At 39.0% G+C, this 144,179-nt stretch overlaps 7 protein-coding genes and 1 pseudogene across 11 annotated transcripts; 2 read left to right on the forward strand and 6 right to left on the reverse strand.

Annotated features, from left to right (window-relative positions):
* Positions 1-27,299: 27,299 nt before the first annotated feature.
* Positions 27,300-27,695, reverse strand: LOC114885785 (histone H4). The gene has a single exon (XM_029206071.1). The coding sequence runs from the start codon at positions 27,658-27,660 to the stop codon at positions 27,349-27,351; it is 312 nt and encodes a 103-aa protein (XP_029061904.1). The 5' UTR covers positions 27,661-27,695; the 3' UTR covers positions 27,300-27,348.
* A 2,295-nt stretch (positions 27,696-29,990) lies between these two features.
* Positions 29,991-30,678, forward strand: LOC114886122 (histone H2A.J). The gene has a single exon (XM_029206683.1). The coding sequence runs from the start codon at positions 30,110-30,112 to the stop codon at positions 30,497-30,499; it is 390 nt and encodes a 129-aa protein (XP_029062516.1). The 5' UTR covers positions 29,991-30,109; the 3' UTR covers positions 30,500-30,678.
* A 19,177-nt stretch (positions 30,679-49,855) lies between these two features.
* Positions 49,856-64,958, reverse strand: WBP11 (WW domain binding protein 11). The gene is made up of 12 exons (XM_029206559.1): positions 64,815-64,958; positions 62,948-63,074; positions 62,397-62,428; positions 61,433-61,526; positions 58,402-58,598; positions 57,357-57,490; positions 56,948-57,147; positions 56,160-56,351; positions 54,069-54,173; positions 53,357-53,647; positions 52,038-52,220; positions 49,856-50,869 (listed from the first exon to the last, which is right to left on the reverse strand). The coding sequence occupies exons 2-12, from the start codon at positions 63,009-63,011 to the stop codon at positions 50,436-50,438; spliced, it is 1,926 nt and encodes a 641-aa protein (XP_029062392.1). The 5' UTR covers positions 63,012-63,074; positions 64,815-64,958; the 3' UTR covers positions 49,856-50,435.
* Positions 64,959-66,432: 1,474 nt separating this feature from the next.
* Positions 66,433-75,306, reverse strand: SMCO3 (single-pass membrane protein with coiled-coil domains 3). Its single transcript, XM_029206346.1, has 2 exons — positions 75,144-75,306; positions 66,433-68,308 (listed from the first exon to the last, which is right to left on the reverse strand). Exon 2 carries the CDS (start codon positions 68,290-68,292, stop codon positions 67,615-67,617), a length of 678 nt encoding a protein of 225 aa, XP_029062179.1. The 5' UTR covers positions 68,293-68,308; positions 75,144-75,306; the 3' UTR covers positions 66,433-67,614.
* Positions 75,183-94,829, reverse strand: ART4 (ADP-ribosyltransferase 4 (Dombrock blood group)). 5 transcript variants are annotated; one of them, XM_029206340.1, is made up of 4 exons: positions 93,917-94,829; positions 90,811-91,519; positions 83,298-83,395; positions 75,281-75,340 (listed from the first exon to the last, which is right to left on the reverse strand). In XM_029206340.1, exons 1-3 carry the CDS (start codon positions 94,085-94,087, stop codon positions 83,304-83,306), a joined length of 972 nt encoding a protein of 323 aa, XP_029062173.1. In that variant the 5' UTR covers positions 94,088-94,829; the 3' UTR covers positions 75,281-75,340; positions 83,298-83,303. The 5 variants fall into 5 exon arrangements, with proteins under 5 accessions (XP_029062176.1, XP_029062173.1, XP_029062174.1 ...); XM_029206341.1 differs by lacking the exon at positions 75,281-75,340 and adding an exon at positions 79,105-79,174; XM_029206343.1 differs by lacking the exon at positions 83,298-83,395 and having other exon boundaries at positions 75,183-75,340.
* Positions 77,687-80,016, forward strand: CUNH12orf60 (chromosome unknown C12orf60 homolog). Its single transcript, XM_029206345.1, has one exon. It carries the CDS (start codon positions 79,030-79,032, stop codon positions 79,759-79,761), a length of 732 nt encoding a protein of 243 aa, XP_029062178.1. The 5' UTR covers positions 77,687-79,029; the 3' UTR covers positions 79,762-80,016.
* A 29,263-nt stretch (positions 94,830-124,092) lies between the features above and the next one.
* On the reverse strand, positions 124,093-127,299 carry MGP (matrix Gla protein). Its single transcript, XM_029204146.1, has 4 exons — positions 127,169-127,299; positions 125,685-125,717; positions 124,879-124,954; positions 124,093-124,469 (listed from the first exon to the last, which is right to left on the reverse strand). Exons 1-4 carry the CDS (start codon positions 127,227-127,229, stop codon positions 124,328-124,330), a joined length of 312 nt encoding a protein of 103 aa, XP_029059979.1. The 5' UTR covers positions 127,230-127,299; the 3' UTR covers positions 124,093-124,327.
* A 9,337-nt stretch (positions 127,300-136,636) lies between these two features.
* Positions 136,637-144,179, reverse strand: part of LOC114885440 — a 21,018-nt pseudogene continuing 13,475 nt past the window's right edge.

Raw genomic sequence — 144,179 nt, forward strand, 5'->3', positions numbered from 1 at the left:
AACTTGTCTCCCTACTTTGGCTTCTGTCCTCTTAAAATCCATTTCCTACACAACAGCCAACAGATTTTTTTAAAAAACTACTAAATCAGATTATGTATTACTGCTTCCTAAAACTCTCAGTGGCTTGCTGTTATATTTATTATAATAATAATGACCACGTATACTATTTACCAAGAGCCAAACATAATCTAAGTGATTTATATAAATTAACTTAATCATCATAAAAATCTATGATATCAGTTTCTGGGGAAACTTAGGCAAGACTGACTAAGTAACTTGTCTGAGGTCATACACATGCTGAGTGTTGGTTCCGGGATTCAAACCTAAGCAATCTAGCTCTAGAGTCTGTGTTCTTAAGCAGTATATTGTACTGTCTCTCAACAGAACCTGAATTCATAAATTTACATCTCCAGTTCTTAAACTTTTGGATCTCAGGACCCCTTCTTAAAAATTACTGAGGACCCTAAGAGCTTTTGTTTATGGGGTTTTAACTACTGATACTTATTATACTGAAAATAAAAGAGGGCTTCCCTGGTGGCACAAGAATCCACCTGCCAATGCAGGGGACGCGGGTTCGAGCCCTGGTCTGGGAAGATCCCACATGCCGCGGAGCAACTAAGCCTGTGCACCACAACTACTGAGCCTGTGCTCTAGAGCCGCGAGCCACAACAGCTGAGCCTGCACACCACAACTACTGAAGCCCATGTGCCTAGAGCCCGTGCTGTGCAACAAGAGAAGCCACCACGATGAGAAGCCCGTGCACTGCAACGAAGAGTAGCCCCCGCCCGCTGCAACTAGAGAAAGCCTGTGCACAGCGACGAAGACCTAACCCAGCCAAAAATAAATAAATTTATTTAAAAAATTATTTATTTTAAATAATAATGTTAAACCCATGACATGTTAACATAAATGCATTTTTTTGTTGGTGTAGCCACTAGGGAAAACGGTATGGGAGTTCCTTAAAAAAACTAAAACTAGAGCTACCATATGATCCAGCAATCCCACTCCTGGGCACATGTCCGGAAAAGATGAAAACTCTAAGTCAGAAACATACATGCACTCCAATGTTCATAGCAGCACTGTCTGCAATATCCAAGACACGGAAACAACTCAAGTGTCCATCAACAGATGATTGGTTTAAGAAGATGGAATATTACTCAGCCATAAAAAAGAATGAAATATTGCCATTTGCAGCAACACGGATGGACCTAGAGAATATCATACTAAGTGAAGTTAGAGAAAAACAAATATTATATGATATAACTTGTATGTGGAATCTTAAAAATAACACAAATGAACTGATATACAAAACAGAAACAGACACACAGACAGAGAAAACAAACTTACAGTTACCAAAGGGGAAAGGGGAAGGGATAAATTAGGAATATGGGATTACAAACTACTACACATGCAATAGATAAGCAAGAATTTACTGTACAGCACAGGGAACTATATTCAATATCTTGTAATAACCTATAATGAAAAGAATTTGAAAAACGATATATATAATTGAATTACTTTGCTGTACACCTGAAATAACACAAGATTGTAAATCAATTATACTTCAATAAAAATATATTTTCATGAAAAAAATCTGTATTTTCTTAAAATAAAAGCTGAGGTACAGAGTGATTTTGTGTTGCATTTTTGCAGATCTCCTTGATGTCTCTTTAATAAAAGACAGCTGGATTCTTATATTTACTTCTGCATTCAGTCTGTTTTAATTTGTTGTTTTGGTTGAAGTATATGAAGAAAATCTGGCCTCACATAGATATGCAGCTGAAAAAGGGGGGGGGCGGAGGTATTTTCATAACCTTTTCAGATATCCTTTGATTTTATACCCAAACTGGACAAGTGATAGTTTCTCAAAGGTTAGTTGAAATTTGAGATCTGGAACCATATCAAGGAAATTTCATACCCTGATATATTAAAATCTATTGAGCTATCATGCACTTTGATTGAATCTTTCACACATGCATGATTTTTAACATCATGAATCAGTTAATTTGGAAAATACTGTTTCACTGAGTTCTGCAGAGTTTTCAAATTTTAACACATCGCATGATACAGCATCAAAATATCGCATTTGTCGTATCACTGTTGGTCTCATTAGAAAAGTCAAGTATCAAGAAGATGCCAAGCTCATGGTAGCAGATACAAGTTTTCCAAAATTTTAATTTTTACTTGTATGCATGACTTTTTATCATTGGTAACAAATACTGTCAGTTGTGTTCCTTGAAGTGACAGTCTCACTTGGCTTACTTTTTGAGAAAATGTCTGCAAACATTCAAATCTGAATAACCATCATTTGTCTTTCAAGTAAAAATGGTTTCCATAAAGAGGTGACTAGTTCAGCTTGCAACTCAGTCATGCAAATGATATGTGATGGATGAAGAATATAATGAATACTAGTATAGTCTGGGTATCACCACCTTGATGTGCTGAGGTTATAGTAGTTTTACCCACCATTGCTTCTGAACTATTAACACTAATGTCAACAAAGAGAAAAAGGCAAATAAAATGTTAGTATTCTTTTGAAAATAGTTTAACTCTGTGACCCTTTAAAGTGCCTTTACCCAAGGAGACTACGGACCATACTTTGAGAACCACTGTTTTACATGGTAATTGTCTTGCCAAGTTGCATGTCTCCTCACCTATCCCGCTCTGCCTTGCTAAGTTCCACTCACTTAAGGACATCTGCATCAACTGTTCCCTCTGCTAGGAACTCTCTGACACTGCTATCTTTATTGGTATCAGATTTCAGCTCAAATGGCACCTCCTTAAGACACTTCTTGTGATTAACCAGTTTAAAAGACACCTCACTCCCCTAGTCATTCTCTATTAGGTTACTCTGCTTTACTTTCTTTATAAAAGTTATCATCATTTGATATTATCTTGTTTATTAATTAATTTGCCTCCCCATTAGAACTTAAGGTGTAGGAATTCAAGGAATTGAGCTGTCTTATTCATTTCTGTATCTCCATCTCCTAGAATTGTACAGTCAAAGTTTAATAAATATTTTAAAAGACCTTGAGGAATTAAAAGAAAAAGTAGATATTGCAGTAATTTGAAAAGCACAAAGCATTATAAGGTGGTTTATAAGTTTTCAATATTAATCTCCCAATGACTATTAACTCCTGACACTTTTCGTAGTTTATAATCAACTTTAATGTTCTCTCCACACCAATATAGAACTTGTGTTCTTTTATTTTCCCCTTCCCATTATTACACTTGGATGGAATGCAAAATATTTTAGGATATAGATGAAATTAGAAAGGCACTTGAAATATTCTTTTAAAAAAAGAAATTTCTTCCACAGTACTTTTAGAGCATAGTGTGTGTAAAGGTTAATATCTATGAACATGGTCAATTTGGGGTATTAGACATCTTTAGTATACTGAGTCTTTTTATTCAGGAACATGCTCGGTCCCTTTACTTACATCTTTATTGATGCATCTAAATGAAGTTTTACTATTTTCAACATAAGTTTACTGTACACTATTAGAATTATTCATAACTACTACATATTTATATATGTTTGTTGTTATTGCAAGTAAATTGTAAGTTGTGTTTTTAAAATCTCATTGTTTATAGATAGAAATTTAAATTTTTTTGTATTGATCTCATATTGGCAACCTTGCTAAGTTCTTTTATTACATACTAAGTCTGTAGATTAAAGTTTTTTATATACGAAAGCACATCATTTACTAAATGATTTTTTTCTCTTTTTACTATATTGTTCCTAATAGATCTCGGAAGACTGTGCACATTAGTTTGCCTAGGTGGGCTGGTAAGATAGTTTTTATACACTTATTTTCTCTCTTTTCTTACCTACTGTTTTCACCTAGCAGTACATATCTTGTTATATTTCCTATTTTAAAGATAATGATTTTTAACATTTCGCCATTAAGTATGAAATTCACTGTAGGAATTTAGTTTTTATTTTTTAGACTCTTTTATCATGTTAATGACATTTCCTTCTATTTCTAGGTTCCCAAGTTTCTAATCATAAACGATGTTTTAGTTGTATTGTCTTTATCTATTGAGATGATCAAATGTTTTTTTTCTACTTTTATTTTTTCATGAGGAAATTATATCATTAATTTCTTCATGAAAAATATTTATCATATTGAACTATTCCTGGAATAGTTGAATCCTGAAATAAACCCAATTTGGTCATGATATATATTTATTTCTTATTTATACATTGCTAGATTTGGTTTGCTATTATTTCATTTGGATTTTTGCATCTATGTTTTGAGTGATATTGGTCTGTAATTTATCTTTATAATATGAGAAAGTACTGCCTTTGCCAGGTTTTGGTGTCAATCTCGTAACATGAGTTGAGGAGTACTGTTTCTTTTTTTTATTCTTTGGAAGAGTTTGTATTGAATATAAGGTTGAAATAATCTGTTCTTGAATATTTAGGAGGGTGAGATTTTTAAAAACAACACAAAAAAGTGCAAATCACAATGGGAAAGCTAGTTTTTTTCTCCGACACTAGAATTAAGAACTTCTATTCATCAAGTGCACTATAAAAAAGAGTAAAAATAATTGTAGCATGAATAATTGCCAAAGGGTTAACATGTGCAGATTACCTTAAGACACCTACAAATCAGTAAGAAACAATCAAATATAAAAATGATCTACACAATTTAATTCTAATCGTTGTCCCCTCTATTCTGTTCTACCAACCTTATGCAGGTAACAATTTTTAATTTTGCTTTAATCATTCCAGCTTTTTAAAAGCATAGATGAATATATATTATTTTTTAACCTTTTTTCTTGTCTACTGACATCATTTAATGACAAAACTCTTAGAACTATGCTCATACCTGTACATAGAGATCTTCATTCTTATTTTTTAAATAACTGCATAATATTTCATCATGTAGATTTTTTATTGTTTATTTAGGCAGTCTCATTTTATTGAACATGATTTTTTCCCAATCCTTGGCTACAAATATTGCTCAAATGGGTAATCTGTATACATTATTTTATAGCTGTATAATTGTATCTGAGAAATAGATTCCCAGAAGGGAGATATTTGGGTCAAAGAGTAAATGCAAGCTATAGTTTCTGTGTATATTGCTAGATTTACCCACTTTGGCCTTTCATGTGAGGCACTCCCACCTGTAATATGTGAGGCTACCTGGTTCTTCACAGCCCCTCATACAGAATGTGTTGTTAAACTTTTAGACTTTGGGTTACTTAATAGGTGAGAAATGATATTTCAGATTTCTAATTACACTGCTCTTATTAGGAGTTAAATTAAGAATTGTTTTATAAGTTTAAAGACATTTTTCAAGAGCTATACAATTTTAGGGTGACAGTACTTTGAAGATACATTCTGCCATCTTCTGGCTTCCACTGTTCCTATTAAGAAGTCATCCGTCTAATCATGAATCCTTTGTCTCTTCTTTCTAGAGGTTTTTAAAGTCTTCTTGTCTTCTGGCTTCTACAGTTCTACCAAAAAGTTTCTAGGTTGATATTTATTTTTATTTTTCTATTTGGGATTTATTGATATTCCTGATTATGAGGATTGGTTTCTTTGATCACTTCTGGATAGTGCCAACTACTAGCTCTTCAAATACTGCCTCATTCTCATTCTTTCTCTTCTTGCCTTTTGAAAGTTCTATTAGACAGAGATGGACCTTCTCACTTCACCTTCTATGTTTCTTTATACCTCTCTCATAGTGTTTTATTTTTCCCTATCTGTTCTGCATTCTGGATCATTTCTTCAGATTTATCTCCCAGCTCTCCAACTTTTTTTTCAGCTATGCCAAAGAAGATGCTTAACCTTCCCATTAAGAGTTTAAATTTAGGAGCTGTATCTTTCATTTCTAAATAAGTTTTACCTGTTTTCTAATCTACTATGTACGTTTTAGAAGTTTATCTCTTTAATAATGGTTTCTTTTGTAACATAATAAATTCACTTATTGCGTGCTCTGTAACTGCTAAATCCAATATCTGCGTTCTCTGTGGCCTGATCCTGCCATTGTTTCTTCTGACACTTGTTTATGTAGCTGTTTGTGTGTGGTAGTGTTTTCTACTGGTATCTCATTTTGGGGGGAAATTTATCTCTGTAACATTTTCGGGGCTTATGTGTTAAACGTGTTAACCCAGGGATTATTTTGCTCTTGCTTTCATCAGTTGTCTTAGGGGTATTCCTAATCAGAAACATTTTTAAAATGTTCTTACTTTACTTTATTTTTTAAAATTAGACCTTTTATTTTGAGGTAATTGAAGACTTACATGCAATTCTAAGAAATAACAGAGATCCCATGGATCCTTTACCCAGTTTATCTAATGGTAACATCTTGCAAAACTATGATACAATATCACACCCAGGATACTGACACTGATAGAGTGAAGAATCTCTCAAGTTATTCTTTCATAGCCATACCCATTTCCCTCCTACCATCCCCATGAGGACCTCTAGCAACCACTGACTGATATGTTCTCAATTTCTATATACTTCTTTCAAAAATGTTATATAAATGGAAATACACAGTATATAACCTTTGGGGACTGGCTTTTTTTCACTCAGTATAATATGGAAATTCCTCAGGTTGTTGTGTACTTTAGTAGTTTATTCTTTTTTATTGCTGAATAGTATTCCGTGGTATAGATGTACTGTAGTTTGTTTAGCTGTTCATTCATTTAAAGACATCTGGGTTGTTCCAGTTTTGGACTGTTACAAATAAAGCTTCTGTGAACAATCATGTACAGGTTTTTCCGTGGATATAAATGCTCATTTCTCTGGGATAAATGCCAGTGAGTACAATTTCTGGGCAGCATGGTAGCTGCATATTTAGTTTTGTAAGAAACTGCTCAGCTGTTTTCTAGAGTACTGTACCATTAAATTCCCACCAGCAATCTATTAGTGATCCAGTTTCTCTGTATTCTCATGAGCAGAGAATGTTAGTGTTGTCACTATTTTTTTTTTTTTTTTTTTGCAGTACGCGGGCCTCTCACTGTTGTGGCCTCCCCGTTGCGGAGCACAGGCTCCGGACGCACAGGCTCAGCGGCCATGGCTCATGGGCCCAGCCGCTGCACGGCATGTGGGATCTTCCCGGACCGGGGCACGAACCCATGTCCCCTGTATCGGCAGGCGGACTCTCAACCACTGAGCCACCAGGGAAGCCCACTGTGGTCACTATTTTTAATTTTAGCCATTCTAACTGGTGTATAGTGATAGTTCATTGTGGTTTTAATTTTCATCTCCCTAATAGGTATTGATGTTGAACATCTTTTCATGTGCATATTTGTTATTTGCATATCTCCTTTGGTGATATGTTTATGTCTTTTGCCCATGACTGTCTATTCTTTTACAGTTGAATTTTGCGAGTTCTTTATATATTTTTACATACGACTCTTCTGTCCAATAGGTGGTTTGCAAACATTTTCCCCAGTCTGTAGTTTATTTTTTCATCCTCTTTTCAAAGGGTCTTTCACAGAAAAAGTTTTTAGTTTTAAGTCCAGTTTATGGAACTCTTTTATGGATAATGCTTTTGTGCCAAGTCTAAGATTTCTTTGCTTAGCCTTAGATCCCAAAGATCTTCCCCTAGTTTAAAAAAGTTTTATAGGGGCTTCCCTGGCGGCGCAGTGGTTGAGAGTCCGCCTGCCGATGCAGGGGACACGGGTTCCTGCCCTGGTCCGGGAGGATCCCACATACCGCGGAGCGGCTGGGCCCGTGAGCCATGGCTGCTGAGCCTGCGCGTCCGGAGCCTGTGCTCCGCAACAGGAGAGGCCACAGCGGTGAGAGGCCTGCATACCGCAAAAAAAAAAAAAAAGTTTTATAGTTTTAAATTTACATTTAAGTCTATAATCCATTTTGAGTTAATTATTTTAAGTGAGACTGAGATGGAGGGTCGTTATTCATTCATTCGCTCATTCATTCATTCCTTTATTTGCCTATGGATGTCCAATTGCTTCAGTATCATTTGTTGGAAAGGCTATCTTTCCTCCGTTGCATTGCTTTTGCAGAAAAACAAATACTCTATGCTAACAAATATATATGGAATCTAAAAAAAAAAAGGGTTCTGAAGAACCTAGGGGCAGGACAGGAATAAAGATGTAGTCGTAGAGAATGGACTTGAGGACACGGGGAGGGGTAAGGGTAAGCTGTGCTCACGAAGTGAGAGAGTGGCACTGACATATATACACTACCAAATGTAAAATAGATAGCTAGTGGGAAGCAGCTGCATAGCACAGGGAGATCAGCTCGGTGCTTTGTGACCACCTAGAGAGGTGGGATAGAGACGCAAGAGGGAGGGGATATGGAGATATATGTGTACATATAGCTGATTCCCTTTGTTATACAGCAGCAACTAACACAACCATGTAAAGCAATTATACCTCAATAAAGCTGTTAAAAAAATTATACTTGTGCAGACTTAGTTTTGGATTCTCTGTTCAGTTGTAGTGATGTATAGATTTATCTTTCTGCCTTTAACAAAGTCTTTATGACTGTACCTATATAATAAGTCTTGAAATCAGGTAGACTGATTCTTCCTACTTTTCTTCTTTTTCAAAATTGTTTTAACTGTTCAAGTTTCCTGTGCCTTTCCACATAAATTTTAAGATAATATTGTTTATGCCTTCAAAAAATCTTGCCACTATTTTGATACAAATTGCACTAATCCTGTATATCAACTTTGGAAGAATTGACATTTTTACTATGTTGCATATTCCAGTCCATGAACGTGTATCTCAATTTATTTCGATTGTATTTGATTTCTTTCCCCAGAGTTTTCTAGTTTTCAGCATACAAGTAATATATGTGCTTTGTTAGATTTCAAAGCATTTCATTTTCTGAGTGATTAGAAATGGTGTTATATTCAAAATTTTGGTGTCCATGTATTCATTACTTGTACATAGAAATACAAGTAATATTGATTTTGAATAGTGTAACTTTGACCTTGCTTTGTTTTCAGTCTTGGGGAAGAGAAGGGGAGAATTCAGTATTTCATCATCAAGTGTAATGTTAACTATAGTTTTGTTGTAGATGATTTTTGTCAAATTGAGGCAGTTTCCTTTTATTCCTTATTTTCTGAGAATTTTTATCATAATGGATCTTGAATATTGTCAAATGATTTTTCTGCATCTATTAATAATATTATGCAATTTTCTGTTGATATGATAGATTACATTAATGTTCAAATATTGAACCATCATTTTTTCCTTAGAATATACCTAATTAATTATGTAGAATTCTTCTTCTATATTGTTGAATTATATTTGCTAATATTTTAATAAGGAATTTTGCCTCTATATTCATGAGGGATATTGGTCTGCAATTTTCTTCCTTCCTTTTCTTCCTTCCTTTCTTTCTTCCCTCCTTTCCCTCCTTCTCTCCCTCCCTCCTTTCTCCATTTCTTTCTTTCTTTCTCAGGATAATATTAGGCTTATAAAATAAGTCAAAAAGTATTTCCTTCTCTATTATCTAGAAGAGATTGTTTAGAATTGGCATTAATTCTTTTAATGTTTTGTATAATTCTTGAGTGAAACCATCTGGGCCTGGAGATACTTCTTTTGGGGGACTTTTTTAAAGTGTAAATTCAAGTTCCTTAATAGTTATAGGTCCGGGCTTCCCTGATGGCGCAGCGGTTAAGAATCTGCCTGCCAATGCAGGGGACATGGGTTTCAGCCCTGGTCTGGGAAGATCCCACATGCCACAGAGCAACTAAGCCCATGCACCACACGTACTGAGCCTGCACTCTAGAGCCCATGAGCCACAACTACTGAGCCCACACACCACAACTACTGAAGCCTGCGCACCTAGAGCCCATGTTCTGCAATGAGAGAAGCCACCGCAATGAGAAGCCCATGCACCACAACGAAGAGTAGCCCCTGCTCGCCGCCGCAGCTAGAGAAAGCCTGCATGCAGCAACAAAGACCCAATGCAGTCAAAAATAAATAAATAAAATAAATAAATTTATAAAAATAGTTATAGGTCTATTAGCATTATCTATTTCATTTTGGATAATTTGTGATAGTTTGTACTTTTTGAGGAATTGACCCATTTCATTTGTCAAGTTCATGTGTATACAGTTTGTTCCCTTACCATGATTCTAGTGTGTGCAGTCTGTAGTGCTAACCCTATTTTATTCTTGATATTGGTAATTTGTGTCTTTTCTCTTTTTTTTTTATCAGTCTTGCTAGAAGTTTATCAATTTTATTGATCTTTAAAAATATCCATGGGGAATTCCCTGGCGCTCCAGTGGTTAAGACTCAGGCCTTCAGTGTGTGGACCCAGGTTCGATCCCTGGTTGGGGAACTAAGATCCCACAAGCCACGTGGTGTGGCCAAAGTTAAAAAATTAAAAATTAAAAAAATAAAAATTTTTAAAAAACTCATGGTTACATTGACTTTCTGTACTGTCTTTCTGTTTCCAATTTCATTGATTTCTGCTCTTATCCTTAATATTTTCTTATATTTGTCTCCTTCGGATTTTCTTCACCCTTTTTCTAGGTGAGAGCTTAGATTATTGATTTGAGGTTCTTCCCCTTTTCTAATAGTTTATTTAATTTTATAAATTTCCCTTTTAGCAATGCTTTAGCTAAATCCAATAAACTTTGATATATTTTCGTTTTCTTTCAATTCAATGCCCTTTTTATTTCCTTTCAGGTTTCCTTTTTGAAGAGAACCATGAAGTATGTTGTTTAATTTTCAAACATTTGTAGAGTTTCCTGTTTTCCTTCTGCTGTTGATTTTTAGTTTGATTCCATGATGGCAAGAGAACATGCTCTGTATGATTTAAATTTTAAAAAATGTTTGTTTTATGGCCCAAGATATGGTCTATCTTAGTACATGTTCCTTGGGCACTTGAAAAGAATGTGTATTTTGCTATTTTGGGGAGGACTGTTTTATAAATGTTGATAAGATTCTGTTGCTTGATGGTGTTGTTGACTTCTATATCCTTGCTGGTCTTCTGTCTAGTTGTTCTATCAATTATTGAAAAAGGGGTGCTGAAATTTCCAGGTATAATTGTAGATTTGTCTATTTTTCCTTTCCCTTCTATTTGTTTTTGCTACACATATTTTGCAGTTCTGCTATTAGATACATACACATTTAGGATTGATATGTCTTCTTGGTGGATTGACCCTTTTATTATTACATTATATCCCTCTGGTTCTGGTGGGTTTTGTTTTGTTTCTCTGAATTCCGCTTTATCTGATTTTAATATAGACACATATGCTTTCTTTATTTTTATTTATTTTTATTATTTTTTTTTTTGCGGTACGTGGGCCTCTCACTGTTGTGGCCTCTCCCGTTGCGGAGCACAGGCTCTGGACGCACAGGCTCAGCAGCCATGGCTCACGGGCCCAGCCACTCCATGGCATGTGGGATCTTCCTGGACCAGGGCACGAACCCGCGTCTCCTGCATCGGCAGGCGGACTCTCAACCACTGCACCACCAGGGAAGCCCATATATGCTTTCTTTAAAGTTTGTGTGATATAAATTTTTACATCCTTTTACTTTAAACTTGCCTATATCTTTATATTTGAAATGAGTTTCTTACAGACATCATATAGCTGGGTCATGTTTTCAAGTCCACTCTGCCAAGATTACTTTTAATTTGTTTACTTGGACCATTTACATTTAATGTAATTATTGATATGTTAGGGAATAAGTCCACCATTTTTTATGTTTGTTTTCTACTTGTTCTCTGTTTTTGTTGTTTCATTTTTATTGTCTTCCTGTGGGTTATCTGAACATTTTGTAGAATTCTATTTTGGTTTATTTGTAATGTTTTTGAGTGTATCTCTCTATATAATTTTTTAAATGGGTGCTCTAGGTGTTATAGACACACATAACTTATCACAGTCTACTGGTGCCATCATTTGACCAGTTCAAATAAAGTACAGAATCCTGACCCTCCTTTATATCTCTTTACCCTCCCCATTCATAATATAATCTTATTAAATATTTACTCTACATATATTTAGAATCACACCAGATACATGTTAAATTTTTGTCTCAATCATCAAACATAATTTAAGAAGCCCAAAGAAGGGAGTCTATTGTTAATTATTCATATTTTTGCTTATCACATTCTTTCTTCCTTTGTGATGTTCTGTGATTCCTTCTTTCATTGTTTCCTTTAAGTTTAGAGAAGTTCTTTGAGCCATTATTTTAGAGTGGGTCTGCTGGTGACAAATTCTGTTAGTTTTCCTTAATGAGAATGTCTTGATTTACCCTTCATTCCTAAAGTGCATTTTTGCTATATACAGAATTCTGGGTTGTCAGTTCTTTTCTTTCAGCATGTTAAAATTGTTGTGGCACTTCCTTCTGGCTTTCACAATTTCTGATGAGAAATGTGCTATCATTGGAATAGTTTTCCTCTTATATATAAGCTGTCACTTCTCTCTCACTGCCTTCAAGAATTTTTGTCCTTAGTGTTTGGAAGTTTGACTTTAATGGGCCTTGGTAGGATTTGGGGGGTTTTATAGTCCTTGGAGTTTACTCATGTTGTTGAATCTAAGTTTATGTCTTTTGCCACACTTGGGACATTTCAGACATTATTTCTTGGAATACTTTTGCAGCCCTCCTTTCTCTTCTCCTTTGACATTCTAATGACAAAAATGTTGGATCTTTTGTTATATTCCCACAAGTTTGTTTCTTGTTCTGTTTTCTTCCTATTATTCAGATTGGGTAATTTCTATTGTTCCATCTTCAAGTTCACTAATTCTTTCCTCTTTGCTCTACATTTTGATTTTGTGCCTATCCACTGAGTTTTTATTTCAATTAATTTATTTTATAGTTCTAAATTTTACATTGGATTCTTTTAACAGACTTTATTTTTTTACAGCAATTTTAGATTCACAGCAAAATTGAGCAGAAAATACAGAGTTCCCATATATTCATGGCCACCACACAGCATGCAGAGTCTTGTCCACTATTGACCTCACAGCATCATCACCACAGAGTGGTACATTTGTTACAATTGGTGAGCCTAATTTACATTGTTATTACCCAAAGTCTACAGGTTACAGTTCACTCTTGATGCTGTACATTCTATGGGTTTAGATATTGACAAGTATCCACCAACATAGTGTCATACAGAATAGTTTCACGGCTCCAACAAATCATCTGTATAATTCTTTTTCCTATCTTCTATTTCTTTGAAGAAATTTTATTTTTTCATTTGTTTCGAGTGTGTTCGTAACCTCTCATTAAAGCATTTTTATGATGGCTGCTTTAAAATATTTGACAGATGATTCTAACATCTCTATCATTTCGATGTTGGCATCTATTGATTATCTTTTCATTCAGTTTGAGGCCTTTCTGGTTCTTGGTATAACGTGATTTTCTATTGAAATTTGGACATTTGGATATTATAGTATGAGACTCTGAATTTTATTTTAACCTTCCGTTTTATCTGGCTTCTTTGGACATCACTCTGGCAGGGAAAGGGAGAGACATAGCCTCATTACTGCTAGGTAGAGATAGGAGTCTAGGTTATTCACTCATGCCTTCTTACAGCCCAGCAAGGGTGGAAATCTGAGCTCCTTTTCTGGTAGAGGTGGGGTGAGACTACAGTTTTTCTTTGGTATTTGGCTGGAGAGAGTTGTAATTGTCTAAAAGTTTTCTGTCTTGTTAAGCTTCCCTTTCCTCCAGCTAGAGAGAGCAGGCTTTTGTTGGGCTTGTTTTGTCTGCATTTGTTAGTGTTTCCAGTTTTCTAACTTCTGCAGTTCCAAGACTGGGATCTACAGGCCAAGAAGAAAACCCAGAAAACTCACCACTTTGTTGTTCATTGGATTCTGAGTTCCCTTGTCAATCTGTCTTTTTCTCTCCACCTTTTAGAGTCTTCTTTTATTTGCTTTATATATAGTGTCCAGGGTTTTGGTGTACTTAGCAGGAGGAACATGGCAAACTACATTTACCCTACTATTTTGGAAGTGGAAATCTACTATTGAATGTTGTCTTTAATTTTCTTCCTTTACACCATGACTAGATTGGCTCCCAGATCCTTTAACTGAGCAATAAACAGTTAAAGACCAGAGATGGCAGGAGTTGCCCAAGTTTGTGAGGGAAAGAGAAAGGTGGTTAGCCTTAAATGGCATTATTGGCCCAGTGCAAAGCTGTTCTGTGAGTATGAGGGTCACAGAAAAGAAAGAGGATAATAAGGAAAGTGTACAATGAATATTTATCTGTATATCTTCTTTACAATGTGGGAGGAGTGCTTGAACTGTGAGTAATGCAATTAAGTCTCTTCTTTTGTCAAGAAACTGTATTAGTCTAATTTATATATGAAACAGAAAACTATTTTGCACACAAAATGAATTTTGTATTACTAGTGCAACAATATTGCAAAAATTAGAAGATAAAAGTAAAGAGAAGACAATTTCATACTTAGGTATCTAAGATTCTGTAAGCTTTTCCAGAATCAAATTAAGGTAAGTAATTAAAGCTTTGATTTCATAGCAAAGTATTTTGCGGAAAGTTATTTAAATAATTTACATCCATTATTTTTTAACTATCAAAACAATTCAGTCAGCTTAGTTTATGTCAAAATTGATGGATTAATAATTAATAAAATTTACTAAAGTGAGATATCCATTAGAGATTAGCTCATGAAAATATTTAATACAGAATAAACTGCCACACGGGTAAAAAAAAGTATCTTATTTTTCACTGTAACATGTCACACTTCCTTTCACTTTCCTTTGGCAGCAGAATAAAGCTGAAGAGGGGGTGGTATCGGTAAGTAATATAGAAGATATGACAAAGACTGCTGGAAATACTCCCACCTGCTGGAAGAAGGAGGAAAATGCCAGACCTTTAAAAGCTGCCACTGAAATTTGATCTCTGCTGCTAAAGACATCTATAATGATTATAAGGCCCATCCCTCCTTTTTCCTGGCAGAACCACAATTTGTACAACTATCTGCTAATCCTCATGCTAACATGAGCTTCTGGGAGGCTTGGCTCCTCCCCTGCTCCAGGAGGTGACTCCTAATTAACTGATTCAGTTGCAATGGTCCCATTGCCTTTGTAATGAGCTTAGGCATGGCCATGTGACTTTATTCTGGCAAGTGAGACATGTGGGAAGGTTTTTTAGGGATCTCTGAAAAGGTTTCTTTGCTCTTAAAATGGAGTTATGAGTTAAGAGATGGTCTTCATCTAACTCAAGACTCCAAATGCTGTCTATATGCTGATAACACCTAAATACATATATTTCTAACCTTGACTTCTCCCCTAACCTCAAGAATTTTATATATAACTGCTGACTTGACATTTCCACCTGGATGTCTAATACATATTTTAAATTTCTCATGTCCAAAACTGCACTACCGTTTTCCTCAGCTCCTCTCTCCAGTCTTGCTCCTCCCCAAGTCGTTCTCATCTCAGTAATTATAACTCTACTCCTCTACCACTCTACTTTCTCAGGCCCTCCTTTTTTTTGTTGTTAATAATAATACCACTTTAAAAAAATTTATTAGTTAATTAATTAACTTTTGGCTGCATTGGGTCTTCATTGCTGCACGTGGCTTTCTCTAGTTGCGGTGAGCAGGGACTACTCTTTTGTTGTGGTGCGTGGGCTTCTCATTGCGGTGGCTTCTCTGGTTGCGGAGCATGGGCTCTAGGTGCGTGGGCTTCGGCAGTGTGGCATGCGGGCTCAGCAGTTGTGGCAGGCTCTAGAGCACAGGCTAAGTAGTTGCGGCACACAGGCTTAGTTGCTCCGTGGCATGTGGGATCTTCCCAGACCAGGGCTCGAACCCATGTCCCCTGCATTGGCGGGTGGATTCTTAACAACTGTGCCACCAGGGAAGTTCTCTCAGGCCCTCCTTGATTCTTCTTTTTCTTTTATATCCTACATCCAATTCCTCTCTAATTTCCAATATGTTGGCTCTACCTTCAAAATACATTTAGAATCAAATTACTGCCATTGGTCCAAACTATCATCATCTCTTGTATTCTTGCCTCCTACAGTTTATATTCCTCACCACCAACAAACTAGCTCTTTTAAATTATAAGTCAGATCATATTACTTCTCAGCTTAAGATCCTCCAGTGGATCCCCATCTCATTCAGAATAAAGGGCAATGCCCTTCCAGTATCTTAAGGCAACAGATCCTCTGACCGCATCTCCTCCCAGTCTTTCTTTAGTCAACTCTGCTTGACCTTCACTGGCCATCTGGGTATTCCTTGAACATACAAGGCATGTATTATGGTCTGAATATTTGTGACCTCCAAAATTCATATGTTGGTGCTCTACCTCTCAATATCATGATTTTTGAAGATGAGGCCTATGGGAGGAAAGTGAGGTTAGATGAGGTCATGAGGATGGGGCACTCATGATGGGATTAGTGCCCTTATAAGAAGAGACACCAGAGAATTTGCTCTCTGTCTTTCCCCATGCATGCACAATGTCCTTCTAGAATTCAAAACTTGGATATATACTTGGCATTTAATGTGCATTACTTTCAAATTAATCTCCAACTAAAACCATGGCTTCATTTGTTTCTTCCTGGCAACAGTCTCTTTGGTTGGTGACTGAAGCAAATTTCACTGAAAAACCCCAATTCACCACACACCAGGAATTAGTCTTGCAGTGGGTCTGAATATATGTAACTTTATCAAAGACAATGGCTTTCTGAAAAGATCTAGACAGATTGAAGCTGCTGTACTGGGTTGTATCTTTCCTATGAGATAGTATTGGAGATAATATTGAAATATTAATATGCACTGGTAGAGGTAATTAATGACCAAGCAGAAATTAAAATTCCTTATAAACAGTTCACAGATAACAATAAAAGGGAAATTTTATATGCTTCTGGGTAATTACTACATTACTCTCACTAAAATTATAAATTGCTGTTTCTCAAAATGGATCTTAAAAAAAAGTTAACAAAGTACTATGAGTATATGGTATCAAATCAAATAGAAAAAAAATGTTACGATGTCCTTACAGATATCTCAGGCCCACTTCACATAGGAATTTTAAGTTCGATCTCCTTTTTTGTAAGCTGAGAATATTATTGCTTCTATCATTTCCTCTATGGTTCCTTCATATCTTTCACTCCAACAGTGTAAAAGTTATATTGTCCAGATTGCTAACAGTTACATTCTACTCTGCAAAGACCAAGGGAAAAAAAGCCTGCCATGTGACTAGCATAAGAAACTAGGTTCTGCTATCCATTTTGCATGAAGCCAAATAAAAATTCTAACTCTATGCCTCTGGAACTAGAAAAAGAAGAGCAAACTGAGCCCAAAATTAGCAGGAGGAAGGAAATAATAAAGATTAGGGCAAAAATAAATGTAACTGAGAACAGAAAAACAACAGAAAAGATGAACCAAACTGAGAGCTGGTTCTTTGAAAAGATAAAGAAAATTGACACACCCTTAGCTAGACTAACCAAGGAATAAAGAGAGAGAACCCAAATCAACAGAATTATAAATGAAAAAGGAGACATTACAAATGATACCACAGAAATGCAAAGGATCATAAGAGACTACTGTGAATAACTATATGCCAACAAAATGGACAACATAGAAGAAGTGAAAAAATTCTTAGAAACATACAACCTACCAAGACAGAATCAGGAAGAAACAGAAAATCTGAATAAACCAATTACTAGTAAGGATATTGACTGCGTAATCAAAAATCCCCCAATGAGAATGAAAGAAAAGAACTATACGATTATCTCAATTGAGGCAGAAAAAGCATTTGACAAAATACAGCAACTGTTTATGATAAAAACAATCAACAAATTAGGTGCAGAAGGAACATATCTCAACAAAGTAAAGGCCATACATGAGAAGCCTAGAGCAAACATCATACTCAGTGGTGAAAGGTTAAAGTCCTAGCTAGAGCAATCAGGCAAGAAAATAAAATTAAAGTTATCAGAATTGGGAAAGAAGAAATAAAATTTTTTCTACTTGCAGATGAAGACGCAACCAAAAAACTGTTAGAATTAATAAATGAATTCAGTAAAGCTGCAGAATATAAAATGAACATAGAAAAATCAGTAGCGTTTCTATACACAAACAACAAATTTTCTGAAAAAGAAATAAAGAAGTTAATCCTATTTACAATAGAATCAGAAACAATACTTAGGAATAAATTTAACCAAGGAGGTGAAAGAATTCTATTTTGAAAACTGTAAGACACTGATGAAAGACATCAAAGAGGACACAAATAAATAGAAAGGTATCCCACATTCATGGACTGGAAGAATTAATATTGTTAAAATGTCAATACTACCAAAAGCCATCTATAGATTTGGTGCGATCTCTATCAAAATTCCAATGCCATTTTTTACAGAAATAGAAAAAAAACCTCCTAAAATTTATATGGAACCACAAAAGATCACAAATAGCCAAAGGAATCCTGAGAAAGAAGAACAAAGCAGGAGGCTTTTCCTGATTTCAAGCTATCCTATAATACTATAGTAATTAAAACAGTATGGTACTGGCATAAAAACAGACAAACAGACCAATGGAAAAGAACTGAGAGCCAGATATAAACCCAAGCATAAATGGTTAACTAATATTTAACTAGGGATTCAAGAATACTCAGTGGAGAAATGATAATCTCTTTAATAAATGTTGCTGGGAAAATTGGGTATTCATGTAAAAAAATGAAAATTGATCCCTATCTTATACCACTCCCCCAAATTAACATGAAATGGATTAAAGACTTAAATGTAAGATCTGAATCCATGAAACTCCTAGAAGGAAATGTAGGAAAAAAGCTCCTTAACATGGGTGTTGGTCATGAGTTTTTTTGTAAATCACACCTAATGGGCAAAAAATAAACAAGTGGAACTGCATCAAACTAAAAAGCTGCACAGCAAAAGTAACTCTCAACAAAGTGAAGAAAACCTACAGAATGGGAAAAATATTTGTAAACCGTATATCTCAGAAAGGGTTAAAATCCAAAATACATAAAGAGCTCATAAAGCTGAAAAGCAAAAAAGCAACTAATTCAAATAAAAAATGTCAAAAACCTGAATAGACATTTTTCCAAAGATACACAAATGGCCAACTGGTACATGAAAAGATGTTCAACATCACTAGTCACTAAGAAAATGCAAATTAAAACCACAATGAGATATCACCTCACGCCTGTTAGAATGGCTGTCATAAAAAAGACAAGAGATAACAAATGTTGGTGTGGACGTGAAGAAAAGGGTACCCTAGTGCATTGTTGGTGTGATTGGAGCAGCCACTATAAAAAACCACTATAAAAAGCCACTATAAAAAACAATATGGAGTATCCTCAAAAAATTAAAAATAGAACTACCATACAATTCAGCAATTCCACTTCTTGGAATATATCCAAAGGAAATGAAAACACTAACTTGAAAAGATATCTGCACCAATGTTCATAGTAGCATTACTGAAATAGCCAATATACGGAAATAACCTAAGTGTCCATTGATGGATGAATGGATAAAGAATGGAATATTATTCAGCCATAAAGAACAGTGAAATCCTACCACATGTGACAACATGGATGAACCTTGAAGGCATTATGCTAAGTGAAATAAGTCAGACAGGAAAAACAAATACTGAATGGTCTCACTTATATGTGGAATTTAAAAAACAAGAAAAACCAAACATACCAAACTTATAGAAAACAGAAAAAGAGATCAGGGCTCAGATCTGTGGCTATAGAAGAGGGGTGGTGGGAGGCAGAATTAGAGGAAGGTGGTCAAAAGGTACAAACTTCTAGTTATAAGATAAATAAGTACTAGGAATATCATGTACAACATGATGACTATAGTTAACGCTGCCGGATGATATACAGTTATTCCTTGAATAACATGGGTTTAAAATGCACAGGTCCACTTACACATGAATGTTTTTCAATAAATACATATTACAGTACTATGATCTGTGGATGGTTAAATCCACAAATTTGGAACCGAATGAGGAGGCCGACTGTAAAGTTATAGGAGGATTTTCAACTGCACGGGGGTTGGTGCTTCCAACCTCTGAGTTGTTCAAAGTCAACTGCAAAGGAAAGTTGTTAGCAGACTAAATCCTAAGAGCTCTCATCGTGAGGAGGATTTCTTTTCTTTTTATTGTATCTATATGAGATGATGGTTCTTAACTAAACTTGTGGTGATCATTTCACAATATAGGCAAATCAAACCATTGGTGATGTATGTCAATTATTTCTCAATAAAACTGAGAAAAAGAAATAAATCGACACAATCCAGAACAACATCAAAAAAGCTCAGGAAGGATATGGATAAAACCATGTTTGATCACACCACGATAAAATATTTAATCATCATTTTTTCTTATTTTAAAAATAATATGTTCACCTCAGAAAAATTTTAAATATGTTTATATTATACATGTTTGGTGGCCTCTGCTTTAAGATGGGACAATTCAGAGTTATAATTCCCTCTCCAGAAACTCTTGTGGATCAGACCAAGGCTAGACTTTACCTGCCCTTGGAAACAACTTCCTTTCCTACCTGGCTTCCACTGTGCCCTCACGTTTTCTTGAAAAGCACTCCCTCAGTAAATCATCTGTACCCAAGCCCTGTCTTAGGCTCTGCTTCAGGGAAAGCAGTTCCCTAATGTGAAGAATAAGTTGAGTCAGTAGATTGAAAAGGAGTTACCACAGTAATGGAACACGAGAACAAAATAGCTTCAAACATACCCTGGTAAAATGACTGAACTCCAAGGATAAAAATAAAATGTCACAAATAATAAATGAATAAAGGCCAGTGAACGAGCATGGGACTTCTTAGCTGCACATTGGAAGCTGATGGACCATGGAACATTATCCAGACTTCTGAGAAAAAAAAAAGAGCTACAACTTAAGGGTCTATATATCATTTAGATAACATTTACCAGTCAGGGTGAAGGAAAGATATTCCTAGAGCTGCAAAATTTCATAGACTCAATTACCCACATACCTCACCTAAGGAAAATTCTTCAAAAAGGACTACTCAATTGAAAAATAAATCAGGGGACTTCCCTGGCGGTCCAGTGGTTAGGACTCCATGCTTCCACTGCAGGAGGCATGGGTTCAATCCCTGATTGGGGAAGATCCTGCATGCTGCATGGCGCAGCCAAAAGTAAAAGAAAAAAAAAAAAAAGAAAAAGAAAAAGAAATCAGAATAGAGACTTCAAAATCAGGGAAGATGAAGAAGAGAACAAATAGTAGTGAACTATGATTCCTGCAATGTACATATAATTAAGTCTGAGTAGATAATGATACAGTGATTGGGAATTTGTAATATAAATGCTAAATAACGATTCTTGAAAAAAAAAAAGGCACTCTGCAAGAGAAATCAAAATAGTCTAGAATTAAAGTGCTAAATCATCTCAACAAATCTTTGGAGTTGACAGGGGATATAAAGAAGAGAATAGGGCTTCCCTGGTGGCTCAGTGGTTGAGAGTCTGCCTGCTGATGCAGGGGGCACGGGTTCGTGCCCCGGCCTGGGAAGTGCCATGATTACTCCCACACTCCAAGTAGAAAAAGAGGAGGAAAAGGGAACTACAAAAGATCTCTCATCTGAGTTACCCTCCTTTTTAGTCAGGTTTCCCAGAAGCTCCACCCACAGCTTCCACCAGCCATACGGCCCTCCTCTCACCACAGGGGCCTTGGAAATACAGTTTTTCTCCTGAGTGCATTATCACTCCCCCCAAAATTTAGGTTCTGGTATTAAGAACAAACGGGAGAATGGATAATGGATGTCTGCCAGTGATGTCTGCCACAGTGTTGTGATAAAACCAGTAGAAATAGCAAAAAGGAACAGCAATAGAAAAACAAAAAGATGGAAAGAAAGAATCATGTTTATAGTTGTTTAAATGTGACAATGGACTGAATTCTATTAAAAGCTAACTGTCAGATTAAGTTAAAAATATAAAACCACTATAAGTTGCAGAGAAACAAAACTATAAGAAAATTATTTCCTAAAAAGGCTGAACTCAGGCAGCACCTTCCTCCAGTTTCTTTATCTTATTCTTCAGTGAATAAACAAGAGTTTAGGGCTTCCCTGGTGGTGCAGTGGTTAAGAATCCGCCTGCCAATGCAGGGGACACGGGTTCGAGCCCTGGTCTGGGAAGATCCCACATGCCGCAGAGCAACTAAGTCCGCGAGCCACAACTACTGAGCCCATGTGCCACAACTACTGACCCTGTGCTCTAGAGCCTGCGAATCACAACTACTGAGCCCACGTGCCACAACTACTGAAGCCTGGGAGCCTAGAGCCCGTGCTCCACAAGAGAAACCACCGCAATGAGAAGCCCATGCACTGCAACAAAAGGGTAGCCCCTGCTCGCTGCAACTAGAGAAAGCCCGCACACAGCAATGAAAATCCAATGCAGCCAAAAATAAATAAATAAAATAAATAACAAAACAAAACAAAACAAAAACCGAAGAGTTTAGCAGCAATGACTATGACAATGAAGATGAGTAAAGATGATGCAGAATTGCAGGTATTTATTTGAAAATATAAAAGTATCTTTTTTTTTTTTTTTTTTGCGGTACGCGGGCCTCTCACTGCCGTGGCGTCTCCCGTTGCAGAGCACAGGCTCCGGACGCGCAGGCCCAGCGGCCATGGCCCACGGGCCCAGCCGTTCCGCGGCACGCGGGATCCTCCCGGACCGGGGCACGAACCTGCGTCCCCTGCATCGGCAGGCGGACTCTCAACCACTGCACCACCAGGGAAGCCCAAAAGTATCTCTTTTTTATATATCTATAATGCCTAATTCAAAGGTTTAGCAAATTGTAAGATTAATATAAAATTTATCTCTAAGATAGCTTGCTTTTAATCAAGCTTCATATATCCCATAAGAAAGTATTAGAAACCAAGTACTTATTGTTATGCACGATTATAATCTTCAAGATAGTAAAGCAGTTGTTCGGATTTTGGGACATTATTATTTGAGTGAGCTCAAGGAAAAGAGTTTTGTGAAAGATAACCTTAGAATACAAAATATGTAGGTATCTATGTATGTAAGTACAAAAATATTTAGGTAGAATTCTGGATTTGATAATAAGCAAACTTATTTCTTATTATCAGAATATAATCATTATCATAATGTTTAATGCCAGTTATTAAAGAATTTCTTAAGGGTAAACATCAACTACAATTTTTGTTTATTAGTTTTTAATATTCCACATATGATATTTAAGGTAGCCCTTCTCTCCACCTGTCAGGTCACTTTGCTGACCAATAAAAATGGTTAAAGAATCTGAAAAGATAACCAAAACATAACCCCCAGGGCAGGTCAAGGCAAATGGTTTACTAATAAATTTAAGGGACAGATAATTGTCATGGTATAAAATCTTTTCAGAAAATGAAAATATATGGAAAACAACTCATTTTAGGAAGATATGTTAACATATTATCAAATAGATAATTTTCCCAAAACATTAATAAGTGCCTATGAGTATTCCAAATTCTAGGTCCGAGGTTCTAGGGGTACACAGATGAATCAGATTCTTGCTTTCAAGGAGTTCACAGACTAGTCAGGCAAAACACATAAATTCAAGTGCTGTAGTTAATGAAATCCACTTACAGCAGTTTGGCAATCTACACAATCTGAATGAACCTTCTAGCACAAACGCTGCATTATTATGGCCAGAAGAAAATAAGGAAAATCAAAGAACAAAAAATAAAAAATAAAAGGACAGTGAAATAACAACTGAAGGTGAGAGGTAAGCAAGCATCCACTCTAGGGTTGCAATGGAGAATAAATCTGTAAGGAGGCGAAGTAGAATATGAGCCTCTTCAACAAGCTGGGACACCCACAGGGCGCTAAAATGGTCACAGGTTGATAGCAGCATCCAGCCCAAAGGAGAAGAAAATGTTAATTTTCTGTGGAAGGCAGTAATGCTCAGTTAGTTCCTCAGGACTCCCACAGGTGATCTTCAACCATATATTAGTTTAGAATATATATTTGCCAAATAAATAAAGTCACAAGTCTTCATGTATTGTAGACCACCATGAATTGACTGTGTTTATCAGTTCACTCTGACTGCCAAATTATATCACACCGTAATTTATTCATCCAGTCTCCTGTCCATGTGCAGCTGGTTTGTTTTTGCTACTGTGAAGAGCTCTACCAAGAACTTTAGTGAACATGCACCATGTACATAAGTGCTATCATTTCCCTCGGGTAAATATCCAGGAGTGGAATTGCTGGTTCAGCATAAATGTGAATCTATTTTCAAGTTCACAAGACAATGACAAAGTTTTGTTTCAAAAATAGTTGCATCACTTTATACTCCTACTAGTGTTATAAGAAATTCTGTGCAACACTATTGTCATTTTAAAATTTTTTACCCATCTAGTGAATGAAAAATTGCATTTCACTGTGGTCTTGATTTGCAATTCCCTGATGACTCATCAAACTGAACATCTCTTTCTATGCTTATTGGCCATGTTTTTCCACTGTCTTTTGCTCATTTTTCTATTGGCTTGTTTGGACTTGGTTTCAATTTATATACAACTGTTTACCTGGTCCATCACATTATTCTCAGGCAACAGGACAAATTAAATATCCAACATTAGAAGGTTTCCCAAATACATCATGCCTAGAATTACTCTGGCAGTTGTTCACGCTGTTTGCTCCCCAAGCTTGCTGTGCTCTTCTCCTTCCCCAAAGGGCCTTCAGCTCAGCACAAATGTTACCTGATCTTTGAAGACACCCCTAGTCCTGATAAAATTTGTTCTGTACACCAAGAGCATTTCATTCATGCCACTCCATTATAGCAAACCACATGTGTACCACATAGATGTCTTCCCCTTCCCTCGCTCTTTACTTGGAAAATAGAAGCTTCTTGATGGCTTATTTATCTCTGAATCTTCAAAAGTTAACAGTTCTTGGGACAAAAGAGGCATTAAATGTTCCAATTCAGAAGAGATGACTTTGCTACAGGCTCTAATTTCAACAGCATTTCATTCACATTGTAAGAAAAGCCTTATAGAACAGCTTTAAATTAAGTTCTTCAACAAACGTGTAGGAAGGCATTTTATTAGTCAACTTCAGAAAATCTCAGTCAGTTCTAATTTCAGATATCTTGCATTCTCAAATCATGTGACCCAGTTTTGGTTTGGAAAATGATTACTTCAGGACTGGACACTACCATAGGACTCATACTCACAGACAGAAACAAAAGATTTCTCATGTTCAAATAATTTGGTTATATTTTATAAAGTACATAAAACAAAAACAAAAAAGCTGTGCTACAAGGGAAAATAAAGTTCTACTAGACAGGTTCAAAAAAATTGAGGCCACCATCAAAAATATAAACAAAAAATTAATTCCAAATAACTTAAATACTTAAAGAATAAATATTTTAAATTATCCTATGAATACCTATTTTCATGCTCCACTGCAGTCCCACCTTCATCCTCAATAATCTGATTCACACTAAATTGGGGATTTAATAGGTGCATTACCTGTCTACTCAAATGCACTCATTCGCTCACTCAACAAATACAACGGCACAGAAGTGTGCCAGACCCTGCTGCTTCTTTTTAAGTAACTCAGGGGTTTTTTCACTTGAATTAAAGAAAGTTGAACTTATGGGACTGTCTCACTGCCCCAGAAATTTAATTAATACCAGCACCATGGATACACTTGAGTATGGAGTAGAAGAAACCACTTAGAAGTGAAATGTCAGCAAATAGGGACGGGAGCCTCCCTGGCAGAGTCAGTAGCACGTAAAGGTTAACGTCAAAGGGTGCAGCATCCAACAGGGCTGGGTTCAAATCCTGGCTCAGTTCTGCCCCCAACCCCGTATCAGTTTCCTCATCTGTAAAATGGTAATTAATAATTAATAATTCGTAAAGTTGCTGGGGAATCAAATGCAATCATGGAATACAATTTGTCCCAAAGTGTCTGATATTCAATAAATGATATGATGCCAGCCTCTGCTGAGGGAATACAAGAAATGTTTCCCTGGCTAGAGTACATATGAGATATATTGATATATCGCTTAAAATGAGATACACATACATCGCTGTCAAGGCTGGGAAATTACCCCAAAGCCAATCCAGGCAACCACCTCTAGGAAGCTAAGTGATTTCACGATGTCTAGACAAGTCGGAGCTGGGGGAGATCAGTTAAGGTGCATGGGATCACACCGCATTTGGGGGTCTTAAGCCCCTTCTCCATTTCCCTCATATAAACAGGTTAGGAGTGACAGAGTCAGGAGTCGAGCGAGGCCCTTTAATGACTTCGGTTCCCGCCTCTCCCCGCTGGCGGCCCCTGCCTGCTGCACGCAGGTGGGGCCCCGTCTCCAGCTCCGCCGGCGACCCAGAAAAGCGCCCGCAAACGGACCGCTCCTTGCTCTCCCGGGAGGGATTACTGCGTAGGACTCCACGACTAAACAGCTCTCTCGCCACACCCTTTTCACTGAACCCCTTAGAACCCAACTCGCCTCCTCTCTCCTCTCCTCAGCCCCGCCCGCGATTCGGAAAACGACTTTTACTAGGAAGTGAGGGTTTATCTCCCGGCTGCTACCGGGCCACACGACCCTCTCTCCCGAGCAACAGCAGCGCATGGATGCTGGGCAGGACGCTGCCCTGCGCCCCGGCCACGCTGCCGGCTAACTCCTGGATTCCCACCGCTAGGAGTTCAGGCACCGCCGCCGGGTACTCCGGAGTCGGGACGCTCACCTGCTCGGCGCGTCTATCTTTGTGCAGCTGACCCACGGCTAGCGCAGGGGCCGAGGGCTCAGGCCCAGGCTTGGACTTCGCCCACACGCAGCCACCCTGCATTCAGCGCCTGAGCTGGGTTACCCCTTACTCACAAAGTCAGTGAAAAAATAAAATATTCACACCCGGCAGACTCCGGCGCGCCACACTACGCCTGAACCTCGAGCTTTCCTATTGGACGCCGCGACATCCGCGGTCTCAGAGACGGGGCGGGTCGACCAGCGAGAACCCGGGTAGCACCAGCGAGAACCGCCCCCTCTGACGCCTCCTATCCAATCGGAGGAGGATAGCCGCCTCACCCTATTTGCATACAAGCCATTCTATATACGCTCAGGGCCCGAAGCCTCCCGCGCTAAGAAGCGTGTATCACTTCCAAGACGTGGGTTTGGAGAGCTAGCTATGCCTACTTTTCCCAAAAGGAATCCAAAGTCGGCAGTCCAGCTCTGAAACAGAGAGCAAAATCACTACTGCCCTGCGCCGCATTTCCCAGGCTACGTTCTAAGCGCGGACGCTAGGTTCCCGGCTCTAGCTCTGCTGCTCACACCTCCCCAAGCCTCAAGCCTAACCCCAATTAACGCTTCATTTGAAGCACCTATCTGCACATTCACACGGCAGTTTAAGCACTACCAACTCTTTTCTTGACGTTTTGAGGGCCCTAAAAAGGGCCTTTTGGGATCTGGAGATAAGCCGCAGGCACACCTCAGCCGCCGAAGCCGTAAAGGGTGCGGCCCTGGCGTTTCAGCGCATACACCACATCCATGGCGGTGACCGTCTTGCGCTTGGCGTGCTCCGTGTAAGTCACCGCATCACGGATCACGTTCTCCAGGAACACTTTGAGCACTCCCCGGGTCTCCTCATAGATGAGGCCAGAAATGCGCTTCACACCACCACGGCGAGCCAGACGGCGAATGGCGGGCTTCGTAATTCCCTGGATGTTGTCCCGTAAGACCTTCCGGTGGCGCTTAGCGCCTCCCTTACCCAGCCCTTTGCCACCTTTACCTCGGCCGGACATCTTTCACAACAAAACGGCTAAAACCAAACAGCAAGCTGCTAGTAGTTCTGCGAGCTGTGAACCTGGGCTTATAGTTCCTTCTAGCGGACCTGTTTGAAAACCTCAAGAAAGTGGGCGGAGCTATAGACTCCAGGAGATTTCTTTCTTTTTTTTTTTTTTTTAAATTCCCTCCCTATAGAGCTTCCCTGGTGGCGCAGTCGTTCAGAGTCCGCCTGCCGATTCAGGGAACACCGGTTCGTGCCCCGGTCCGGGAAGATCCCACACGCCGCGGAGCGGCTGGGCCCGTGAGTCATAGGCCGCTGAGCCTGCGCGTCCGGAGCCTGTGCTACGCAACGGGAGAGGCCACAACAGTGAGAGGCCCGCGTACCGAAAAAAAAAAAAAAAAATTTCCCTCCCTATAAAATTTCTTGTTTGCTTATTTTGCCATGAAATTGAGGAAAGACTCGATAAAATTTATTTTGCCTTTTCTCTCTCTCTCTCTGTAGGGCGCGGGAATTCTAATTTTATAGTTTTCAAACGGAATGCTTACTCTTATAATACCATTCCCAGACTAACGTGAAAATCAATAGGAACCAGGAATGCTTTACTACATGTTAAATTTAAAAGCAGTTGCTTTACACCTGTGGATCTTTTTAAGTCACTAGTTGGGGTAGAGAAAATCTTTTAAAGGTTCTTTTTTCTCTTTTGGGGGCCCCGTGGAGAAAGAACTAAAATCCTTTCAAAAAGTCTAACCTTACCCATTCCCCCCAATCCCCCCAGACTTTTCCCTTGAAGATTCTTCTGCACAGTTGGCAGACTTTACTGCCTCTGCCGCCTCCAGCCGAAGCGCGTTTTTTGCTTTTCAATCAAATAACTATTTCTGTGATTATTTAGTTAAAATACTGTAATCTTATTTCATTAAAACCCGAGGTTCTCACTTAAAAATTCAAAGTTCCTGTAAAATAATGTATGCCATGATCGTGGCTTTAAATAGTGATTTATACTGCAGATCCCCAATTAGGAGGCTCTCCATTCTTTTCTTAAGAGAATCCCTGAGCAAAAACGAAACTTTTGAGTAGTGTCGCCCCTCTAGGAGATAGGACTGTCTGTCTTCCCAAAAGGGTTTACTGCGATAAAAGGCAGCAGTATTTAGAGGATGATTCATAACTCTTTCCCAGGTACTTAACACCTTGAGGAACAAATATTTTAGTAAACTGTGCTCCCTGTCCCTAGTCCTGAATAATAAGCTTTTCCAGCAGGAAAGCTTTATGGTAAATATTTATATATACCTAAATGCTTATTATTTACCTATCCTTACCCATCTCCATAGCACAAAAAAGTTACTGTTATTGTTGTTAAAGAAGAATTAAAAGAGCTCTCAGAACACTCTCTGGATGGCTGAAAAAAAAAATCCTAAATAGTCAAATTGTACCACATGATTTTAATCCTTGACTCAAAGAAGAAAAGTCTTGAAGAATCAGGATTCTTGTAATGGTAAAATAGGTTGGCTTTTAAATATTTACTAAGAAATCAAGGTTAGAACATTTTCAATTTAGAGATCTCTCTTGTTTACAAGAATAAAAAGTGTCCATAATAATAATAATAATAAGTTAAAAATTGGGGGCATACCCTGCGACCTCAAGTGCTAGAGGCATTTCTTGCTTCAGGCCTTGTACTTTAGAGTAGCTCTCCTTCCGGATTTTTCTTTTCCTTACCATGGTTTCTTAATTTTTTAAAACTTTTTTTAAAATTAATTAATTTATTTTTGGCTGCATTGGGTCTTTGTTGCTGCGTGCAGGCTTTTTTATCTAGTTGCGGTGAGCAGGGGCCACTCTTTGTTGCCGTGAGCGAGCTTCTCATTGCAGTGGCTTCTTTTATTGTGGAGCATGGACTCTAAGAGCATGGGCTTCAGTAGTTGTGGCATGCGGGCTCCGTAGTTATGGCTTGCAGGTTCCGTAGTTGTGGCACACGGCCTTAGTTGCTTTGTGGCATGTGGGATCTTCCCCGACCAGAGCTAGAACCTGCGTCTCTTGCACTAGCAGGCGGATTCTCAACCACTACACCACTAGCGAAACCCGGTTACTTAATTCTTAGGACGTTATTTTCCTGGGAGTGAGCGAGGACGTTGAAACCTCAGGATCCTGTAAGTTCAACTGAACCCCTAAAGGCGGAGCAGTCGGGCCCAGGGTATTCATATGGAAGGTTATGTAAATGAGGGTTAGCAGTTTTTCTTTTGATTGGAGCAAGCTGGAGAAGGCGGTCCTTCTGCCAGCGCTCTAATTGGGAGAAGAGCCTGCCTGTCATTGGTCACCGGAGCCGAGGTTGTTGCCGCGCCCAATGGGAAGGCTCTGCCTAGTGTCAGCAAAGTGTTGGTGGAGGCAGTTCAGATGTGGTACGTTGCCCTCCCATTCTAGGAACTGGACCGCTGGGTTTTATTTCCCCTAGCTGGAGTTTTAGGCGAGAGACAAACATGTCTGGTCGCGGAAAGCAGGGCGGCAAAGTGCGGGCAAAGGCCAAGTCCCGGTCCTCTCGCGCGGGCCTGCAGTTCCCGGTGGGCCGAGTGCACCGACTGCTGCGCAAAGGTAACTACGCAGAGCGAGTGGGAGCCGGGGCGCCGGTGTACCTGGCAGCGGTGTTGGAGTACCTGACGGCGGAGATCCTGGAGTTGGCTGGCAACGCCGCGCGGGACAACAAGAAGACCAGGATAATCCCTCGCCACCTGCAACTCGCCATCCGCAATGACGAGGAGCTAAACAAGCTGCTGGGGAAAGTGACCATCGCCCAGGGCGGCGTCCTACCCAACATCCAGGCCGTGCTGCTGCCCAAGAAGACGGAGAGTCAGAAGGCGAAGAGCAAGTGACCCTGACGCCGCCACAGGAGAGCTGGCTTCCTCAGCAAAGGCTCTTTCCGTAGCCACCCCGCAGTGTTTTTGAATACGGTTGATGTTATGGAGGGCCGGCGCGATGTAGTGGGGAGGTGGGCGGCGAGGGGCCCATTAGGGTCGGGGGCCAATAAAGTCGGTGAAAGTTGTCTGGTCGAGAGAACTGTGTAATCGCGGGGGCCTGCCGGGTGACCCAGGGGGCAACCGGGAGGCCTTTGGAGGAGGTACTGGTGGGTCGGCCTGAGCCACTTTCTGGGCTGCTTTGGTCCGCAGGTCACCCTCAAGGCGGGCAAGGGAGACCAGAAGGGACCCACTGGCCTGGAGGTGGGCAGAGTTGGGAACTCTCCCTCCTCGCCTGAAGGCGGAGGAGAGACAGAGTAGGTGCGAATGCGGCTGGGGGAATTATTTTTACTTTCCCTTCCCAGGGCCTTTGCTCCCCTGCCCTGTTTGGGCAGTTCAGGAACCTGTTCTAGGAGGGAGACGGTGGCTTCGAGCTGGTCTTGGGCAGGAAGTTGTCTCTCCGCCCATACTTTTCAAAAGGTAAAATAACTTGCTGTCTTGGAAGTGTGGCTCTGATGACACGGTGTCAACAGATTTTTCTTGGCCTGACAGCTGTTGTGTTTTCGGTATCAGATATTTTTATGAACACGCTTATGTTCACATTTCTTTAAAATGAAGAATACGGAAGCATGAGTGTGTAATGTGTAATACGGAAGCATGAGTCACGAGGTTGGAAGTTTGTTCCCCTGACACTCATGTTGCAGAACAGTGCAGCACCTTTAGTCATGAGTTACATATGCTTATGAGCTTTAAAAATGATTTTCTCAAGTTTCTAGCTTCATAATGGTCTTATCTCCACCACATTAGATTCCTGTGGAAATGTAATTGTTTTGATTTTGCTTTATAACAACAAATCACCCTCTTGATGTCCCTTATGTTCTACCACTGGCCTGAAGTAATGACCTCATTCCAACAATGCCTGTTGGGGTTGTGTTGCTTAATGGCCCAGTAATGCTTTAATAAATATGTGAGATGTGAGAAAAGGCAAGGACAAATGATTTCAGACCAGGAATTTGAAAGTTACACACTAGCAATCCAATCTGTCCTTAACTGACCCTTCCATTTCACCCTTTTCTACAAGCTTTGTCCTGGCCCTCATGCTCCACAAAATAAGATCCCCGTTTAGATTTCACGTCTTTGGATTCATCTTTCCTGTGAGTCAGAGTTGAAGTCTTCTTGAAAAGAAAAAATAAGATGAGGATGTCTTCATCCTTGGTAGTATTGTAGTTGGCCCGTTTTCTCACATGGACTGTCTTTATTTCTTCCCCAGTATTTATTGAGCATGTCTATATGCCATGCACAGTACTAGGTGATGCGTGATGGGGGTATAGCTGTAGATGACACCAACTGGATTTTGACTCTTAAAGCTCACTTATTTGTTCAGTGTCCTGAAGATAGGACACTGAACAAATAAGTTACTATCAGAGAAAGAATTCCCCATCAGCTTCCACTAGTACTTGTGTCTCTCTGTTGCTTGTGGAATGAATGTCGGGATTACTTCTCCCATGTGATCAAGATTGAAGTATACCAAGGTCAGGCCACACATACCCCTGTTCGGAGACCTAAAGTAATGACCTCATTCCAGCAATGCCTATTGGGGTTGTGTTGATTAATGGCACAGTAATGCTTTAATAAATATGTGAAATGTGAGAAAATACCAAGGGTATGTACCCAGGGCAGTTTCCAAGGTGTCCAGCTGTTTACTCCATTACCACCTTCTATTCAGAAGGCTTCCTCATATGTAAAATAATAGTCATAATACCTATTTTGATGACTGAGATTGTTCCATTATTGCATGCCAGATATTAGATGCTCAGTAAATTGAAAGAAGTACCATTTTCTACAGGGATATAGGCTTACCTTTATAGGTTAGGGAATAGGTAACTGTAGTTAATATGATTTTGTTGTTTTTAATGCCCAATTATTAGGAATAGTTCTCATTGTTACCACTTTGTGGAGTGATGGGCAGTGGAGGGAAAAAAAGTGTATATCAGGTGCTGGTTTTGACACTTATGTCTTAATTTCCTAAAAAATTTGAGGCACGTGAAAGATTATTACCAAATGGTAAAGAAATTAGGATAGGACATGTATAAGATAAACTTTTCTTTTCCCTCTAAAGATTCACAGGAGTCTAATCCTGTTACCTGAAGATAAAAACAGGCCAGATACAAGGTACAGTGATGACCCCCATCCTCATTCTACCTCGACCACCACTGTCCCAGAGATTCTTAGGCTCCCCTTAAATGCTTCCCCTGCTGCAAGCTTCAATCAGTCCCTCACCATTTCTGTTTTTGAGGGGTTTTTAAACCTGAATAGTTTATTGGCAGTTAAAAATGCATATCCCTAAAAAAAAAAAAAATGCATACCCCTTGCCAAATCAGTTCAGCCTGTGGATCTTTGATGCACAAACAGTTCTTGCCAATATATGATTGTTAACTTAAAAGGCCAATATTTTTTCAAGCACGAGACCTGACGAAAGAAGATTTAGGACAAAAACTGGTGGGACCTGAATTCTTGTCCTTAGTAGATTTCTGATCCATAGTTGTGTGTGTATACACACATGCGCTTTCTTGTGGAGATAAGCCATTCAGCGTGGCAGGCTGTGACTTGGCCAGGATTTGTTCATTCTTTGTTTTTTCCTGCAGGGCCAGTCTTGCCTTTGTGTCCCTGAGAACAGGTCTGTTTAGTTTTGTCTGCCTGGAATCAAAAGGTTTAGTCTGGCCCCATAATTGGTGATAACTATATGCAAACTCTTCACAAATCTCCTTCCAATGGTTGAAAGGTCATATACTATGGTGTTTAAGAACTTTTACTCTCTGGAATGAGACCTGGGCTCAAATCCACTCACCTCCTTAGTAGGTGGGTGATTTTGGAAATGTTACTCAATCTCTTTAAATCTCAGTTTCATCTATTAATTGGGCATGATAATAGAGTTACATCAGTGGATCTGGGGGAAGAGTTAATGAGATAATGTAAATTAAGGCACTGAGCTTCCCATATAGAAATGTGCTCAATGAATAGTAACCGTTAGTATGTGAAACTGGATTTAGAGCAAGTAGCAGTAGTCACGGGACCTATTGAAGTTAACATCTGGCATTCTAGCAATTCTGTGACTTCTCGTCTAGCTCACTATAAAAACAAGCTTAATGGCTGTTTTACTAGCTATAAGACATCTACAATCCAGTCTATAACAGAAAAGAGAGTCGTAAATAGTGAAATGAACCTTGTGAACCTGAATTTGTATTTTTCCCCCCTTGAAGGACAACCTAGTTTGGAATTAGTAGCTTGTTAAATGCACCCACTCAGATTAAAAATGGAACCTGTTCGTTCAACAATTTATTGAGCATATGTTACATGTTACATCTATGATTGATAACTGGCTGTCAAGAAAAATGATTATCATATAATTAGAAAGATGATTATAATCTAGCATGCTACACGTTAAGAAAGGGAGATGCTCAGGGTATTATAGTAACAGAGAAGAGGCACCTGTGTTTCTCGGCCTGGTGGGGAGAGTGGCACCTGAGATGGGTCTAGTGCAAAAGTGAGCCTGACACGACAGAGTGTTCTAGGCAGAGGGACAGCACGCGCAAAAGCATGGGGGTCAAAAGGCAATATACCTGCGGCTGGGGAATCCAGGGGAGAAGGTCTGGCCTGGAGATAAGAATCTGGGAGTCATGATTAACAATGGTCTTCTTGGGTAAAATAATCCAGAGGGAATATAAGTCTAGAGAATGTAGGGAAAGGTGTATAAGTGAATCTCTGACAGGGCGTGTGGGATCTGTGAGGTCTAATCTGTCGAGGAAGAGCAGCCTTTCAGAAGATGATAGGACACAGACTGAAGGAGAGAGCGTAAAGGGATGGAGATTTTTCACAATTTGGATCGCTGTGCTCCCAGACACTTCCTAATTTGTCTTTATTTTGACATGTAAGTAGAATATGTTCTTTAAAAGTTATTACGTTGTCCTACCCAGGGAACGCTGGCAAGCTGGCTTACTTTACCAGTGGCACTGGAATGGAGATGCATTTTCCCCTTTGCATTTTCACATTGCATATACAGAAATTAGAGGGATATATATATATATCGTGACAGCAAAAACATTTTATTTTATTTTATTTTTTATTTTTTAAAGTTTTGGCTGCGCCGAGCGGCATGTGGGATCTTAGTTCTCTGACAAGGGATTGAACCTGTGGCCCCTGCCTTGGAAGTGTGGAGTCCTAACTCCTGGACTGCCAGGGAAGTCCAAAAACATTTTTTTACAAAAGCCGAGAAGAATATTGGCAAAGAACCATTTCAGAATACATCTTTTGTTATCATCCCATATATTTGAATACAGGTTTTTACATATTTTAATTTTAATCAATGTTTTAAGTTTCAGTTTTAAAGAAGTTATAGAAATGGTGGCAACTTTTTTTTCTTTTTGACTTACAGTTGATTTACAATGTTGTGTTAGAGCAACTTATTAATTCATAAAGCCAATGTAGGTATTTTAGAATGACTAAAGCAGGAGAAATTTGACCCTGACAAACTTAGTTAATGTTTAAGTGTTTAGTTTCCCAAGAGAGGGAAATGGAGAGTAAGAGGAACAAAACAAAACAAAATGAAAAAAGAAAGGAAGCTGGCTGGCTTCAGGCAGATATGAAATTATCACTGTAAAGCTTTATTTTGTTTTCTCTACAGGGAGAGGAAAGGAAGTTTAGGTGTTGAAAAACACATTTTAACATACATATATATATATATACACACAAAAAAGGTTAACAGTGGGTTTGGATAGTAACTGGGGTCTTTGATAATTTTATCAAGCCATGCAATTAAAAAGCAAGCACTGCCTAACTCCAAATGATGGAAACAAAGGAGGGATAAGCCCTACGCTAAACAAAATTATCTTTCTTTTAGGCAAACCAGACAAGCAAAGTGCTCGTAAGGGTTTACTTGCTTTCTGTTTTAAAGTACTTGTCAAATGAACTCTCTTGTTCATGTCAAAAGCCCAGGGGTCCCAGATGTTCACACTATTACTGAGTTGAGAGTCCTGGTCCAAGTAATGAGCACTTTAGTTGAATCCATAGTTTTGTCTTTGCCCTTCAGCCAAAGACCACCAGGAACATACCTGTAGTTTAACAAGTTGGGTTTATTGTTCTTTGTAGCAGGGAGCACACATACTGGGGAGATGTGAGGTGTCTAATATATTAGAAAGGATTTGTTATAGGGCTCGGGTTTGTGTATAGGATGTAGGTCTGGGGCTTTGCCCAGGATTCCATACTGTGTAGGGAACAGAGGTAAGTCTTTGATTTGGTAGCTTAATACAGCTAATCAGGTACAAGGAAGGAAGTGAGGCTAAAGCTGTAATAGGTGAAGATGCTAATGCATATGGACCAACACAGGGGGCTGTTTGGTCATTTTTGTGGTTTGGACAATGCTTATGTTTTTGTGTTCATATATGGTACAGAGATCTCTTGGTTTTGTTTTGATTTTTCACAGTAGAATGGCCTTGTGTGTTGTTGGTGTCATGTGAAATGGTTTATGTTCCACGTAATACCATGGTACAGCTATGTCAGGCCAACTCCTAGTAACGCCAGGGTCTAGCCAATAGTCCAGGCCAGTTTCAAGCTGTCATGGGCTGTTTTCCCCTCTCTCAATAGCTAAAGAAAAAAGCATGACCCTGAGAAGAGTACTTGCTGAGCAGTGGAGGTAGACAGAGACATCCAAGGCGAATGTTGGCAGTGTCCAAGCACCACGCAAAAGAGGGAACCACTGTCTGTGGGTATTTCAGTCCCACATTCATGTACTTTAAACATCCAAATCCTCTGACACCATCCCCTTGCTTTCACGTTCATCAAGGAACGTTCTCTCTTGAATTTATCTTTTTGCGTGTCTTCACATAGGGTAAAAATGTCCTGGTATTTTTCACATGCTAGTTCATGTATCAATATTTCTAATAATAAATTGTTTTAAATTTTATTTATATATACTTTATATATATATAATTATACATAATTTTAATACATTTAAATGTATATATTAAGTAAATACCATGACCTCACTTTTCTCCCCTCTTCCAATATCCTGTTTCCCATTGTCGGGCCCAAACAGAATCCAGTCAGTTATTCTGATTTGAACTTATGCCAGGAAAAAAAGCATTCAAACCAATAAAAATCTAGGCATTTATTTATAAGCTTGCTAAGTCTTGGTTTTCTCATACATAATGGTGGGATAATAATATCTTTTCCTTATCATAAAGCATTTAGTGTCTAGTGTATGGTAAGAGCTCAATAAATTACTGCTGTTGTTGTGATTATTACCTTATATTTTCTACTTCGATTTTCTCTTTCCCTTTTGTGTTCCCCTGTCTCTCAGTGTTTATGGTATATATCCGCTACCTGCCTTCTAAACTTCACACTTCACCTGCCTACTTAAGATCGCCATAGGTTATCTCACTGGGGTCTCAACCTCAGCCGTTCCAAACTGGACCAATTCCCTTCATTCCACACCCGCCTCTCCCAGTCCACTACCTAGGTTTGAATTTCTGCTCCCCTAGTTGTGTAACTCTGGGAAAGTTATCTAATCATTCTTCACCTCAACAGACACATCTGTAAAATGTGTACTAGCTACCCCACAGGGTTGTAGTAAGGATTAAATAAATTAATACATGTAAAGCACTTCTGAAAATGCCTGGCACACAGTAACGTTCCATAAACGTTAGCTGCTGGAGTCATCTTCTTCCTGCTGTTCTTCATCATCACCCTCAATAAGGCAGCTTCACAGCCTTTATTCGCTGGACACTGCCAGGCAACCAAAGCCCTAAGCTGGAGACCCCACGTTCTTGTTTCTCTTTCTGCCTCATCCCCTACATCAGATTGGTTATCCAGTCTTGTGCTTTCTTCCTCTGGAACAGACCTCTCGACTCCTCCCCTCGACCCTCCCACGGTGGTCTGGCACTCTTCATCTCTCCCCTACAGTGGGGAAAGATGCATCTTCCCACCTGGGGTCTGTCACCTTGCAGCCAATCTGTCCTCTCCATCACAGCCATAGGTCTCATTCTGAAAAGCAAATGTCATTCTAACAAACATGTATGTACCATGCGCCAAACACTATTCTGGGAGTTTTATAATATTAACACATTTGTTTTCTGTATTCGGTGACTTCTCTGTCTTTTATATATTATTTATTCAACACATCCTCTGTTGAATATTTATTCAGGTGCTAAGTCAGCCAGGATCCTGTCTGGAAACAGATGGCTTTGCCCAAATGTGATTTTAGGACAGTTTAATGAAGGCACTGCTTACTGTGATGCAGGGAAAGCACATGGAAGGGCTGGCGACCGCTGGGCTCCACCACCCTCGGCTGATGGAGTGAAGGGGTGTGGTCACCAGACCTAGTAGGAGAAGGTAGTGTGGAGGGGCCCGCATGACAGGGAGAGTCAGGAAAAGCTAACCCAAGGCAACCATGCGGGGAGGGGCCAGGGGAGTGATTACCATGACCTCACTTTCCTCCCTTCCTCCCACACGGTGCTTATTCCCCAGCCTAAATGGATGCCAGAAGGTAAGAAACCCCATTAAGGCAGTTTCTACACTTCATCCTCCTTAGGGGCGTAGAAGAGGGTGGAATCGTGTAAACGGGGGATCCGGACCCTTAGTTATACAAATATAACATGAGCAGGCATCCACTGCTATGGGGAGGAATGTCACCGGGCCTTTGCTAGCACCACAAAGTTTATCCCCCTGACAAAAACCCTTGATACACAGTGTTCTAGCAAGAGCAAACAGGACAGATGGAATCCCTGTGTTCCTGAAGCTTCCATAAAAGTAGACCTTAAAGGAAGTCTATAAAATTCATAGATTCCAGCCTATTCTTCTGCCGTGTTTTCATATATATGCCACTTGCCAGCCATACCAAAGTACTTCCTGTCTCTTCCAGCGGCAGGGGGTTAGGAGTGCAGGAAACTCACACCCACTTTTTGCTTCGGGAAAGAACTAGTTCGTGCTTAAATCTCACTGCAAAGAAGGCTGGAAAATGTAAAAGAGCACACGGAATCCTTTAGTGAGTACCACTGTCTCTGTCAGAGTTTCTGAGTATTTTTTGCTTACTTCCTAGTTCTTAGCTTTTGTTCTACTTAACAAACCCCTAACATAGATGGCCAGTCAATTGCAGTCCTCTTGAGATTTTTTTAAGAAAAAATGACACACAGAAATTTTATCATCAGCTAATACTCATAAGCTAACGGCCTAACCACCCGCCAGAAGGAGCTTGAGAAACATTCCATAGATTTTTGTTAAAGGAATTTGTGCCAATAATTTTACAACTAGGTTGTGAAAGTGGAAGTAAAAAGACTGAATTTTCCTTATGCTCTCGTGTGCCAGTTATAAATTTATTGCCTCAGGGCTCCAAATTCCAACTTTATACGGGCTCTGTGGTAGTGCTTGGAGTTCCTCTGGGCCTGCCTTCCTTACAGAAGCGTGATGCTAGGCTCTGTGGGGAGAGGGCACTGAGGGCCTTGGCAGGAGGGAAGGATGACTCCTGCTGGCTCAGGCTGCTGCCCGGTCGTGGTGGGTAAGCAGTGAGGGGGTGAGGACACTGGGTGGCTTCTACTCCAGCCTCGTGCCCAGAATGCACATTCCCTGCACAACCTCCAGCCCTGACTCGCCCTGGGGACCACCTTCCCATGGCCCTCCCTAGGGGGAAACCACACATGCTGGGCCTCCAGCCTTCACTGGTGCCCTGACTCCCTCACAGACCCACCTGTCCAGAGTTTCTCTCTCCTGGGTCCCTCCCCACGTGGCTGTGGAGTGTGACCGGCCACCTGCCTGTATGGCAGGTTTCACACTTCAGAGGCAGGGTTGAGTAGTTGTGGCAGAGACTTTGTAGTTCCCAAAGCCCCAAATATCTATGGAAAGTTTGCTGATCCCTGTTCTGGTCTATCAGTGGAAACAAACACACAAAAATAAAAAATAATAAACACAAAGCATCTTTTAAAACAACTTCTGTTTCTCTATTTGGTTTTTTCTCCATAAAAGTGGTACTTTCATGTTATTCTTTACTTCTTTATGTTAACCCTCAAGTTTTTAAAATGAACATGTATTTTTATGGATAAACTCAGTACAAATATGGATTTAGAAATACCTCCTCCTGTGATTTGGGTTACTCTGTAATAAGAATGGTCTTAGGAACAAATGTTGGATTTGTACTCTGCCTGTATTTTAATTCCCTCCTCACACAAGAAAGCCAATAGCTGTTATTAGAAGGTATGGGTTCGTCTTACAATAAGTCCCTAAATATGGCAACCTTTATCAACATTGAAGAAAGCCAGGCCTTCATGAAAATAATATGGCCTTTTCATTTGTGGGTGGTACATTTCATAAAACAGGCAAGATTTCAGAGCTATACTAATGTTCTTTTTTCCCCTCTCCCTACCTGAACTTTGGCTGTCACCTTCCTTCTTTCTTTACGTCACTCCCCAGTTTATTGGGGTCAAGGTTGCTGGGTGCAATGATAATGAATAATGTAGTTAATTGTGTTCTTCTTTGGACTCTAATTTTTCTTGAGATTCAATGGATATAAACACTACTGCGTTCTAATTTTCCTCACAAAATATTGTTACAAAAAGTCCTGAAAACATTTTTTGCATTTTTAAAGTGTTAATTTTCCTACATATCAGTTATTTATCTCCTGCACGTGTGGTATAATTCTTACTAAATATGGATTCATTATGGTAGATGACAATAGAAAACATCTTATTTTTAGGCTTCAGATGGCTAAAAAGGGGAAATACTCTGAATAGGATAACAAATCAAGGAAAAACATGTATTTGGGGGGCCATGATTTTTTCTTTGAAAACTTTTTTTCTCTAAGGAAAATGTTTTCTCTATTTGGTTGCAGCATCATTAAGGTAAGCAGTTGATACTTAGTATTTTTAAATGTTCAGAGAAAACATTTTCATTTTTTAAAAATAACTATAAAAAGGTAACATAAATATTATAAAGGTCTGATGAGTATGTCTTCGCCAGCACATGGCACATGCAGACCTCAGATTATTTTTTTCCAAATTGTTTATTAGTGCAGGTTAAAAAAAAGAAATTCTTTAAAAAAATTAGCATTGGTAAATACTGTATTCAAAGGATGAGACAGAAGTAACATAGACATTGATGTTTATCTCCTGGAATTTCCATAAGAGCCATGATAGTAGAGACTTCATCTGATTTTCTTACTACTGCTTTCCTAGCACCTAGCTCGCAGCAGGCACGCAATAACAATCTGTGGAATGGATAGTTTGTACTCCCTCACGCCTCCCCAAACCCTCAGGTACCTCATACCATCAATTATCCTCTCGTTCTGCAACCTCTGTCTCTACTGGCTATTGACCCTCAGCAAAACGAACAGGCCGATTAAGGAAAATCCCTCTGCTCACCCAGTCCTGGCCACTTGCCCTGTCCTCCCTACTTTTCCTTCACAGCCAACTACAAGGCCTTCTTAGAGATAAAAGAACTGGAGTAGGTATTTATTCTGGTCTCACAGAAGTCCCAGCTCCCAACTTTACCAAAAGTCCTTATTTCCAGGAATGTAAAGAAAAGCTTCCCCACAGCTCATTTTTACCTTCCTGAACCCAGGACCTGGATGTGTAAAGTTATCTACAGCTTTGCTCAGGAACAGCTTTGAGCTCCAGAAGTCCTGTGATAAGGCCTGTCCTCCAAACTGATTCTGGCTGAGGAACATTCCCAGGTATTAGACCTGCTCCAGTTTGCATTCAGGACAAAACAGAAACGTGCAGTTCTACATGGGGTGGTGACTGTGGCATCTTCTGTGATCTGAAGAATGACTTGAATGCAGTAAAAAGTAGTTTAATACTAAAAAATGTCTCCCAGCTAAATATAAATAGGGAGATATTTTAATAAAGAGCACAAACTAGAATATGCAAAATGAGAATTGCAACTAGACCTTAGATGTCACCTCGGGCTTTATGCTGATTCCATGCCATGTGATGATCCTTAATTCACACTTTATAGTACCTTAAAGGAATTTCAAAATGATGTTAAGGAGTGATTAATGTGTAATAAAGTGATACTTGGATAAAGAAAAGGTAATATTTATCCATATACCTGACTGAAGATTTATATCAGGCTTACATTTCACAGCAGTGATCTAACCAGAACAAACATTTTTATAAAACCATGATGTAAATGACAAATGCCTAGCCAGAATCTCCCTAGAATCAGAACCGCTGATTCTCCTTTCTTGCAGATGCAGCTAACACGTGAAATGTGCCAGATTTTACCAGCTAAAAGAATTTTCAGAAGATAAAACTAGCAATATTAGGAAATGACTTTTATGATAAACTGTTATATACACAGCTTCCTTAATGCGAAATAGAAATCTCACCAAGAAAAAACACAAATTTCAAGCAAGAACACTGTTGCACACCAAATACCAAGGAGTAATTGTTTATGCTTAAAGTATTGATTTGATGATGTAATTGTGTTCCACCTTTGCATCTAAACAAAGACTCGATTCACCTGCTGACCCACATTGATTATACTAAAAAAAAATAATAATAATTCCAAAGTCGTCTATAGACTGCTTTGGCAGGACTTGCTTTAATCTGAAAGAATAAATAACTTCCCAAAGTCACATAGACAAAAGATCTCAGAATAAAAATTTTAAATCCATCAAAGAAATCAGTTGTAAAAAAATAAAAGGCTTATTGTATTATTGTACTACCTTTTTAGGATATCACCAATTTTCAATGGTATGGGATTCACGCGAAAGGCGTTTAAGATACAATGGAGAGGGCGGAGTCAAGATGGTGCACTAAGAGGACGCGGAATTCTTGTCTCCGTGCAACTAGGGCACCTACCTGGCACCGGTGGGGGACCACGGACACCTAAGGGGATGGGAGGAACCCCCAGCGACTGGGTAGGACATGGGGCATGCAGGTGGTGAAGGGGGAGGAAAAGTGGAGGTAGGACGGGACTGGCCCCTTGAGGGACAGCTGGGGGAGGGGAAGGGATCCTACACCCAAAGGGGGAAATTGGGGGACCACTGGGAGGGCAGAGGATCAAAAGGGAGTGTGGCCAGATTTCCCCTGCCCACTTGGGCCCCCAGGAGCCTGCTGAGATCCTGGGCCTGATCCTCTGCCCATCGAGGCCCCCTCCAGCCACGCGGGTCCTGAGGGAGTGGGAGGGCAGGAAGGGGGAGCAAAAGTAAAGGCTGGACCTCTGGGACCAGCACCCCTGAGGGGTGGCTGGGGGAGGGGAGGAGTTCCTACATCCAGTGGGACCCACTCACGGTTAGGGGTCCAGCGGGGACAGGGGAGACCCTGGGGGAGGTGGAGGAGTAGGGGCACAGAGGAACAGAAGGGAACTTGGCCAGTGCTTTCCCTGTCCACTTAGGCACCAGGAAGCCTGTTGGACTCCCGGCCTAATCCTCTGCCCTTGGAGCCTCCCTCCTGGGGTGCAGAACCCAAGCCCCGCCCCTACACACCCACCCAGGGCCCCACCCCTACACTCGGAGACCCCCTGTGAGACCCCTGCCAACGCGCTGGGCCTAAACCCCACCCACACACCCTCACCCAGGGCCTTAGATCCAAACTCGGGAACTCCACAATCCAGAGGCCCTCCTTCCGAAGTGCTGCCTCTCCCCTTCTGCGTAGGTCCTAAGCAGAGGCCCCGCCCCACACCTGAACATTGCCCCGCCTAGGCCCCCTGCCACACGCTCAAACGTCACTCCCCCACCCACCTAGGTCCCACCCCACCCTAAACGCCGCCCCTGCATAAGTTCCACCCGTGCCTAAACTCCGGCCCCACAGCCAAGGCTTTTTTTTTTTTCCTTTTCTTTTTTCCACTTTTAGATTGGGGTTCTGTTTTACCTTGTTTTTTCATTGTTGTTGGTTCTTTTATATTTTTATTTTTCCTAATAAATCTTTTATTTTTCTAATTTTATTTTATTCTTTATACTTTGTTATCGTTCTCTCCTTTGGGCTTGTCCCCCCACCCCCCTTTTTTTTTCTTTTTTCTGTTGTGGTTTTATTTTACCTTGTTGCCATTGTTTCAATTATGTTTTTATATTTCCTAATATATTTTTTATCATTCTAATTTTGTTTTTTATTCTTTGATATTGTACTGCCCCTTTTTCTTTTTTCTTTTTGCCACGCCATGCAGCTTGCGGGATCTTGGTTCCCAGGCTGGAGGTTGGTCCTGAGCTTCTGTGGTCGGAACTCTGAGTCCAAACCATTGGACTAACAGAAAACCTCAGACCCCAGGGAATATTAGTTGGAGTGAGGCCTCCCGAAGGTCCTAATCTCAGCACCAAGACCTGGCTCTATCCAACAGCCTGCAAACTCCAGTGCTGGATGCCTCAGGCCAAACAACCAGTAAGATAGGAATACAGCCCCACCCATCAAAAAAAGAAAAAAAAAAAAGAACGACAAAAAACTATGTTACAGACTAAGGAGCAAGGTAAAAACCTACAAGACCAAATGAAGATGAAATAGGCAATCTTCCTGAAAAAGAATTCAGAGTAGCGATAGTTAAGATGATCCAAAAATCTCAGAAACAGAATGGAGAAAATACAAGAAACATTTAACAAGGTTCTAGAAGAAATAAAGAGCAAACAAACAGTGATGAACAACACAATAACTGAAATTAAAAATACTCTAGAAGGAATCAACAGCAGAATAACTAAGGCAGAAGAACGGATAAGTGACCTGGAAGAAAAAAATGGTGGAAATAACTGCCAGGGAGCAGAATAAAGAAAAAAGAATGAAAAGAATTGAGGAGAGTCTCAGAGACCTCAGGGACAACATTAAACACACCAACATTTGAATTATAGGGGCCCCAGACGAAGAAGAGAAAAAGAAAGGGACTGAGAAAATATTTGAAGAGATTATAGTTGAAAACTTCCCTCACATGGGAAAGGAAATAGTCAATCAAGTCCAGGAAGCACAGAGAGTCCCATACAGGATAAACCCAAAGAGAAACATGCTGAGACACATATTAATCAAAATATCAAAAATTATATACAAAGAAAAAATATTAAAAGCGGCAAGGGAAAAGCAACAACTAACATAAAAGGGAATCCCCATAAGGTTAACAGCTGATCTTTCAGCAGAAACTGCAAGCCAGAAGGGAGTGGCAGGACATATTTAAAGTGATGAAAGGGAAAAACTTACAACCAAGATTACTCTACCCAGCAAGGATCTCATTCAGATTTGACAGAGAAATTAAAACCTTACAGACAAGCAAAAGCTAAGAGAATTCAGCATCACCAAACCAGCTTTACAACAAATGCTAAAGGAACTGCTCTAGGCAGGAAACACAAGAGAAGGAAAAGACCTACAATGACAAACCCAAAACAATTGAGAAAATGGTAGTAGGAACATACATATCGATAATTACCTTAAATGTAAATGGATTAAATGTTCTAACCAAAAGACACAGATTGGCTGAATGGATACAAAACCAAGACCCATATATATGCTGTCTACAAGAGACCTACTTCAGACCTAGGGACACATACAGACTGAAAGTGAGGGGTTATAAAAAGATATTCCATGCAAATGGAAATCAAAAGAAAGCTGGAGTAGCAATTCTCATATCAGACGAAATAGACTTTAAAATAAAGACTATTACAAGAGACAAAGAAGGACACTACATAATGATCAAGGGATCAATCCGAGAAGAAGATATAACAATTGTAAATATTTAAGCACCCAACATAGCAGCACCTCAATACATAAGGCAAATGCTAACAGCCATAAAAGGGGAAATCGACAGTAACACAATAATGGTAGGGGATTTTAACACCCCACTTTCACCAATGGACAGATCAACCAAAATGAAGATACATAAGGAAGCAATAGCTTTAAATGACACATTAAACAAGATGGACTTAATTGATATTTATAGGACATTCCATCCAAAAACAACAGAATATACTTTCTTCTCAAGTGCTAATGGAACATTCTCCAGGATAGACTGTATCTTGGGTCACAAATCAAGCCTTGGTAAATTTAAGAAAATTGACATTTTATCAAGTATCTTTTCTGACCACGCTATGAGACTAGATATCAATTACAGGAAAAAAAAAACTAAAAAATACAAACACATGGAGGCTAAACAACCCGCTACTAAATAACCAAGAGATCACTGAAGAAATCAAAGAGGCAATCAAAAAATCCCTAGAAACAAATGGCAATGAAAACACGATGATGCAAAACCTATGGGATGCAGCAAAAGTGGTTCTAAGAGGGAACTTTATAGCAATACAATCCTATCTCAAGAAACAAGAAAAATCTCAAATAAACGACCTAAACTTACACCTAAAGCAATTAGAGAAAGAAGAACAAAAACCCCCCAAAATTAGCAGAAGGAAAGAAATCATAAAGATCAGATGAGAAATAAATGAAAAAGAAATGAAGGAAACAACAGCAAAGATCTATAAAACTAAAAGTCCATTCTTTGAGAAGTAAACAAAATTGATAAAGCATTAGCCAGACTCATCAAGAAAAAAAGGGAGAAGACTCAAATCAATAGAATTAGAAATGAAAAAGGAGAAGTAACTGACACTGCAGAAATACATAGGATCATGAGAGATTACTACAAGCAACTATATGCCAATAAAATAGACAACCTGGAAGAAATGGACAAATCCTTAGAAAAATACAACCTTGCGAGACCAAACCAGTAAGAAATCAAAAATATAAACAGACCAATCACAAGCACTGAAATTGAAACTGTGATTACAAATCTTCCAACAAACAAAAGCCCAGGACCAGATGGCTTCATATGCAAATTCTATGAAACATTTAGAGAAGAGCTAACACCTATCCTTCTCAAACTCTTCCAAAATATAGCAGAGGGAGAACACTCCCAACTCATTCTACGAAGCCACCATCACCCTGATACCAAAACCAGACAAAGATGTCACACAAAAAAACTACAGGCTGATATCACAAGTGAACATAGATGCAAAAATCCTCAACAAAATACTAGCAAACAGAATCCAGTAGCACATTAAACGGATCATACACCATGATCAAGTGGGGTTTATCCCAGGAATGCAAGGATTCTTCAGTATATGCAAATCAATCAATGTGATACACCATATTAACAAATTGAAAGATAAAAACCATATGATCATCTCAACAGATGCAGAAAAAGCTTTCGACAAAATTCAACACCCATTTATGATGAAAACTCTCCAGAAAGTAGGCATAGAGGAACCTACCTCAACGTAATAAAGGCCATATATGACAAACCCACAGCCAACATCATTCTCAATGGTGATAAACTGAAACCATTTCCTCTAAGATCAGGAACAAGACAAGGTTGCCCACTCTCACCACTCTTATTCAACATAGTTTTGGAAGTTTTAGCCACAGCAATCAGAGAAGAAAAAGAAATAAAAGGAATCCAAATCAGAAAAGAAGTAAAACTGTCACTGTTTGCAGATGACATGATACTATACATAAAGAATCCTAAAGATGCTACCAGAAAACTACTAGAGCTAATCAATGAATTTGGTAGAGTAGCAGGATACAAAATTAATGTACAGAAATCTCTTGCATTCCTATACACTAATGATGAAAAATCTGAAAGAGAAATTAAGGAAACACTCCCATTTACCATTGCAACAAAAAGAATAAAACACCTAGAAATAAACCTACGGAGACAAAAAACCTGTATGCAGAAAACTGTAAGACACTGATGAAAGAAATTGAAGATGATACAAAAAGATGGAAAGATATACTATGTTCTTGGATTGGAAGAATCAACATTGTGAAAATGACTATACTACCCAAGCAATCTACAGATTCAGTGCAATCTCTATCAAACTACCAATGGCATTTTTCACAGAACTAGAACAAAAATTTTCACCATTTGTATGGAAACAGAAAAGACCCTGAATAGCCAAAGCAATCTTGAGAAAGAAAAACAGAGCTGGAGGAATCAGGCTCCCTCACTTCAGACTATACTACAAAGCTACCATAATCAAAACAGTATGGTACTGGCAGAAAAACAGAAAAATAGATCAATGGAACAGGATAGAAAGCCCAGAGATAAACCCATGAACATAGGTCACCTTATCTTTGATCAAAGAGGCAAGAGTGTATAATGGAGAAAAGACAGCCTCTTCAATAAGTGGTGCTGGGAAAACTGGACAGCTACATGTAAAAGCATGAAATTAGAACACTTCCTAACACCACACACAAAAATAAACTCAAAATCGATTAAAGACCTAAATGTAAGGACAGACACTATAAAATTCTTAGTGGAAAACATAGGCAGAACACTCTTTGACATAAATTGCAGCAAGATCTTTTTTGACCCACCTCCTAGAAAAATGGAAATAAAAACAAAAATAAGCAAATGGGACCGAAAGAAACTTAAAAGCTTTTACACAACAAAGGAAACCATAAACACAACGAAAATACAACTCTAAGAATGGGAGAAAATATTTGCAGACGAAGCAACTGACAAAGGATTAATCTCCAAAATATACAAGCAGCTCATGCAGCTCAATATCAAGAAAACAAACAACCCAATCCAAAAATGGGCAGAAGACCTAAATAGACATTCTCCAAAGAAGATATACAGATTGCCAACAAACACATGAAAGGATGCTCAACGTCACTAATCATTAGAGAAATGCAAATGAAAACCACAATGAGGTATCACCTCACACCGGTCGGAATGGCTATCACCAAAAAATCTACAATTAATGCTGGAGAGGGTGTGGAGAAAATGGAAACCTCTTGCACTGTTGGCGGGAATGTAAACTGATACAGCCACTATGGAGAACATATGGAGAGTCCTTAAAAAACTAAAAATGGAACTACCATATGACCCAGCAAGCCCACTACTGAGCATATTCCATGAGAAAACCATAATTCAAAGAGTCATGTACCACAATGTTCATTGCAGCACTATTTACAATAGCCAGGACATGGAAACAACCTAAGTGTCCATCAACAGATGAACGGATAAAGATGTGGCACATATATACAGTGGAATATTATTCAGCCATGAAAAGAAACAAAATTGAGTCACTTGTAGGGAGGTGAATGGACCTAGAGTCTGTCATACAGAGTGAAGTAAGTCAGAAAGAGAAAAACAAATGCTGCATGCTAACACATATATATGGAATCTAAAAAAAAAAAAAGGTTCTCATGAACCTAGGGGCAGAACAGGAAAAAAGATGCAGACGTAGAGAATGGACTTGAGGACACGGGGAGTGGGAAGGGTAAGCTGGGACGAAGTGAGAGCGTAGTGTTGATATATACACACTACCAAATGTAAAACAGCTAGTGGGAAGCAGCCACATAGCACAGGGAGATCAGCTCGGTGCTTTGTGACCACCTAGAGGGGTGGGATAGGGAGGGTGGGAGGGAGACGCAAGGGGGAGGGGATATGGGGATATATGTATGCGTATGGCTGATTCACGTTGTTATACAGCGGAAACTAGCACAACATTGTGAAGCAATTATACTCCAATAATGATGTTTAAAAAAAATAAAAGAATTGACACTATATATTAGAAGCTAAAATCAATAAAAGCAAAAAACTGGGGTGACTACTAAGTGGACAGAAAAAAAAAAGAAAAAAAGATACAATGGGAAAGTAAGACCAGGTATGTCTAGCCTAAACGCAATGCATAGATTGTCTCACTGTGTGTATACATATGGTGTGTGTCTTTGTGTATGAAATACACACTATGGGTGCCTGGATAAATCACACGAGCCCTTTAGTTCCAATACCTTCCTCTGTAAAATGGGGAAAATACCTCCCCAGGATTACTGGATAGGTATTAGTTATTAAAACACTTTGTAAAGAAAGCATCGATGCAAATTAAAAGTGTTAAACATTCTCATTCATTTTCTGTGCTTCTAATAATAAAGGCTCATATAAATGACAAATTCAAAAAAGAAAAAGTAGCAGCCTTTTCTAGCTGATAGTTTAGAAATGATTTAAAAGAACCTTTTGCCATTCACTAGTATCAGTCCACAGAGCTCTGGAGAAGAAAGTAATCTTTGAGAAGAAGACTCATCTTTTTAGCAATATATAAACCCTCTCAATTTCTCCAAAGCTAATATATAATAAACCTAAAGGAAAATAATTATCTCTTCTTCATCCTTTAAAATTTAAAACATGTTAACCACATTTTCAATAAAATTCTCATTCCATACCAGAAATGGTAGTTCCTTAAACCCGTTTTAAATACTTGCTTCTTTTCTGCCCATAAAACAGATATTATGTTTATACGTTATCAGTAACACAGAGGATGTCTTGGTGTAGAACATTTATTTATTTATTCCATGAAACACTTAAAGTTTAGGTCAGTGGGAAATAATTTTAATCAAAGAATTGTACATTTTCTTCCCACATATCTTGCTTTGTATTAGGAAATGACATTGTGACCCATTTCACTACAATATTACAAAATATTTACAAGAAAACATTAAAAATAACTCAAACATGAAAGGCAAGATGGGGTGAAATAAACTGGATTTTTAGAAATCTCTACTCCAGTGCCCACAGCACACGAGAATCAAAACAAATAAGTAACAAAGATCCCCTTGATGACAAGTTTCCAAGGAACTGGAGTAGGGGAAGAAGTGGGATGAAAATGGTGGTATGAAAGGGGATGGATGTTAGCAGCACTGCTTCAATAACCAATCTATTTTGAATGAAATACCCTCTTTTATATGCAGTAAATTCTGAACAAGGCTAAACTTTAGGATATTCCTTGAACTGAAATTAAAAATACCCTGACAGTGAAAGTGGCTCTTTCACCTAAGTTGAATAAGGGCCTCTCTCTCCATGAACCACTGATGTGAACAGAAGCCTGTTCTAGCATCAAAAGCTGTCACAGCAGCCCTTCCATCTCTTTCATGAATGCTTCATAAACATCATCCTTAGTTTGTACTGAGACGGGAACAGATGGACCAGATTTGGGGGCTGCTTTGGCAAGAGGCACAGCAGAATCATCCTCTGACTTTCTCTGGGGAGTAGCAGTAGCCCCTTTATTCTCCCGACGTACCCTCAGTGCAGTGGGCACAAATCGAGTAATCTCTGCCTTGGGATTAGTGATCTGTGGCTTGGCACTGATGGTTGCTGTGGCTTTCTTCTCAATGGTGGCTGCACTTGTATCATCCGCCTTGGGTCGCTGAATCAAGTTGGGTGGAGCACTTAAAACCCCCGGGTTCGGCAAAGGAGCTGGTGGGAAAAGCCCAGGTGGGGCAGGTCCAAGTGGAGGCACCAAAGGTGGGCGCATCATGCCAGGACGAGGTGGAGGGATACCTAAATGAAGGAGAAAATGGGCAGATGAATACCACAAGGATAAAATTTAACTACTATTAAGGATGTTAAAAACATAGGTTGACAATTTTTTTAAATGGAAAATTTATAGAAAATAAATCATGTTGTTTGCTATTTGAAACTCAGGAATATATTCTGATAGTAAAGAATATCTTTTATAAAACAGTATTCACCTTCTGTTTGTATCCCTGTACTTATGTTTTTTCCTCTCTCAATAATGTACTCCTTTAAACTTATCAAGTAAAATTAACAATATCAACTGGTTTCAAATATGATCTCAAATTGTCAAATCTGAAATTTGACAGCCCAAGATTCTATTCTACCTGTAGATCGCAGATGCTATCAGAACGAAGGTTGGGGATTTGATTCCCATCCGTTATTTACTGATTTGCACAACACTCCTCCCCCTCAAAAGGTAACTCAATGGATAGGAAATATAATTTTAACCCTGGGATGAGAAAATCTAATCGCAAAATGTCACCATTACTGGAAAAGAATTCACGTCTTATTGTTGGCTCAGACATACCATCATCATTTACCAGGAAGTGCAGATTTAATTTCTCCAAATGCCTCTTTTAAGATTGTGATTATAAAATAACAAATTTCATCAAACCTAAGATGCTATTGCTTATACAGACTCATAATTATTCCAAATACCACTGAGAGAGAAAAAAAAAGTTCAAGTCCAAGCTGAGGAGCTTAAAAGGAGACCTTCACATTAAACTGAGACAGTCAGTGTAGTAAACCATACATACCTGTCACATCTAAGATCACAAGGAAATTTGCATATCTAACCTTGATACTAGGTAAGGAGAATGGAAAAAAACATATCCCTTGTGATTGTAAACTCAGTTGATACTCATGCAGATGTATGGCATGACTTCACAATTCTAAGTGTAGTCCTAAAAAAAAAGTCTTAAATGAAGAATTTAATCCAAAGTGTTCTCTGGCTGGAAAAAGTCCCTCATGTGATAGGTAGAATCAAAGGCAAATACCATCTGGAAGAACTCAACTTCAATCTACGCCAAAAGCAAATAAAAACCACCATTTTAAGATACCCCTTGATTTCAGGATATTGAAATGTGAAAATGTCTTAGAGCAAATGAGATATATAGTAGACAAGTTTTTGTCATAGAAATCAATGCCTCACCTGGAGGTGCAGGGGGAGGTAGCCTGGGTGGGGGTCCCCGAGGAGGAGGGCCAGGAGGCAGACCTGGAGGTGGACCAGGGGGAGGGCCAGGGGGTCGACCTGGTGGTGGTCCTGGAGGTAAAAGTCGGGGTAAAGGCCCTCGGAGCCCTGGCATTCCGGGTGGTCTCAGGAATGGAGGAGCTCCTAAAAAGAGAAAAGTGATTAGTTAATGTCAAACAAATATATTTGAAGTAGTAACTGTGGTATAAGGTGACTGAGATTTAGTTTAACTTATCACTTTAACCTGAAATCAGGTAACTTCAACATTTTTTATGGACCATTTCTCTTTATTTCCCAGCACTGACAAAATCACAGCTCTGCTGGGCTGGAAATATATGAGGATGAGACTTCTTAAATGGTTCCAACATAAGCTGAAAATGGAATATAGAGCAGGGTGCTTTAAGGATCCCCTGAAACTCATTAAGATATACAGACAAAGACCACTGAGAATGTCATAAGAAAGGTAATTTTGCTTTGCACCAGTCAGAAGAGGATGAACTCAACTGAAGATTTAATTGGCTGACTACAGGATGAAGGACTAAAATCATAATTAGCCAACAAGTTTTACATGTTGTTTCAAATTGTAAATAAACTTTTTTAAACTTTTAAGCCAAAGACTTGATTAACACTGATGACTCTGTCTCTAACTATAATGATTACACTGATATCCAAAAACTCCCAACCAAAGAAGGATACACAACAGTATTTACTGTGCTCTAGTCCTGCTTGCTATCAACTCAGAACTGGGTCAACTTGTCATATTAAAAAGTAATACTGGGCTTCCCTGGTGGCGCAGTGGTTGAGAGTCCGCCTGTGGATGCAGGGGACGTGGGTTTGTGCCCCGGTCCGGGAAGATCCCACGTGCCGCGAAGCGGCTGGTCCTGTGAGCCATGGCCACTGAGCCTGCGCGTCCGGAGCCTGTGCTCCGCAACGGGAGAGGCCACAACAGTGAGAGGCCCGTGTACCGCAAAACAAACCAAAAAAAAACTAATACTAAAGAAACTCCCAGTTACATACTCCAGGTTTCTGCCGACTAAAATCAGAACTAACCCTGAAAAAGGAAGAGCTTTGGAGAAAAAGATGGCTGTCAGAAGTACTATGACTTGCAAACAATGTTGTAGGAATGAGCAAGTTGTGCTTATCCTTTGAGAATCTTGATTTCTTAGGGAATTACACTAGGAGAAAACAAGAAATCATCAACACTAATGATGTAAGTTTTTTGAAATAACTTCATTTTAACCACATTTAGACTTATTTATTTACAACGTGTAAGTGCTTACCTGGAGGTGGTCCAGGAGGAAGGCCTGTAGGTGGTCCAGGTGGCCGTAAAGGTGGAGCAGGTGGTGGTCCAAGAGGAGGTGGTCCTGGCATGGGAGGTGCTTGTATCTGAGAAGGAGGAACAGACTGTGGAGGAGCCTGCTGCTGTGAAGAAGCAGAAGATGTGCCATCAGACAGAGACTCCTCCTTATGCTGTTTCTGTGACTGCTTTTCTGCTTCAGAATCATCAGAATCTGCATCATCGTCTTCTGAAAATTCCTCTACTTCTCGGCCCTCCTCAGGGATTTCCTGACCTGAAAGAAATTTTAAACCAGGCACATGGAGTTGACTCATTTCTTACAGCCTGTAAAACAGCGATGCCTGAAACACATGCTTTCCTAAAATCAACAATCAAGTCTTCTTCAATAAAATACTTAGATAACGCAAGAATAAAATAGTATTCTACTTATCCATGCTAGTGTAGCAGAGTGGAATGAGCCCAAGTTTTAGAACAAGACAGACCTGAACTTAAATGCCAGTCCAACTACTTACTAGTCATGTAACTTTGGGCAGCTGAACCTTGACTTTTGAAAAAGGATTACGTCTCCAAACCTTGACTTTTGAAAAACAAGGATTTATTACTTGATTGCTGACATATTAAATAGGAAAATATATGTAAAGCAACCGGCAGGAGGAAATACCAAAAGGTGATTCACTGTTCTTTCCCTGCCTTACCTGCCATTCGAAGCATCATGGCTTGAAGAGGAGTCAGCTCCTTCATGTTCTTCTTCTTCTTCCTCCTTGATTTCCCAGGCATATCTGCAAATCGCACACTCAGACCTAAAGGGTCAGAGAAGGGAGAATGGAGTGGATTGGGATCAACAAAATTCAGTTTATGCTTACTACAAGACAAACGCTATAAAGTACTAGATATAATTGTTTCCCACTACTTGGCAGAGAGACATAGCCATATTAAAGATAGTAAATCAAATGCCAACTGATGGTAAATATATGCTACAGTGATTTCAAAGTTACAAGTTTAAAAAATTTAAAGAATACTATTAACATCTTTATGCCAATAAAATCAAACACCCAGATTAAAATAATAGATGATTTTCTAGAAAAATATAAATTACTTATAATTGGTCAAAGAAGTGATAAGATCAGAACATAAAAAATTAAAATGGTAGTCAAAGATCAAGCCCCTCAAAGGCACCTGGCCCAAATAATTTTACGAGAAAAGTCAGCCAAACGTTAAGTTATAGAAATTTACTGTAAAAGGGCACAGGAAAAGATGGAATGCTACCCACAACTTGAAGCTAGCATAACCCTAATACCAAAACTAACCTGCTGGCCAACATAAAATACAAGCAAATTGAATTCAATAGTGTTTTAAAAGAAAAATACATCATAAACATGCAGCATTGGTCCCAGAAATGCAAAATGGTTTAACATTAGAAAAGCCATGAATATAATTCATTACAATAAACAACTGAAAGAAAAATAATAACATCCCAACAGATACTTACGAAGTATTTATAATAAAAACTCTTAGCAAACTTAGACTAGAAGGAACCTTCTTAACCTGACAAGGGCTCTCCACTAGACACCTAAACATGCTAAATGGTGCAGTATTAGGAGCATTCTTATTCTTAGATGGTAAACATTTACAGGAGGATAGAAGTTCCACGTGGGCAGGGCTTCAGTATTATTTACTCTGTATCCTTAGTGTCTAGAAAAATGCCTTGCATATAGTAGAAACTCAATTATTAGCTGAATGTCAAATTATAGTTAGGATAACCATTTCCAGCACATGTGCACTGATGAATATACATAAGAAAAACTAACTAGTAAAAACAAACAAAAAAAACTAGTTGGCTGAAAAAAAGGAAAATGAGGCAAATGATCGCAGTCTAGAGAAAAAAAGAACTGCTGTGGCTCTAGCAACTTTCTATTGATATTTTAAAGTACTAGTTCCTACCTTAAGTGTCCTCTATCATTTTTCATTACCAGCTCTATCCACCCCTTTTAACTAGCTTTCTGGTTTGCAATAATGATTCTTAAGAAATATCAGGAGAAAAATTTATCATTATTAATACTAATATCAGTAGTATTACTAATATATACTGTGTTGCAGCCTGCAAAAACAATTACCAAAGAAGCTCCAAGACTACTGAAATGTGACAAACTATACATTTTGTAAATTTTCTTGATGAATGCCATAGCTTCTTTCTAAAAGTATATGTAACTCAGTCTGAATTTATCATAATCAAACAAACACATAACACACATTATAAGTATGACATGTTTCCATTAAATCATGACTCCACTCACAGGTGTACCTTTATGTTAACTATGGTTCTCGTTCATGTAAGATAATGTAAGAGCACATGTAAGAGCACAGAAAATTTAAAGGGCTTTGAATGTAGATATTTAAACAGACTCATTAAAAACAACCATGTGGTTTTCTTGATACAATTATGTGGTTATTCTCTCTTTCCTATACATATCCATGACAGAACATCTTTATGCTGTTGAATAGCTAAGAATAGCTATCTTTTTCCCCAAAAGTGGACTTTACCACACAGGCTTTTTTTTTTTTTAATTACATATACTGCTTAGATTTTTTTTTCCCCCCATAATTATCCATCTAGTACTTACTATGTGTCAACAACTTTGAGATTTTAGAAATATAAAGATGAATAAAGCATTGATCCCTCCTTTCAAGGACCTCACAATTACCTTCACAGATCCATTAACAAATCAGGACCTTCAGCTTGTGTGCTTCTTATTGATCAATATCATGGAATTTTCATCTGCACATACCTGACTTCTTTTCTTCATTGTTTTCTCTCTCATTATCATCACGGTGCACAAATTCATCCCCTTCACTTTCTCCATCTGATCTGTCAGTGTCGCTGTCATCAGTACTGTCGTCATGCTTATCCTGATCCATGTCTTCAGGATAGCCGTCATCTTCACTGGTGCTGGAAACATCATCATCATGACCCCGTTGAGCTGAAAAGGGAGGAGGAAGCCGGGAACAAGTTATACATGTGGATCCTCCACTACATGGTACCCCCAAATACAGAAAATCAGGCTATTTAACTCAAAATAATTTGTTTTAAAAATTTCTATGTATGATCTCAGCTATTCATATAGTCTGACAATATTTTCACTTGACAATCGTTTTAAATTCTTTTTGATAATGTAAGATTTTTTTCTAAAAGGTTCAAATTTGAAAACAAATTCTACTTAGAAGGTTATATACAGACATGCACATACACAATCATTGTGACTGTATACAATGATGCTCTAGTCTGATAATGATAAAGCTAAAAGGGAAACGGGTATCCAAGTTATCCAAGTCTCAAGGAATTGATGGTAAGAGAGTGACATCTTCAAGAAGTCTAATTTAAAACACAACAAACATTTCCATACTTCCTTATGCATGCTGCTTTTACTTGGGTAGATTCTATGATTTATCCATCTGTTGGTATGTACATGCTATCCTCATTTATTTCCCAAGCTCTGAGGGTGGTGAACAAGATGGTTCCACAGCCAACATAAAAAGTGATAGTGGAAAGGTTCTAAGAGCAAAAGGAACTCCTTACCAAGTTCGGGACTATATAACATGTCTTCATCTCGCCTACGAGGGGGAAGATCTAGGGCAAAGCCCACTTTACGGCCATACATTTGCAAGACTTGAGGAGGAGGTGGACCAGGGGGAGGACCAGGAGGCTTCCTGCCAGGGGGCAAACGTGGAACACCATGTCCAAGAAGAGGAAGTATAGAAACTGCCCGAGTTGGAGGTCTGTAAAGAAAATGTGCAGTAATCACATTAATGAGGTATCTACTTCCTCTTCTGAGCAATTTTCAAAGGATTTCTCATTTCATATCTAATCAAATGAGGAACTGCTTACATCCCCACTGTCCTTTATTTCCCACTGCATTAATTTTGGCACAGCACAGTCAAGAGACGCTTCTACTACAAGCTGTTTGACTCTGTTACCACTTCCTTACCCATAGGCTGAAGTCTTCTTAAGGATGGAGGGCGGCTGGGCGCCAGGAAGTGGAATGTCCTGGATCAGGATGTTGGAAGGAGCATGTGGCATATCTGGCAAAGGAATGCTCTCCACCTCCACATGCTGCGCATTCTGAAACAGGGAGAATCTTTCAATAGATAAGAGTAATCCCCAGACTCAACACTAAAAATTCAACATCAGCTGTTTCAGAACCTGGATTTGCTTTCCACCTAACACAAATATCATGAAAAACAAGAATACAAAGCTGCAAGTCAACACTGCTAAAGACTGCCAATCAACTGAAACTTCGGAATAATATATATTCAGTGGTAGAGCGTGGGCTCTAAAATTAGTCTGCCTTTGCTGAATTTCTGTCACATATGAGCTGTATGACTTAAGCAAGTTACCTTAGCTTCCTTATCTGTAAAATGGGACCCATACTACCTACTTTACCAAAATTATACCATTTGGTTTTTTTTTTACATTTTTATTTTGAGGCAAAATTTACAATGCAATGTACAAATCCAATGAGTTTTGACAAATGCATATACCTCATACTCCCTCCCAATCAATCCCTAACACTGTCCCAAGGCAACCACTGATACAAAATCTTTCCTCCATAAATTAGTTTTGCCTGGTGTTCAGTGGAATCATAACCATGAAGAAAGGATCGCATGTTTTTGAGATTTATCCATTAAAAAAATTTGTTTAAATCTCATGTTGTTTTGAGTATCAGTTGATCATTCCTTTTTATCATTGAGTAGTATTCAATTTTATGAATATATAACAGTTTATCCATTATCTTCTTAATGGACAGCTGGGCTGTTTCCACTCTTCAGCTATTACTGTATTGGCAGGTAGGTCAGTTTCTCTTGTATAAATACACAGATTTATATTTGCTGGCTCATGGGGTAGGTGTATGTTTAGTTGACAAGAAACTGCCAAGAGGAGGTGGTTCAACACGATCAGGTCTCCCATGAACAACTTTAAGAGCGGATCTAAACATAAAGTTTTAGTTTAGCTCTGAAAAGAAACTTGATTACCTTGACAGCATCAAAATATTGGCTAAGTTGAGCCCTCTTCTGTTCATATTCTACTTCTAGCTTTCTCAATTCTTTGTAAATATCTGGATTCTCTTTCTCATAGAGTCGTAAAATACGTTCAAAGGTTTCACGTAGCTTTTTACGCTTGTCTTTCAGCACTTTCTCATTTAACTGTGGCTGTTGCACTGGGTTAAACTCTGAGAGAAAAGAGCAGATTATGAAATTAAATACAAAAAAGTCACTTTGTCTAGGTATCAATAGGCTATATCATTTAATAAAAATCTCCTTATATGTTAAAACTTTTCAAAAGGATCCAGACACCAGATATATTCTTGTCAAAAGAAATGCACTATTTATTAAAATTCCACCCCTTTAAGAAGGCCATTAATTTTACTTTCTTTTCTAAGAAATGTCACCTAATTGACTTTATCATCATTGTAATAAAAATCAATTTTCACTCCTCTATGCTAACAACCTGATATAGTGAAGCTTCAGTCAGACAAACCTGGGTTTACATGCTACACTGGCTCTGTCATTTAATTCTGAGATCTCTGGCATTTTACTTGAATTCTCTGATCTTCAGCTTCTTCATCTGGAAAATGGAGACATCAACTACTTCACAATCAAGCTCTGATGATCAAATGAGAACACAAAATACCCAGTGGTGTCTGGCTTACCACTCAACTATTACTTTTATATGGGTTAGTATTCCTTGTCTAGCTACCATATAAGCCTTTCTCTCCCATGTGTTCAACATGGGGCTTAATTTCAGGTCCCTAAAAGGGACCAAGAGAGATTAGCACAGGACTCCCAGGCCTGCCTAGTCAACCATACCTGCCTCCCTCCATCCCCCTTGCCAGTAACTGACTCAGAGATTAATCGGCATACGATCCAAATTGGGACCAGATCCTCCTCTGAGATTTTAAATATGGGAGAGAGAAGCTCTCACAAGCAGGAATGAAATAAAACTAGAGCAGTCTATGGCCTCATCTCTCAACCACCACTAATTCCACACACATATTCCACCTTCTATACCAAGAAATTCACTAGCAGTATGCTGACAGAGAGTGGTCAGACAGATGGACAGTCTTGCTAATGATATCTGGGTTTTTGAGACAAGCTTCCCTCCAGGATTTCCCAATTATGGGAGTCAAGGTATACTTTTTTCTGCTTAGTTTGTATTGAGTTTTATAAACTGAAATTAGAGCTCTGACGAATAGTGTTCCTTCCTTTTTCTTAAAAGAATCACAAGCTTAATTGTCATCTTTCTTAAATCCTATTAACTATTAACCTTGATGACTTACTCAAAACCAGAAGTATGGCCTCAAACCACACTATTCCTAGTGTGATTAACGAAAGTGCTAAATGCTTGACTTTAAATCCCAGCTCTGCCACTTCCTAACAGTATAACCTTGAGAAAGGTACATAACGTCTCTGTGCCTGAGTTTCCTCATCTGTAAAATAGGGGCAATACACCTACCCAAAACAGTTGTCATGAAGATTAAATGAAAATGTGGGGAAAAAACCTAGTATGTAGCAAGGTAAGAGCTCAATAAACCTCAGTTATTACTATACAATTTGGGGTCATTCAGTAGGTAATATCCTGACATCCTAGGGCTAGGAATTGTCCCTACCAATATTTAGAACAGGCAACAAGTGGAATCAGTTATAGCTGAATTGGGAAAGACGCGAGATGACACAGCCTGACCCAGAACTCTTGCCCAGGCTGACTGCAGAGGCTCTGCCACATTATTTCAGAAAGCTTGTAATACCATAACCCCACATAACTGGATTTTTTTGAACCCCATTTAATGCATCATTGAGAAGTTCCACTGTATCTCTTTTACTCACTATCTCTGTTTTTTAGGCAAACCACCAAACTTATTTGGAAACCTTTGTAAACAAAACTTGTAAAGATCACTTTAACATGCAATTAAAAAAAAAACGGCAGGGGGCAGAAGACAGAATTGGCAAAAATTTGACAGCTGAAAAGCATGGAGTTAGCTAGACTATTTTATTTTTGGATGTTTGAAAGCTACTAAAAAAAAAGGAAAATGAAAAACTCCATGTTCTAAAGTTAAGAGAATGGGCTGAATATGGAATCCATTTTGTGACTCGTCCTCTGTATTAATTATAACTACCTAACGCCACTTTGCACCATTCTGATTCCTACTTTTACTTAATTGTATAATGTTCTGTTAAAAATACTTTCTAGGATTTTTTCCCTCACATACCTGCAAGTATAAAGTATATAAATAAGGGAAGTAAAGGTTAATTAAATATGTTATAGGATCTTTGGAACTTGGTAAAACTGCATTCTATTTTGAAGAGGTTTTGGTTAAACTAAAGAAAGTTTTTTGTGAGTTAGGATAAAACTTCCAATGGCAGAATCACAGATGATTCTCAAGCAACTCAGATACAAGAAAAGACAACATGCAATTATTTCATGTGATTCCAGTCATGACAAAGCAGTGATATTGAAGATGCACATGAGACTGGATAAAATTATTCTGTTAAGTGTGAAAAAGGAAGAAATCCTAATACGATAGTTTTTAAAATTTGATTTTAAGTATTTGATTTCTTCTATATCCTTACTAAGTGGTCAATTACCTTTGCATCTTCTCATTGGAAAAGATGGGAAATTGACTTATATTCACGGTGGCCCAATATTTAGATTTAAATGGTAGTTGCCAATATTAAAATACAAAACAAAAAAACCCCAAGGTGATTTCAAAATCCAGACTTAGTATTCTCTTAAAAAAATGAGCAAGCCAAACTGGGCTTTTGTTAACTTATAAAAAACAATTAGCTAAAGCTAAAGAATGGCTTCCCTCTTATTCTAGATGAGCTTTCCAGTTTGTAATAGCCCCTCACCCCACTGTTCTTCTAACTCTAAAACTAAATCTAAGCATCACATGCCATGAGCTTTTCTATATTTCTTGTGTCTGTGCTGTTTCACTCATTACCTGCCTGCCTCCATGTATCAGACTATTATCCCTGTTGTAAAATCCAGCCCTTTATAAATTCTTACCCATTTCATCCAATTTTTCCATGTCCCGGATAATTTGTTTGGGATCCTTCATCTTTAAAACTGCAGCTCGTACCATCATGCGCTGTTTTTTGTTCTTAGAAAAATGAAAAAAGAGCAGAATTTAAAGAAGCTGAACACTCCTGAGTTTTCGTTTCAATTTGTTTCAACAATCCATGTAAACTGAAGTTGAACTTCTCCTTGGTTTCTGATCACTTGTTTCAACCACCAGAAACAGAGTTATGTAATTAATTTCTTACTCCCCAAAATGTTTCAACTTCAGACAAAAAGATAAATGTTATTTATTAGAAGTGTTTTCTTAGGCAAGTATTTCTTTTTAACCTTGTGAGACTTTTAGCAGTTACTTAAGTATTTTAAGGGTTTTTTTCCTTAAAACAAAGTTTGTAGCTAAATTCTAAAATTATACATTAGAGAAAAATTTTGCAGAAATTTAATGTCAGCAATGAAACAAGAATAAACAGTTGAAAACTATTAAAAAACTAGGTTCTCTCAATGTGTTACGGTATGATACTAAAAAGTAAACCCTTTCTTATTCTGGGGAAGCTTTTTGCCACAAACTCAACAACTACATAGTCAAGAAAATGGATGTACAAAGCTATTTATCATCACATTTACTTCCATTCACTAACTCAGTGGCTTCTAACAAAGCAGTATGTTATAATAAATAGCAAAAGAGAATTATTTTTTTAAGTATGTATTTAAGTCACTGGGAAGGGTAATCAAATAAACCGTGTTACAGTAACCCATCATGAGCTCATCTACAAAATTATTTCAGTTCAGTTTCTAAGTATAGTATTTTGGCTTAGTAAATCTTACGGTTTGTTATGAGAAGCATAAAATATCTTTTCTGGAAAATAACTGGAAATGTTTTCTAAATCCACTCATCTCAAATAACAAGATGTGCCAAACTACATTTATATCTAACAGGATGCTTCTGAAATCGTACCTTCTTTAATTCTCTCTTCCGAGCTTCTTTTCCTTAAGAGAGGGAGAGAGAAGGAATATAAAACTTTAAAATCCTGAACGTTAGCATTTTCTCCAATTTAATACAGATTACTGTCGGAGGTTGCCCCGTGCACTGCAGGATATTTAGCAGCATTCTTGCCTCTACCCACTAGATGCCAATAGCACCCTTCCAATTATGTCAACCAAAAATGTCTCAAGACATTTTTAAGTTCCTTAAAAAACAACTATGACTCTGAAAAGATGTCATAAAATACTAAATAAGAACTTGCAAAAACTTTGTTCAAAATTCCAAATACAAAGAGAATTGCCAATTCTACTTTGCAAGTCAATCAAATTAGAAACACGGGTACTAATTTTTTTTCATGCTTAAAAGTTTTAATCATGTGCCCACTAGAACACTAGATAACTTTATAAAACTGACACCTCCTAACACTGCTGATCTTATAATTAAGAAATAATAAAGTACACTCCCTAAAGCTTACAGTTTTTACCACCCCTCTTCTTCATCATTCCACATTAATGGACACTTACTGGCTTGGTCTGTGGGGTTCATAAATTTTCCACTCTTGGTGGATGATGTAGATCTCCGTCCCATGTTGACAATTTGTGTGGTTTACTTGCTTGTTTAAAAAACAAAACAAAAACAAAACCTAAAAACCTGCAAAGACAAAAAAATAGCTTATTTTTCCTAGATTTACAAAATTTCTTCCTTTTTATATTTATAAAATTTTCTTCCTACCAATCTCTGAAAAGAAACTTATTATTAAGACCTTGTTCTTTCCCTAGTTTTGACTTCTGTGTGCAGGAAAGACAGCCTCAACTTCTCTAACCACAAAAAATTAGATTCCTATTATTATTTATAACATAATGGTAATGGGTCTGAAGACCGCTATGAATATCATTAAGTCGTCAATTAACTTTCTTTTCTGGATCACAGCACTGACTCGTCAATTGAAAAAAATCAATCAAAAAATGCCTCAACAATATGACAAACCATGTAGATAAGAAGCCATTAGTTCTTTTCCTATATCCTCCCTTTATTTACATGTAGGGTGAAAAAGGAATAAAAAGGGAACAGGGTAATGACCTGGGCTCAACGACAAATAGCTCAGCCTTGCCTCTCTCCACGGTTTCTTGGCACGTATTCCCATCATCTCTAAGACAGTAAGAACTCATTAATTTAAGCCTATTTAATTCAGATTTAGTTCTAATTCAGAAGTAATTCCTGACGCTCAAGCAGAAGCTTAAACCATAACTAAAAACACAAATATTCAAAATAAAGTAGTGATATTATATGAGAGATCTTCTAAAAACATCAACATTAAGATATTTTATTAATAATGCCTACTTGACTCCTGATTTGTATTTTTTAAGGTAAACGAAAGGGATAACTGTGTTTGAGGGAACCTATTTTATAAATCAACATTTTAATTAACCGAAACACTATTATATCCCTTCTTCCTGTCATTCCAAATGAATGAGGTTTAGCTTTTTGATACCTGCTCTTTCCAATAATAAAGGGTGATAAATTTCCTTCCTTTTGAAAGCAGACGCTTTTCAAGTGTGGGAAAAGTAAGATCATGAGGTAGATTTTTTAGCAGACCACAGAATTACACCTTCCCTTCATGAAGACTCTGTCAGGCAAGTTTATTGGTGAATGCGTCTTTCAGCAACTGTTCAACTGCCTTGCTTTCTGCTAAAAGCTTCCAAGCTGTTCCAGTGGCAACTGATTTGCCCTGTCAAGGGTTTCCTTCTCAGAAAAACCGGGAGCGAGGGAGAAGGAAGCGAAAACAAGCAAAATTAGCAGAAATAGAAGCTCTTACATCTTTGATGGCCTGGATCTTTTCTGCCTCCCTCTTTCAATTACCCTCAGGCCCGTGTTTTTAACCCTCCTCTCCCACACCTGAAACCTAGAATAGATACGAAGTACAGAAAATTTTTACAGAAGACACTGGAGTCTTAGTCTGCATGCACAGACTACTTTTCTATCTCAAAGCAGAGGCGATAGGGAAATCGGGTCACGGGGCTGTTCAGGGGAACTCTCAACAGTCAAAGAGGCTACAAAGGGACGGAGCCCAGGTCCGCCATAGCCAACAGCATTAGCAACTGCCAGAACCACAGCGACAGTTGACCCTGCCTCGAGGGGCAGGACATCAAGCCTAAGGCAACCAACGGGGCAACGTCAGGAGGCGGCGCTGACCGACCCGGGCGAAGTCAGCCGTTTGACCGCTGGACGCCGCGCCGCCCCAGGGGATCCCCTAGTCCGCGATCGCGGAGACCCCAACTGCTGAGAGGAAGAGCAGGGCGGAAGGGCCTGGTGTCCCTGAGGCAACCGCGTGGGCCCCGGGAAGAGACGGGAAAGATGAAAAAACGGAGCGGAACGATCCCGCACACTCACACTTCTGCTGGGCTCCTGGGACTGTGAGAAGCGGGGAGGGGACGATTCTCGGCCTCTTTGACTTCGTAGGGCCCTTCACCTCTGCCTCTCAGTCAGCCCCCCAGCCCCCGCCATCTTGAAACCTCGCGCCCCTCCGCTATCCTTACGTCACTTCCTGTCCCTACGGGCCGAAGATCTCAGCGTTTCTTCGCCCTGGAACCATAGAGAGTAACCAAGAACTCCAGGACCAGAGTGTCTTCCGCTACAATACAGTACCGAATTGGTTGGTTATAGACGAAAAGCCCGCCTTCACTAGGCAGTACAAGAGCTTCATGTTGATTGACACTTACCTAGCCCAATAAGAATATGAAACTGAAGCGGGGGGGGGGGGAATATATGATTGGCTGATGGGACCACTGTCCTACCTCGCCGCAGGCATTCCGACCTAATTTCCGGGAGCTCTATTTATTGAGACGCCAGAGGCCTGCGGATAACTGATAGGGAAATGTTTACCGCTGTGCCTGTCACCTTGAATTGTGTATTGTAGGTTTTTTGTTTCCTTCATGACGTAAGCGCGTGCGATCTTTCGGGAGTTTCCGTTAGAAAACGAATCCCCGGAAGATACACTTCGCTAGCGTGCCGTGCGCCTGGAAGTTCAGTAGTTGTTTTTACACGAAGAATATTTGTAGACCTAAGCAATTCAGTGCCCGTGTTAGAATCCCAGAGTGCTAATCTACAGGATTAGTGTTTTTGAAGAGGAAATATGGGGATATTTGTACAATCAGTTTTAAATTTACGAGTGTGGAGGTTGGTTTATATTGGCTCTTTTAGTTTCTGGTCTTTTCACCCACCAAAAATCCTTTATGATGTCACCAAAGGGGATTATTCCCTTAGCTCTAATCTTCGTCCTTTCCTTATCTTTTATCTGCTCTTTAAGACTCTTTTCCCCCTAAAGGTGAGTTTAAACATTAAAAAAATATCAGTACTATCACTTATAGGAAAATGTTAGATTCTTACTATCAGTTATAAATATTCCAAAATCTTGACGGAGATATGTATTAATTTTTAGAAAATATTTAAATGTGGGCTTAACTGATAAGATTGATCCCTTACCTGAATTAACCTTTGTTTGAGAAAATTCTTGATTTGGTTTTAGACTGAATTCTGAGTCCACAAGAGCAGTAACAAGATATAAGTTTATGAATCAGGTAATAAAAACAAAATAAAATTTAATTTTGAAGATGAACTAAATTGTGACATTTTGCAACTAATTTATAAAAGCAATGACAAGGTAAAGAAAAGACTACATTTGAAATACTACAGTATTTCATGTAGCTTTTTAAGTTTTAAGATATGTTGAGCTTTTAAAATTTAAAGACATTTCTTGTACTTGGATGCAAGGATCAACTGTAACGAACATTTTTGCATGAATGACTTTTTTTTTTTACATCTTTATTGGAGTATAACTGCTTTACAATGGTGTGTTAGTTTCTGCTTTACAACAAAGTGAATCAGTTATACATATACATATGTTCCCATATCTCCTCCCTCTTGCGTCTCCCTCCCTCCCACCCTCCCCATCCCACCCCCCCACCCCAGGTGGTCACAAAGCACTGAGCTGATCTCCCTGTGCCATGCGGCTGCTTCCCACTAGCTATCTGTTTTACGTTTGGTATTGTATATATGTCCATGCCACTCTCTCGCTTTGTCAACATGAATGACTTTTAAAATAAATTTGTAAGTAGAACCTAGGAGTCTCAATGGGGAGTAATTGGTTGGTGAAGTATTTAGAAAACAAACACTTGGCATCTTCAGAAATTCAACTGAACCATTAGGCCTCTGTAGCCTTGGGATTTTCCTGAAATTAGATAATTAATGAAATGGATCACCTAAAGTTTTATATAGCAAGGGAAGCTTTCTGCTAGTATTGAAAATAAAATTTCGCTTTTTTTAAAACTCATAAAGTAATAAATTACAACTTTCCTTTAAATGACAATTCTTAAAACAGTAAGTAGCAGTTTCTTCTCCTGCATACTAAATTCATTTATATACCTGGGATTAGCTTGTTTGCTTGTTTTGAAAATGTTCCAAAGTGTTCAGACATTCACTTGAGGGATATTTAATCATCACACCACAGTTGGTCAGGGTTGATTGCAACTATAGAAACAACTTTTATCTTTTATAGTTTTAACTTTTCCCTCTTAAAGTTCCATCCAGATTACAGTGTGTAATTAGTAGAAGCTTACAGAACAATTGCCTCCTTTCATCGTTGGCATAAATTGCTACAAACCATATTTCAGTCTCTTCCAACTTACAGAAAATTGGATTTAAACTGATGGTCAAAATTACGATAGTATTTCTATTCCATTGGAAGGCTCAGTGTTTGCATGTGGGCAGAAGTTACTAAGTATGTCCCTTAGAACTAAATGATGTCTGAGCTGGTGGTAGAAGTGAAAGTCTGTGCATTCAATGCAAATTTGAAGGATTTTGACTGGGAATTAGAAAAGGAAAAGGTAACCCCTACACCTGCTGCTCTACAATAGCATTCACCCTAATGTTGATCTGTAGAGCACAGTGAGAAGACATACCAGGATGTAATCTTTTATTCACAGGGTCTAGCACCAAATGATCCAGGCATTCATCGTTGATAGAAGACTCTCTAGAGTCATCTAGTTTTAGCATCTTTGAGTCCTCTTTCTGAGTTGTTTATGGTATTTATGTCTATTTGGAAGCTTATGGAAAATGAGCCTAATCAAAGAAGCAAAACACTATTACTGAGAAAGAAGCAGAAAAATATTCCAGTGGCAAATAAAGTAACTGTTTATTTCATTTGGTGTTTCACTGTGTTGGTGACCTCAATAATGGCATGATGATATTTTTCTGAGGCTGACTTGAATTCCACCAGATGCTTCTCATAACTTTTGATGGCTTCTTGAAGCTGTGTTTTCTCCACTGCTCCCAGGATGGCACGGAAGATCATATCTATGCCAAGGCCAAGAACAGCAACTCCTATGCTACCAAGGAGAGAAGCACCAATTTGAGCTAACACAGTGACCAACTTGTTAATTATGCCGGTTGTGATGTTTGAGCCCACGAGTTTAACAGCCACTGCACTGGCAGCAGAAGTAGCTTCTCCCAGGATGACTGAAATAACCTTTTGTACTATTGCAATTTTCTCGGTTTCTTTTTCCTTAATATCCTGAAGTTTTCTATAAAGGGTTGGCTCTAGTTTATCTTTTAGTGCTTCATCAACCTTTTGCAATTCTTTTTGGATTTTCATCATGGCTTGGATGATGATATCACAGTTTTCTTTGATGGTCGCATCTCTTTTCATTTCAATGGAGGCCAGCCTGCACCCTAAGTGCGTATTTAAAACCCCAATCAGCTTATTGGTGGCATGGAAGCTGTCAGATAAGCAGTCAAGGAGCTCCTGGTGAAGACGATTTACTTCTTGTCGCCTTTTTGGGTTCTCTGGGTAGAGGAAGTCACTTTGAGCCATATTTCAAATATGATCTCTGAAAAATACAATAGTAAATCTTTACTAGAAATCTTGAAAAATATCTGCTGGATATATAGATTTGACCAGGAAATCTTTTACTTTATGAACAGCAAAGTAGTATGCTATCTAAGGAATTTCTCAGGAAACTCAACAAGTTCTTCAAAACAAGTTTTTGAAACTTGGAGTAAGTGTATGAAAATACGGGTGACATAATGCAACTTGTTGATGCATTAATTATGGCATTAGATCTTGTGGAGGGGGGAGATCCTAGATAGGAAAGATTTGTGTTTATCTAGCATCTGATTATTAATAAATGTGATTATTTCCAAGTAATATTTAATAACATATTTGAAATGGTTAGCTCTTGATTACCAGTGACCCTTAATTTCCTCAAACTCTAGTCACCACATTGAATAGACCAACCAGACTGATTTTTCTAATATTTGGAATTAAATTAGTAGGATCAGAAGAATATTAAGATCTCTGAGTTTACAGGGCAATAATTGCTAATTTTGTTTGTATACTCTGTTATCTTAATTTACAATATTCAAAACACTCTTTATGTCTTTACAGGTCAATTATTTGCTCTCCAAACCTAAGAGGCATCCAAAGGCAACACATATAACATTAGAATGTTTACCAAAAAATCCTCGTGATAACAGTTTATTTTCAAGATTCCTTAGATTAAAATCTCACTTGGAGAGACAGTGGGTATCATGGAAGGGACAGGGCAGTTCTGACTATCTCTCTGGTTCTCCATTGGCAAAGCTTATAAATTAAATTATTTAGAATTGTCTATATTACACTTGACCATTATTCAGATACGCTAGAGTTAGTCTCAGAAAGAAGATAATGTCATTTCACAAAGGTATTAGGGAATAAGTAGCAAGAGTACATCACAGAATGAATAAAATAAGCCTGGTGTTTGTAGCCTGCTTGTGTCTGTACTTTGGGCTCAGAGAAAGAAGGAATAAGCAACACCCTTCTGAGTGAATTTGGGTGAGAGTTTGAAGCTAGTGAGAACAATGTTCCGCAGTATGCACACCTGGAATAGGCTTACTATGTGCCTGACACTTGAATATTTCATTTGAATTCTTGGGAGAAAAGAAGGAGGAAATGGAGTCCTTTATACCTGTGTGGGATCTGGCTCCTCCTCTCTTTGTGTAAACAACATGCTAATTAATCTGGGCCCTATCTTTCTAGGACCACTGTTCTTAGCCTAGATATTGGGAACCTCAGAAGCATGGGAGGAAGGAATGAAGATGTTTTCTCTCAAGAAAGTAAACATGAACATAACCTATCCTCCAAGTTATAAAGATACAGTTTGGAAATGGAAAGGGGAAAAATTTTGAAAATGGATTAGGAACATAATAATTTTTGCTCTTAATTTTAGGAAAATGCACTAGTACCCCTGGTGGAATAAATTGTATCAATGGTCAGAAATTCATTTTTATCTTTGATTTAGATACAGTACACACACACACACACACACACACACGTGACAGATACAAATGTCCACAAATTAGAATATATCTCAATTCCATTTAAAGAAATTGTTTGTTAAAGGACTATTAAATATTCCACAAACTCACCACTGGGTTGCAAACTGCAATTTGATAACCACAAATTGGGACTTTGATTTTCGCTTTTTTCTCCTAGAAATTTTACGTTAAACTGTTTTCTTTTTTGGTTCCTAGTTTTCAGATCTTATCATGAAGTGAAAACTCCAGTTTCTGACTTTGAATTTAGAAGATCACCAACTACATCCCCATCCAGATATTTAGGTGAGAGGAGTCTTTCTTACCCTGAAAAAGTGGGAAATTTCTCTAAAAGCTGTCATATGCCATTATCTGAAGGCATAGCTTTTAGAAAAGATGTGTGGTTCTATTTACCTCAGGATAAACACATGGAGAGATGAACCTTCCTCCTTGATGGGAGATTGAATGTTTCCAAGTGGTCACTTCCTTCCTAATTAATTCATTGTTTTAACACAACTTGACAAATTAATCATAAAATACATCTGAAAGACTAAATAGGTGAGACTACTTACTTTTTTCAGGATAAGTAATGTTGGGACTTTTTCCTCCTCAAACGTTAAAACAGTATAAAAACATAATATTAACAAGTATTGTATAGGTGCAAGAGTAGGTGGAATCATGGAACAAAATAGTCCCCAAAGAAGACCCTTCTATACATTTGACTTAACGTATAATAAATGTAGAATCCCAAATCAATAGAAATTAGTATTCCATAAATGATCCTGGCATAATGGGCTAGCTTGTGGGGGATTAAACATTAATTAAAAAATATCAGTGTAACATATGTAAAAAAGATCAAATGATAAAATAGCTAGAAGAAAACAGATAATTTTCAAATGTATATGGAGGGCTTTATAAGCGTAAAACCAATGGGAAAAAGTCACACAAAAATTTGACTAACAAAGATGACCACGTAAGAAGGACTGAAAGCAAACTGGTTAAAATACAGGAAATATTAAAAAGTATTGGTTTCTAACTAGTCTTGTTATTAATACAGAAAACAGTCAGGTAAACATGCAAACAACTCTGAACAGACAGTAAAAGAAGAAATAGTAGTAATTAATTGATGAAAAGTTTCAGTCTTACCAGAAATCAGATACAGTACTTTTTCAGCTACAAAAGTAGTATTTTCTTTCCTTTACATACTCAAGCCCTTGCACATGCTCTTTTATACCCTTCTTCCTAGGTTGCAGATATCCATAATTTTGTGCCAATAACAAGTCTGAGTAAGAGATATCATGATGTGCTCAGAATTATTTTTCACATCTAACGAAAAAAGACTTATTTTTCTGAGTCAGGCTTACCTTCTTTTTTTTCTTCCTTGGGGAAGGGGACTGAGGGCTCCTTATGCAAAGAGATCTTCAGCAGCCCTGCCACCATACCTGCCCCAGTACTGAATACAGTTTAAAATTACTTCCATCCCAACAGTGAGATAAATGCTAGAGAATTAGGAGGAGGAGAGGTGGGGTTTGAAGGTGAAACCAATTAATTATGTTTGGGACAAGTGAAATTTGAAGAGCCCGATGAAGGAAGTAATTTAATAATTCAGTAGCAATTTACCTAATGGAGAGTAGTACTTTACTATTTATTATAAGGTAGTATGCTAGGCTCTGTAGAGCATACAGAAATGAAAGAGACATGGTCCCTGCTTTCGTGAAATTTCTAATCTAGTTAGGAAGTTAAGACAGATTTAAAACTACAACGTCAAGTTGAAAGCACTACGTCATACAAAATTATAGATAGAGGTGGTGCTTGCCTTGTGCAAATTCAAATTTTAAAGAACTCACACTTTGAAGTAAGACAGAGAAAGATAAATATCGTATGATATCACTTATATGTGGAATCTAAAAAAATGGTACAAATGAACTTATTTACGAAACAGAAGTAGAGCCACAGATGTAGAAAACAATCTTATGGTTACCAGGGGAAAGCGGGGGATGGGGAGAGGGATAAACTGGGAGATTGGGATGGACATATATACACTACTCTATATAAAATAGATAACTAATAAGCATCTACTGTATAGTGCAGGGAACTCTACTCAATACTCTGTAATAATCTATATTGATAAAGAATCTAAAAAAGACTGGATATATGTGTACATATAACCGATTCACTTTGCTGTACAGCAGAAACTAACACAACATTGTAAATCAACCGGACTCCAATAAAAATTAAGCAAACGAAAAACAAAACAAAAGAACTCATACTTTAATAATATTTACACTGGGGCCATGTGGAGACAGTCCATCATCTAGGGAGGGTTAACAATTTGTACCTTTCCAATTGACACTCTTAAATATGTGCTTGATACTTAGAGGAGAGGTTATACACCGCATGAAAAATCTCAGTTGGCAATGTGCAGCATTTCAACTATTGCCCATAACAATTTAGTTCTGATGCTCGAATTGCTTACTTGTCTCAGCAAAACAAAAAAGGTCTGCAATTAGTTGGAGTCACCCTTCTTAAAGATCACAGTTGTTACTTAGGCATGCCTCAAGTGATGTCTTACCAGTGATATACAGTACTGTAGCTGAGAGTTCTGGGCTATACACTGTCCTCTATCTTACTGCATTTTCAGGGCAGATCTTTTAAATATTGACGTGAAAGTTCAGTCTTTTAAAATCATTTTAAAGTCATTTTAAAAAATGACTTATAAGATGGGCATCAGCAGGTAGCTAAGTGGTGTACTTAATCCAGCTCTGATCACCTGCATCTTTTGTATGGCAGATGTGAACTTTTACACTATTTGTTATAACATGATAGTGCTCCCTGTTAGTGATGGGCAGTTACCATCCACTTCTGTACAGCCGAATTTGTGTGGCTATTTGAGCATTTTATTGTAGTGGTTCATGAAATAAGTTCTAAAGAGCCCTGGGGCAGCCTGATGGGGAATTGCTAGCCAGCAGGTGGAGTGCTTGGTCTCTGGCACGCCAGTTTCACCCCAGCCTTTGCTGAAGCACCTATGCTTTCTTTGCTGCTCTATTTGGGCTGTGGGTGGGAAAAGTTTGTGTGATGAGCGAGTTCTTTTGCTAAAATAAAGTTCGGAAATCACACGTATTTTGGCTTTGTTATTTTATTTAAAAAAAGGAAGTAAACAAATCTGGAAGCACTGATACTTGATCTGCTCATCTTAGGAACTTGGAATGAAAACAAAGACTAGCTTCAGATGGATTCTTATTGGACCTAACTCATCAGTATTGTTGAAATAAGAAGTAAACACTCATGATTAAAGAGCATGTAAGAAATGGGAGAAATATACTGATGATTGTATCTAAAAGGTAAAGTTTATTTAGTGATACTATACAGTTCTTTTAGTTTTTCAGGAAAGGAGCCACCTTGCAAAATAAAAATGTATTGATTATCACATATGTAAGTAAAAATTTCTCAGGATACTTTTGTGAATAACAGTACTGCATTGACTGTCAAGTGCTATAGGAATTTAAAGAGAAAATTTCATATGGAGGTCATTAGAGGAAGATTCATGGAGGAAGTGACAGGTGATTGTGCATTGATAGACGGTAGAATTATAACATGATGAAATTAAAAGATTTGATAAACCAAAGTATTTTAAAATAAAAAGTTTATAGCAATGATATATAAACACTTTAATATGTAGGAGGAAAAACACCTATAAACCTACCACCTTGTTTTTCTTTTATTATTCCTTTCCAAAGTTTATTTAAATGCATAAGTATTTTTACCAAGTTGTAATAATAAGAAATAAAATTTCATCTTATATTAATTTACTTAAACACTTCCCCTATTTCTAGTTTTATAATTATTTTATTGGTTATATAAAATATATTTATATTTTATAAAGTATTTCACATATCTTTACCATAATTTAACAAATTCTTAATTGTTTCACTGTCTTAATATAAGTATTTTAATACACATAGTTCTTTTTTCCCTCTTCAATTATCTGGATTATTTCCTCAGGATAAATTTCCAGAGGAAATTCAGATTATATAAATATACAATTTATGTAATCAATAGGAATAAAAATTTATATTACTTTTGACATGTATTGCAAATGCATTCCAAAAACTTTTACACTGACATCAAAAATAAATTTTTACAGCAGGACACTGGGTGTGTTTCAAAGTCAAAGACAATTCTGTTAAATATTATTGGTTTGAGGAGCATAAGGTCAAATTGAAGAGTTCTTGCCATTGTGGAAATCCATCCTGAAAAAGTTAATGATGAAATGATACTGAGGTTTGCTTCCAAATAATCTAGAAGGTAGATTGGAGTAACTTCATAGAAGTAATAAGATCAAACTTGTTTTGATAATTTTTGAAGCTGGGTTATGGGGGTGTGGGAGTTTATTATATTATTTTCTTTACTTCTGTGTATGTTTGAACTTTTCCCATAATAACAATTAAAAACAGAAAGAAAGAAAGAAAAAAAGAAAAACCATGACCCTGTCCAAGCTTCTGATATTTGGTCATTAGTGCTCTCTAAGGTTTTACCTTTCTCCAATGTGTCTCTTGTCCTCACTACCCATATTGGGTCCAGCTATCCTGCAAGGTTCACTTATCTGGGAGTGTGGGTATAGGGTATGGTAAAGTCAGAAGCATTTCAGGAGAAAATAACAGCTACTAACTAGTTCTGAGCTTCCTTCTTTAATTTAAATCAAAACCATGGCCTTTCATTAAAAAAAACAAGGTTGATCATGGTGTGATGACACTCTGATATAAAAAGTCTTTAAAAGAATATTTCTGACCAGAAAGCAGAATATCTAGGTCATTCACCAGCATTTATCAAATGTTCACTTGAGAAACCTCTGCCATATGCCTTGAGTAGACAATGTTCCTTGCCCTCAAGAAGATAACAGTCTATTTGGAGACACACAGCAAAGGCCCAGTGATATTTAAATGTAATATAACTTATGAAGGAGCATAAGTGCTATACATTAACTAGAATTAGATCACACATTCATATTTTCGCAGATACTGAATGCTTAAATTAATGTTAAAGACATAAAAGGAAACGTTACATTCCATGTAAACAACACACATTCACACAGGGGTCATTTCATCCTTATTCTTTTCTAAAATTGATGTCTTTACTACTATATCATCCCCTCTGACTTAATTATATAAGCTGTTATTTTTCTTCTTTCTTGGTGTCTTCAGAGACATAAATGATCACCAGGAACATGTCATGGGATCCGCTTAAAAAAAGTTGTTTTGTTGCTTTATTATAGTTATGACTAGGATTCAAGCCTGACCTGTTACTGCAAACACCCTTTAATATGGAGAAACAGAGTATTATATCAATACTGATAGAGATACCCATATTGCTTACCTTGCTGTGTTTCTGAGTTCAGTGGTCCCAGCAGTTGTTGGGGAGTATTGCTGCAGTGCTTTTTCATCTGGTTTCAACTGGATGTTTCTAATGGAATGTGATGACTTACAGGCTTTGCTAGTCCCTGCTGGGTCCCTCTGCCTGTCTGGTTCATCGACTGTTTCTGCATGGTTTAGTTCTCAGAATTCTTTTATTTTCTATATTAATATAAAATTGGTATATATTAAGTTTATTAATTATAAGTAATTATAATAATTATTATAATAATTATAAGTAATTAGTAGTGCAATGGTAAAACATTAAAATTTTTGTTCTTTAATGGACTTTTTTGTTGTTGAAAAGTGCTATACAACTGAGCTAATTCAATTCAGTAGACAAGATGCCTCTTTGATTGAAGCTCTCAGATTTTGGGTTCCCATCATGTCAACTTTTCCAGATATTAAACTTCCTTTAGCTTCTGTTGCATTTTGTACCTGTTGCTGATTGATCTAAGTTCTCAAGAGATATAGATACAGATATTTTCAGCCAAATGTGTTTTTTGTGTGTGTGCTCTTCTTTCCTGGCTGGTTCTCTGCTCTTTATCACTATCTCTCTTGTCATCTTGGTTAATTGTCTTGACAACATAAAAACCTTAAAGATCAATTTGACTCCTTTCCCTTAAATCAGAGTCTCCCATGCTTCTTTCTCTAGATTCTGTCCTAATCCCCACTGATTCCCCTACAGCAAAGACACATCAGAAGCAAGAAAATCACTCAGCCTCTAGTGATTTGTAATTTACTAGTTTGTAATTTATGGATTGGCATAAAAGGACTATGAGATAATAAATGTAAAATACTTGGCACAGTGCCTGTTTTATGGCAAAAACTTACTAAATGATAGCTATTCTTATGTTAACAACAAAAATTCCTGTTGTTATTGAGTGGGTAGAGGATTGGGAACCAAGATGCCAGCTAGGAGACTTGGATTGTAAAATCTAAAGGTGCTGCCCTATAGTTCTAAAGAAGGACCAAGTGAGGTGTAGTAGATTACTTTTGTCCCTCTGGGTCATTTTGCATTTGACATAGCCTAGGGACCCACCATGTAGGAACATGGGAAAAAAGGGAAAAAAGTATTGTGGCCAGTGTAGTCGAAGTATGTATGGATGGATAAGTAGGATTTCAATAGATGTGTTAGGAGGTGGGGTATGAAGGAGATGATGCAGGTGAAGGGAAAACTGTGAACAAAAAACTGTGGAGCATTTTCAGGGAACAAAATTAACCCACTATGCTGGTGGCACAGAGTATATGTGGGAGCAGTGAAGGGAATGCAAGGAGTGGAAACTTGAGAGCAGTTTGTTGATGGCCTTAGATGCCATGCTAGGAAATTGTATTTTATTCTCTAGGCAATACTGAACCATCGAAGGTTTTTGGTTATGGGATAATATTAGGAGGTTTGGATTTCAGGAAAGTCAGTTTATACAAACTGGATTAGTGGGTATGGACAATAAAACATGGGTTACCAACTCCAATGCCTGTAGTAACTGGACAAGATATGTAAGTAATTGAAACACTTAGTGTAAGACAATAGGATATAGAGGGTGAATGTCTAGTCTAAAGGAGACAACCTCAGCTCTAGGAAATTTCTCCAACTCAGGAAAAGGACTTAATGCTGCCAGTTAATTTCATTTTTTCAATAATCAGTAGAAATCCAGATTTCTATGTTTCAATTTTTAAATTTGCAACTGATAAAAAATTTGAGAATACACTGTGGTAGGTCAAACAAAGCATACCTGCTGGTTAGATTTTGCCTGTGGATCGCCAGTTTGTGACCCCTTGACAAAAATATTGAGATACAATGTGAGACCATTAAAGTTGTCTAGATGAGAGTTAACTGGAGTAGTAGTTATGGGAATGGAAGGAAGGGGATGGATTTAAATAAGTTCAAAGGGAGTTAACAAATTTTAGGGACTGATTTAATATGGGGAAGAGAAAAGGAAAAGGGATTTGAGCCTCAATAATGAGGCAAAGATTAAGAGGAGAAAGTGTTTTCTGAGGAGGTGAGAGCAGTTTTGGATAATTGTGCGGCACATACTGGTGCAGTCACTATGTGGAGATGACCAGTAGGTAGTTGGAAATATAGATCTGGAGATCAGGAGAATTGCTGAACCTACGCCATGAAGTTTAGGAGTCATCTGCATACAGATGGCATTTGTAGTTATTGGATCTTGAAAGGAGAACGTGTACAATATAATGGGGGCCAAAAACACAGCCTTGTGGCACTTAGGAGACTGGAAAGGCATTGGTGGTATAAGGAAGAGAAACCTATAAAATAAATATATGCTTAGAGAGGATATAGAAGGACCAGAGTTATACAGCATCATGGAGCCCTCAAGAGGAAAAAATCTTGAAGTAGGAAGAGGTATTCAGCAATTTTAATAACGCAGAGAACTCAAGATGGTTAAGGCCTGGAAATAGGCCAAGAGATTTGATAATTAGAACTTATTGATGCCCTACAGGAAAATAGTGAGGGATAGAATAAATTACAATGACGTAAAGAATCTCTCTCTTGAGAAATCTGAGAATTAAAGGAAGGAGTGAGATGGAATCATTACTTGAAGAGAAATCAGAGTCCAACTTTTTTTTTTAAACTGAATAGGGCAGTTGTTTTTGTTTTTTTGCTGCGCCATGTGACTTGCAGGATCTCAATTCCCTGACCAGGGATTGAACACAGGCCACAGCAGTGAAAGCCTGGAATCCTAACCAACTGAACAGGGAACTGAGTATGTACATAGTTAAAGGAGAAGGAAAAATAAAGAGGGAGTGATGGAGGATGCAAGATGTATTAGTCAGCTTGGGCTGTCATAACAAAATACCATAGACTGGGGGCTTGGACAGCAGAAGTTTTATTTTCTCACAGCTCTGGAGTCTGGGAAATATAAGATCAAAGTACCAGCCCATTCAGTTTTTGGTGAGGGCTCTCTTCCTGATTTGCAGGCAGTCACCTTCTTGCTGCATCCTCACAAGGTGGAGAGAGTGAGGGAGGGAGCTCTCTGGTGTCTCCTCTTACAAGGACACTAATCCTATCGTACCAGAGCCCTGCCCTTATTACTTCATTAACTTTAATTACCTCGTAAAGGACCTGTCTCCAATTACAGTCATACTGGAAATCAGGGTGTCAACACATGAATTTTGGGAGGACTTCAGTTCACAGCACAAGAGAAAAGGGGAGATGATTGATAGAGCAGAATTCTAGAGGAAATACCAAAAGAGGATTGTGAACATTGGTTAGAGACATTAACATTTTTCTCTATTGCAGAAGAAGACAAGTTTTAATGAAAGTATATAAAGGACAGGACAGACATTGGGAGTTTGTATTAGATGGCCTTGATCTTCTTTGGAATATTGCATTCTCTACCTCCTCAGTCTGCTGTTATCCACCTTTCAGAGTTACTTGATACTTTATATATTCTGTCTGTGATTTTTAGTTGTCATCAGTGGGAATGATTGGATGGAGTGTGCTTGCTCTATCTTAACTGAAACCAGAGCCCCTCTATGTAATTTTTAATGTTTTATCCAATCTTTTTCACTAGATTGGATGGGTATTGAGGGTAATACCTGAGAATACTGTCATTCCATATGTTAGCATATCCAATTCAGGATCTACCATGCAATATTTGATATGTGGTTTAAATTTAATGAAACCCCCCGATTCTACTCTGTTTTAACTATTTTTTATTAAAGCACAAGATCATTTCTGTTTTGAAGCTTGTATAGCTTTCCAACCTTTGATAAGAGTTATTCTCATGTTCGGATTATACTTTCAGTCTCTTTATGGTTGACAAATATACTTTTAGTTTTCATTTGGATTACTACTTGTTTTACAGTGCTGAAACATTTCTGCTGAAGAAATGTCTTCAGGGTCAGAAAAGGATAAAGAGAGGCTTGTTCAAGCTGCCAAAACGTTCCTCTTTCACATGCACGATCTTGTTTTCTTCACAAATGCACTCACTGAATTGTTTAACAGCAGTATGAACACTCAGATCTTCTTAATGTCTGTGAAAGAAGATGGTAATGTTAAGGATGTCTTTGAACAGATGCTCAAAACTTTTAAGGAGATGCAATCTGCAGTGGTGGCAAAGCAGGACAGAATGCAATGTGAACCTTTATGTTCCAAGATTGCAACAGCTATGTGCTCTATGCTTGAGAAGAGTAGCAGTGTAAAGGAGTTGCAACAGTCAGCCAAAGGAATGTTCAAAAATGTCCATACACGGGTCATTGCCTCTGTGCTGAATAATAGTAACATCCCTGAGAGTTTGGAATCTTCTCTTTCACTCTTGATGAAATATCCCATCATGAATCTTCAGTTAAGTGACGTCTATAGAAAAGACACCAAAGAGCAATCAGATGATACCATATCTGAGAAAAGCCCAAGTCCTGGTCCATCCAAAGCCACTACAATAGACACCTTGAAAAAGTTGCAGGATGCACTAAACACTGAGAATGCCAAGGATACCATCGAGTCAGCTGCAGATCAGATGGAGCAAATTGTCAAAACCATGAGACCAATCTTAGAGATCCTCCAAAAAGCCATAAAAACTATGGAAACCAAGGTTTCTGTGTTTAAGAAAGCCAAGGACTAGTAGGAGTGCAACAGTAGTGCTCATTTCTGTCAGAAAACCAATTCAAATCCTGTGAGCTTTTATAGTACTTTCTAAGACCTTGGATGCCAGACATGTGGTCTGTTGGGACATGAGTTTGAAGAATAGTCACCTGGCAAACTATTTTCCTGAAGTTTTGCTTTATTCAAATAAAAATAAATAGTCAAAGAAACCCTGCTTGAAATGGCAGTTACTGAGAGGAATATATTGTTCAAAAAAATCAAGTATGGTATTATATTTGAGGATGTTTCTAAACATTGTATTTCATCTTAAAGCATAATTGAAATAACCCTCAACTAATTCCCACTCTTAGTAATTCTATTTCTAGTTCCTACAGTGTGAGTTCCAGATAAATGTATACACTATCACTAAATAATCTGGTTCAGGCCTAGGAAACAAAACTTTTGCATTTTTGTCACTCATATACCAATTTCTGTACACTTCAGTGGCTTGCCTATCGTAAGCCATCACTAAATACTTTTGATATGATTTATCCAGAAGTAAATAAGAATAATGAATGAGGAGTAAGAGCATTTTCTTGCCTATGTGAATAAGACCAGAGCAGATGAGTTATTCTTTGTCTCCTACTGAAGTCTTATGATTAGGAGATAATAGACATTGAAAAAGGGAAATGCTCTAACATTTTACACAGAAAAAGACCTAGTGCTTGTTACTTGACCGTAATAGAAGTAGGATTTCTGAGATGTGCTTGTATTGGGGAAAAACGTTAGACAAATCCATTTGCCTACCAAAAAGTCTTGAGCTCTCATGAACTGCAAATGAGTGTATGCTCTCAAGATTGCCATATTTCAAAAACAAACAACCCAATCAAAAAATGGGTGGAAGACCTAAATAGACATTTCTCCAAAGAAGACATACAGATGGCCAAGAGGTACATGAAAAGTTGCTCAACATCACTAATTATTAGAGAAATGCAAATCAAAACTACAATGAGGTATCACCTCACACTGGTCAGAATGGCCATCATCAAAAACCTACAAACAATAAATGCTGGAGAGGGTGTGGATAAAAGGGAACCCTCTTACACTGTTGATGGGAATGTAAATTGATACAGCCACTGGGCATAACAGTATGGCGCTTCCTCAAAAAACTAAAAATAGAATTACCATCTGACCCAGCAATCCCACTACTGGGCATATACCCTGAGAACACCATAATTCAAAAAGACACATGCACCCCAATGTTCATTGCAGCACTACTTACAATAGCCAGGATGTGGAAACAACCTAAGTGTTCATCAACAGATGAATGGATAAAGAAGATGTGGTACATATATACAATGGAATATTACTCAGCCATCAAAAGGAATGAAATTGGGTCATTTGTAGAGATGTGGTGGACCTAGAGTCGGTCATAGAGTGAAGTAAGTCAGAGAAAAACAAGTATCGTATCATTAACGCATATATGTGGAATCTAGAAAATGGTACAAATGAACCTATTTGCAGGGCAGGAATAGAGACACAGATGTAGAGAACAGATGGGTGGACACAGGAGGGAAGGGAAGAGTGGGATGAATTGGGAGATTAGGATTGACATATATACGCTACCATGTGTAAAATAGATAGCTAGCGGGAACCTGCTGTATAGCACAGGGAGCTCAGCTCGGTGCTCTGTGATGATCTAGATGGGTGGGATGGGGTGGGGAGGGAGGTCCAAGAGGGAGGGGATATATGTATACATATAGCTGATTCACTTCAGTGTACAGCAGAAACTAACACAACATTGTAAAGTGATTTCACTCCAGTTAAAAAAAAGATTGCCATATTTCACATGATACCTAATAGAAACTTCGTTAAGAATAAGAAAGACAATAACTCTAGCTTTCTTTTTTTCTTTTTAAGAAGTATGGAATTTACTACTTACTTTAAAAGCAGTTAACTCTAGTTCTCTATTGGAATTTTCCTTTCTGAGAATACCTAAGATTTTTCCTCATTTAAACTTTTTTTTTTTTTTTTGACGGTACGTGGGCTTCTCACTGTTGTGACCTCTCCCGCTGCGGAGCACAGGCTCTGGACGCGCAGGCTCAGCGGCCATGGCTCACGGGCCCAGCCGCTCCGCGGCATGTAGGATCTTCCCGGACCAGGGCACGAACCCGTGTCCCCTGCATCGGCAGGCGGACTCTCAACCACTGCGCCACCAGGGAAGCCCTAAACATTTTTTCGTTTAAAAATTTAAATCCTATTTTCTCTTTAAAAAAATGCTTGCTTCTTATCTAAATCTCAGAGGAGCTAAGTAGCCTGGACTTTCAGAATTCAAAGGTATGGAACTAGCTCTCATCTTCACCCCATTTAGCCCAATTAGTAGGGTCTTTAGAGACCTAGCAATCCCCCATCACCCCACTTATCTTGTCTACTACCTGAAAGAAAAGTCGGAGAACATCCCCAGCTGTGAAGTTCGATGATTTATACTTCTTTTTAACTGTTTGCACATAATGGGGACTCAATATATCTCTGATATTTCCTTGGTAATTAGATTTTTTTTTCTCCTTTATCTCCACATACATACACTTCTTTTCCTAACAAATGTGCTTAAATTTGTGATGAAGGCTTAAAATCTAATTTGCCATAAAGTCCTCTGTGAATTAACATATGAGTTTAAATTCTAACTTTTGTAATATTTTAGAAGAAACCTGTGTGCAACACCCCGTTACTGGCAGTGAATGAGACTCCACTAACATCTTTCATTAACTTTCCCTTTTGTTTCTTGGGTTTCTACATTGGTGTGGTCTTGAATGCTGATAAAAATCTCTAAAAACTTTTTTAAAATAATAAAATTGCTTGACATCAGGGAAAAAAAAATCTCTAAAGAAATTTCACACCTTTAGTATGCCTCTGGGGCTCAACACTTTCTCATTTGATGAATTTGTCCTTTGCTTTCTAACTCAAGAGTCTCTGATTTGTTCCTAATATTTAGGATCATTAAATTAAAAAATAAGGGAAAATCATTGTATTCATCATAACACTCCTTCAATTGTTTGAGACAGAAAATTTAATTCAAATTATTGAAGCAAAAATATAATTTATGTAATGAAAAAGCCCATGGTATCCAGTTTCAGGCACAGTTGGATTTAGGGGCACATAGACTCTCGCCAAGATTCACTTTCTTTTCATTTCTCAGCTCTTCTTTCATTGTGTTAGCTCCGTTCTCAGGAAGACAGGGGCTCTCTTCTCAGTGGCAAGATAGCTGCTAGCGATTCTAGACTCATATTCTGCTTTCACTATTCTCCACTCAAAATAAAAAGTGGCCCCCACCCCACACCCAGCCCCAATCCCAATAAAGTACCCTGATTATGTCTCACAGGCTCAGACTGAGTCATTTCTATCCAACATGAATCTCTGTATCCATGAAGAAGAAATATACCTACAGGTCTACCCATAGGTAGTGGACTGAGCCAGCTCTGAATCAGTTGATAGCTGGGCGGAATAATTCTCTACGGGGATTCAGGGTGCCCTGACTTGAATAAAGCAAAAGGGTACAGGGAAGGCAAAAACCACAACCTTTTTTTATGCTCTACTTTTGGAAGAGATGATGACACAGGTCAAAAATGAGAGAGAAGCAATAACTACGGGAATAGGGATGCACTTTTTGCTGGAAGCTGTGAAAACAAAAAAACATAAAAAGAGTTAGAGATGTTTTAGGTAGCAGAGATTTTTTAAAAAAACCACCTCATTTCTCCTTTGGTTCACTTTTTAAACTTAGAAAATTCCTAACAAAAATAGTTGAAGGTAGCACTTTTAAAAAAATATTTATTTATTTTTTATACAGCAGGCTCTTATTAGTTATCTATTTTATACATATTAGTGTATACATGTCAATCCCAGTCTCCCAATTCATCCCACCCGTCCCGCCACTTTCCCCTCTTGGTGTCCATATGTTTGTTCTCTACATCTGTGTCTGTATTTCTGCCTTGCAAACCAGTTCATCTGTACCACTTTCCTAGATTCCACATATATGCTTTAATATACGATATTTGTTTTTCTCTTTCTGACTTACTTCACTCTGTTTGACAGTCTCTAGGTCCATCCACGTCTCTACAAATGACCCAATTTTGTTTCTTTTCATGGCTGAGTAATATTCCATTGTATATATGTGCCACATCCTCTTTATCCATTCCTCTGTCGATGGGCATTTAGGTTGCTTCCATGTCCTGGCTATTGTAAATGGTGTGAAGCTATAGCCACTTAAAGAAAACATTCTCTCTTAGAGTTCTCTAACTGACAGCTTGCTTATTCTGCAGATGATAAAACAGGTACCAAGAGGTTACGAGGTGTACCTCAGGGTACCCAGCAAGTTGGGGGTAGACATCTCCGGATTTCCCATCTTTATCATCATCCGCAGCAGAATTAGTACCGTTACCATCATCCCCATCTTAATTGTCACCATCTGTATCACCATTATGAAAGTGAACATTGATTAAAGGCTTATTCTGTGCTGGGATCATTTTAAGCACTTGCTATAAATTAACTCATTTAATCCACACAAAAACTATGAGGCATTTATCCTCATTTTTTAGTTGATAAAACTGTGACACAGAGATGTGAAGAAACTTGTCAAACATCACGCGTCTAGTAAGTAGTGTAGGCAGCCATCAAACTTAGGCAGTCTGGCTCAACTCTGTATTTTTAACCACTGTATTATTCTCTCCATATATTGCATGTACATTCATCAAATTTTTTATTACAAGGCGAGCAAAAACAATTCACACAGTCCTGTTTGGTGTGTGTGTGTGTGTGTGTGTGTGTGTATACTGCCTACACGTACACACTCTTCATGGGAAAGGTTAGCAGCCACTAAGCTGTGGCTGATGGAAGAAACACTGAAATATAAAAAATTATTGTCAGGCATAACTACTAACTGGGAGTACAATGGGATAAGGATATAGAATGAGATGGAAGATGTAAACCTTTAAAAAAATGGTCTAGGGCTTCCCTGGTGGTGCAGTGGTTAGGAGTCTGCCTGCCAATGCAGGGGACACGTGTTCAAGCCCTGGTCCAGGAAGATCCAACGTGCCGTGGAGCGGCTAAGCCTGTGTGCCACGGCTGCTGAGCCTGCGCTCTAGAGCCTGCGAGCCACAACTACTGAGCCCGCGTGCCTAGAGCCTGTGCTCCGCCACAAGAGAAGCCACTGCAATGAGAAGCCCGTGCACCGCGGTGAGGAGTAGCCCCCGCTCGCCACAACTAGAGAGGGCCCATGTGCAGCAACGAAGACCCAATGCAGCCAAAAATTAAATAAATAAAATAAATAAGTAAAATTTTAAAAATGCTCTAAAGAGTGGAATCTCCTTTTCAACCAGCCTTTGCTGATTATTTAGCATATAAAAGACATTTGAGGTAGAAAATCATTCAACTCTATGATTGCCTCAATTGTTTGATGACCATATTGTTTGATAGGATGATCAGATGATGGGGAAATACTTTTCCATTGCTTCCACATAATATATAAGATCCCTTGAGTTTCCTGGAATTTCTATTTGGAAAATTACCAACAGTAATTTTCAAAACCCCACTTTTCTTATATAAGAAAAATTAATAATGCATACTTATTTCTAAGCTTCTGTCAAAGTTTGTGTTAAAATTGTATTATCTGAATTCTCACAGGGACCTAGGAACAATCAATACCACTTTAGCAGGTCACTCCTTAGAATGATTCTTAAGCATTTTCTGTATTGTTTTCTCTTCATTGAGGCTAGAGATCACAAGGACCTCTAACCCCACCCTTTCTCACTTCTTCGTGGGATAAGATTCTACTGAAGAGTTGTCAGCAACTGATTGACAAGGAAACAATATAACAGAGAAAGATTATGATTTGAGGGTGTGATTGGCTTTGGTATTGAAGCTCTACCCCTAGATGCTTGACTGTGATCATTTTTGTTACTTTCACTGGGCCTCAGTTTTCTCATCTGTAAAATGAGAGCACCTCCAGGTTTTTGGAAATACTATGATCACCACTACTACTCTTCACTTTGCTTCACTGTGATTATGCTAATGTTCAAGTAAGAGACAAACACAGAGACATTACTATGTGGTAATCATACTCATCCTTCAAAACCACCTCTTAAGCACCCTTCATAATAACTAGGATATTAAAAATAGCTTATTTTAATCTTATTTTCTCAGGTTAAAGTAACTTTTCTTTCCTAACTCTCTTGATACTTTTTCTCTACCTCTCATATGGTCATTATCATTTCTACCTCACATTATTATTATTATTATTTTCACACAGGCAGACAATATATTTAGAAGAATAAATGAAAAAAATCTGTGAATTAAATTAATTACAATCTACAAAATTTCTCATTTCAGAACAACTCACATTAACTTTACTTTTGTATTTGTCTTTACTTTTCTTCTAGACTATTCAATGCTTTTTATTCTCTCTGTCCCTAGGACAGTACTTTTCAAATTGGAGGTTGTGATTCCATTAATGGTTTGTGACATCAGTTCAGTAGGTCATGGCCATCAATCTTTAATAATGTAATAAAATAGGTTAAGATGAAAAACACTAGTTAAATGCATGTGAAAAGATCAACTATTATCTTGTTATATATACATTTGTGTGAACATATTTGTATATTTATATGAATGTGAAGTTTGTTTATAATGTCAATAGTCAGAGCACAGAAGATTGAAGCCAATTTTAGGTTGTCAATAACATTTTTGAATGACAAAATAAATCTCCTGAAAGTGACCTACAGAGAAAATTGTCCTGGACTTTTTGTTAGAAAAAATGGGAAACGGTCTCACTTTTGTTATTTATAACCTGCTTGAATAATCTTACAGAAACCATTTAACCTTTCTAATCCTCAGTGTTCACATCATTATAGGGGGTCAATAGCCCAAAGTACAGGTGGTTGTAAGAATTAAACAGATAATGTGTGTGAAAGCCTTTTGTAACCTAAATTTCTATACAAATACCATTTTATTGGTGTATTATAACCTGAATTTGGTCACCTCTGCCTTAGGTATACAGTCTGGGGAGAAATGCATAATTATTATGCCTTTTATCTCATGAAGTCTGAATCTGTGAGTTAGATTGTTCAGAAATACATATTCAATCTCTTGAAAAAAAGGAAAAAATAAAAGGTAAAAGTGACATGCAGTATATCTAGTTAATCTTATTTGGTGGTAAATGTTACCTATAACCTCTTTCTGTCAAAATTTAGAGTGATGAGTGTTATTCTTTTAGAATATTGTCTATGGGACTTCCCTGGCGGTCCAGTGGTTAAGACTCCGTGCTTCCACTGAAGGGGTCCTGGGTCCAATTCCTGGTGGGGGAACTAAGACCCCGCAAGCCGCATGGCATGGCCAAAAAAAAATGTGTTTCTTCTGTCTCTTCCTTTCTTTCTATTCTAACTGTCAATATTACTGAAGTAGACTTTTGTGCCATTAAACTGTTATCCCAGCTCCATGTGCAAAGTACTTTCCCAGAATTTTTCAATTGTGTTTGAGAGGGAGGGTAACAAGTGCTATCACAACATTCCCTCCAGGCAAGTATTGCCCCCATATTATAAATGAAGAAACAGGCTCAGAGTTGTCATTTGCACAAGGCCACAGAGCTACTAACATATGCCCAGCTCTCACTGGTTCCACCATCTCTGCTCTACCCATCATGCCCTGTGGTCTCCAGATTCATCCAATTACTCATTCTTTCATCCATTCGTCTGAGACAGACACGCTACCTCAAGGTAAGTGTGATGCCACAAATTGGGAAAATTACTTTGGGATAACTGAAACCCAGAGTAAAAGAAAATAGGAAACAGTAAGTTAATAAAATAAAGACTTATAATAGTAATAGTAGCCAAAGAGTTTTGATTACTTACTTACATGTGTCACATACGGTTCTAAGAGCTTTTGCATGCGTTCCTTCATTTTCTCTTCACCGGAATCTTACAAGGTAAGTTCTATTTTTAAAAATTATTCCCATTTACATATAAAGAAACTGAGGCACAGAGGGACTAAGCCATTTGCCTGTATTCTCACTGCTAGTAACTGGCAAGATTAACATGTAAAACCACACTGACCACAAACAATTGACTACATTTTTTTCTAGAAGCATGCTTAAGAATTTTAATTATGTGAAACATTTTCGCAAATAAACCCCTCTTCTTTGTGACTCCAATGATACAGAACAGAGCATGTATTTGTGTGTCTACAGATTTTTGGCACAGATTATGTTGCTGAAAGAAGCAACAGTTAAGGACAAATAACTAACATAACATATTTTAAGTCTTCCACTGGGCCTGAAAACATGTTTCTATGGTAACAAGTATAGGTCATGTGAGGGGTGAGAGAAGAATTAGAAGAGAAAGCTATTAGTTTAGAATGTCTTAATTTTTCTTTTCTTTTTTTTTTTTTTTTTTTTTGCCGTACGCGGGCCTCTCACTGTTGTGGCCTCTCCCGTTGCGGAGCAACAGGCTCCGGACGCGCAGGCTCAGCGGCCATGGCTCACAGACCCAGCCGCTCCGCGGCATGTGGGATCTTCCCAGACCGGGGCACGAACCCGTGTCCCCTGCATCGGCAGGCGGACTCTCAACCACTGCGCCACCAAGGAAGCCCCTGTCTTAATTTTTCTTTTGCCAACTCACTCCCGTCAATGAGTTATGCTACCAATTTGACCTTTTGACTCTTTGAAGGCCACAGATTCCTAGGAACTCTTTGAACTTGAGAACTTCAGTTACAACTTAATGGAAGCAATTTTGAAATGCATTGGAGGACTGGGGAAGCTCTGCTCTTTCATCTACTGTCTCTTCATCGGGAGAACTGCAGTGTCCCTGGCTGACCCATTTTAAATGGCTTCATGTTGTTTTTCACATATTGCGTCTGTCAGATTAAAAGGGAACCGGAGAGGAAACATAAGTCACTGGCTCATAGGGACTTTTGGGGACATAGAGTAGTTTGTGGCTTCTGCTGGTGAAAAAATCGAAAGGAGAAGAAACAGTTTCCTGAGAGGATTCCAGTTTCATGAGAAATTAGATTCTGTGAATTCCCCAGGCTGAGGTTAATGGTTAGTCCAGGTGATTGGTCAGAAGTCAAGTGGGCAGCAGCAGCCATCTAGAAAAACAGGGCTGGGGAGACCACTGACCTTACTCCCTCCCAGTGAAGGACTCTCAGATAAGAAAAACATGCCACCTCCCTTCTCCCTTTGTTCATGTTTGCATCAATCTAATACTGCTCCAGGATGTTGGAATAAGCAGAGTGTTACTTATCAGTTAATGGAAATGACTGTCTCTGGCCTTACAGATAGGCCAGAGTGAGCAGGACCTTGACCTCAGTGTGGATGCCAGTTTGAGGACATTTGCAACACTGCAGCCCTGACGTGTTGAGAAACGCTGACAGGCTGAATGATTAACAGCAGCAGTGATGATGGAGTAGAGGAAGATTCGGGAATATTTCAAAGGTAGACCCTCTAGCTGGGTTGCAGTTGACTTTGAGTGTAAACGAATGCACATGTGGATAAGGACAGTCTTCCTCTTTCTGAATCAAACAGGGTACGGCATTTGCTACCGAATTTGCACAGCATTTGCTCCGTCAAACGACTGTGGCTGACAACATACAAAGATAAAATGGGATCAGCCACATGTTTTTCTAAAAAGAGACTAACACGTATTTTTATTGTGATAACTCTAATTTCTCCTGCTTTGGTTCATTTTTCACAATATCATCAAGGCTCTTGCTACAATACTGATCTGATTGATACTCCATTCCTTACAGACTTCTAATGGTTTCTCACTACTTACAGCATGGAGTTTGAAAGTCCTTGGCATGGAATACAAGAGTTTTTTTTTTTTAAACAATCTGGCCCCATCAGAACTCCCCAGCCCCTATCAGTGTCCTACTTCCTTTCTACTCTTGGCCTCTTCCTCTGTCCTACACACCCTACATTCCAGCCATGCAGAATTTCAAAATTTCCCTGAAGATACCAGGCTGTTTGAAATCTCTGTGATTCAGTATATGCTTTTTCTGCTTGAAATGACCTTTTCTCTCTTTTTTCACTGAAAACCCCCATTCCTACTTCAAGTCCCAAGTGGTCTCCTATTGTGAAGGCTTCTCACTTTCCCCAGAGAGAACGAGCGTCTTCCTTCACCGAGCAACCATAACCATTGCTTAAACATCTGGTGTATACTTAGTGCTTTTGTGTGTAGACATTTGTTCATATTTCCGCTTCTCATTAGACTAAAAATCCTCCTAGGATAGTAATTTTGCTTTTTTCATTTTGTATCGCCTGGGCCCTCCTATCTCACTTCCTGGAACAGAGAAGACGATTAAAAGATAGGAGTGGATGAGTAAATCACACCTCCTGCTTTATTTTTAGCACTTCTTTTTCATGAAATGACCATGACAAAAAATGAGCTTGAGGGAGAAGGTAAAATGTTATGTTTTATGCACTACCTTTTCCAGTAGAGATATTTACTCTCTCTGTCTAGAATGCCCTGTGTATCTGGGCCATTGCAAAGCACATTTTCCTACAGGTAGTTGAGGAGAAAGAAGAGAGGAGAAACCAAGAAACAAGGTGAGTTTTCTCTAATCTGCCAATTCCACCATTACTGAAGGCCAATATCCATGTTTTTGGCCTTTTTCCCCCAAGCTCACTCAGAAAAACAACTTTTATAAAAGAATAGGGATGTAGAAAACAAATTTATGGTTACCAGGAGGGAAAATGGGAGGAGGGATAAATTGGGAGATTGGGATTGATGTATACACCCTACTATATATAAAATAGATAACTAATAAGGACCTACTGTATAGCACAGGGAACTCTACTCAATACTCTCTAGTGACCTATATAGGAAAAGAATCTAAAAAAGAGTGGATATATGTATATGTACAACTGATTCACTTTGCTGTACACCTGAAACTAACACAACATTGTAAATCAACTATACTCCAATAAAAATTAAAAAAAGAAAAAAAATTAAAATAAATAAATAAATATTTCTTTGAAAAGATTAAAAAGTAAATGGTGGCCTGCAATCCTGGTAAGAGTGGATTCAATTTGGATCAATAACAATACCTTTTAGCAGCTGACAGTTATACGCGCTCTGGGTCCCAGCTGACTGCAATTGCAACCAATTTCCTCTTGGGTGGTAGCTCGTATTTACAACTTCAAACAGCTCATACGGAGGGACCAGGACCTCCTTTTTGAGAGAGAAGTCTTGTACAGGTGCCCCCAGGCAGGTCAATATGGTAAATAGAGTTTGGTCCCCAAACTTCTGTGCCTCTTCTCTCAGGAAAGAGGTGGAGAGGAATTGGCCAAAGCGAATGGTGGCACCCATGGGGGCTTCCAAGTAAACGCCCTTCACCTCATGGTGCACCTCATAACACAGAGAGTCATTCCTTGTGACAATCTCTTTCCTCAGCAGCTGGATTGCCGTGGTCAGGTAGTAGTGTAGATATTTGAAATGGAATGAATGTTTATATTGCTGGGGAGACCCAGCAGCACTGGCCATGGCTCTGGAGAAGTCTGAACGAACACTGTCGTTCGACGAATAAATCAAGATGGCCACAGCATGTGTAACAGTCATGTTCTCAGGGAGAGCTTTTCCTTGTCTCAACCAGGTTAAGTGTGCACGTTGCCAGACCCTGTGGTAATTCCTATGAGATTCTATTTCTTTCGTAAAGTAATCCCCTTGAATCAGGTCCTCCATGACTTGTTGGCTGCAGCCTTGGTACTGATCATCAAAGGAACTCAGTGCCAAGTCAAAGTCAATTTTAACTGCGACCTATAAGGAAAGAAAAACCTTGATTTTAATTTTTCAAATTCGATGGTGAATCTTGTTGACCTGAAGTAAATAGCGTGCCAGGTATTTCTCCAGCAAAGATAGGTCTATTCAGGATCAGCAGAGAGTTGCAATTCAGGTTCTGCGACTGCGGTGCGCCATGTACAAGTCCTTACAGGGCAAGGGAAGAAGAATGCTTTCATAGAGAAGAAAAGGAAGATGGGAGGGTATAGTAAACAGAGAGTTCATGGCTTTACATTCGCCCAGCCCTTGCCAGGAAAGAAGAGGTGTCTTTCTTCTTCCTGTTAGACCCTGCTATGCCGCAGGGCATGAGAGCTCCCCTTTCTGGTCTCCCGACTCTATTTAATGGAGGTTTCTGTTTTTTAAATTTTTACGGTGTGGTAGCAGATTTGCTACACTGTATAAGACCGAGTTGTCTGCTCAAAATCAGTATTTGCTGAAGTAAGTTTCACTCGTAACCATTACACTGATCCAGTCCTTCCTGTATCTGGGACCCATGCTAGATGTTGAATTTGGTTTGACAAATATTACTGAAAGCACAAAAAAACCTCATCTCCCCACGGAGGAAGTGACCCTTTTTGTATCAGTGAAAAGTCTTTTTGCATATTGAGTATTTTGAAGAAAAAAATAATCAAAGTTTAATTATACTATGTTTCCTCTCCTAACCACTTCACATTCTCACACAGGTGTTATAAGTAATACCTCTTTTATGAATACCTAAAACCTATATTAAGCCTTTGGCTTTGAGTTAAGAAAAGACTTAAGTGATGAGTAATGTCGGGTTCTCCAAGGGGGCCCCCAGTAAATGACAACCCTCTCCTCTGCTCAGGACTTGAAATACGAAGGCTAAAATATAATTTTTACTACTGAATGAGAACATGTTGGAGCACCCATCTTTAGGTCTGATGGCTGGTGGGCTTGTTAAGGGTAAACTCCAGAATGAGCTGACTTGCCCACTTAGCTGCAGGCAGTATTGGATTGCAACCTGTCCAGGTGAGATTCTTGCCATGGGAGGAACACAGAACTCATGCCTTTTGCCATTGGGTTAATTCCCAGGAGGAAGAAGAGCAAACACAGCATATCCAGTTATTCTTCCTGACGTTACCAGTCAAGTAATGTCTGTCCACCTCCAGGGGAGCGATGTGAGGAGAGGGTTGGACAGAGGTCAGTGGGGTTCCTGGTAAAGTCCTTCTTCTTAGAAATCAGGAGTGGGAAAAAGACATTTTCTCATGGGTAGCCAACGGAATATTACTTACTGATACCCAGTGCATATTAAATTACAGTTAGAGATTTGAAGACAAGTTCATTAAGTATCATCCGTCCATAATTGAGAGCCATATTTTTCAGTTATCTAAATTTCAAGGTGTTTCCTTCTGGGCAAAGAAATGATACTTTCCTAATAAGCAGTACTTACTAAGGAACATATTAAGAGATAAAATTCCATCCAGTGAATGTCAACAGTGTTGTAGCTGGAACTCAAAAGCATACCATTTTGTATTTTTACTATGTTATTTATGGTGAGAAGTCATCTAGTTGTGTGTAAACTGGAACAAAATTCTAAGACTGCTTAAATGATTTTAACCGATAATTCTTTAGAGCAGATTTGCAAATAGTTCTACAGAATCTAGTTAAGCCAAAACAAAATAAAAAAATCTTCTATCAAACCTTGTAAACTCCAAAACTTTAATCTATTACTAGATATCAAATGGGTATTCTGTCTTCTTTTTTTTTTTTAAAGTTGAGAGTTATGTTTTATTCAGTGGGAATTTTTAGGACTTCAAGCCCGGGAGATGGCATCTCAAGTAACCCCGAGAGAACCGCTCTAAGGAGGCGAGGGGGGAGCTAGGATATATAGGAGTTTTGTAACAAAGGGCAGGTACTCGGAACATCAAAAGATTACTGTTAATTAAAGAAAACCAGACATTAAAATTAAGGAATTTAGTGCTTTTCTATGTATGGGAAGATGCAAGAGTCTGGGCCCACTGAAACTGTTTTCTCTTAACATTAGGTTATTTTTCATTATAGAGAATTTTATAATACCTCTTTTGAGTTGATCCGTATGATACAGGATAAAGCCAAATAGACTTGGTTGATTTTGCATTATTTGTCCTACAGAAGCAATGTTTTACTTAAATTTTATGGAGAATCAAGAAAAAAATGCTATGCCTCTAGCTTCTGTGATGCCAAATCTGTAAACTGTAAAGAACTCCACAATTTTAAATAATCGTTTTCAACACTTTTTGCCAGCATTACACGTTAGTTAAAATGTCTAAGTGAAATTACATCCCAAGGGACTAAAGGTCATCTAAAGGTTGCACCAGGAGAATGCTCCATTGGAGCCCTGATCATAAAGAGATCACCTCCTCCGTGGTAACTCACCGTGGGTCTCTGCAGACTTGAGCACAGCAGCAGGAGAGGAAGTTGCCCTCTTAGGAGCCAGATTCTCACCTCAGGGGCTGCAGTATTTGGAAGAAGACTCCTCCTGCATTTGTTGGTCAAAGGGCAGCATTTGTTGGTGTTAAAAGCACTTCTTCGCCCTTGCAGCTTCATCCTGAAATCAGTTCTCAGGGTGCTCCTTTGGGGTTTTCTTGGGGTGAGTCTCAGCAAGAACCTTCCTCGCCTATGTCTATGTTGAGACTTCTGTTGACCACCACCAGCTAGCAGTTTCCAAGGGAAGAAATCAACTCGAACTCACTTGCAAAGCTGAAATCTGTTGAATAGCCAGACTTGTGCACCAAATAAGGAATTCTGAAGTGAACTCAAATTAGTTTCCAACTTAAAAAAAATCCTGATCTAGTCTCTATGCAGGGAAATTCCAAAGTCTTGTTACGGGCCTGGCTCACCAGCTTAACCTTAACTTTCTTAAGAAAGCAGGAAGGGGCTTCCCTGGTGGCACAGTGGTTAAGAATCCACCTGCCAATGCAGGGGACACGGGTTCGAGACCTGGTCAGGGAAGATCCCACGTGCCGCGGAGCAACAAATCTCTTGCGCCACTACTGAAGCCCCACGCCTAGAGCCCGTGTGCACCGCAACAACGAGTAGCCCCCGCTCTCCGCAACTGGAGAAAACCCACATGCAGCAACGAAGACCCCAGGCAGCCAAAAATGAATAAGTAAATAAATAAAAGAAAAAAAAGGCAGCAGGCAAAGGCATGCACTGTATGGTGTTTGGGGCCAAGTGGTTTTATCTTGAGCTGCAGCCTTTGAGTGATATGATTGGCTCGTGCAGGTCCCTGGGAAGATACCACCTCAAGGTGGGCCTACGCTGGGCTCATCTGGTACTGCTGATAGGCCCTGCCCAGAAGGGACTGCCACAAAGCAAAACAGTAGGGTTACTGCCAAAAAGAAAGCTCTCTTTGCTGCTTTCCCACTGCACGTTTGAAATCGTCCACTCTAGAAATTATACCTGTTCAGATGACAGATCTTCTATGTTTTCTCTTCTAAAGGCATCAGATTCTCAATCCACACTATTTCAGTCTGGAGCGAATCCAAATGACTACTGTCAGAAGACAGCCTCTGAGCAGCTGACAGCACTCAAAAGTAGGTGACATCGACCAAGAACAGGTTCCAGGGTGCTGAGTTCATTCAGCATAAATGTCCTATGAAACCCTCTCTCTTAGACACTTCCCTTTCTAGTCTGAACGTCCTTCCTCTGTTCCCAGTCCTTGGGGTAATTGTTTTTCTTGCAAATCTTTCCCACTTAACACTTTCATTATTTAACTGTGAAGGGAAATGAAATCCTGTTCTCGGAAATTCTGGTATTTTTTTCAGCAGCAGTAAATATTTTTAAACTAAATTTTCTGATAATCACAGCAGTTATGTCTCATAACAAAAGTTCAGAATATCTAGAAAAGTATAAAGGAGGAAACCAAATTACCCATAACCCATCATCTGGGGAAAGGTACTATTTAGATTTAGATTTTGGTTTTACACACACACACACACACACACACACACACACACACACATTCTAGGACTGAAATAATGTGTGCAATTTTGCATGCTGTTTTTTTCCCTTATTTTTTTTCTTCTACATCTTATGTTTCCTTTTTTAAACAATTGAGGTATAGTTGATTTCTCTTAATGTTTTAATGTAAGCATGTCCGCATGTAACTTAATACTTACTGAAAACATGTTTTTTTATGGCTGTACAATATTCTACCATCAGTAAATATGGGGTGGATCCATGGACTATACTGTCACAAAAACAGATTGGTGAATAGGACACGGACTCTTGAGAAAGACACATCAGGTCAATTCCTGGCTCTCCTACTTGATGTTTGACCTCATGCAAGGTACTAAGCTTCTCTGTTCCTCAGTTTCCTCATTTGATTTTTTGTTTTGTTTTGTTTTTTCGGTCTCACCGTGCAGCATGCAGGACCTTAGTTCCCTGACCAGGGATCGAACCCGGGCCCCCTGCAGTGGAAGCCCGGAGTCTTAACTACTGACCAGGGAAGTCCCTCCTCATTTGTTAAGGGGAGATAATAATAGTACTTACCTCTCTGAATGCTTTGATACATTTATAACCCTTTAACAGCACCTGGCACTGAGAAATTTTTTAATAAATAAAAACATTATTATTTGTACCAAAGTTTATTGAATACATGTATTACATTTAGCCTGTTTTCAACTTTGTACTATTATAAACAATGACTTATGAACATGTTTTGGACACAAATCTTTGTGTGCTTTTCTTCTTGCAACTTTAAGACACAATTTAGAGATGTGATCACTTACCAATGAAATGTATATAGTTTTGGACGTCATTGAAAACATGAGTAGTGTATGAAAATATCCCTTTAAGATTTTAATAATTCTTAAGATTCCTTGTATCAACTGTTAATTTGGGATATTGAGGTTTCATGAAGAGAACTAAAATTAGAGTCCAAAAACTTGGATTATGGGTCTAGTTCTACAGGTTGGTAGCTGAGTTTACTTAAAAAAAAAAACAACCCTGCAAGCTGTGCTGAGCTTCAGTTTCCTTAACCTTGTGGAGTTGTCAAAAATAAATAATGTGATAATAATTACCTTTTCTGGAGAGCGTACTGTACTTCAAGACCTTTTGGTATGTTATCTTAACCCACAACACAGCTATAAGGAAGAGATGTTTTAACCTCCACTTTATGGGTGTATTTGCTGAAACTCGGTGAGGGCAAATAACTTGTCAGTGATCGCAGGCTGTTTCCTCTTACCTCCATGGCCCACTGTCTCCAAAAATTCTAAAGGACTGTAAGTGTCATTTTTTTTTTTTTTTGGCCGTCCCGCGTGTCTTGCCGGATCTTAGTTCCCCAACCAGTGATTGAACGCGGGCCCTCGGCAGTGAAAGCGCCCAGTCCTAACCACTGGACGGCCAGGGAACTTCCCTTTTAACTGTCATTTTATTATTATTGTCTGTAAGGGTTTTGTTGATTTTCCTAATGTGACTGCCGCTTCCAAAATAAGACCACTAGGGGGCAGCAGGAACCTTTCTAACCTTTTTGTACAGCTGGAATTTAAAGATTGGGAAGGGGAGGAGGGAGGGGTGAGGGGGAAGGGAGGGAGGGAGGAAGAGCGAGACAGAGACAGAAACAGAGAAAAGAGACTGAGACAGAAGAAGGGAAAGAGGGAGGGAAGCAAGAGAACACCAACAATAATATCTGGGGTAGGGAAAGGCCACAGGTCTGGTGTGTGAGTGTGTGTATATTTTTGATTAAAATAAAGTTTTCTGACAATGTTTAGTCATTGAAAAAATCATCTTTTGTCTTGAGGGCTATTTTATTAAAGTTCCCATGAGAAAATTTCATATTAGTTAATTTAGAGCTTGATGTTCACCCAGTTACCATTTTCTTAATGATGCCCAGTTCTTCAAAATCTGCTGTCTTGATGGGTAAAAGGGATATGCGTCTTGAAGTTGTACAGAACTGTGTTGGTATTTTGCTTCCATGATTTCCCAGCTTTTGTGAATCTGAATAAGTAATGTCAGTTCTCCGTCTCAGCTTCTTTATATATAAAAGCCGAGATGACAACACCACTCTTGCAGGGTCGTGTTGGCAATGAAATTGAGATACTCTGTAAAATATCATGGAATGGATCCATGAACTATACTGTCTCAGAAGCAGATTGACTGATAAATAATAGAACATGAGTCCTTGAGAAAGATACTTCGGCTCAATCCCATGTTCTATCACTTCCTTAACGTTTGACCCGGGCAAGTATTTTACCTTTCTGCTCTGCAGTTTCCTGATGCCACTGACACTTAGCAGGTGCTCAAAGCATGTTGGCTACTCAGATATTTGAAGACCAACAACTCATAGGGTGTTTAACAAAGTGAAAGTTAATTTCTATCACATTTTTTATAAACAGCCGTTTAAGAAAATGTTCTGCTGATTTTCTAGAATACATTCTGAACATTCTAGACTAGTTTTCTAAAGCTACTTTCGGAGCATGGGTTGAAGGAGTCACTAGAGAGCCTTTGAGGGGAGGTTGGGGGGCGTGTATCTTTTGCCACTGGCCTCAAGGTTTGGAAATGGCTCTTGGTATTCCTTGTTTGGGTCTTACTGAACGCCTTTGGACCTGAGTTAATTTAATGGAGGCACTGCCAGAAGTCCGTGTTATCCAAAGGAAAGTAGTTTGACAGTGGTCTCAAAATTAGGTAGTCAGGATGGTTTTAACATTTTAACTCATCTGTTCTCTTTTACCCTCAAACTCTTATCGAAGTGAGCAAAACTCCTTCAATTATTTCATATTTTTTATAAATTTTTATTTAGATAAAATTTTCAACTTAGAGAAACATGGCAAGTTTCTGTGCAAGGAACATATGTATATCCAAGGAACTCCCGTGCCCTATTGTAACTGAGCAGGACCCTACTGGGGCTTTCCTGGTACAGACCCGTGCCCCATATTTTCTGCTGTAGCTCCTCTTTAAAGTAGCCAGATAATAGTATCTCATGCATATTTCCTGAGTTTTTCAGATGCTAGAAACCACCACCAAATGGAAGAAATTAACTACTTGATGATCATGAGAATGTAGCCCCCAGACCTACTGGCACCTAAGGATTGATAAGGTTAACTGCCCTGTTACCTCACCATCAACCAATCAGAGAACGGTACATGAGTTGATCACATAGTCTGGGACACCCCTCCTTCACCCGGCCTTTAAAAAGGCTTTGCTGAGCTGTGCCAAAGCGAGAGAGAGGCAGGGACATATATACAGTACAAAACGTAAGGTAGATAGCTAGTGGGAAGCAGCCGCATAGCACAGGGAGATCAGCTCGGTGCTTTGTGACTGCCTGGAGGGGCGGGATAGGGAGGGTGGGAGGGAGGGAGACGCAAGAGGGAAGAGATATGGGAACATATGTATATGTATAACTGATTCACTTTGTTATAAAGCAGAAACTAACACACCATTGTAAAGCAATTATACCCCAATAAAGATGTTAAAAAAAAAAAAAAAAGGCTTTGCTGAAACTCTTCAAGGAGTTTGGGGTCTTTTTAAGACATGAGCCGTTCCCCTTGCAAGGCCCTGCCATAAACATTTCTCTGCTCCAAACTCTAACGTTTTGGTTTGTCTGGGCTCTGTGGGTCAGGCACACGAACTGCGTTCATACTCCCCACATTCATCGATGGCTGATATTATATTTTGCCCCACTGGCTCTATCATTTTCTCTTTTTTTCTAAACCACTTGAGAATAATTTGCAGACATCATGCCCTTTGTTAATCGATAAACTGAGGCATATTAAAACATTTTAGGAGTTTGAGCAAAAATCAACTCAGATTGGGCAGTTGCCAAACAGAAGTGGTTAGGGGTGCTCCACTGAGAGGAGCTGGGCAGAGACAGAGAGAGAAAAGATGAAAGCAAGGCAAGGCAATTGCTTGATTGGCTGTAGCTTAGCATCGGTCATATTTGGAAAAGCCTCATTGGCTGTTTGTGATGAGTAGTCCTTGGGTTTTGATTTCTCCACCTTGAGGCCAGTACAGACTTAGGTTTTGGCTTGTTTGCATAGGCTGCCAAGGTACTAGCACCACCTCAGTCTCATGGTCTCTTTGTTTAATTAATTTAACACCTGTAGAGGCAGAAATTTTTCCCTTCCTCCCTTATAGGGTCTTTGGCTGGTCATCTGAAAATTAAACTGATGTAAGTAAGACAAAGTAACAGGAGAAAAACAAATTTAATTTTGTACGTGTGGGATTCCCATAAAAAATATGAAATCCAATGGCAGTCAGGTAATTGAGGCTTGTATGCCATTCTGGCTAAGGAATGGGATATGGCCCTGGGGCTTCAAAGGGGAGGAGGGCAAATCACGGGAAGATGAGAAGCGCAGATGTTTGCGCTGCCAAAGAGATAAAAAGTTATCTCTGGTGATAGCTCTCTTTCTGTCAGGGCCCTATTTAAATTCTTTCAGTCAGTGAAGAGAGGTAAAAGGTTTCCTCGAGTCTGCCGGTCGTGGTTGCCTTCAGTTCAAAATAACCCACATGCCAAAGTGACACATTTTGGGGAGAACTATTTTGCACACTTTACCCTTAAATACCTCAGAATTTATTTCCCAATGACAAGGACATTCACTTACACAACCACAGTACAGTTACCAATAGCAAGAAATTTAAGATTTGTGCAATACTATTCTGTAATCCAGAGTCCATATACAAGTTTCATCAACTGTTCCTATAATGCTCTTTATAGCTGTTTTCCAAGATCACAATTTGCACTTAGTTGTCAAGTCTTTTTGGTCTCTATAAACTGGAACATTTGCTCAGTATTTATTTTGTTTTTTGACCTTGACATTTTCGAAATGGTTATTTTGTATTTTGTTTTTTTGTGGAACGTCTCTCAATTGAGGTTTGTCTGTTATTTCCTGATGATTAGATTCAGGTTATGCGGTTTTGGCAGGGAAATCACAGAAGTGGTGAACTGTTCTCAGGAGACACTAGCGTCCATTGTTTCAATGTATTTTATAACAATTGTTCAATTGCTCCATTATGAAGCAAGTTATCTAACCTTTCTCATTTCCACTTTTTTTTTTTTTTTTTTTAAAGCATAGTACCTTAGTGTTGGGACAGAACTTTGTAATCGTCTTTCACCCAGGGTGAATCTCCTTCTCAACATTCTTGACAGAGTAACTTCTGCCATGTACATTCCTGTGATACTGTGATTTATAATAAATATATATTTGGTCTGGTCTACGGTTACTGGCACACAGCTCCTAAAACCTTTGGAATTTCCTAAGTGATAAGACCTATGAAGCATCTTTTGTTTCCAGTTCCTGAAATAGCTCCAGAGCCATAAAGGTGAAATGGGTGTCTTTTTTAATTGAGATATAGTTTATGTACAATATTATATGTTTTGGGTGTACGACATAGAGATTCATAATTTTTAAAGGTTATATTCTACTTATAGTTATAAAATACTGTGTTGTACAACATATTCTTGTAGTGTATTTATTTTATACAAAATTTTGAAGACCTAGTTGGGATTGAAGGTATTGAAAGTTAGTTCCATTTCTAGGGAGGGTCCATGATCCCAGATAACTCTTTTTTTTTGGGGGGGGGCCTCTCACTGTTGTGGCCTCTCCCGTTACGGAGCACAGGCTCCGGACGCGCGGGCTCTGCGGCCATGGCTCACGGGTCCAGCCGCTCCGCGGCACGTGGGATCTTCCCGGACCAGGGCACGAACCCGTGTCCCCTGCATCGGCAGGCGGACTCTCAACCACTGCGCCACCAGGGAAGCCCCCAGCTAACTCTTGAGAGCAGTTCCTGGATGGACAGAGTGGCAACAGAGAGGACCTGCAACCAACACCAGGACCCTGGGCCCTGGGTCCCTCCGAGGGGCCCATATGAGGCAGCATGTGTGGCAGTAGGGAAAAGGGCAGTTCTGGGCTTTTCAGAGGTGGAATGAGGGAGTTCATCTGTGGGAAGCTGAGGATGGCAGAACCGGGAGAAAGAGCAGGAAAGGGCAGCACTGAGACATAAGCAGCTAAGCAGTTTCATTTCAGTGAGGTTTCAGACATTTCTATTTAGGGTGTTAACTGAAAAACACACCGCACAACCTAAGAGTTGAGAATGATGTTTTATTTGGCGGACTTACAGAGGACTTAAGCCCAGGAGACAGTCTCCTCAGATTGCTCTGAGGGACCACTCCAAAGAGTTAAGGGAAGAGCCAGGATATATAGGAGCCTTTGCCAAAAAAAAAAACACCAGGTAGTCGGATCATCAAAAGATTACTGCTAATTAAAGAAAACCAGATATCTCAAGTTAATGAATTTAGTGCTTTTCTATGCGTGGGAAGGTGCAAGAGTCTGGGTTTACTGAAATTGTTCCTTTGATTTGCACCTTAACTATCTAGGGCCAGAATCCTGTTTTCTCCATCCTGAATCCCCTCAGGGTGCACCGTCGGGGGCTGCTGCAGAGGCTGACCGCTTGATGGCGTCAACATGCTTTGTTTAGTGATATGGCAGGACATTCTTTGTCTACAGGGGTTTAAAAAGTGTGCGTGTGTGTGTGTGCATGTATGTGTGTGATAACATGATATTTTGGGCAAGTATTTTCCATGATATAAAGTTTTCTCTTGAGCTGTGTTCCTTCATTTTCTCCACGTTCCCCACTTCAGCACGCGTTTTGTTTGTTTGTTTGTTTTGCGGTACACGGGCCACTCACCGCCATGGCCTCTCCCGTTGCGGAGCACAGGCTCCGGATGCGTAGGCTCAGCGGCCATGGCTCATGGGCCCAGCCGCTCTGCGGCATGTGGGATCCTCCCGGACCGGGGCACGAACCCGTGTCCCCTGCATCGACAGGCGGACTCCCAACCACTGCGCCACCAGGGAAGCCCTAGCACGCGTTTTGATGGAAGTACTGCTTGTTTCTCATGTATATCAAACTTGCTAAGTAGACTGAGGTTTCTGACCTACAATAGCAACTCTCTGCATTCCATGGATTAGTAGTTGTAAATTTAGTTCCACACTCACGTTAGCTCTCAGACTCCTTAGAAATTAAGATACTTCTCTTTTGGTATAACAGTTTTATATTCAATAATTTTTTCTTTACACCTGTTCATTAAGGTGCAACGAATCAGAGGGCTTTTACCAAGTTTACATCTGTTTCCTGTGTGGTTGGCCCTTTCCTTTTACTTCCTGTATGACATGTCTCTACTACTCAAGGCAGAAGGGTGTAATTCAGGGAGGATGAACTTTACTCTTCCCTGATGGTCACAGTGAGTAAATGCTTCCTGTGGCTCAGAAGTCTGCCTCCTGAAGTTTTCTTTTAACCTATAACCCCACCAAAGATAAAGGCTCTTATCCAGTCTCCTATTACTCTGGGATCACAAACCACTCCCTAGAAATATAATTAACTTCCAGTACTCTCAGTCTTGACGGCATCTGGAAAAATTTGAGGCTTTTGTCCTCTACTAAAAATCAATGGCCTTTCTCCTCCACCCAGGTAACCCTTCTCAGAGAGGTGAAATCTGGGTTTCCTGTCCGTTGCTGGTCTTTGAGAGGTGGGAAGAGTAAGCTATTTTGTCATGGATGATGATGAGAATAAAAAATCATCCATGCTACAGCCATTTTCCTCCTAGGTTCTATGAATATTTAAAGTCAAATCTATTTCACCAATTTAAAGATGAATTTTCTTTGAAAAACTCCAATCTTCTACTTGAAAAGTTAATATTATAATCATAATATTAATCTTATTCTATAAAATTCATAACTCCGTCCTTATGCTAACAGAAATTTGCTCTCCCCCTGCTCTAAGACATGTTACAAATCTTCTTACATTAACAATGAAGGGTACAAACATACATCACATTTCTCAATCATTAGTTTTTTGTTTGACTAGAGGGGAAAATGTTTGTCTACCTTACCCCAAATGTAATAGCATATCAAATAACACATATTATTACATCAGTTTCATCTAATCCCAATCCATTCACTATTGTTTTAAATAACTTCTCATCTCTGGGGGCCAAATCCCACACACACCCCCTCCACTGCCTCTGTTCTTTTCTAGTATTTGAAGATGCTGTCTGTTCTTTCAGGTTTCCCTTTCCAGACTTAACATTCTGACTCGACTGTTCCTCAGACTATCATCCTGGCCATCTTCCTCTTTCTAAATTCCAGTAAGTCAATGACTCCCGTAAATATGGCAATAGGACACCACACATGTATCTAATCAATGGGGCTAAAGGCTTCTTTTGTTCTGAATGCTTTCTTTCACTGATGCAACCTAAGGTGGAGCAGCTTTTCTGTGTAACTATGTCAATTTTTTTCACTTGCTGAATCTGTACATATTAGAAATCATAGAGTCATTCGGACTTGAACTTCTATTATGAAGTCAGATATCACTGATCCTGTGCAACTGTAAATTTGAAGTAGATTTAGCAAGCTCACTTTAATTAATTTATTTATTTAATGATGCTAGCTGATAAAAAACACTTATGGAGCAGACAGTCTTCCACAAGCCACTATTCATTATGAGTGCAAGCTCACTTTTAGGGCCTTACATTTGTGCATCCTTACCCACTTTATTTTAACTTGCCAACGCCGTCACAAATCCTGATCCTAAGACAAAGTATTACAGCAATAGCTCGTGGTTTAGTTTCATGCAAAAACTGGAACGCCATTCTTTTCACACCTTCATTAAAACATTAATTAAAATATTAAAAATAGCACAGGGTTAAGTAGAGATTCCTGGGCATAACAATAGGAATTTCCTTTTAGGTTAAAAATGATACATTTTAAGGTTTTTTTTAGTGATGGATCAACCGGTTGTTCAACCAGGTTTGAACACACCTAATTCTGGCCATGTCTTAACCAGGGATCGCAACTTGTCAGTTGAGTTCGAAAGATGTTTTTGACTTAAATAATTGAGGCGGGTCATGCATTCTTCATTTAGCCATAATTCGTACCTTTCAGTCTTAGACTAGCTTAATAATATATGTTACCTATTTACCTAGACTCTTCAGACGTTTGTAGCCCTATCTGAATCATTCCACTTAGGGTAAAGAAACCTTAAAAGAATGTCATCACCATGCTAAAAATGAGAAAAGAAACCCCAGACATCTACAAAATCATAAAATTTCTGGAATCCATGAAACAGCCAGGGTCACAAGACAGAAGAGGCACCGTTCTCGAGCTCTTTTCTAAGCCTCCACTGGGTGTTCATGAAAAAGATTGGGGGCAGGGCAAGAGAACAGAGAAATTGCCCCCCTTGGTGATGAAAACAGGTACAAAACTTCTCTTATTTGAAGCAAAGCCATCTGCCTCTAGTGGACAGGCCAGGAAACCTGTCTGTCTCAGGAGCCTGTGGTGATACAAAGAGAGGTCTACAAGCATTGGGAAGGGCTGGAAACTCTCTCCATGCCAGAACACCCTTATAGATACCAGGCAGAGCTGGTCTGCCCTGGTGGGGGGATGAGTGGGTATGAGTGCTGAGATAGTCCCATCCCAGAGGTCAGGTGCAAGAGTCCTTCTGAGTGTGAGGCTGTACCAGAGCTGGGAACCCCTTCCCCTACCTCACCAGGAGCCTAGCAGCAAGTAGCAAACCACAGCTGGTCACTGCATGGAGAGAGACAAGCCCCAGGTCCCGGGAGTGCAGGATCACAGGGCCTGCTCAAAACTGAGAGCAGAACAGAAACACTGAGGAAACCCCTCAGGCACCTCAGACCCCAGAGGAAGCACAGGCTAACAGCAGCTCACCCCTGGAGGATGCGAAGTCTACGGTACACTGAAGGCAACTAGAGCAAAACAAAACTCAGATGCAGCTCAACTACTGACTACGGTGACATATTCCCAATGTTAAAGCCTGACGGATGTGTGTCTATTCAGGGCACAAGTACAACTGACCTCTGTCTTCATTGTTTTTTCTACACCTAGCGTCTAGCATTCAACCCAAAATTATGACACACACACATAAAACCAAGAAAAACAATCCAATGTCAAGAGACAAAGCAATCCACAGAAACAAACTTAGAGATGATCCAGACGGTGGAGCTATTAGATAAGGACAAGAATGTAACTATGATTAAGAGGTTTAAGACACGCTAAACGTTTGTCAAATGCTTTCTTGAAATCTAAACATAACACATCTCAACCCTCTTAATTCAGCTGCCATCTTAGAAGTCTCTCTCTATATTTGGGTCCGTTTTTCTCTGAACCTCTTGAAACCTACTTTGTTAGAACCTGGTCTATGTAGTTTATTAAAGCAGATTTCTTCATGCTAATCATCTTGTTTGTCTGGCTTAATTCTCTAATTTCCCTCACCACTTGGTTCAGGTACTCCTCAAATATTCTCTATATAACTTTAAAAAATGTATTGATTTGATCTGATTGTCGTCACTTCTGCCTTTTCTTCTCTTTGTCTCCCAAATCACTTGACATACTGGATGTCTCGTGGTTTCCCTATTTTTTAGCTTATGCCACAGGTTTGCTTAATTCTCTCTTGGGTCCTCCTGAAACTTTTTTAGCCTTTTAAGCTTTGCTATAACTTCCCTCCCGTTCCTGTTATCTTTTCTTATGTATTTCGTAGCTATTACTGTGGATCACATCACTATAACAATTATAGTTCATTCATTTTAATATATTTAATTTGTTCTAGAAGTTGACATCATTTTATTGTCAAATTATTTTACAGGTTCCATGAAGCTGAGTAGAGAGAGGAACTTCTGTTTTAGATGAGCCTTTGAAATTTCCAAGTGAGCCCAAGTGGTCCCCAAGTTTCCCATATATTTAACAGCTAAATGTGTTAGGAGCTAAGTATACCTTTGCTTAACTGTATATGCTTTGGAGGAAACGGGCAGTGTTTTAAGGGTTTGCTTTGTCTTCTTTTCTGAATAATAGATTTCTATTCAGTATGTTGTTATTGTTGTTATTAAAGGCTTTTTTTTTTTCTAAAAAAAAAAAAGTTGTGTGCCTTGTGTTTTTAATGGCTTGGACGACTCTGTGCTGACCCTTCTCTGTCCTGAACAGCGATAAAAAATTTTGTTTTCTCCTCCTCTTTAGTGCTATTTTTAGCCTGGTGCACCCACTAGTTTCTACTAATAAGTAAAGGCCTGTGGGTCTATCATCCTTAGAAAATCATATTACCACCCTAATTTAATATGCAGTTCAGATCAAACAAATGCTCAAGCAGCATTTTCAGAGTGTAAGCTTCATGAGGGCAAATCATATCTTTTGCTCACCGCTCTATCACTTAGGCTGTCACCTGAATAGGCCCTCAATGAATTATTTTTGTTGAGTACATTTTTTTTTTGTATGTGTGAATGAAGTATGTGGCATACTCTGCTTGCCAAATACCATGCCAACCATTTTCTAATATATTCTTACTTAATCCTCCCCATGATTTTGTGAGTAGGTATTTTAGTCCCTTTTTTACAGATGAACACGTTGAGACTCAGATAGGTATTGTAACTTGTCCAACATTGCTTAGCTAGAGCAAAGCAAACAAGATTCAAATCAGGTCTTCTGACTCTCAGTCAATGAGTATTTACACTAAACGCACTAAGAAAGCTGAACGTGGCCCTCTAAAACAACACCACCACCACCTACATTTACTGAATACTTTCTATGAACCAGATATTGTGCCAAGTTCTGTATATGTTTGGTCTCACTTAATTCCCTCAGTTGCCCTTTTTGGTAATAGTATTATCATTATTTCAAGTTTACTAAGGATCTGAGGTTTGAAGTAATCAAAGGAACTTTTAGCCTTCTTCCTAGTTTCTGTTATGTCTTATCTCCAGATCCTTTGTCGGGGTGACGGCAGTGGAGAGGTGTTTGGTCCTTACTCTCCCGATGTGAGTTTATGACCCTTTGCATTCTGAATCTTATTTTCCTGAAGTGGTGATACAAGCCTGTTTTTTTTCCCTAACTAGCAGATTTTTCTGTTTGATTCTTGTCCATATGAAATATGGTACCCAGAGTCTCCTTTCTGACTCAGCTTACCTCTCTGAACATCACAGGGTTTGTCAAGTTCACAAACCCTGATGGGCAGAGTTTGGGATTCTCTGACCTAGTCCTGATGAATTCTGGACACAGTTTTAACACCTCTTGGCCAGCCCTGTAGTCTTGATGTTTAAGTTCATCATCTCATTCAAGTCCCATCTGATCAAAGGACACAGTGTTTAAGAGATAGGCACGTGTGGGCTTCAACACTGATTCTACTTTTTCTGATCTGATGACATTGAGCAAATTACTTACCCTCTCTGAGTCTTAGCTTACGCTTTTGGAAAATGGAGTTACTCCTATCCACCTGAAATGGTCACTATTAGGACAGAATGAACAAAGTGTGTAAAGTGTCTGGGACAGTGTCTATTATAGACATAATAGACAGTGTCTATTACAGTGTCTATTATATAGGGAGAGCTCAGTGAATGGCAATTACTACTACAGCTTGTATTGCTACAATTATTATTGTTTAGAGGGAGGTTGTCTAGATACAAATTGATATCTTTATTGTTCTTAACACTATAGACGAATCATCGGATCAAGCCAGTCAAAATCATCTATCTGCACAATAATTTTCTGACAAATGGACCTCAGTTTTCACATACCCATGTTTTCAGCTGTATTTAATCAGTTGACTGCTTAGCAAAGACCTTGGGGAGATGGGTGGAGGCAAAAGAAATTTAAGTATCAGAAGAGGGGTCTTCAGTGTTCTTTTAAATTATATAATTCCTTTAAGTTGCAACTGCTCAACATTTTACTATTGTTCTCTTCTCTTAAGTAACCATGAATGTTTCAGGGACTATTATTTTTTTTCTTATAGAAGAAATATGTACATTTTGCAAATAGATACTTTGTAGTTTCAGTAACTAGTATAAATATTTAGTATATTTGATTGTAAAACTGCTAATTGATAGACACCATATCATTGTTCCCATGTAGGGAGCAATAAGAATATTTCAACTGAGATATAACGTAGGTTTTCTGTACCTGGCATACAGCTTCATTGCCTGATTAATAGTTTTTTCCCCTTCATTTAAAAAATATGCCTTTAAATGTTGTTTCAGGAGGGAAGATCTATGGGTAAAACCCTAATTACTGTCAAGGAAGACATAATTTCCCAGCCAACTTCATATAACCACACAGCTCGACATTCATGTAAGTCGTGTACAAAAGCAGGACTGTACTGTAATATTGAAAAGGAAAGTCTTGGTCAAGCTGGTGCCTCTGGATTTTGACTGTAGTTACATAAACATTGACATTAGGTGACTAATGGCCGGGAAAACAGCTACTCACACCAAAAGTTCAGGGTTGGCGTTGTTCACTTACTGGCCTAGTGAGACAACTTACTATAATTCTCTCAGTGATTTGAATTGTGAGGTTTCGGAGCCAGCTGGGGAAGAAGATTTGGGCAACTAAGCCATGATCTTCTCTACCAGCTCACGTGTGCCTGATAGTTCCTAAATTAATAGAGCTAGGATTTCAGACTATAGGGATACATCTCAAAAAGCAATGATCTATGGAGAGAATGATACATTGCCTTTCATGTGTCAAGGTACATGAGACTGACCACAGATTATTTCCTGACAGGAGATTTTTGATTGGGGTGCGGTTAAAGGGGCTGACACAGGGTCACCCTTTACCTAGAAAACACTAACGAAAACCAAACTATTTTAGGATTTTACCTTGAGTTGGTCCTTTGTGTGCTGAAGAGTCTTTCATTCTCAGATTTAGAAGTATTGAAATTATTAGAAAACACAGAGATATATGAATTAGTACATTTTCATATCTTTGTGTATAGTGTAGAGAAAACTCCCATTTTAAAGACTGGAGTTAGACATTTTTTAAAAACGGGAACTGCTTTATGATCTGCTAAAAAGTGGTTGACGAGTATATATTTTTACAAGTTCTATATAGAGAAGTATGAAATAGTGTCTATAAAAATATCTAACGGGTCAAGAATTCTTTTTATGAATGTTTTTCCCACTCATATACTAAATTTGCACTCAGCAGTTTAAAAATTTTCATTATCCAATTTGATTCTAATAATAGGACATAAAGTAGGTAGAACAGACATTATTAGCCTTTTTTTTCCACGTGTGAGTCAAATAGGCTAGATGACCTTGTTAAGTTACACATAACTAGTATATGTGAGGACTAGACATAAGACCCACATCTACTGTTTACTGTTTTTAAGCCCAGATTCATTTCTACTACAATGCATGGACCATAGCAAAATAAAATGTGCTATACATGTTTTTATTAGTTTAATTACGTTTCAGATTATGAGACACGAGATGCTTAGAGAATAATAGACATTCTTTCCTTCCTTGTCAAACTCTTAACTGTCACCGCCTGCATTTGACCACATTTTTTTTTTTTTTCGGTACGCGGGCCTCTCACTGTTGGGGCCTCTCCCGTTGCGGAGCACAGGCTCCGGACGCGCAGGCTCAGTGGCCATGACTCACGGGCCCAGCCGCTCCGCGGCATGTGGGATCCTCCCGGACCGGAGCACGAACCCGTGTCCCCTGCATCGGCAGGCGGACTCTCAACCACTGCGCCACCGGGGAAGCCCCTGACCACATTTAATTTACAACCCATGGTGAGGTTATAAGGAGACCTAAAGAATTAAATCAGTCATCTGAAAAATAAAATACAAGCTCCAAATATGGCTACCTCATAGACATGTTATCTGTGCGTATTAACGAAGAGTCATGATACAAATCAAGATACAATGGCAAATAGTTACTTAATTTTATTTCTCTGATTATTCACCAATCTAATAGGTCGACTATAATCATTTCCGTATTTGACTAACGTCACATGCTCAGTATCTGTCCTAGAGCACTTTCCTTCCTTCGGCCTGTTTTTTTGTATCTTCTACTGTATAATCCTCTCCCTTTTCTGAACAAAATGAAGGCTAACAGCTGGTTTTATGGAGCTAAGTATTGACTTCATGTATCTCTCCTTTTTGAGAACAGGTAAAAATCATAAAATATTAAGGTTTGAAGGTTCATCTGGTCTAAGTGACAATCCACTTCAGGAGTCTCCTTATCGTTGTCCCTGTCAAGTGATATTATTCCCATGTTTAAATATGTCCCATGATGAGAAGCTCACTCCACAGCCGTTTTCAAATTTGAACATTTCCCTTAGATTTTGCATTCTTTGAACAAAAATTTTCTCCCTGTCTTCTTTTCCCCTTTGTTCATAGTCCTACCCTTAGGATAACGTATACGTCTTTTCTGTTCCCACATGCTGTATCTTCACCTTTGTACTTAGATGTAATACATAGCTTCTCTGCTCCAAACCAAACAGCAGTCACTTCTTCAAGCGTTGGTCATATAGCTTAAAGTCTCTTTTTTTGGTTTGTTTGTTTATTCTTCTCTAGACATAGTGCTCTTGATTTCCAGAGCTCATCTCTGGGCTGTAAAATGGAGCTATAAAATGAGCGAGGATATGGGCTTCCCTGGTGGCGCAGTGGTTGAGAGTCCGCCTGCCGATGCAGGGGACACGGGTTTGTGCCCCGGTCCGGGAAGATCCCACATGCCGTGGAGCGGCTGGGCCCGTGAGCCATGGCCGCTGAGCCTGCGCGTCCGGAGCCTGTGCTCCGCGACGGGAGAGGCCACAACAGTGAGAGGCCCGCGTACCGCCAAAAAAAAAAAAAAAAAAAAAGAGCCAGGATAAAGACAGCCATTTGGATTTAAGGGACATATATATCTGAGTTTTCTAAAGGGGAGGGGTGGGTCCCTTGAGATTATGGTGGGAGGAAAGGTCAAGCAAAGGAGGGAGTCTACTCTTCTAATTTAGGCATTCTTTGGTTCTAGTGACTGGGATGGAAGAGGACGTGAAGAGCTATACTGAAAAGAAATCCCAATTAAGCTTAGAGAGGTACAGAGAAGTACGAAAGTTCTTAAAAACCTAGAGGCTTATAAATATGCTTACTGGAAAAACTGTAGTATATGCAGGGCTAATTCTAGAGCTTGAGTATCTAAATACCTAGTTTATCCATTAAGATCTTATTTCTCTGCAAGAACTATCTGTCTTTAATATGAAAGTGATAAATCATGTCACTGCTCAAAATTCTAAGGTATGTGTATACCAGGCATGCACAAACCTGAATTGTGACTTTGAAGCCTTCAAGTGGCAGCATTTAGAACCCCAGTTCAGCTTGTGGAAAACCATGGAAATATTTTGGTTTGGCTTGAAGCCTTCTTTACATCTTCCAGGTCACTGAGTGCAAAGGAAAAAAAACCCAACACTGTACATATTTTTGAAGCACAGGTTCATTTTCTCCTCTTGCAAAGCTGAAATGGAATTATTTGATTTTGTCCAAGGGACCTAGTTTGCTCTGTGACAGGAGACTGACGATTGTGGAAAATGCTTTCTAGACTGATTTCCAACATGTGACTGTGATTATCAAGGAAGTCTTATCAGAAACTGAAAGCTGACTGCAAAGGAGCTTTTCCTTCTCAACACTTTTTCTAGCATTAGGGCTGGGCCTTCTCTTTATGCTGTTGAAAGTTTAGTCAGTTTGCAAACATTGTCCAACCCTAGTTTTGCCTTTGCAAAAAGACTCCCAAAGCTTCTTGCCTGTAATGAATAAGGGGTTATCCAGTTATTGAAAATTGAGTTCCAGTGCTGGTTTTGCTTTTATCCCAAAGATGACTTTAGCCTATCAAATTTTTAGTTTTAACACCTCTTGATTATGGATTATAATTCCTGTTTTGCCTACAACCCACAGATGCTGTTAGTACCAGTAGAGATAATGTATGTATGTGAAAGCATTTAAAATAGATCGGTTTATAAAAATGGGAAATTAGTACCATACATCCAGGCCTTCTAGGGAAGAAGTAAGGGCAGAGCCTGTATGGAGAAGACCTTCAATTGAGTTTGCACTGAGATTGCTTCTCCTTTTTCTTTCATTACACACACACACACACACACACACACACACACACACAGAGGCACATGTATGCAAATACAGTTTCTATTATAAGTCTGCATTCATAGCTGACATTCTAGAGGTTAGGACTTGCATGCTTCTCCTTCAAACCAATCCTGACTAATTTATAGATACTGGGAAAAGGCAGGGGCTCCAGAAACTAGTAATTCCTAGGCATCCAGATAATCTTCAGGTTCCCCTTTATATAGAGAATCCCTCAGGGACCAAGTTGGTCTGGCCCTCTTTTTCCTTATACTCTTAGTTTATAGCTTGAGAAAACTGCTTAGCGGTTCAGCTGGCGAAGAAGGGCTTTTACTTGTCAATAGACCAGGTTATTACTCGATAATATGATTTAAGAGGTACTCTGGGGGTAATAACCCAAAGCACCTTGTTCGGGAGCTTGTCTTGCTGCCTTTAAGGACACTATTTGAGACTAATTGTTTTGGGACTCAACATAGTCCTCTCCAAATTCTATTTTTAACATGCAGACATCTCTTTGGAAAGACAAATGTAAACTTGTTTGGGCCAGTAGTGGGAGGGAGTAGACAGAAAAAGAAAAACTGGAAAGGAAAAGTATGGATGCTTGAGACAATATTTTCCTTCTTTGTCATAGTTCTATCTCAGACTGACCTGGTCTCAGGTCATCCAATGCAAAGCACGTTAGTAAATACCTAATATGGACTTAAAACTCTGGGGTGGGAGGAGTGAGTAAGGCCTAGCCTGGGAAATCCTCGAAATTGCCCTTCATCCAGGAGACTTCATCTGACTCATTGTAAACTTTTAATGAAATTTCTTTGTCTTCTGTCCTCTTGGCCCAGTTAGCTGGGTTTAGACTGGGTTATATATTAGCTAATCATTATGTAGCACCTGATGGCTCAGTTAGGCATTTTGAACGATAAGGGAATAAAGCAGACTGGACCAAGTGAGCACATGTAATTAACTTATTGGCTCCCTAAATCTGCATTGGGGCCTCCAATATTGCAGGCTAAACTAATGGGGATACATGTGTCACAGTGGGTGATACAATTAACTTTGAATTTTAATGCCCAGCACTCTTTCCTTGTGTTGCCTTCCCAGACGTTCCCTCACCCTTCCCACTTTGGCTCTTTCTTCCTGACCAATCTGTTGCTAATTCCCATTGGTGAACACATTTTATTCAAAGACATAGATGAAGACATACTCATTAAATATTCAGGCATGTCAAATCTCGAAGAAAGAGCTAACAAAATAAATGACAAAATTATCTCTGCTATTGAATCCAACAAGATGACATTTTTTTCTTTTAACTTTTTTTTTTTTTTTTTTTTTGCGGTACGCGGGCCTCTCACTGTTGTGGCCTCTCCCGTTGCAGAGCACAGGCTCCGGACACGCAGGCTCAGTGGCCATGGCTCACGGGCCCAGCCGCTCCGCGGCATGTGGGATCCTCCCGGACCGGGGCACGAACCCGTGTCCCCTGCATCGGCAGGCGGACTCTCAACCACTGCGCCACCAGGGAAGCCCTGTAATAATTTTTAATGGAGTATAATTTATAAAAATATTGAATCACTATGCTGTACACCTGAAACTAACATAATATTGTAAATCAACTATACTTCAAAAAATCACATAATCATCTCAATAGATGTAGAAAAAGCATTTTGCAAAATTCAGCACCTTTTCATGATAAAAACTTTGAACAAACTAGGAATAGAAGGAATATACCTCAACATAATAAAGACCATATATGACAATCCCAAAATGAATATTATACTCAATGGTGAAAACCTGAAATATTTTCCTCTGAGATCAGAAACAAGGCAAGAATGCCCACTCTCACCGCTTCTATTCAACATAATACTGGAAGTCCTAACCAGAGCAATTATGTTGAACAAAGAAATAAAAGGCATACAAATCAGGAAGGAAGAAGCAAAATGCTTCTAGTTTGTAGAGAACATGGTCTTATATTAGGAAACAAAGACTCCTTAAAACACCTGTTACCGCTAATAAACAATTTCAGTAAGTTTGCAGGATATGAAGTCAACATATAAAAATCGGTTGTTTCTACACACTAACAACAAACTATCTGAAAAGGAAAATAGGAAAGCATTGCTACTTACAATAGCACCAAAAAGAATAAAATATTTAGGAATAAACCTGAAGTAAAAGACTCATAGACTGAAAACTATAAAACATTGATGAGAGAAATTAAGAAGACACAAATGGAAAGTCATCTCATGTTCGTGAGGAAAGACTAATATTGTGAAAAAGTCCATAGTACCCAAAGCAATCTACAGATCAATGCAATCCTTAACAAAATCTCAATGGGAATGCACAATGGGAAAAGGATTGTCTCTTCAAAAAATGATGTTTGGGAAACTAGATATCCACACACAAAAGAATGAAATTAGACCCTTATATTACACTATACACAAAAATCAACTCAAAATGGGTTAAAGAGTTAAATTTATGACTTAAAATTATAAAACTCCTAGAAGAAAACATAGAGAGAAGTCTTTATGACATTGCTCTTGGTAATGATTTCATGGATATGACACTAAAACAGAGGTACCCAAAACAAATATAGGCAATTGTGACTACATCAAACTAAAAAGTTTCTGTACAATAAAGGAAAAATCAACAGAGTGAAAAGGCTACCTAGGGAATGGGAGAAAGTGCTCACAAATCATATTTCTGATAAGAGGTCAGTCTCCAAAATATATAAGGAATACCTAGAACTCAGTAGCAAATAAATAAATAAATACCTGATTTAAACAAATGGGCAAAGGTCTTGCATAGATATTTCTCCAAATAAGACATATCTGGCCAACAGATAAAGGAAAAGATACTGATACTAATCATCAAGGAAGTACAAATCAAAAGTACACAGAGCTATCACCTCGTAACTGTCAGGATGGTAATTATCAGAAAGACAAGAGATAAGTGTTGGTGAAGTACAGAAATTGAAATTCTTGCACACTGTTGGTGGAATGCAAAATAGTGCAGCTGTTATAAAAAACAGTATGGCAGCTCCTCAAAAAATTAAATACAGAACTGTCATATGATCTAGCAATCCCACCTCTACATCCAAAAGAATGAAATCAGGATATTACAGAGATAATTGTTCTCTCATGTTCATTGCAGTGCTACTCACAATAGCCAAGATGTAGAAACAAGCAAAACGTCCACTGACAGATGAATGGATAAAGAAAATGTGGTACGCAATGGAATAGTATTCAACCTTAAAAAAGAAGGAATTCTACAATGTGCAGCAACATGAATGAATCTTTCAACATTATGCTTGGTGAAATAGGTCAGTCACAGAAAGAAATATACTGCATTATTCCACTTACATGCAGTATCTGAGATAGTCGAATTTGTAGAATTGAAGAGTGGATGGTGATTGTCAGGAGGTGGGTGGTGGGATGAAGAGTGACACATCAAGGGACATAAAGTTTCAGTTAAGCAGGATAAATAAGCTCTAAAGATCTGCTGTACAACATTGTACCTTAGTCCACAATAATAATGTATTGAACACTTAAAATAGTTGAGACGGTGCATCTGATATTAAATTGCTTACCGCAATAATAAAGCAATATAAAAGAAATTGTATAGCTTTGCTGTCTTAGAATTAGGGCAAATGGAACGTGTAGCATTGGGTCATTGGTAACATTTTGCTTGGTAAATGAAATAAAGAAGAATTAAGGCCAAAATGTTTAAAGTGATTCAATATAAGAAAAGTTTCTATCCTAACATTTAGTTATCCAAAAATGTACGAGTACATCATGTGACCTAGAGAATTTTGTAACACTAGAGTTTTAAGTGCAAGCTGCATGATCATCTGTTACTGTATGGCCATATTGTATGGCATAGAGCAGGTACATGATAGCTGTTTGTTAAATGTTAAATTCATACTAGCCATGCTACAGAAGGAAAGAGTGAGAGGTTGGGCTTGACTAAATTCTAAAATAGGTTGTGCAAGATGTTGATCAATGCCTTCTGAAAAGAATATTCTGTTGTCAAATTATCTCGTGAACCCCGGTGTTAGATAGACTCAGGTTCCTTTATTGATGGACCACGCATCATATGTGAGGGCTTCATATATTAAATCATACCCCTCTCTTTCACTCTCCAGATATATATATATCCCCAAAATGAGATATATAAAGTCCATAGAACTCATTTGAGCATAAAACAACTTTTGGCAGGATGCGGACGGGAACATTGTTCTTTAGAACACACGTTTGGGAAACTGGTCTAAATTTGCTTCATTTTTCTTCCAACTCTTAATTCCAGTTTAGATTTTCAGAGAGATGGGTGCTATTCGTCCATATGCTTCAACTAAACTTCGTAGCTCCAGCCACCTTTTCCTGGCTACTGTGGCTATTTTACAGAAATGTACTTATCAGTTTAGTGAAAAATTTACCTCCTCTTTCTCAGCTCTAAAATGTCTTCTTTGGTATAATCTCATGTTTGAGGACTAATTCACTCATATGAGTAAGTCACAGCACTTGAGATTTTCCCTGAGTACTTTTGTAATACAAAATGATTACTCTTTAGAAACCTTTCCAAGACTCCTTATAAGAAGGAAAATTCTCTCTTGGGATGTTTAAACACATGCACCCAAATACGTGCAGATTACTTTCCTACTTTATTACAGGTTTGTTGTCAAAAGAGTGGTTATCATCACTAGGTGAAATAGGTAGAGACAAATCTTGTATACTGCTTTCTCCAAAGTACAGGAATCAGAGTGTTTCTAGGTAAACACCATAAAAATCTCCTGTACGAACTGAGAAAGAGGAACATTTCTTTAACAGTATTTTCAAAGCTTAACCTCACGTTTTAACAACCCCAGATGACTTACGTTTCTGGCTTTCTTGTTTGTTGGTTAGCTTTCCATGTTTGAATTCACAGAAATGAGAGAGGGAAAACCTCCCCACAGGTCACCCAGTTCATTTCTCTAAAGAAATTAACAGATAAATCTCATAATGCAGTCATAAGGAGTTTGGTGGGCAGTGGGGAGCTACATTTTAAAATCAGAAAAATTGGGGCCAATTTCAATCCTAGGATGAATTTAAAGCCCACCAAGAGGTTTCCATATCCTCCCTCTGCTTTATATGTGTGTGTGTGTGTGTGTGTGTGTGTGGTGTGTGTGCGTGCGTGCATATTCATAGACTGAGCAATTGAGCCATGACACATTCTGACTGTTTAACAGTGAGGTAGCAGGAGAAGGGAAGATAAGAAAGAAGTAGTCACAAGACTGAAAAATGTCAGCGTCAGGGGAGAGGGGCTAAGGCCTTTATGCCCTTGCATTGACCAGTTTTGAATGGGGACTGTTTCTAGAAAGGGGCAAGCTGCTCTTTTCAGCTCAGGGCAATTTTAGGACAGAGACTCAGCTACCTGCAAGCCATCAGCTGCCAGCATCTGAGGGAATGAGTGCCTCAGCCCTGAAGAAGGGATCTGGGGGAAGCACTGCAGCATCAGTTACGGTCCACACTTGCACTGTTACATCCACTTGCTTCATGCAATATGTTCTAGGAACAGCTTCTCCAGGATTTTGGTTGGTCCCTTTTCCAGGAAAAATTTACAACAGATAGATTCTAGTCACACTTTCCTGGATACTTGGCTGTTTTATGGAAATGTATTTCCCCAGTTTTAGTGTAACAGCTATCTCCTCTTTCCTAGCTTTGTAATTTCTCCTCTGGTATATTCACATGTTTGAAGCATAATTTGCTCCTGGAGCAAGTTAGTATACTTGTGAAGGTTAGTGTAGTGAAGGCTACAGCCCCTGCTCCTGCAGTTGGTCACAAGACCACTACTAATACTCGTTGTATTCCTCTTTAACGGCCCATTCTAGATTCCCTCACTCTTAGTTAGCACATCTGGTGGTTTAGGTGTCTAAGTTGGTAAGTGAAATAGACCCTCATTCCTGAGAGCTGATCACCATGCCCTTCTCAGACCATGGCTGATATACTTGTCCATTTACTGTTACGAATGGGCAGAGGAATATCAAGATATATTACAATGGCTTACCTGGATAGCAAATGTGTTTTTCCCTTCTTAGATTCAGAAGCCCTGTCTTCTCCTGAAGAATATGCTCAACCATCTCCTTTAGGAAAGATGACTCCTTTACTTGCTAACTGGTCTTTTATCATGAAAAGCCTGAAGTGACCAGGGAGCAGCTAGAACTTAAATGGGACTCTTCCAATGTCCCTGGTGAAATTGTTCTCTCTGTATGAACCAGGATTTCCAGGCCCACAGATATTAGAATTTTAAGGATAGAAAATATAAATTCCTCATGTGAGTTACAAAATACGATACATAGAGCCACTCCTGCTTTCATACCTTAGTTCTCAGACCCATGTATTCTTCCTGTTGGAAACATACCACTATATAATGCTTGGTAGTTTAAGGTGTATAACACATCCTGCATAAAGATGCCCCATTCTTTTAGGGAAAGCAGAGTAGATTAATATGTTCTGGTCTGAATTAACTTCAATTGCCAGGGATTCTTACTGGGGGAGGGGTCATGGAAGCAGGTTTATCTGGTGATAGAGAGGTAACAATGTCTGGGTTCCAGAGAAGGACCATCTAGGATGAAATAGAACCCTAATTCACAAATAAAAAACCAGAGGCAATCTAGGCAAAGTTTCAGGGTTCCAAATCAAAATGAGTTTAGGATAGAATTTACTCTCATTAGAGTTCTGCATTATGACAAGGAACTAGGCCAGAAGCAGTAGGATTGAGAAACTGAAGGAAAGTCTACTAATTATGGATAATCAAAATACTGAAGAACTCGGGTGTAGAACGTCAGATTACTTGCAGATTTCTATTATTAAAAAGGTAGATGTATAGATGAAAATAGTGCTTGAACATACTACAACTCCTGCTATATAAGCACATAACTCTAACTGCATTCTAATGTGGATATTTTATTATTACATAAAAGTATGGGTGTAAGAATTCCAAACCCAGTTGAGCATGAAAGCTAAGATCATGATTTTCCTTAAATCAGAATGAACTTCCCTGGCCTAATCTTCTGAAACTGCATGCTCTGTCAGCATAGGTAGAAGAGAGGAAGAAGGGAGTGAGTACAAACAGCCCAGTGCTATCCATAGTTTTTGGCTATAAGTCCTGCTGGCTGCCTTCAGGAGGGACTGTCTTGTTATTTCTTAGTATCCAGAGTATAGTGCATTACAGTAATAGTAATAGTACCATAGAAAATAACAGTAGAAATGGCTAACACTTATTAAGCACTTACCATATGCTAGACAGTTCTGTGCACTTTATATATAACCATTTATTTAATGTTTACACCTCTAAGGTGGGAACTAGAATTATCTTTTTTACAGATAAGGAAACTGAGGCCCAGCAAGGTTAATTAACTTAACCAAGAATTTCACAGTTCAAAGTGGTAGAGCTGGGAGGCGTACTGTCAAAGTCCTTATTCTCAAATGCTATGCCAAAATCCTAAATTGCTTTTATGGGAAGGGAGCAGAGCATCCTGGCTGTGTTTAAACACTCTTTGGTTCCCAGGATGTACTACTCCATGAAAGGCCTTACCAAGACCATTAATGGGGAAAAAAAAAGAAGACCTGTGACCTATCACTTCATGTGTCTTAGCTCTAGACAAACCAGAATATTTCATAAAAGGAATAGAACTGAGAAGGTAGATAAAATTCTGACTGAGGCGGAAACTACATTAAAAATAGCTTCATCAGATGGGGAAGTAGGAGATTGTTACACATATATGGATCATTTATAAATAACCCTTTAAAAAATTGGCTTAGGGAATTAGATTTTATGAGGTCAGGACAAGTGAATTTCTCAAGAGAATAGAATTACCTGCCCTTGCAATAGTCATTTAGTCTCTAAGCTCTCAAATTACTCAGTGTAAAAGAAGGGAGTTGAATTAGGTTATTGCTGAACTCCTTGCAAGCTCAAAAACTATGAATCTAGTGTTGTATAGTAAATAAAACAAGAGGTCTGGAGCTGAAGGACCCTGGTCTCCCAATTTACTATCTGAACGTCTGTCATAGGTCTGGTTCCTGGGAAATAAACTTTAAGACTTGGAAGTCTGTATACAGATGGTTTATTGGGGAGTACTCTTGAGTATAACAGGAGAGGGGAGAGGGAAGTAGGAGCAGGCAGAATGAGCATTTGAATTCTTATGCAATTGCAATAAATGCTTCAGCCAAGTCTATGGGGGACTCTGAGGCTGGGATGACCGTTTGGAGTAGTTGTGCCTGATAATGGATTTTAGGCCAATAATAAGCCTCAGGGATGGGGTTTACCTTCTTTCTGGAAACAAATAAAGAATCAGACAAAACATATAAAGCAATGGTTTTCAAGGCCTTGGACATCAAGCAATGAAAGAGAGTGATCCCTAGGAGATGGGAAACAAACGAAATGGTCCTGTGATTGCCACAGCTTATTATCTTAAGAGAATTTCCAGGCCATGGTTCAGGGAGGTGGGACCAAGATGGAATCTAGTGGACATTATGAGGTGAAATGGAGTTGTAAGTCCTGGGAGAATATGGTGGTTATAGTTCACATGACAAAGTACTGGAGAGGAGAGAGTGTCTCTGGATATCTGTGGAGAGAACCCCTCATGTAGGTAGCAGAAAACTGATTGGCACATACATGTGGGGAAATGACCATCCAAGTGGAACAGAGGGAACAGTGGTTGGCACTAACTCAGGGCTGAGATTATTGTCTATTCCTACCACCCAATCATGGGATATTGGGTGCAGTATTCAGAAGGTCTTGCCTCAGTTTGGGGGAAATAATTTTCCCTAGACTAAATGCTGCATTGGTCTCACTTTAAAAACAAAACTTAAAATGATCAAGCTTTCCCCAAGTGATTTAACTGCATCCTAGAACAAAGTTCAAGAATACTTACAGAAATACAGGGATATCTTGTACAGTTTGCAATGTCTGGTGCCAAATAAAAGATTAACAGGAGTTCAAAGAAGTAGGAAATTATGATCCATAAAAAGTAGAATAATTAATCAAAATCAACCTGGATGTGACTCAGTTATTGAAATTAGCAGATAAGGACATTAAAATAGTTATCATAACAGTATCCAAGATGTTAAAAATGTTGAGACATGGAGAATCCGAAAACACCCATATCAAACTTCTGGAGATGAAAACTATAATGACTGAGATGAAAAATACAATGAATGGGATTAACAGTAAATTAGATATTGCTGAAGATAACGTTGGTAAACTTGTAAATACATTAAAAGAAACAGTCAAAAATGAAACACACAGAGAAAAAACTACTTATAAAAATGAAAATAACATCAGGAAGCTATGGAACAACTTCAAGTGACCTAACTTGCATGTCATTGCAGTCTCCAAAGGAGAAGAGGAGTGAGGGAGGGAAAATATTTGAAGAAATAATGAGTGAAAATTTTCTAAACTTAATTCATTTCAAGAAGCTCAATAAACTCCAAGAACAAGAAAAATAAGGAAAACCACACCAAGATGCATCATAACTAATTTAGTCAAAACCAATGATAAAGAGAAAAACCTTAGAAGCAGCCAGAGATAAAAGACACAGTGCATACAGAGATATAAAGATAGGAATGGCAACAGATTTTATATCAGAAACACTGTAAGCTAGAGGGCGGTGGAACAATATCTTACAGGAATTAGAAGAAAAACTGGCAGCATAGGTTTCAATATACAGTGAAAATATCTTTCAAATATGAAGGCAAATTTTTAAAACTTAAAGAATCCAGCAGACCTGCACTATGAGAAATGTTAAAGGAAGTCCTTCAGACAGGAAGAAAATGACACCAGATGGAAATATGGATGCACAAAAGAATGAGGTCACTGGAAATGGAAATTACATGGGTAAACGTATGAGATATTTTTGTATTATCTAAACCTCTTAGAAAATAATTGACTGCTTAAAACAAAAGTAATAAAAAAGTATTGTAGGATCTATAACATAGGTAGAAGTAAAATGATAATCACACTGTTTAGACTCTTTACGTATGAGATTATTGAGATAGGTTTAAGTCTATTATCTTGCCGTTTGTTTTCAATTTGTCCCTTTTGTTGTTTTGCTCCCCTTTTCCTCTATTTTTTTTTCTTCCTTTTGGATTACTTGACCTTGATGCAAAAGAGATGGGAAACAGATAAGGTAAGCCCTACAATTGTCCCAACTTCTTAGAGAGTTTTCAGGCCATGGGACAGAAAATGAAACCCTGAGAGAATGTTATGGCCTTCCTAACTGCTGCCAGTATATCTGGTGACCATGTGAACAATGCCTCAGTTTGAGTGACATGCCACTGCATTTACTACAGTGTCTTCAGAAAGTTACATCTCTGAGTTTCAGTTTTACCATCTGATACGTATTACTCATCTTCTGCATTTTTCTAAAATCTGATGAGTTACTGCATGCAATAGAGCTTAGGAAATTGTAGAACACCCATCATTATATTAATACGATGATGGGTTAAATTATATGACACACATTATTGTGATGAATCTAACAGTTTCAGAATTGGCTGATCACTCCCAGGCATGACTAGTCAGTCTGGTTTTTTAGCTTTCATTGAATACCTTTTGTGAATAGACATAGCACCAGGGCTATAGAGAGAAAAGAAATTGCAGTTACAGTGCCTGTGCTCAAAGAATTTACCGTACTGTTAGACAAACAAATACACATAAAAAGAAATTTAATCAAAACGTGAATTGAATAATATCATTGTACTTGAATCCTTACATAAATTCTTTTTTTAATTTTAATTTTTGTTGAAGTATAGTTGATTGACAATGTGTGTGCCAGTCTCTGCTGTACAGCAAAGTGACTTTAAATACATTCTTGAAGCGCTGGATACTGGCTTGCGAAGTGTGATGGGAGCTGAGTGGACTTAACCATCACTGATTTCATAAAGTACTTGAATCTTAAGCTGGGTTTTGAAGGCATAGAAAGATGCTCCACTAAAGAGGTGGGTCTACCAGAAGGAACGGATGTAGGGGTGGACGTGCAGCAGTCCTCATGACAGAGGCGAACAAGGTCTGAATTGGGATTGAGAAATCCTGGGCTCTGTCCCCAACTACCAAGCAGGAGACTCTGGAGCCTCCTCATTGGCAAACCAGGCTTAAGGGAGCTCTAGCATTTTGTATGGCTCCAAAATTCCATGATCGAATCTTGTAAAAATGTCTGGTCATTTTGAAAGCACACATATTTTCTTGACTCAAGTAAGAGTCAAGACTGTAGCATCTTAGGGTATGATAACATTCAGGTGAGGGTGATGAGCCAAGGTACAGAGTCTGGAATCCACATGGAAGGAATTTAGGAGTCATTTAAAGTTTGGGAGCAGGGGACTTCCCTGGCGGTCCAGTGGTTAAGACTCTGCACTTCCAATGCAAGTGGCGCGGGTTCAATCCCTGGTGGAGGAGCTAAGATCCCACACGCTGCACGGCAGCCAAGGAAAAGAGTTTGGGAGCAGGAAAATCATATGACTGATCATCTATGATGTTTGAAAATCCTGGAAAACGTATAATAGGAAGCAGTGATTCACTGATCCCAAGGTAGAGAGAGTCTAGACAAGTTATGGGTGAGTGAGTGTCTTCTAGGATTTGTTCTTCCTATGCACTTATGCTTCTAATCAACATTAGAACACGATTAGCAGAATCTACTGCTCTGGGCTAGGTGGGCCTTGATTGAACTATTTCAGGATTTTCCCAGAATAAATCAGACTCACAAAATGTAAGTATCCAACCAGAAGTTTATTATGGAATAATCACACATCTTAACTTCCCTTTGACCTTCACTCCACTGCACTTTCATTACTTTTCAACTGGGGGCAGGAAAGAGGAGTGCAGCCAGACAAGAACATTTAAGGAACAATTAAGCAATTCGTATGTGTCTATATAGTTCAGTGATACTACTGCAAGGGAATACAAAACCAGGCACCAGGCTCTGGAAAGAAGCTTTTTCCAATCTCATTTGGCCCCTGGGCGCTGCCGGAAATAACGATTGTAGGCAGCATTGTATCCATAAACCAAGGCATAGCGTTCGCAAAGTTTGAAGTCATCACAAGCTTCCCTGTTGATCTCATATGCAGGTTTGCTGTGTTCTCGGATTCTAGAAAGTGAAAGAAAAGAGGCCCAAATTGAGAGGCATAAAGAAAGTGGAGAAATGAGAAAAAGGAAAAGAAAAAAAAAGAATAAGAAAATATCGTAGAGAGATCTCATTCATCCCCCAATATGAAGAGATACTTGTAGAACAGGGAGGAAAGGTGGAACAGGGATTTTCTTTTTTAATGGAAATAGAAATTTTCTCTCTGTCCTCCTTTTCCTTCTCCCTCCCTCTCCTTTCTGGGCCTTTCACAAAATAGTCTTCTAGAAATTCAGTTGTTTTCTGTACATTGTTTTTAAATTCTTTGATTTGGGAATATAATTAGAAATAATATATATGATGGAAAAAAACCCATTTCTCACTCCATTCAGATCTGGGAAAGATGACCCCTCCCCCATCAAGTTTTGTCACCTACCTCTCTTGGGCTTTCACCCTCCATCTCTGTTGCGGGGATATAAAGATATTAGCATTTCTCCTGTTAATGAAGGGATCTTAAAACAGAAAATAGTGCAGTCTTAGGGAGACAGGTATTGAAAATATTTCCATGAATATTCTCTGACAAAAACATATTTGAAAGCTCATTCATTCATGCATCGCTTGTAACTAGAGATCTGCGAAAATTAAATGGGTAGATAGAGCAGATTTCATAAACTACCTGATCAAATACCTGATCTTGATATTCCTACTCACTGTGTTTTTTATTCCTGTGAGGAGAAATTCTCCCTGTCCTGAGGCCTTGTTAAAGCATAATTTTAGATTTCCAGTAAATGAACAGTTTAAGCATCATAAAAATAATGAACAAATTAAAGATGAGAGTGATATGCTATTTATTCCTATACTCAGTCTTCATAAGTTGATATTTGATAGCATCCAACTGCTGATGCCTGTGGTCTCCCAGCAGACTCGGCCTCCAATTCTGTACTTTGTCATTACTCCTGTTTTCCATCTGTGTGGTTGTTGTGGTACCAACTTAAAATTTCCAAATGAGATTTTATGGCTCCTAAGTATGTTGAAAGCATACTTGCCATCTTACACTATTTCAAACTTAAAAAATTGCTCATCTGGTGATTTTTATAGTTGAATTTTTAAATTTACTTTAGTTTTCCAAAAGAGACCCTCTTTTCCCTCCCTGTTAAATATATTACCTTTTTGTCTATTTAAGAATTGGGAGAGATTCTTCAATACATGAGATTTCAATAAGGAAGTCAAATATTCACTTACTGATTTCATAGGATTCCATGCTTTCGTGAGATTCTGGAATTAAAAAAAAAGACCCATTTTATTGTTACCTTTCACACACCACAACAGTCTAAATATAGGGAAGGAAGGGGAGGGAAGAACCCAAAAGATGGGAGAAATATATTTAGCAGTGTGGTTATTACAAATTTCAGGCATGTAGGATTTATGAGTTGTTTCTCTAGCTCTGTCCTTGCTGGGATATCTCTACTCTTTAGTTTTTCCAGTGTTGAAGGAGCTAGTGCCCGTGGTATTGCCTAAAATTTCCCAGGGGCTATGAAGTCTTTAGTCTTGAGAAATAAGACAATTTAAGCGCTGCACACAAGGCTCCAGAGAGCCTTCCTTGATTAATTTGGGACCTCTCTGAAAGCAAGGCCAAGGAAGGGACAAAGGGCCTAGAAAACAGGCAAGTTTCTCCAAGCAGGCTGGGCAGATGCCTCAGCTTGGCTTTCCCAAGACAAGTGTCTAAGAGGTTCTGAAAGCCTCTTAAGAACCTGTGTTAAATTGACAGCCACAGAAACCACTGGCTTCAGCTGACATCTCACACTGGGCACAATGCCAGTTCAGAGAAAGAACTCAGCTGATGCCAAAGCAACAGTTTTCTTCTTTCTACCACTCTCCTGGGCACAGCAGGTAAATCTGGCAATAAGAAGCTCACGTTTGCAAGCCAGTGAATATGCTTGAAAAGTTAAAAAGAAGGTGAAGAAACCAAATCTTCTGACACAGAAAACTGGTGAATAATTTCAAGAAGAGGAAGCAAAATACAGATGGTTATTAATATAATTGAGCTCAGGAATACCTGGAATACCCAGATAATTGAAGCATAAGACTGAACGATCTAAAAATAATTTTGTTTCAGATTTCCTTTCATTAGCTTTGAACACACACAGAGATATTTAACAACACATAGAAACCAAGCAAAATTTGTCTTTTAGCAATAGAAACGAAGAAATCGATTTTTCTCTGAGGTTCTTTAGATGTAAAACTTTACTTTTAAATTCATCCACTGAAGAAATATCGGAAGTTCGTGAGACTGTCTTGCTGTTAGAGAGAGCTATACATAAAACTTCATGTGAAAACTGAATCTCTTAAAGGTGAGTGATTCAGCCGATACCCTTAACCAACTGTTATCAAAGTCTAAACAAACATCCTTAAAAAAATGAGAGCTCAGGGGCTGGGAAGTTGATATCTTCTTTCTGAGACAGCAGAATTTCCAAGTGTAGAGTGACTCACCATAGAAAGAACTTGCCTGCTAAGTTACTTACAATAGTCCGGATATTGAGGATATAAAAAAGACTCGATGGAACAGGTCAGTGTGCAAAGGTCTTGGGAAATGTTAGATTCATAGTCCTCTAAGATTATAATAGAGAAAGGGGGAAGAAAAGGAGGAGGGAGAGGAAAAATCCATGTAAACTGAAGTCAGAGGCAGAAAAGAAAAAAACAAAGAAATGGCAGGAGAAAGTTCTCACCATAACAGAGAGCTGCCACAGCCAAGGCAGCCAGGATGGAGAGAAGGAGTAGACTCCTCATGGTGTCTCCGGGTCGCTCTCACTGTCTTGTGAAGCAGCGGTGGAGAGAGAGGCTCCTCCAGGCTGCTGGTGAAAGGCTGTGGAGTTTTTGTAAGAATCAGAGCAGCTGAAAGGGGAGGAACCAGTGGGAGGGAGCCGGAGAAGGTGGGGACTGGTTGGCACTCAACTAGCCCTGGGACTTTTCCCAAATATTCGTTCCTTACAGATATTATCTGCTCCGGGTGAGCAGTTTTCCCTCATTTCTGGACCCCACTGTGCTACAGCGGCTGCTGCTCTGGTACACAAGTTGTGGCCACCCCATGTCTGGGTCATAGCTGGCACAGGTCCACGGAGAAGGGAGTCGCCACAGACACATGTTTGCCTTCCTAATTCCTTCTCTGGTCTGCCCTCCTGGCTCTGACTTTGGGTCTTTCAGGTTTGGTCCGTAAACAGAGCCATAGTGTTCTGTTTGCTCCCCTGATGGATGGATGAGAGGTTCTGGGGGAGAAAGGACTTCACTTTCTATGCTGGCACTAATTTAGAATTATTTTTCCAGTAGGGTTAAACTCTTAATCCTAACCAATTGGGTGTTCGCCTGATGATATAGCCTGATGCATTTTTCCAGGTGCTCAGGACAGAGATGGCCAGGGACCCCCTGAGTTCTGTTTCCTCAGTTGGCTCCGTGTAACAACTTGCCCATCCAGTTTTGTGAGTTGAGCTCACACCTGTGCCCTGATGCTCTCTCAGGCTGGATATCACTCATGTAAAGTGCAGCAAGGATATGAGCGTACCCATCTTGCATTTTCTGAAGGCACTGTCTTGATAATGAACTAATTCAATATGCTTTTAGTGAGTGGCCGATGAGATGCAAGGTACTCTGCTAGGTGATGCGGGTGACCTAGAGACAACCAAGACAGTCCCTAAGGAGGTAAGTAAGAGCTACTTACTATTCGCTTTGCTCTTTAGCTCTCCTGTGTCCTCCAACACAGATTTTCACAAACACACACCTCCATCCTGTATCCTCCAACACAGATTTTCACAAACACACACCTCCACTGTATCATCAGAACCAGCGGCACTGTTTCTTTTCTTTTAGGAGGAAGATTGCAATTTGGTGTCTCCGGTTGTCTTGTAGACAGAGGTCTTTTATTTTTTAACCTCTTGGACAATCAGAAAACATTTTCTATCAGATGTGTCTCTGTTGCCTGGGTACCAAAGAGTCTTCTTGGCAGAAAAATAGACTTGCATCACAGGGCAGCAGATTGTAGAAGAGGTAAAGTTGCAGGACCTCTAACTTGGGCTGGATCAGCGAAAGGGCTGGGATGAGGGTGGGTGGGTGTACTTTTCAATAAAAAAAGATTTATTTCTAAGAGAGGTGATGAGCAAGTAGGTGGAGCCTCATGCCTCATTCTTTTTGTCTTATTGGGATGGACTTACCCTCCCAAACCCCAACCTGTGAAGAGCTTTTATAAATAATAAAGGATTTCCTGTCAAAGGAAAAACTCAGTTGTAGTCTGAAGGATTACTGAGTTCTAAGGGACCAATAAAATTCAGGTTTTCCCTCCAGATTTTTTCATATTGAGATATATTCTTTGGGATAAAATCTTAAAAAAATCCTCAGAAAGAAGGCAATGTATGATCATCTTTGATAAATTCAACCATCACAATTTATACTCACAAGATTGGGGGTGGTTTTCCTCTTTGAATCACAAATTTGCTCTCAGTGTTGGCTTCTGTGCCCTTTTTCCAAGATAAATCATCCAGGTCATTATATTTGCAAAAGCCAGTTTACTACATGGCATGGTTCATATAGCATTTTATACGTACTCAACTTAATCACTAACCCCCAATCATTATAATTTGAAACAAGTTTAATTCCAATGTTTCACCCTAAAAAGAGTAGGCTACTCACCTCTCACCCCCAGCCCATCTCCAGAATTAAAAAGGATTCTCTCTTCTCCAGCTACAAACACATGCTTCGTAACGTACACTAGCTCTATCTTTCTCCAGTCGGTTCTAGCAGTCCCCTCTACTCCCAAATGCAGATGGCATCTGTGCTCTGTCAGCCTTCTGACCTCACAATTGTTTATTTTTACAATCGCTAAGTCCAAACTTGAAAATCTTACATTTCTCTGTCCAATTTAAGCTTCACCTTTTTCACAAGTTATCTTAAATACTGCTTCCACTGGTTTTCCTAAACATTTACACATCTCTCTTTATCATCTTGCTTTTTGTAAGGCTAACACTTTCTTTTGGAAACTCTCTCTCACGAGTCTCTTATCTTTCCTTTCCACTGTTTCCATCTATGCCTGGGTTCTCTTACGCTCAATCCCATTTATATATGATTTGTAAAAATGATTAACATGTGTGAGAATTCAGACCTCTTCCTTTTCTCTCCTCCTGTATCACTCCGAGTCTCAAAGACAATTTTGTATGTGTCAATTCCAGCCATGTATTCTTTTTTAACATCTTTATTGGAGTGTAATTGCTTTATAATTGTGTGTTAGTTTTTGCTGTATAACAAAGTGAATCAGCTATACGTATACATATATCCCCATATCTCCTCCTTCTTGCATCTCCCTCCCACCCTCCCTATCCCACCTCTCTATTTGGACGCAAAGCACCGAGCTGATCTCCCTGCTATGCGGCTGCTTCCCACTAGCTATCTATTTTATATTTGGTAGTGTATATATGTCCATGCCACTCTCTCACTTTGTCCCAGCTTCCCCTTCCCCCTCCCCGTGTCCTCAAGTACATTCTCTATGTCTGCGTCTGTATTCCTGTCCTGCCCCTAGGTTCTTCATAACCTTTTTTTTTTTTTTTTTTTAGATTCCATATATATGTGTTATCATACGGTACTTGTTTTTCTCTTTCTGACTTACTTCACTCTGTATGACAGTCTCTAGGTTCATCCACCTCACTAAAAATAACTCAATTTCGGTTCTTCTTATGGCTGAGTAATATTCCACTGTATATATGTTTCACATTTTCTTTATCCATTCATCTGTTGATGGACACTTAGGTTGCTTCCCTGTCCTGGCTATTGTAAATAGAGCTGCAATGAACTCTGTGGTAGATGACTCTTTTTGAATTATGGTTTTCTCTGGGTATATGCCCAGTAGTGGCATTGCTGGGTTGTATGGCAGTTCTATTTTTAGGTTTTAAGGAACCTCCATACTGTTCTCCATAGTGGCTGTATCAATTTACATTCCTACCAACAAAAGGGTTCCATTTTCTCCACAGCCTCTCCAGCATTTATTGTTTGTAAATTTTTTGGTAATGGCAATTCTGACCACTGTGAGGTGATACCTCATTGTACTTTTGATTTGCATTTCTCTAATGATTAATGATGTTGAGCATCCTTTCATGTGTTTGTTGGCAATCTGTATATCTTCTTCGGAGAAATGTCTCTTTAGGTTTTCTGCCCATTTTTGGATTGGGTTGTTTGTTTTTTTGATATTGAGCTGCATGAGCTGCTTGTATATTTTGGAGATTAATCCTCTGTCAGTTGCTTCGTTTGCAAATATTTTCTCCCATTCTGAGGGTTGTCTTTTCGTCTTGTTTATGGTTTCCTTTGCTGTGCAAAAGCTTTGAAGTTTCATTAGGTTCCATTTGCTTATTTTTGTTTTTATTTCCATTTCTCTAGGAGGTGGGTCAAAAAGGATCTTGCTGTGATTTATGTAATAGAGTATTCTGCCTATGTTTTGCTCTAAGTGTCTGGCCTTACATTTAGGTCTTTAATCCATTTTGAGTTTATTTTTGTGTATGGTGTTAGGGAGTGTTCTAATTTCATTCTTTTACATGTAGCTGTCCAGTTTTCCCAGCACCACTTATTGAAGAGGCTGTCTTTTCTCCACTGTATATTCTTGCCTCCTTTATCAAAGATAAGGGGACCATATGAGCATGGGTTTATCTCTGGGCTTTCTATCTTGTTCCTTTGATCTATTTTTCTGTTTTTTTGTGCCAGTACTACACTGTCTTGATTACTGTAGCTTTGTAGTATAGTCTGAAGTGAGGGAGCCTGATTCCTCCAGCTCCGTTTTTCTTTCTCAAGATTGCTTTGGCTATTCGGGGTCTTTTGTGTTTCCACACAAGTTGTGAATTTTTTTTGTTCTAGTTCCATGAAAAATGCCATTGGTAATTTAATAGGGATTGCACTGAATCTGTAGATTGCTTTGGGTAGTATAGTCATTTTCACAATGTTGTTTCTTACAGTCCAAGAACATGGTATATCTCTCCATCTGTTTGTATCATCTTTAATTTCTCTCATCAGTGTCTTATAGTTTTCTGCATACATGTCTTTTGTCTCCTTAGGTAGGTTTATTCCAAGGTATTTTATTCTTTTTTGTTGCAATGGTAAATGGGAGTGCTTCCTTAATTTCTCTTTCAGATTTTTATCATTAGTGTATAGGAATGCAAGAGATTTCTGTGCATTAATTTTGTATCCTGCTACTTTACCAGATTCATTGATTAGCTCCAGTAGTTTTCCGGCAGCATCTTTAGGATTCTTTATGTATAGTATCATATCATCTGCAAACAGTGACAGTTTTACTTCTTTTCCGATTTAGATTCTTTTATTTCTTTTTCTTCTCTGATTGCTGTGGCTAAAACTTCCAAAACTATGTTGAATAATAGTGGTGAGAGTGGGCAACCTTGTCTTGTTCCTAATCTTAGTGGAAATGGTTTCAGTTTTTCACCATAGAGAATGATGTTGGCAGCTTGTTTGTCATATATGGGCTTTATTATGTTGAGATAAGTTCCCTCTATGCCCACTTTCTGGAGGGTTTTTATCATAAATGGGTGTTGAATTTTGTCGAAAGCTTTTTCTGCATCTATTGAGATGACCATATGGTTTTTATCCTTCAATTTTTTAATATGGTTTATCACATTGATTGATTTGTATATATTGAAGAATCCTTGCATTCCTGGGATAAACCCCACTTGATCATGGTGTACGATCTGTTTAATGGGCTGTTGGATTCTGTTTGCTAGTATTTTGTGGAGGAGTTTTGCATCTATGTTCATCAGTGATATTGTCCTTCTTTGTCTCTTGTAAAAGTCTTTATTTTAAAGTCTGTTTTGTCTAATATGAGAATTGCTACTCCAGCTTTCTTTTGATTTCCATTTACATGGAATATCTTTTTCCATCCTCTCACTTTCAGTCTGTATGTGTCCCTAGGTCTGAAGTGGGTCTCTTGTAGACAGTATATATACGGGTCTTGTTTTTGTATCCATTCAGCCATTCTATGTCTTTTGGTTGGAGTGTTTAATTTATTTACATTTAATGCAATTATTTATATGTATGTTCCTATTACTATTTTCTTAATTGTTTTGAGTTTGCTATTGTAGGTCTTTTTCTTCTCTTGTGTTTCCTGCCTAGAGAAGTTCCTGTAACATTTGTTGTAAAGCTTGTTTGGTGGTGCTGAATTCTCTTAGTTTTTGCTTGTCTGTAAAGGTTTTAATTTCTCTGTTGAATCTGAATGAGATCTTTGCTGGGTAGAGTATCCTTGGTTGTAGGTTCTTCCCTTTCATCACTTTAAATATGTCCTGCCACACCCTTCTGGCTTGCAGAGTTTCAGCTGAGAAATCAGCTGTTAAGCTTATGGGCAATCTCATGTATATTATTTGTTGCTTTTCCCTTGTTGCTTTTAATATTTTTTCTTTGTATTTAATTAATTAAAAATTTTTTTTTAAAATTTTGGTAGTTTGATTAATATGTGTCTTGGCATGTTTCTCCTTGGATTTATCCTGTATTGGACTCTCTGTGTTTCCTGGAGTTGATTGACTATTTCCTTTCCCATATTAGGGAAGTTGTCAAGTATAATCTCTTCAAATATTTTCTCAGTCCCTTTCTTTTTCTATTCTTCTTCTGGGACCCCTATAATTCAAATGTTAGTGCATTTAATGTTGTTCCAGAGGTCTCTGAGACTGTCCTCAATTCTTCTTCTTCTTTTTTTTTTTTTGTGGTACGTGGGCCTCTCACTGTTGTGGCCTCTCCCATTACAGATCACAGGCTCTGGACGCACAGGCTCAGTGGCCATTATTCATGGGCCCAGCCACTCCGCGGCATGTGGGATCTTCCCAGACTGGGGCACGAACCCGTGTCCCCTGCATCGGCAGGTGGACTCTCAACCACTCCGCCACCAGGGAAGCCCTGCCCTCAATTCTTTTCATTCTTTTTTCTTTATTCTGCTCTGTGGTAGTTATATCCACTATTTTATCTTCCAGCTCACTTACCAGTTCTTCTGCCTCAGTTATTCTGCTATTGATTCCTTCTAGAAAATTTTTAATTTCATTTATTGTGTTTTTCATCATTGTTTGTTTGCTCTTTAGTCCTTCTAGGTCCTTGTTAAATATTTCTTGTATTTTCTCCATTCTATTTTCAAGATTTTGGATCATCTTTACTATCATTACTCCGAATTCTTTTTCAGGTAGACTGCCTATTTCCTCTTCATTTGTTTGGTCTGGTGGGTTTTTACTTTCCTCCTTAATTTGCTGTGTATTCCTCTATCTTCTCATTTTGCTTAAGTTACTGCACTTGTGGTCTCCTTTTCACAGGTTGCACGTTCATACTTTCTGTTGTTTTTGGTGTCTGCCCCCAGGGGGTAAGTTTGGTTCAGTGGGTTGTGTAAACTTCCTGGTGGAGGAGACTGGGTCTTGTCTTCTGGTGGGCAGGACTGCATTTGGTGCTGTGTTTTGGGGTGTTTGTGAACTATTATGATTTTAGGCAGCCTCTCTGCTAATGGCTGGGGTTGTGTTCCTGTCTTGTTAGTTGCTTGGCATGGGGTGTCCAGCACTGGAACTTGCTGGTCACTGAGTGGAGCTGGGTCTTAGCATTGAGATGGAGATCTCTGGGAGAGCTTTTGCTGTTTTATATTACAAGGGGCTGGGAGGTCTCTGGTGGACCGGTGTCCTCAACTCGGCTCTCCCACCTACAAGGCTCAGGCTTGACACCTGGCCGGAGCACCAAGACCCTGTCAGCCACAGGGCATGTTTTGTCAAACTGTATATGATCTGGACTTCCCTCGGGCTCTCTCCAGCCATGTATTCTTATGTAGAGGAGTTGAACTAACCCGATGGGTCCTTTTATCTTTGGCTGCAATGGGTCTTCGTTGCTGCACACGGGCTTTCTTTAGTTGCATTGAGGAGGGACTACTCTTCCTTGTGGTGCGTGGGCTTCTCATTGTGGTGTCTTCTCTTGTTGTGGAGCATGGGCTCTAGGCACAGGGGCTTCAGTAGTTGTGGCATGTGGGCCTAGTTGCTCTGTGACATGTTGGATCTTCCCGGACCAGGGCTCGTGGTTCTGTGTCCCCTGCATTGGCAGGTGGATTCCTAACCACTGTGCCAGCAGGGAATCCCTCGATGGGTCCTTTGTATCAAAAAAGGCCAACATCAACTCATCAGACAGAAGAGAGAGAAAAAATGGTGGTAGATAAAAAGTGGAGGGAGAGAAATGGGAAGAGCTTTGTAGACTTGGTTTGTTGGATGGGGGAGTTTTAGGTAGAGATTTGAGCTGTGGATAGAAAAGCTTTCAGACAGTTGTAGGATGTGAGACGTTGAGAATAAGACATGGGAAAAGACAAGTCAGAATGGCTTTAGTTATGAATTGTATTGTTTTAGATAGTAAAAGATTGAGAGTAGCCAAAAAATTTTGAAATCGTTTTTAATTAATGTTGTCTACTAGTTTGTATTTTTAAAATTTGTGTATCTTGTAAAGACTAGACCACATGAAGCTTTAACTTACATTTAGATTTTAGGTAATTATGAAAAACATTTATATAGATATTTCCCCCTTACTACTCAAGAAATGTATTCTTTTTAAAAATTTTATTTATTTATTTTTGGCCGTGTTGGCTCTTCATTGTTGCGCGCAGGCTTTCTCTAGTTGTGGCAAGAGGACGCTGCTCTTCGTTGGGGTGCATGGGCTTCTCATTGGGTGGCTTCTCTTGTTGTGGAGCACGGGCTCTAGGTGCTCGGGCTTCAGCAGTTGTGGCACACGGGCTCAGTAGTTGTGGCTCACAGTCTTAGTTGCTCCGTGGCACGTGGGATCTGCCCGGACCAGGGCTCGAACCCATGTCCCCTGCATTGGCAGGTGGATTCTTAACCACTGTGCCACCAGGGAAGTCCAAGAAAAGTATTCTTTCATGAAAAGAATATTTGAAGACACCCCCAGAAGTGACAACAAAGATATGAGAGAGACAGTGATATGATTACCAGGGTTTTTTTTAGCTTGTACAGGAATTTCCTCATGCGAGATGGGCAGTATGGTATAACCCAGGCAACAGAAGCTATAGAGAAATACAAGATCTCCTCTTCCACCTGTCTCAGGAGGAAAAGCCAAGCATGGCCACACCTTTCAGAGCCAGAAGTAGCCTCATGTTTTTAGTCATCCATCATCCATCCATCCATCCATCCATCCATCCAACCATCCATCCATCCATGAATCTGTCTTACAAATTTATTGAGCAATTACTATGTGCCAACACTAAGCTGGAAATATAGTGGAGAAAGATACAGGTATGGATCCTACTCTCATGAATAAAGTGTGTTCTTAGATCACAAATTTAATCAGTGGCCCTTCTCTATAGACATTTGTTTAGGCAGCCAGCTGGCCCTAGAGAAGACCAAATGATGTGTTTTCTCATTGGACTGACATTTTTTTCTTCAGGTAAAAATCACGTTTTCCTTTTAATTGACACCGTTTCCTCTCTTGGGTGCTACTTTGGTAATGATTAGGTCCCCACCTCTCAAGAACATTGTATCTGAACAGGCTGAGACAGAGCCAGTGTGAACACAGACCCCAAACCTGGGCTTTCGGAATAACAAGATCAGAAAAAATCAGCCTTTCTCTTCACTTACAAAGGAGTCACTCAGAGGGTCCAAAGCTCTGTTTTCCAAACGTAGAAAACCTGGAGCTCAATGCAAACTGGAAACCAAAATATATCAGAAATGAAGCATAGTGCTTCGTCAAATCCTCAAGGTCTGATCTTCCTGCCTCTTCTACAAGGAATGGCCCGACTCCAGTATTTTTAAAGGAAGACGTTTTGTTTCTATTTCACTTTCCAACTGGGTATCAAATCTACTAAAAGGGATACAATGAATCAGAATAAGTCCGCTCACTCACAAGACACTTCCAGATAATGATTATTGGTTGCAGAGTTTATTCAGCACATTATTTCAAAGTGGCAAAATTCAGGACAATCTGAGAAGAGAATTCAAAAGCGGCAGCTACATTTGCTGATAGGTTCATGCGAGACACACATTCATACAACCCATTTTTCAGTGTATACGTCAAGGGGCCAAGACTCCGGATCAGCACAATAAGTTATTTTGTCCATTACAGTGCACAGCACAACAGAGGCAGGGACACTTTCTTAGAGATGTTCACACGCTCTGAAGGAGGCCGGAGCCCAGCGCCCCGGGCCCTCATTAGCTGGACCCCTCCTCTTCTTTGGTTACGGTGGCCTCAGAGGCAGCCATTTCCTCTAATCGATCCGCTGGCTTCTCCTCTTCCTCCTGGGGATAGAGGTCCGGGTACTTCTGCATGTGCTCCTGCATGGCGCGGAGCTGGTCTACACAGTCTGACCCCTTGACATCCTCTGTGCTGCAGTGGAAGCAGGAAAAGCCCACCTTGAACTGTTCCCCACGCGGGCCGCTGGCCATCCCCCCAGGGCACGGGCAGTTCCAGCTGATGTTGTCTCCGTGGGGCAGCATCCATCCGCGCTCCTCGTACGGATCATTGGGGTCGTCGGCCGCCAGCTCCGCGTTCCTTGGAGTTTCATGGTCTTCTTTGGTTACAAATATGCTTCGATCCTTCGCTTCCTGCTGGCTGTAGGCCGTGGTGCAGCCCGGCGCCCCGACCTCACGGCGATTGCGGACGTGGCCTCACGCCGTGACCTCTCCGCTGCGGGGCGGGTGGCTTTGGAGCGACATTTTTATGGGCACTCAGCAGTACTTTTGTTTGCAGAACATTGCAAAAAACACTGATGAGAAGCTCAGACTTCAGGGAGAGAATGAAGGAGGAGGAAGGTTGGCAGAGCTGCCAGGAATTACTGTGGGGAGAAGCTTCTCAGAATGGTATGTCCTGGAATATACACCGAAAGAGTTATCCCTTTTCTATAGTATTTCTGTGACTAAAATAATGGTACAGTAATAATGAAGCTAATATATATCCCCACCAATTCCACATCTTCTGCTCTCTGTCCTTTCTTATCCTTTCTCTAAGTCTTTTTCAGACTGCTACTAGGCATGTTGTCTTTGAGAAATTTTCTTGGCTCCTGTTAGATTTTTTTCTTTCAGTTCCATGAGATTCAGCTTTATTTACAAAATGTTGGTTTTATGAGTTCATATTATTCTTTTACTGGCAGCTCTAAAACCCTTTCTCTTGCCAGTAAAGGGAAAAAGGCAAAGAAGAGTTAGGAAGCAACATCTCTGAAGATAAAAAACAGAAATCACTTTCTAGGACATCAAAAGGCAATGAATTGAGAAACACCTAGCCAATTTCATGAGACAGTGCCGACCTCTTAGCTCTGTTCTAAGGGAAGTCCCTTGCATGGATTCTACATCTCAGATTTATTAATCCACATAGCTTCCCATCCATCAAATCCCTCTCTTTTTCTTAATTTGTCTTAGCTGAACTAAATGAAAATCAATCTTTGTTGAACTCAAGTTTGGGAGAGCATCTAGGGAAGCCGGGGCACAAACTTCTGGGGAAAGGCGAAGTCTGGAGGTTAGCTGAGCTCTTGGTTCAGAACAGCTGTAATTTTTCTATTCTTCCTGTATAGATGATTTCCTCTACCTTTTTCTTTTCTATTAAAAGCTTCATTTAAAAAAATATGATAGCAGATATCAAATAAAATTATACAACTATCCAAGTAATATTGATATATCATACATCGTCTTTGCTACATACTAAGTACTGTGATAATCACTTTTTATTCACTGTGTTCTTTACTTCTCATAATAATCCTACATATTGAGTATAATTATTCACATATTATATATGAGAAACTTAAGGCTCAAAGAGGTTACATATATATATATATATTTTTTTTTAATGAAAGCTTCTTTAGTTATTTATTTTTGGCTGTGTTGGGTCTTCGTTTCTGTGCGAGGGCTTTCTCTAGTTGCGGCGAGCGGGGGCCACTCTTCGTCACGGTGCACGGGTCTCTTACTGTCACGGCCTCTGTTGTTGCGGAGCACAAACTCCAGACGCACAGGTTCAGTAGTTGTGGCTCACGGGCCTAGTTGCTCCACGGCATGTGGGATCTTCCCAGACCAGGGCTCGAACCCGTGTCGCCTGTATTGGCAGGCAGATTCTCAACCACTGCGCCACCAGGGAAGCCCCAGAGGTTACATATTCAATCCAAGGTCACACAGCAATTAAATGGCAAAGACGGGATTCAAACACAGGGCTGTTTGATTTAGAAGAGTATGATTTTAACCACTGATACAATCATACAGTATTCCCTAGTGTTCTGATACTTACTTAAATAATTCTGTGACTGTGTCTACAGGGATCCTTGAGTTCCCAGTTTCAGTGCTAAAGATAAAATTAAACAAAGATATACATACTTAACATAATGATTTATTCAATGTCCTTTAAAATATGAGAATAGAGGGCTTCCCTGGTGGCGCAGTGGTTGAGAGTCCGCCTGCCGATGCAGGGGACAAGGGTTCGTGCCCCGGTCCAGGAAGATGCCACATGCCGTGGAGCGGCTGGGCCCGTGAGCCATGGCCGCTGAGCCTGCACGTCCGGAGCCTGTGCTCTGCAACGAGAGAGGCCACAACAGTGAGACGCCCGCGTACCGCAAAAAAAAAAAAAAGACAATAGAAATTAAGGATTTGCATATTGCCACTTAATCCCAGATAGTTAAATGACTTATAAAATCAGAGAAAGGGATGCATTAGGTATTGGAACCTAAGTCCCTCATTTCTTTATCCAGCACTCTGCACACTAAATTGTCTTGTCCAAACAAGCTCCAACTTAAATATGTTGCTTCCTAAAACCTTTCATCTCACTTCAGGAATCACCAAGTCTCACTTCAGGAATCACCAAGTCTCATCCCAGTCTATGAACAATCATGTTTGCTGACTGTCATCTGGTTTGGTATAAGAATACAGACTCCATGGTGTCTACAAAGCCAACTTCTACAGTTACTTAGACCCCAAGCAAAACTGGAAATCTGGGCTTAATTTACAAGATGCTCCTTCAACTCAAAGCAAAATAGAGAACAGGTTCTGCGTCTCCTATCTTTTCGGGCCTTATAAAACTTGACTCACAGGACTGTTGGATGGATTAAATAGGACAACACATGTAGAGCACCTCCATTAATCACTGGCATGTAATGTCATGGAGTACACACACACACACACACACACACACACACACACACACACACACACAATGTTATTTCCAAAAAGATAGGTTTATCTCCATTGGTTTAGTGTTATTTTGGTTTTCCCCCAATAGTCAAGGAATAGATTGTTAAGAATGACCAAAGCAGAGGAGAGTAGACAAAAAGTGGGAGTGATTGAATCAGCAAGGTCTCGTCCAATGGAAACTAAATTGGAAGCTGAAAGAGCTCAATTTAGTTCTGACACTGCCATGCAATGCCTATGTGACTTTTGAAAAAATCGTTTAATTCTCTTTCTAAACATGTGTTGAAATAGACTGCTATAATTGTGTGCTTCTAGATTATTTCATCCTTGGAATAGATAAACAAGATAGAGAAATAATTATATAATCCAGGGTTTGAAGGAACACTGTGTTCTTAATGCTATTTTGAAAGTGGTTCTTCCAGGGCTGACTGGTGTTTGGGTGTCCACCCCTGAGCTTGAAAACCACTAGCAAGATGCCTTGCAAAAATTTCACTCAAATCACCACCTCCCAGCTGGCCCTCTCTGCTGTCATTTCCCAGTGCTGTCAAATAACTTCATTCATTCAAGTTGGACATTGATACGCTTTGAAATCCTTGGGACAAAAAAAAGCAATCTTTTTAGCCGGGGTTTGGTCAGTGGAGAAAAATCTCATGGCAGAGATCTGAAACTCTACAGTTCCTCTCCTTTGTTTCATCATCTAGTCACTGCAAACCCTGGAAATAGGATGAAATTCAGAAAAAGTTGGAAGAGGACAGAAAGGAAAAATTTCCAGGTTAGTAGTAGGGAGAGTATAGTGCAGAACACGTCTGCTGATCGAGGTAAAAGTGAACAGACTGTGAAATAAGAGATTGTTTCCGCATCTGACTCCTCCCTGTTAGAATTGTGATGGAAAATGCTGCAGTGAAATGTGGGTTGGGATGACCTGTGGAAATGTAATTTAGCCTGCCCACTGCTGTTCACTTGAACAGTCCTGTAACCAGTGCTTGTCTGAATCTTGGTGGCATCATCCCTGACTCTGATTCTTCCAATTTATCATTCTCCCTGTTTCCTGTCTTTCTTGTAATCTTACATTATTTCTTTCCTGCCACTATGAAATTTTAAAAGAGATTTTTATTTTGTTGAGGGGATAAGGGGATTTTTCATTGGAGTGCTTTCTCTGGCTTTTGGTAGGAGATAAATGAGTGCAAGTAAGAATGGGATCAAAAGGAAGGGAAGAGAAACTAAAGGGAACAAGATGTAATTTTTGGTTTTGTTTTGTTTTGAGAGAGCAACAGAAGGGCAGGAGAAATGGATATGGGGTGGGGACCGGGATGAGTAAGGAGGAGAGTCTGGCGTGAACACTTGCTCTCCCACCAGACTGCGAGGTTTTTGAGGTTACCCGCTGGACCTTTTCATTTTTTTTAATTTATTTTTTATACAGCAGGTTCTTATTAGTTATCTATTTTATACATATTAGCGTATATATGTCAATCTCAGTCTCCCAATTCATCCCCCCCACCACCAACTTTCCCTCCTTGGTGTCCATACATTTGTCCTCTACGCCTGTGTCTCTATTTCTGCCTTGCAAACCAGTTCATCTATACCATTTTTCTAGATTTTACATATATGTGTTAATATACGATATTTGTTTTTCTCTTTCTGACTGACTTCACTCTGTATGACAGTCTCTAGGTCCATCCACCTCTCTACAAATGATCCAATTTCATTCCTTTTCATGGCTGAGTAATATTCCATTGTATATATGTACCACATCTTCTTTATCCATTTGTCTGTCGATGGGCATTTAGGTTGCTTCCATGACCTTAGCCACTGGATCTTATTCATCTTTCTAACATACAACAGTTGCCCAGTGCTTGAATTGAGTCAGTAGCCTATCCCTTTTATATCCCCAATTCTCTGGTGACATAGTAGATAGTGGAAAAGAGCATGCGTTTTGTAGTCAGCAGGACTGAATTTGAATTCTGCTCTGTCACTTAGTGATCTCTGCCATTTCTCTGATTCTCATTTTCTTTATCTGAAAAAAATGGGGGTGCTGATGGAAAGTAGTTTATAAAGTTGTAGTGAGGATTAAATAAGATAATGCATGTGAGCATCTAGCAGGCACAGTGTTGGCATATGGTAAATGTTCCATGAAAGTAGTTCTTATTATTCTTGCTAATTAGTGATGTGACCCTGGATAAGTCATTTCCTCACTGTAGCATGTGAAGGATGACAATTGTTACATAAAGTGTTGTAAAGATTTAATGAGATAATCCTTGTAAACTACCCAGTAAGTGTCTGTAATATAGTAGTTGCTCATTAAATGTTAGTTCCCTTCCTTATATTCCCAGCTGTCTGTCCCATTCTTTCCTTTCACTTTTCCTCTGAATGTAACCAGTTCTCTAGCCAAACTGAACAACTTGTTCTAAGATGTCCTTCAGTGTTTGTCATCACATCTTTGCTCATTTAATTGCATAATCTCTTTTTCTGCATTCCTGTCTCTGTCTATTGCAACCTTGGGCATCTTTTAAGGCTTATCTCAAATACCACCTGCTTCACTATGTATTACATAAGTAAGCTTCCCAACTAGGTTATCTCTCCTTCCCTAAACACTCCCTTAGCATTCTGTTTTATTTCTTTAGTAGTGCACACCTTCTTCCTCTTTGAATTACAGGCATTTCTGTTCTCCGTATGTGCCACACACCCTTTCCTCAGCTATTGATGGTACAAGCACAGGTCTCTTCCCCTTCTCACCCCAGGCACATTTATCCACCAGGGTCCAACTGACTATCTAGGAAACTGTCATCTCTGGAAAGACTGGATTCTTTCTTGCTGAAAGAAGGAAAAGACTCTCTTGTTGAATTCACATATTGAGTTAAATGCCTCTGATGTGTCCTCATAGTAACCCTAGGACACCCTTTCATAAATCACACCCGGTTTCACTGCAAAATACTGAAATTGTCTGTTTACATGACAATGAATTTTAAGCTCCTCAAAGGGAAGTCAGGGCTTGTATTCTATTCATCTTTGTAGCCCTAGTCCCATATACATTGTCTTACCTGAAAACCTTGTTCAGTGCTTGAAAACTGTAAGAGCTCAGTGAAGTTACCCTTAACAATCCGCTCCCGCAGTGTATCATAACACACACTAAATATCTCTCTGCTGTTTAGTTGAAGGATAAATTTAATTCCTTGCAAAGATAGGAAATTGCTATAATCTGAAACACAAAATAATTATAAGTATGCTCAAAGAAGGGAAAAATACTATTTCACTCGTATTTTTTCTACCTTTGGCTTATATGGTAATCCAACTATTAAATTAGCTGATTATCCACTTTGTGAAATAGCAATGTTCCTGAAAAGTTTTCAGATGATAACATTGTAAAATCAAATTATAGTGTAAGTACAGGAAAAACTGTCCTTTCTCTTCAAAGAAAATCACTTGAGTAGCAAGAATTCCTCTGGAAGAGTAAAACAAGAAATGTTCCCTTACTGTGTGTGGGATGTAAATTTTCCCCTTGCGGGTTTTTCTTTCCGTGTAGATTTTTACATATGGATCTGCTGGAGTGAACCTGTATATACAAGTTGAGGTCATAGAAAGAAACTGACTCCATGTACAGCACCAAACGTTTGCAGATTACAGATATAAGAATTTCAGTGGGGCTTCCCTGGTGGCTCAGTTGTTGAGAATCCACCTGCCAAAGCAGGGGACATGGGTTTGAGCCTGGTCTGGGAAGATGCCGCATGCTGCAGAGCAACTAAGCCTGTGCGCCACAACTACTGAGCCTGTGCCCTAGAACCCGTGAGCCACAACTAATGAGCCCGTGGGCCACAACTAATGAAGCTCACATGCTTTGAGCCTGTGCTCTGCAACAAGAGAAGCCACCGCAATGAGAAGCCCGCACACCACAATGAAGAGTAGCCCTCACTCGCAACTAGAGAAAGCCCATGTGCAGCAACGAAGACTCAACACAGCCAAAAAAAAAAAAAAAAAAATCAATCAATCAATCAATCAATCAATTTATATAAAAAAAAGAATTTCAATGGACAGAAAACAAGAATATAGGAAGATGGCCAAAAGGCCATCATTAATTAAATAATTAAATTAACTACTTTTTTCATTAAGTTAAAAATGAATAATATTTATTAAACAGTTTCATTTCTTTCTTGTCTTCGCTTTTTTTCTGGTTCACCAAAACAAGCCTCTCATCTATGCCAACTATCTTAAAACAAAGCACAATTTTTGTTAGAAAAGGAAAAATGTGAATGTCTTATCTAGAAGTAATATACAAAAAGTTCATTCACAAAAAAGAGAGACTAAGGCTATCTCCTCTCTCTCTACGTGCAATTTTTTTTACGCTCACTGAACATTTGCTGAATAACTGAAAGGAAGAAAATTTTGTGCCATTTTCACCTTTCCCAGAAGTTGTGCTGTATTTCTTGGAATGAATTTCAGTCTTCAGATGACATATGAACTTTCTCACAAGGTCAGCAGCCAGAGGTGGAGGATTTGTGGGGATACACATTTTGAAGCCAAAGATTCTTGGGAACGAGAAATAACTCAAATACAGATATTGGCTGTTCTCTATACCGTGGAATCCTGAGAAGAGCAG

The sequence above is a fragment of the Monodon monoceros genome, unplaced genomic scaffold (genome assembly GCF_005190385.1).
Source record: "Monodon monoceros isolate NGI ecotype Baffin Bay Population unplaced genomic scaffold, NGI_Narwhal_1 Super_Scaffold_6, whole genome shotgun sequence".
In the NCBI taxonomy this organism is placed as follows: Eukaryota; Metazoa; Chordata; class Mammalia; order Artiodactyla; family Monodontidae; genus Monodon; species Monodon monoceros.

What these genes read in the sequence shown, in the direction of transcription:
- LOC114885785 (XM_029206071.1), bottom strand. Translation starts at nt 27,660, where the DNA reads ATGTCCGGCCGAGGTAAAGGTGGCAAAGGGCTGGGTAAGGGAGGCGCT.
- LOC114886122 (XM_029206683.1), top strand. Translation starts at nt 30,110, where the DNA reads ATGTCTGGTCGCGGAAAGCAGGGCGGCAAAGTGCGGGCAAAGGCCAAG.
- WBP11 (XM_029206559.1), bottom strand. Translation starts at nt 63,011, where the DNA reads ATGGGACGGAGATCTACATCATCCACCAAGAGTGGAAAATTTATGAAC. An exon ending in CAATGAAGAAAAGAAGTCAG is followed by an intron (nt 54,174 to 56,159) that starts GTATGTGCAGAT and finishes CTGACCCTTTAG; the next exon opens with GTCTGAGTGTGCGATTTGCA. An exon ending in CATGATGCTTCGAATGGCAG is followed by an intron (nt 53,648 to 54,068) that starts GTAAGGCAGGGA and finishes AATTTCTTTCAG; the next exon opens with GTCAGGAAATCCCTGAGGAG.
- SMCO3 (XM_029206346.1), bottom strand. Translation starts at nt 68,292, where the DNA reads ATGGCTCAAAGTGACTTCCTCTACCCAGAGAACCCAAAAAGGCGACAA.
- CUNH12orf60 (XM_029206345.1), top strand. Translation starts at nt 79,030, where the DNA reads ATGTCTTCAGGGTCAGAAAAGGATAAAGAGAGGCTTGTTCAAGCTGCC.
- ART4 (XM_029206340.1), bottom strand. Translation starts at nt 94,087, where the DNA reads ATGAAGCTGCAAGGGCGAAGAAGTGCTTTTAACACCAACAAATGCTGC. An exon ending in CAAGTCTGCAGAGACCCACG is followed by an intron (nt 91,520 to 93,916) that starts GTGAGTTACCAC and finishes CTTTCCTTATAG; the next exon opens with GTCGCAGTTAAAATTGACTT. An exon ending in TAACTGTCAGCTGCTAAAAG is followed by an intron (nt 83,396 to 90,810) that starts GTATTGTTATTG and finishes TTGTTTTCACAG; the next exon opens with CTTCCAGCAAAAAGTGCATC.
- MGP (XM_029204146.1), bottom strand. Translation starts at nt 127,229, where the DNA reads ATGAGGAGTCTACTCCTTCTCTCCATCCTGGCTGCCTTGGCTGTGGCA. An exon ending in CATGGAATCCTATGAAATCA is followed by an intron (nt 124,955 to 125,684) that starts GTAAGTGAATAT and finishes TTCTGTTTTAAG; the next exon opens with ATCCCTTCATTAACAGGAGA. An exon ending in AGGGTGAAAGCCCAAGAGAG is followed by an intron (nt 124,470 to 124,878) that starts GTAGGTGACAAA and finishes TTCACTTTCTAG; the next exon opens with AATCCGAGAACACAGCAAAC.